The sequence below is a fragment of the Henckelia pumila genome, chromosome 2 (genome assembly GCF_033568475.1).
Source record: "Henckelia pumila isolate YLH828 chromosome 2, ASM3356847v2, whole genome shotgun sequence".
Taxonomy (NCBI): Eukaryota; Viridiplantae; Streptophyta; class Magnoliopsida; order Lamiales; family Gesneriaceae; genus Henckelia; species Henckelia pumila.
Genome location: NC_133121.1, coordinates 138,997,693 through 139,127,806, shown reverse-complemented (window position 1 = coordinate 139,127,806; position 130,114 = coordinate 138,997,693). Strand labels below are relative to the sequence as shown.

At 33.9% G+C, this 130,114-nt stretch overlaps 9 protein-coding genes, 1 long non-coding RNA gene, 1 other non-coding gene and 1 pseudogene across 21 annotated transcripts in view; 2 read left to right on the top strand and 10 right to left on the bottom strand.

Annotated features, from left to right (window-relative positions):
- The window catches only part of LOC140883637 (protein disulfide-isomerase 5-1), a 2,510-nt gene extending 2,475 nt beyond the window's left edge, over positions 1 to 35 (bottom strand). Inside the window, exon 1 of the mRNA XM_073290187.1 lies at positions 1 to 35. This exon is cut by the window's left edge and continues 224 nt beyond it. The gene's annotated coding sequence lies outside the window, so the exon portion shown is untranslated.
- Positions 36 to 3,316: 3,281 nt separating this feature from the next.
- LOC140884975 (vicilin-like seed storage protein At2g28490) lies at positions 3,317 to 5,354 on the bottom strand. The gene is made up of 5 exons (XM_073291884.1): positions 4,964 to 5,354; positions 4,699 to 4,880; positions 4,524 to 4,604; positions 4,002 to 4,433; positions 3,317 to 3,915 (listed from the first exon to the last, which is right to left on the bottom strand). The coding sequence occupies exons 1-5, from the start codon at positions 5,286 to 5,288 to the stop codon at positions 3,457 to 3,459; spliced, it is 1,479 nt and encodes a 492-aa protein (XP_073147985.1). The 5' UTR covers positions 5,289 to 5,354; the 3' UTR covers positions 3,317 to 3,456.
- A 5,651-nt stretch (positions 5,355 to 11,005) lies between these two features.
- LOC140885657 (U6 spliceosomal RNA) lies at positions 11,006 to 11,108 on the bottom strand. The gene has a single exon (XR_012151077.1). It is a non-coding gene; the product is annotated as a U6 spliceosomal RNA (small nuclear RNA).
- Positions 11,109 to 12,704: 1,596 nt separating this feature from the next.
- LOC140878526 (protein ANTAGONIST OF LIKE HETEROCHROMATIN PROTEIN 1-like) lies at positions 12,705 to 14,020 on the bottom strand (annotated as a pseudogene).
- An 821-nt stretch (positions 14,021 to 14,841) lies between these two features.
- LOC140878525 (uncharacterized) lies at positions 14,842 to 16,107 on the bottom strand. The gene has a single exon (XM_073282124.1). It carries the CDS (start codon positions 16,105 to 16,107, stop codon positions 14,842 to 14,844), a length of 1,266 nt encoding a protein of 421 aa, XP_073138225.1.
- A 3,838-nt stretch (positions 16,108 to 19,945) lies between these two features.
- On the bottom strand, positions 19,946 to 46,848 carry LOC140882411 (tRNA ligase 1). Its single transcript, XM_073288401.1, has 28 exons — positions 46,348 to 46,848; positions 45,455 to 45,943; positions 45,118 to 45,168; positions 44,831 to 44,913; positions 44,158 to 44,257; positions 43,590 to 43,668; positions 42,880 to 43,003; positions 41,701 to 41,807; positions 40,853 to 40,981; positions 39,637 to 39,701; positions 39,365 to 39,529; positions 38,932 to 39,092; positions 38,791 to 38,822; positions 27,793 to 27,968; positions 26,410 to 26,489; positions 25,711 to 25,776; positions 25,346 to 25,635; positions 24,944 to 25,051; positions 24,194 to 24,291; positions 23,690 to 23,750; positions 23,233 to 23,309; positions 23,073 to 23,144; positions 22,915 to 22,991; positions 22,098 to 22,178; positions 21,904 to 22,006; positions 21,452 to 21,610; positions 20,618 to 21,012; positions 19,946 to 20,131 (listed from the first exon to the last, which is right to left on the bottom strand). Exons 1-27 carry the CDS (start codon positions 46,510 to 46,512, stop codon positions 20,620 to 20,622), a joined length of 3,591 nt encoding a protein of 1,196 aa, XP_073144502.1. The 5' UTR covers positions 46,513 to 46,848; the 3' UTR covers positions 19,946 to 20,131; positions 20,618 to 20,619.
- Positions 46,849 to 47,641: 793 nt separating this feature from the next.
- Positions 47,642 to 48,178, top strand: LOC140878524 (uncharacterized). Its single transcript, XM_073282123.1, has one exon. It carries the CDS (start codon positions 47,642 to 47,644, stop codon positions 48,176 to 48,178), a length of 537 nt encoding a protein of 178 aa, XP_073138224.1.
- Positions 48,179 to 48,522: 344 nt separating this feature from the next.
- LOC140883698 (uncharacterized) lies at positions 48,523 to 51,943 on the bottom strand. Its single transcript, XM_073290265.1, has 6 exons — positions 51,315 to 51,943; positions 50,410 to 50,598; positions 50,042 to 50,281; positions 49,682 to 49,899; positions 49,346 to 49,600; positions 48,523 to 48,994 (listed from the first exon to the last, which is right to left on the bottom strand). Exons 1-6 carry the CDS (start codon positions 51,694 to 51,696, stop codon positions 48,716 to 48,718), a joined length of 1,563 nt encoding a protein of 520 aa, XP_073146366.1. The 5' UTR covers positions 51,697 to 51,943; the 3' UTR covers positions 48,523 to 48,715.
- A 4,189-nt stretch (positions 51,944 to 56,132) lies between these two features.
- On the bottom strand, positions 56,133 to 60,655 carry LOC140882678 (ATP synthase subunit d, mitochondrial-like). 2 transcript variants are annotated; one of them, XM_073288819.1, is made up of 6 exons: positions 60,393 to 60,655; positions 58,641 to 58,722; positions 57,674 to 57,738; positions 56,754 to 56,840; positions 56,335 to 56,473; positions 56,133 to 56,205 (listed from the first exon to the last, which is right to left on the bottom strand). In XM_073288819.1, the coding sequence occupies exons 1-5, from the start codon at positions 60,561 to 60,563 to the stop codon at positions 56,372 to 56,374; spliced, it is 507 nt and encodes a 168-aa protein (XP_073144920.1). In that variant the 5' UTR covers positions 60,564 to 60,655; the 3' UTR covers positions 56,133 to 56,205; positions 56,335 to 56,371. The 2 variants fall into 2 exon arrangements, with proteins under 2 accessions (XP_073144920.1, XP_073144918.1); XM_073288817.1 differs by having other exon boundaries at positions 56,133 to 56,473.
- A 24,455-nt stretch (positions 60,656 to 85,110) lies between these two features.
- On the top strand, positions 85,111 to 90,042 carry LOC140881203 (uncharacterized). Of its 10 annotated transcripts, XR_012149855.1 has the most exons (11): positions 85,111 to 85,553; positions 85,749 to 85,834; positions 86,178 to 86,262; positions 87,416 to 87,499; positions 87,584 to 87,682; positions 87,834 to 87,890; positions 88,011 to 88,199; positions 88,490 to 88,658; positions 88,761 to 88,904; positions 89,073 to 89,165; positions 89,771 to 90,042. It is a non-coding gene; the product is annotated as an uncharacterized lncRNA (long non-coding RNA). The 10 variants fall into 10 exon arrangements; XR_012149852.1 differs by having other exon boundaries at positions 85,111 to 85,260; positions 85,473 to 85,553; positions 88,761 to 90,042; XR_012149854.1 differs by having other exon boundaries at positions 85,111 to 85,304; positions 85,473 to 85,553; positions 88,761 to 90,042.
- A 6,249-nt stretch (positions 90,043 to 96,291) lies between these two features.
- Positions 96,292 to 97,778, bottom strand: LOC140882165 (LOB domain-containing protein 1). Its single transcript, XM_073287972.1, has 2 exons — positions 97,480 to 97,778; positions 96,292 to 96,850 (listed from the first exon to the last, which is right to left on the bottom strand). Exons 1-2 carry the CDS (start codon positions 97,714 to 97,716, stop codon positions 96,494 to 96,496), a joined length of 594 nt encoding a protein of 197 aa, XP_073144073.1. The 5' UTR covers positions 97,717 to 97,778; the 3' UTR covers positions 96,292 to 96,493.
- Positions 97,779 to 99,036: 1,258 nt separating this feature from the next.
- On the bottom strand, positions 99,037 to 102,197 carry LOC140883892 (tetraspanin-3-like). Its single transcript, XM_073290509.1, has 2 exons — positions 101,377 to 102,197; positions 99,037 to 99,616 (listed from the first exon to the last, which is right to left on the bottom strand). The coding sequence occupies exons 1-2, from the start codon at positions 101,890 to 101,892 to the stop codon at positions 99,272 to 99,274; spliced, it is 861 nt and encodes a 286-aa protein (XP_073146610.1). The 5' UTR covers positions 101,893 to 102,197; the 3' UTR covers positions 99,037 to 99,271.
- Between the last annotated feature and the right edge of the window lie 27,917 nt (positions 102,198 to 130,114).

The window sequence follows — 130,114 nt, the reverse complement described above, 5'->3', positions numbered from 1 at the left end:
CCGACCAAATCCCCAAACGACTATTTTGATTTTTGGCCTTTTTCTTTTTCTTTTTCTTTTTCTTTATTTCTTTTTTTTTTTTTGTTTTTTTGTTTTTTTTAATTACCGTCGCCCAGCAATTGTAATTTACTACTACAGACACTGAGACACGCCACCACTATTTTCTTTCTTTTCTTTTCTATTTTAAAAAAGAATTGAAGGAAGACATAGTTTGTTGAGTTTGTTCATTGTGAAACGATCTGACCGATCTTTATTTATAAAAAAAGTCAAATCTATTCATATTTGTGAGACGATCTGACAGATCTTTATTCATAAGAAGATTCAAACCTCTTTATATTTATAATAAAAATTTATATTTTTGACATAAAAAATAATACATTATCACATGTGACCTCTTTTAAGATACCCATCTCACAACAGTTTTTGTGTTATTTTATTGGATCTAAAATTCGATATCCCATCTCATATTTGAGATTTTAATGTCAAATAACTACACTTAATCTGCAATACACCACTAAAATTTGGCCGAGTTTTTATTTATTTTAATAATATCTTCAAGAAAATTGAAATAGAAAAACAAAAGAATATAATGTTAAAGATGGAGTCAGTGAGAGGTTTTTTAGTAGAGTTGTGGCTAGGAAAAGTAATTATAAAATAACATGTATAAGTGAAGGAGATGGGCAAAAGTGGAAACAAAAAACGATGTTCACACATAAGTGATTTTTCTAGATCTCTCAACTATTATAATACACTACTAAAATTTGGCCGAGTTTTTATTTATTTTAATAATATCTTTAAGAAAATCGAAATAGAAAAACAAAAGAATATAATCATAGATATTTCATTTAAATTAGTAAAAAACGCACACGTTTCATGTGTATTATAAAAATATATTTTTTTTTTCATGTGAAAGGTGAAGTGACCGACAGGTTTTTAGTGGAGTTGTGACTAGGAAGAGTAATTATGGAATAACATGTAGAAGTGAAGGAGATATGCAAAAGTGAAAACAGGAAAATTTGGTCCTACCTATGGGGTAATACCCCATGAATGGTGTGGATTTTTGTGATTGGTACAAATCATGTGATGGTGTCCACACATAAACGATTTTTCTTGGTCTCCCAAATATTATTATTATTATTATTATTATTATTATTATTATAGTAGATATTATAAGTTTTAAATAAAAAAACTTAATTTACCAGTATATATGCACTTAAAAAAAACTTCTATTCTTTGAAAAAAGAAAAAACTTCTATTCTCTCAAAATGCATTATAAACAATCATAGTAGAATAATTTTTAAATTCAAGGACCACAATGACTGTATATTAAGAATCTTACGTAAACAAAGGCAGAAATGCTATTGTTGTAGCCGATTAGCTAAATTTGCTGTTTCTTTCCCTGTATCTTTCTTATGGGTACCTGGGACTCTACCTTTGTGGATGGTTAATGGGACTCTGCCTTTGTGGATGGTTAATCTTGTAACTAGTACTATCAAATTCTAATAAAGTTGCAAGTTTTATTGTCAAAAAAAAAAAAAGGCAGAAATGCAAAATTACATAACTGGATCTCTCGATAAAATTTATATTTAAACGAGTTAACAATTTTTTTACCCATAAAATAGGCATATATGAGATTTTAAAAATAATTTTTTTTTACATCATATCGAAAATTTTTCTCATAAAATTTACCATAAAATAGTAACAAGAATTTTCGTGTTATCACAAATGTTCCAAGTCTATAGTACATATTTGATTTTATTTAAAAAAATCAATCAACTCATATATTCATTAAATAAATTACTTTTATTTTTATTTTTGTGCATTTACATTTTATTATCAATACTAGTATCGGGGTGTTATGTTTTTTAATTAATTTTATTTAAAGTAAAATAGGGGTAAAAGTAAATAAAAATAGCTAATAAAAAATTAAAAATAATATATATGGACATCAATCAATTATATATAAATGGCATTAATTCCCACCTAATTTCGAATTACCTGAGCATTGGCTCAGTGACAGGCTTGTTCAAACTTAAAACTTGGGATAAAACTGAAAAAAACAGAATCCAAAATTTTAATTCGGATAAAATGTTAAACCTGAAATTTATATAGTTTGATTTTTAGATTATATATGTCAAATTTGAATCGAATAAAAAATCAAAATTAATCAAATTTAATTTTATTTAGATTATATATTTTATGAGATGATATTTAGGATAGTGTTTAAGATTGCTTCTAAGAAGCACTTGAGTTTTTCCAAGTACTATCTTAGCGAATAAAGAATCATTTGAATTATTTTTAGTTGATAGTTGTTTATTTAATTCATTTGAACTTTATATTTAAGGGTTTTTGTTTTTATTAATAAAATATTCAAAAATTATATATATTATAGTATAAAATATTTTTTTAAGAAACAACAAACCATTTTGGTAAAAACCGAATCGAAAAAAAATCCGGATGTCACATATATATATATATATATTTAGTTCTAAAATAGAAAACGGAAAGATCCAAAAAAAAAAATAAGAAAATAAAAAATCAAATTAAAATCGAAAACGGAAAGATCCAAAAACTAAGAAAATCAAAAATCAAATTAAATCGACCGATGAATACCCTGTATATTGAAAAAAACTTTTTTTTGTTATTGATATTATTAAAAAATTAGATGGTATCACAATGTTTACAAAGCCGCTGATCGTTAGATCTTTCTATGTCTGAAATCCATACACCTTGATAATCAAGATATTCGTCCTTGCCAAAGAGTGCTTGCTTTGCAAGATGTGAATCAGTTGACTCCATTAACATTGCCTAAATTAATCGATTCCAAGGGAAAATCATCAAAATGATAATCAGTTACACTGAACATAATCAACAGTCCAATAATCTAACATTAATTAAAATTCAGTTTAAAACAATCTTACATAAATTACAAACAGTCATAAAACCAGCGCACACGTGTAAATCAATTAAAGCCAATCTCATACATCTATAAATGATTTCGTTTGAAAATATAAAAAAATAAAAATAAATATGGGATGCCTGTTCCCCGAAAGACGAAAGATATAATAAAAGAAAAATGAGAGAAAGATGCACATTTACGCTTCAACTAATAGTTAACCAAGTAAATTTTTTTGATGAATGAGCCATATCAACTTTCTCTACACTGAATAATATTTTAAATGACAAGTAATATTAACTTTGTTTTTAGAGAAAGGCCAACATCGTAGCCCCAATCATTCATAGAGAGGTGCGAAGAAGGGAGTATTTACTTGATTTTCCGCAGGAGTTTGGGTGTGGATTTTAGGCTTTACACATTTCAAAATGCACGTAACGAACAAAGAAGCAAGATGACAGTTCCAGTTTATTCACTTACATTCCAAAACGCACAAAACAAAACAAACAACTCAGCCTCTTAAACTAAAAACAGTAGCAAAAAAATACAATGGAGAACTAGAACTAGAAGCCCATAACCATTTCACTGCCATAGCGATCGATGATCTTTTCCATCAACTTGGGTGCTGATTTTTCTCCGGGTGGTGCTACGGCTGCCGAAGGCAGGATAACCGACTCCCGCTGCGACTCGAGGATCTCCTTTAGCCTATCTTCGCTCAACCCGAAAGCTGCCGCGAATTCTGGCCCTCTCATTGTGTTGAGCAAAGAGTTGGCTCCCGCCAGGAACTGAGGGCGGTTGTCACGGGCCGACGTCGTGAATCCGAAGAACTCGAACGGCCCGGTTCTTGACGCTATCTGGCAAAATGGGAAGTAGCGAGGTATCCAAAATACGTCGCCTTCCGTCACTTTGGCGTTCATCGCTAGTGTTCCGTTGGGGTAGACGATTTGGATCGTCCCCACTCCACTCAACACGATTCCATACTCGGTTGCTCTTGGATTCACGTGGGGTGCCATCATTGATCCCTATATAATATGTTCATTTCAACATTTTAGAGCTTAATCAACAAATATTTATGCAAGCTGTAGTTGTGATCTATATATGTAATTACCGCAGTGAGATTGACAAGATAAACACCGAAATCATCGTGCTTGAGGGGCGAATAATCGGACTCATCCAAAGCAATGCTCCACCCATAATCGTTCTTGAAGTCGGGCTTCCTATCGTAGATGTTGTAGGAATCCGGCCCCTTTCCGACCCTGCCACTCTTGTCCCCTCTCTTGCCCGACTTCCCAAACATAGACATCAAAAGCTTCCTAAAAGACCATGTCGGTGTCGCCGCCGCCTCCTCCTCTTGTTCGAAATCTCCTCCTCTGACGCTAACAATCCTCTTCATATGTGCAAGTTTCTCATCTCGTTCCATGTCCAAAAATTTGGACCACACGCTAGGCCGCGAATGGGGCTCGGAATGAGGCTCCGATAAGTACACAATGGGACCTTGATTTTGCCCCCTCAACAGTTCGCTCAATTCGCCTTCCGAAACCTGAAAAACCACACAGTTAATTCAATCATCGTTCTAATTCTATAATTGTTGGGAAATATGTAATTACTAAGATCAACCTTCACTACTTACATTGAATGCTGTTGACAATGTCAAAGGATCAAAGCCCGAAAGCACCGATCTTGGATAAGTTCCACCAGCTACATAGAAAGACTGCAAACAAACACAAAACACAATAAAAGGAATTAGCCTAGATTATTCGAATAATTTGCGAAATCATACGACGGGTTTATATATAAGTAATAACCTGGAAAGCATGCCATCCCAAGCTATCCGATGTATCTATGCTGCACACCACATGAAGCCTCTGCCCTTCCCCTGTATTGATCAAATAAAAAGCAGAGCCAGACCCAATTCGATAAATGTCCCCCATTTTCAAACTTCTTTCCACCAGTTCATCTTTGTATATATTCCCAACTCTCGCTTCACCTGCGCATGCACTCATATAGATTCAGCACACAAGAGCATGAAACAGAGAACCAAGATTCACATACATATATTTAATTACTCACCTCTGCGAATGAAGAGAATGAGGCTGGAATCCAGGTATTGAGGGATGAAAAGGCTTCTGGGCTCCATGGTAATGAAGCCAACATGCATGGGGCTGCTCAAAAATCTTCCTCCGAATCCCCTCACCACTTTCATGGCCCCTGCATCGGTCTTCACCACTTGCTTCGAATCCTGCAACACGAACCAGTCCTCTCCTTCCCGCCGCCCAGACCCACCCTCTGAACCACCGCCCTCTTCCCACTCCTCCTCCTCCCCCTCTTCTTCGTAAGAAACCGCCGTCGCCACCACCAGCAGGGCCAGGACAAACAGTGCCTTGGTCTTCCACATCGTTCCGATTGTAGCTAATTAATTTATGGGATTTTGAGGTGCAAGAGAAGAAGGAGAACGAGGGTGTGTTTATGTAGAGAGAAAAAGAGCACAGATGGCTGGCATGCATGTGTTGGTAAGCACGGTGGCATTTTCTGTTGAAGACAGCGGAGCGGTGTGGGTGAGAAATATCCGGTTCCCTCCTTGAGACAAGGTCATGCATCATCGACTTGTCAATTAATGAATTAATGAATGCTGCTCTTACAAAATTTTGCCTGTTGTAGTTTTCACTGATACCATAATGTTTTTTTAAAGGTAAACATGTTATTTTAAAGATTAACTTAAAGATTACCTTCAAAAAAAAAAAAAAAAAGATTACCTCCCCCAATACGTAAGAATTGAATTTACATTAAAATTTTGAAATGGCAAACTTATTCGAATTCATTCTTTTTTAAGATATATATAATATATAATATAATAATATAATATGCTAGTATGATAAATTTTTAAAAAAATATATTTTAGCTAGAATAAACAAAAGAAATAACGCATTAGACGACGACATGAATTACATTTATTTGATGTTATATGTTTAAAATTTAAATTTTGCGTGTCTTAGATTTTAAATATTTTTAATTTCTAATGTTTATTTATTTTTTTGGCATGAAATTTTTAGGTGATGATCTCGAGATGGATTTGGAGAAGAGATATCCGAGGACAGTTAGAAGTTTAAATTTATTATTTATTTTTGTTAAAATTTTATTTAAAACTGGACTGTGCCTCTTAGATAGTTAAGTATTAATGAGTTTTTTTTATACAACTTTTTGGGCTGGGTAGTGTAAGCCCAAAAAAAAAAAAATTGGAAAGAGAGGAGATGGAAAAAAAACAAGAAGAGAGAAAACGTGAGGTTTAGAGGCAGTAGAAGATGGAGCCGGCTACGGTGAGAATAGGAGGAGGATTTTCAATTCACTTGTCTTTTCGATCGGCTTCGAGCGTGCTCCAAGTACACTTCAATCGTAAAATTATTTTCGAATCATCTCCACTTCGGTTAAATGCAAGTAAAATCCGTTTTTTTAATGTATCGTTGAAATCATAGTAGTTTTTAAGGGATTTGTACATTTTTTAAGGATCTAGATGCGATTTGATGAATTATGTATATGCATATGAAAAATTCAGTGCGTGTTAGTGAGTGTACTGCATGTGCATGTGTGTTTTACTACGTGTGTGCGTGTTTTTTTTGTATGTGCAGTGTGTTTATTTGTGTGTGTACAGTGTGTGTGCGTGTTCTGTGGGTGTAAATATTTTTGCGTGTTGTTTTGGGTGTGTGTGTGAGTTGAGGTGACAAGGAAGATGGAAAAGGTTTTGAAGTTTTTGTTGGCTTGTTTTGAAGTTACGACAAAAAAGTAGACGACGTGTAAATGTAGGCATTCGGGTCATGATATACGCCACAAAAATAGACGACGTGTGGATGTAGGCTTTCGGATCATGATGCCCCATAAAACCTGATTTCCTTGTATTAGCTTGATCAAACGCCCATATCAAAAGTTGAGGTATGAGTTTATGAACCACATGTCAAAAATGTTTGAGGAGGGTGTGTATTTTCTTTATTGGAATGAATGTGGAAAGTGTGTGCGTTGATATAATGGTGTAAAGTTTAAAGAAAAATTAGAGGTTGAGTGCGTGTGTGTGCTTGTACTTGCATGAATTAAAGTTGAAGTCTTAAATGTTAAAATGTGTTGAAAGTTTTAAAGTTAATGTATATGTAACTTGTTATTTTTCGAATTTACTTGTTGGGCCTTTAGGCTCACTAAACTTTTTCGATGCAAGTGAGGATGAGTGATGCGGTGCAGTTTGACAAGAGTGGTGGCTGTGAGCAAGCGTCTATCCATGACCATCCAGTTTCGCAAAAAAGTCCAATTTTATTTTATTGGCTTGTTAAGTTGAAGTTTTGAATATTTAAATTGTGAGGTACAATAAACTAATCTTTTTATTTTGCTTTGTTTTGTTAAATTGTGATGTTGGATGTTTTATTTATACTTCTCCCTCTCCCTTATTTTTTTTAAAAATAAAATGTAATTTATCGTTTTTAAGAAGGTAAATGTATTTTATCTTTTAAAAATCGAGAACGTTACATTTATACTACAATAACACTATAGTATAACTAAAATTACACTCGCATTACACTATATATAATATAAATAAAATTACACTATATAATACTATAGTATACCAAAAATTACACAAGCATTACACTATAATATAACTAAATTTACACTACAATAACACTATAGTATAACTAAAATTACACTAGTATTACAATATACTATAACTAAATTACACTAGCATAACACTATAGTATAACTCACAATGACTGTCTTTGCTGGGTAGAGCGACAGAACCATGACGCTTAGACTGCTGTGCGGTTTAAAAGATTTAAATTGCACCATTATCATCAGCTATCTAACTATAGTTTTTGGTAAAGCGACAAACGTTCGGTCCTACATCTACCTACATAAATAAATAAACACAATCTAATCTGCTTTGGCCTTGAAAATAATATATCATCAATCTGGAAATTGACTTGAATAAGAAAAGCTCATTGTAATAATAAATATTACTCGATATAGATCTATTCATGCATGCAAGGCTTTTTAGCTACATTTGGTGAGTATGAAGACTAAAGATTCAACATCTGAACAAAAGAAATTGAAATTTTACAGATATTTGAGAAATTCATACCGCATCTGAACAATAGAAACGAAACAATCCTATGAAATCCATATGGTTATTACAAAAAAAAAAAAGGGAAAATAAGTTTTTTGGTCCAGTAATTTGTTCATGTTTGGGTTTTGGTCCGTTAACTTTTCCAATGTGGATTTTGGTACACTAACTTTGCATTTTTAGTGTTTTTTGGTCCAACTGCATACGTGTCAATTCTTCTAATTGGTCCAAAATGATGACGTGGACCAATTAGAAGCTAACACATATGCAGTTGGACCAAAAAATACTAAACATGCAAAGTTATTGTACCAAAACCCACATCGAAAAAGTTAATGGACCAAAACCCAAAAAGAGTAAAGTTTTTGGACCAAAAAAGTTATTTTCCAAAAAAAAAAAATGGTTATTATAAATCAGAATTTTTTGGTGGAGATTGGCACATGATATTATTCCAACAGGAGTGAACCTTTTATCCCATCACGTGCCTGTGACAGGAGCTTGTCCGATGTGTGATTTTGGACATGATACAACAAGCCACGCATTGTTTTTCTGTACAAGTATTAGCAGCCACTGGAAGAACCAACCTTACTAAAAGTTACTGAAACGGGTTCAAGGTTGTGCATCCATGGAATTATGTACGTGGATGATGGAGCAAATAAGCAAATCTAAATTTGAAAAATTCGCTTGCAGAACTTGGAGTGTATGGTGTATCCGAAACAGAGTTATTCACGAAGCTGGTGATAAGAGAATAATCATACCGACGATGTGGGATGATAGATATCTTGAGGAGTATAGGGCGGTGTTGTGTGATGTACAAACTGGTAAGGGAGGACAGACAACGATTCGCCGAGAACTTGGAGTGTACCAATGGATGGTTATCTGTTAGAATATTTTTTCAGATTATTTTCAGAAATTTTGTTGCCGATGACGAATAAAAATTTCCGCTGCGAAAATTACGGGAATCGACCTGCCCGGTCAGGTCGCGGGGGCAGAGCCACCTCGTGGGGGCTCGGGGGCAACGCCCCCGAAAGCTCTTCGGAAACATCACGACTGTTCGCGAGTGGATGCTTTGGTTCATGAACGGATACATTGTTTGACTAAGAATCACACTCGTTCAGATAAGTCTTTTCATTCTCTATAAATAGAGGTGCATAATCAGATTCAAATGTCTTGAATTAGATTATTATCTCCATTGTATTCTGAGAGAGATCTTAAAAACATCTCTTAAAAGATAGCGTTTAAAACGTGCCTTGGAGTTCATCATTAAATCCTTTTTAAATTTACGAAATCCTTCAACAGTATCTACGCGGGTTGGATATATATGCTTCTTTCAATGAAAACATTGGCATATATGGTGTCGCTGTAGTTTTACGAAACTCAAATGGCAACTTAGTGTTCGCTTTTGGGCAAAGGATTTTGAAGCCACTTTCAGTTTTACATGCAGAACTATTGGCCTTAAAAATTGGGGTGCAGCTGTTTCGTGAAAGAGGATGTCAACGTGTGTGTTTACTCAGGTTCTCAGGTGGTAGTGCAGGCAGTCACAAACCCCCATCCGATGATCTAAGATATGTTTGAAATTGCGCACATGAGGTTTTGAATCTCTTTAAGGATCATGTTATGGTCAGCCTTAAGTATTTGCAGCGGTCGGCTAATTTAGTCGTTCACTCTTTAGCACAATTTGTTATTTCAACCCCCACACCTTTTTGTTGGATGAACGAGTAAATTTTTCATGGTTAGTTAATTTTGTATCCATAAACAATTATCATTAATAAATGTGATGCGCACAGGAGGTTTTGAATCTCTTTAAGGATCCTGCCCTGGTCAGCCTTAAGCATATGCGGCAGTTGGCTAATTTAGTTGTTCACTCTTTAGCACAATTTTTTTTATTTCAACCCCCACATTTTTTTGTTGGGTGAACGGGGAATTTTCTTCTTGGTTAGTTAATTTTGTACCCATAAACAATTATCATTAATAAATGGAATAAAAATTAATTTGATACACGAATTATTGATTAAATGTCAAATTGATACACAAACTTTTGTTAATGGCTTAACTGGTACATGTCCATCAGATTTTGACCAAATTATTTTGAAGAAAATGGTATATTTGTCTTTTGATAATATAAATTAATTAATGCAATAATATTATTTTGTTTCAAAACCAGCTTCATTGTTTTTGTCATCAAGAAAAATCGAGAACGACTTTCAATTTATTCTTTGTAATGTTCTCTTATAAAATTATCATGTTTAAAAAAAATTTCAATTTTTAATTTTTTGATTAAAAAACATGTGACACGTTATGACGTTGTTTAATTGAAGATTAATTTGATGAATTTTTATTATAAATATAATCTGAAATTTTAAATTAATTTTTTGTAGAACTTACGTAATATTTTTATTAAAATAATATATTCAATAAATTTTTACATAGTTAAAATATTAAAAACATATTTTATCACAATTACTATTTATTTAATATTTTTTTTTCAAAATATTAATGAAAAAAATATGTATAAAAATCGGAATTTTAGCTAAAAAAATAATTATTTATTTTCTATGTTATCAATTTACTTATTTACAATTCTTTGGATATTGTATGCCTTAATATAATTTTTTAGTCCTTCTCGTTGAAATATATAATCTATTTAATATATATAATATAATAAATATTATGTAAAAATAGAAATTTAAATCAAATCAATTTTTACATCTAAAATATAATATAAAAATACATCTAATTAAAATTAAAAATAAAATTTGTATTTTTTGTTATAAAGGTTAAATTAGACATTTGACATAAATGTAATCAAAAATTGATCGGAATCCAGTGGACATGTACTAATTATGCCAATAAAAAAAGTTCGTGTACCAATTTAACATTTTACTAATAATTTGTGTACCAAATTAATGTTTACTCTTAATAAATGTTATACAAGATTTTTATTTTTTTTTAAAAAAAACTGTGAAATAAGGGGCAAAAAATGTCCAAAAAATTTCTTTTTTTTTAAAAAAAAAAACCAAAAAAATTTGGACCATTTCTCGATTTATGCGTGTCATCCTTGCGCAGGGGCCATGCTAATCTTCTCTGTATCGTTCCAATTTTATCGGATGTCCCCGAAGGGACACGCCTTGTTGTTGAGTGCAGGTATATAAAGCTAATATAAGCGCTTTGTTTTGTAAATGTGGGAAATAGATTGGCTTATTTTTCTTGGGCCAATAGGTATTAGCCCATATTATGGTCCAGCTTATTCTATTCCAATTGTGTAAAAGACTCTGAAGTCTGAATAACAGGAACTGCCCGTGAAAACTAATTTAAACAAAAAAAATACGAAATTACCAAAAACATTTGACGAAAATTTTACATACTTTAAGATATATATATATATATATATATATATATATATATATAATTATATAATTTTGAAAATTTTATGTTAAAATCAAATAAAATATTGTTATCTTTAAAATACTTTATAAGTTATTAAATTTTTTTAATATTAACATTTTAGTCAATCAAAATTTGGACAAACATAATGTTTAATTTTTTAAAAAAAATTCTTAAAAAATTATTTAATAAAAATATGCTATTTTTCTCGTTATTTTAAAAAAAAATATATTTTCCTTCTATATCACGATAAACATATTTATATCATGATATGATGGTACGTGATTTTTTTTTTTAAAATGTCAAATAATATTATTTCAATGGGTCGGGAGAATAGGTCACTACACGGTATGTGTGTTTTGGCCAAATATTTTTCACGATGGGTAAGCACTAATAAATATTGTACAAATGAATGGACTTAAAAAATAAACAATCGGCCAAAGTCCAAAATTTAGGACAGATATTGAGTTTGAAACATAATCTTAACAATTTGCTAAAAAAAAAAAAGTGACTTTGGATCGGATCCGGGTCGACATTCACATTCACATGTAGCCTAGCTATATATATATATATATATATTCATACAGATCGAAGCGAGAAAATGGTGGTGTCCATTACTTACACCAAGCAATTAAGCATATATGCACTTCCTCCATTAGTGGATCACGTCTTCCTTAATCCCCGTTTCCTATAAAAACCATCACTACTTAATTGATCCGATCGATATTGCAAATTAATTAATTCATCAATATTATAATGGCACTCATGATCAAAGCTACTAATTTGTTATCGGGTCTGTTCCATTATTATCGGCCATTTCCAGTACCCAATATTAATTATAATGCTCTTTTTTCTAAGAGAACCCTTTGCTGCATGATGGGATCTGGATCATGTTCTGATGATCATCTCAACTACCCAGCTTCTTTTCTTCATCGGAATCCGCGTTGTCTATCTGTTAGAGCATCCACAACCCTATCCATTAATAACACCAATAACACCCTCCACATCATCAAAAGTCATGGGTCCCACTGTTAATAACACATCCTTCTTTCCACCCACAATCCTATTAACATTAACACTCATTATTTATGGGTCCCACATTCCACTCAACATTATAAAATTCTTTTATACTAAATAAATTCATTTTCTTTACATTTTATAATATATTTATAATTATAATATTATATTTTAAGTTTTAATTTAATTAATTTTAAAAATAAATAAAATCATTTTAATATATTTATTCAATACACGAAATTATTAAATTCAAATGCAACAATAACTTTAAAAAAATAACAATTCAAAGAAATTAAAAATAACAAATACAATATTAATTCACGGATTCATGTTGTTGCAATTCTCCCAGATATGCTCCACTAAGTCCGCGCGAAGTTGGTGATGAACTTGAGTGTCACGTAGTTCTGAATTTGTCCTAAGATAATCCTGAAACCCTCGGTTGGATCCTAGGATAGGTTGTGCAAGTTCATCCGCTTCATCGTTGTACCAATCTATCACGTGACCTCCTTCGTCCTCAATAATCATGTTATGCAAAATAATGCATGCTAACATTATTTGTTTTAATTTTTTCCTATACCAATAGCGAGCTGGGCCTCTGACAATCGCCCATCGAGATTGGAGCACACCAAATACCCGCTCGACATCTTTTCTTGCAGATTCCTGTCTTTCCTTAAACAACTTTCTCTTGGGATCCTCCGGGCAAGGAAAAGCCTTAACGAAAGTAGCCCACTCGGGATATATTCCATCTGTTAAATAATAACCTTTCGTATATGTAGTGCCGTTCACCGTGAAATTAACCTCCGGTGCATTTCCTTGCAAGACGTTGTTGAAGATTGGAGATTCATATAACACGTTGATATCGTTGCGTGAACCGGCGACCCCAAAGAAGGCATGCCAAATCCACAAGTCATGAGACGCGACCGCCTCTAGCACAATTGTTGGTGACCCATGTCCCCTTGTAAATTGACCTTTCCAAGCAACCGGACAATTTTTCCATTTCCAATGCATACAATCAAGGCTACCCAACATGCCAGGAAAGCCGTGTCTGTCAACATGCATTTGAAGAAGACGTTGAACATCATCAGCATTTGGTCTTCTTAAGTACCTATCACCAAATATTTCAACCAAGTATTCACAAAACTTGAAAAGACACCTGATGGCCGTGGATTCACCCATACGTAGGTACTCATCAAGATGATCTGCAGGGACTCCGTAAGCTAGTTGACGAATCGCAGCGGTGCATTTTTGTAGTGGTGACAACCCTTTTCTTCGCACAGCATCTTCCCTTTGTTGAAAAAACGTCGAATGATTCTCTAGGCAGTCACTATGCGAAGGAATAACTCTCTTCGCATTCGAAACCGTCTTCGAAATATTCCATCATGATACACCGGGTTTGTAGAGAAATAATCATTGACGAGCCTCTCATGACCGGCTTCACGATTTCTTTGGATGAACCTCCTTCTTCTGCGTGTTTCTCTCCTCTGATATGCTTCCATAAATTGTTGGTGTTGTTGAAGTACCATTAACATCAGATCTTCTACCGGATCATCATCTTGCTCATCGATTTGAACATGTACTTCTTCTTCGCTTGTCGAACTGGAACTTGACCTAGAGCTGTCTGTGGAATGAGACATTTTCGGAGGAAATATATTGTTGTATATGTGTTTGTGAAAGTTATCTTAGTGAAATGCAAATATCTTAGCACAATGTGTCTATATATAAAGGATATATTGCAACGACTAGTTTTCAACGGCTATTTTGCAACGATTAGATTCTAACGGCTAGTTTGCAACGGATAGTTTCTAACGACTATTTTGCAAAAATAGTTTAATACATTCATCAACCTTTTCAAATTGTATACTTTAATATATATTCTTTATTTTTATATTATTTTAATAAAAAAAGTCTCAAAAATTGATTATAGTAGATACCTAACGTGGCTTGCATTCTTAGAGAATCCACATAACTTGAGCAATCCAACAACTTTAATAATTATACCAATTCCACCATATTTTCTTTCCTTTTTTGTTTAGCCGTGTCTTTTATCAAACTCATTTTGCTTCAAAGATTAGATTATTTGCTTAGCACCATATATTTATATATCTTTGAAATCTATTAATTAACTCAATATGTTTTGAAAATATAATTTTGTTTATTTCGAAAAAAGTTGTAAGTTGATTTTATTTGTAATCTAATAAGTCAAGTTGTTGGATAATTAGACATTTGATATTACTACTTTGTAATGACTAGTTTTCAAAGTTGATAAAAATTTTAAATCACGATAATTGGAACCACACTAATTAAAAATTACAATCACTCAAAACCACAATAATTAAAAATTACAATCACTCGGAAATACTACATTACAATCACTCGAAAATACAATAACTAAACAATACAAATACTTCGAAATGCAATAATTAAACAATACAATCAATCGAAATGCGCAAACAGTTTATATATTCCAACTGGACCTGATATCCTTGCACAAACATTCATGTATGATAAGCTGCTCAGTAGTCATTTCCGAGGTGTCTTTGTTCAAGATCTCGTACTCCTTCAACCTCAATCGACGATTCTTTGCTTCTGCATTGGACAAGGAAGCTTTTGCCTTAATCTCCTCAACTTCAAGTTGTTTTTGTTTCAGATCGACTTCAGACTTCTTTACGTTTGTGTACTCATTGAACTTTGAAAAAATACTGTTATAGTTTACTGTCAGATCCTCCATGGTCGATTTGACTTTGTCTTTTCCCTTTCTTTTTGCAGCCTTCCTACCCATTGGACGATTATCTTCGTCATCTATGTCTATGCTCACATTTTGGTTGGAAGATGTGTTGCTTGCTCCTGACTCAGAGGTCCTCGTCTTCTTTGTGGCCACAAAGTGATCATCGGATTGTGGAGTAAACATTGGACGATCTTTAACAATTCTCCACACATGCTCGAGGTTGAACGCAACACCATTGTGTTCTTCGCGATATTTTTCATACGCAAACCTCAATATGTCTTCATCACTGTGACCACTGCGATATAAACTGTAAATACTATTGTAATTTGCGTTGAATAGATTTACCTTCTTCTGGATTGTGTTGTGCCAATGTGACCGTATAACATTAGCTTTTCTGCTGTTTGAACCTGCAGGACGATTGTCATTGTAGTAGCTTGCGACACGTCCCCAAAATGCATCTGCCTTCTGGTCATTGCCGATTATTGGATCATCACTGATTGTGACAAAACTTCTGGCCAAGACCTCATCTTCAACCTTTGTCCAAGTCGAACGCTTTCTCGTACCCTCAGCATTCGGAATCGTTTTTTCTAAATTCACCACCTCGATTGGGGATTCACGATCGGACAGTTGAGTCTCTGGGACAAAAGTCGGAGATGCAGGTTCAGTCGGCATCGAAGATGAAAAATGCGTACCAGTTGTGTATGGGGTACCAAAGCCTTGAAGAACTGGCGGCGTGAATGGTGGATGACTCGTGTTTTGCCAATATTCGGCTGGAAGCGGTTGTGGTGGACCTCTGGAGGTATAATTTGGATGGCTCATAAAATTTCCAAATCCTGGGAAATTTTGAACGTTTTGTGGAGGAAACTGCATATTTGGAAATGGATGTGGATATTGATGAGTTGGTGGAATTTGTGGATTTTGGGAAGATGCATTTTTTTGCGGGTTTTGTGTAGAATTTAACAAATATGTAAGATATGCCCTCGTATTTTCATCCATTTCGGATAGAAAATAATATTTCAGAAAAGAGTAAGAAAGATATAGGAGAGAATGAAAGTAGAATTGAAGAGTGTTGGAAGTGGAATGAATTTTGGTGTTAGCATTGAAGGGTATTTATAGATGAAAATTCTAACTAGCCGTTAACTAGCCGTTATATTTATTTATTTATTTTTTTATATTAAAAATAAAATAAATTAAATAACAAAAAAAAAGTTTCCGTTAAAAAATGTACTAGTTTGACACAATCTGACAAATAATTGAATATATTACCGTTATTTATTATTATTTAAATTAAAAAAAATAAAAAATAAATAAAAAAAAATAAAGTAATGCAGGTGCAGACGCGTGGGGCCCGCGTCTGCACCTGCACACTCTCTTTCTGGCGCGTGCAAGCACGCGCCAGAAAGAAAGTGATGGGGCGTGCAAGCACGCCCCATTAAAGCAAAAAAAAAAAATAAAAGAAGATGGGCGTTCACAACTTGTGGGTGGGTGTTAATAACATCCACCCACAATGCTATGAACACCCACATGGGTGTTCATTGGGTGTTAATAACACCCAATGAACACCCATTGTGGGTGCTCTTACGGACTTAACTGATTCGGTACGTAACGTAGTTTTATTATTAATTTGGTTAATTCTGATAATAATAATAAGATCATTATTATTTTGTCTCAAAAATCAATCTTTATATATCATTGCAGGAATGGTGTGAAAAACAAAAGGAGTTTTCTCTAAACAAATTATGGTCGTCCAAGAAATTAACTACGGCCATGAAAACAGCTGGCAATTATGATCAGGTGCATGTGCATGTGTTAATCATGTATTCTTCTTAATTTACAATATGATTTCAACATATCTCATAATTTTAGGACAATGTTCTTGTGAATCTGTGCATGCTGGACGTGCAGGTGATCAAGAAAGTTAGAAAACACCGAATTCAATCACCTGAAGACGCCTGGGCGATTAAGTTTATGATTTTTATTGTTCGTGCAAATGAATTATTAGTTCATGGATCCACACGCGAGTTACCTTTGTGAGTTTATGATGATATTGTTAGATTATATTATTGTTATTAGACTTTTCTATTTATTAGCTAATAAGGATATATAGAGTAGTCCTTTTATTGTTTGCTTGTATTTAATCTAACTATATAAACATCTTGTTGTGTAATTTTTATACACAATTTTTCGTGATATAGAAAACCTAGTTTTCTCTACTTTAATTTCTACAGATATATCATATTTACATTTGTAAGAGTTCTTTGGATCGATCTTCTTCAACAACCAAAAATGACTTGGAATTTTCTGTACGTGCATATATCCACCAGAGTAGGCTTTATAGAAGAAGCTGGTGAATGGTTGGTGGGAAGAACAGATGAAGTTTTGATGATCAACTCTCATAATTTTTCAGAAATCGTTGAAAAGAAAACACGACGGCGAGCAACACTTCCTGCTCAGCCACAAAGAAGAAAGGGAATGTATGCATGATTTAATTCATTTGGCTTCTGATCCACATGCTACAAAAAAAACCGCCTCTGTTGGCCACGGGTTTCGCTAATATTTAATTTGCAACGGTTCTTTAAAAACCGTTGTAATATTTGAAAATAGCAACGGTTTTTATAATATTTGTAACAGGTACGATAAACTGTTGGTATAGTAGCTATTAACCACGGTTTATATAAATCGTCGCTAATTCTAACCAAGTACAGTTTTATTGGTTTGTCCAAATTATGTAATGACAAATTGCTGAAGCCCTTCACAATTCTCTTTTGTTTCGATCGGACAGGTTCCAAGTAATGATCTACAAGATGTTGTGGGACATTTTAGGTGAATTTCCAATGGAAATGTTCTTTCATGACTTTGAACTGAATCCAGAACACATTTTGTCACCACATATTATAAAGAAAACTGTGGAATCAAGTTTCCCTTGTGAGGTAAATGATTCCTTCTGAATATATATTCGTTGCTTTCGACGTGATCATGTGTAATTTCCTGCACTGAAGTTGAAATATATAGAAGTTTCATTTTATGCATATTTGACATATATCTATACCTATTTATTAGGTGAGAAGAACTTAGAAAAACCAACTTGGTATCTGGTATGACTTTAATTTGAATTTCAAATTATTTGAAAAAAATGGTGGGAAATAACTAATATAAATATATAATTTATGGTCTTTTAACTACTCTTCATAGATTTATGGCTAATATTTAACCCAAAAAACATTCATTTTTTGTTTTCATAAATTTATTAATTTTTTTTTTCCAAAATTAATTTTAATAAAAAAAATCAAATTTTTCGTCACACACAATGGGTATGCAAATATGCTAGTATAATATAATGGGAGCTCTTCATTAGGATTTAGTGGCTCGAAGAATTTGAATCCGAACTTGTTCGATTCATCTCATGACGTGAATTGTGTAGAGCTGACGATCTCATCGCACAAATATCGTTGAATGTGGGTTTTGAAAGTATTGGAAAACTGAATATGAAATAGTGTTTATATAGGAGAATGGGAAAGTGAAATGAAGATTTTTTTTTATCAAAAATATTATAAAATACGGAGTGTGTGAATTATGATCAATTTCTCAATCTGTTTGTTTTATTTGATATTTTGGAGGTTTGGATCAATTTCTCTCGAATAATAAGAAGTCACAATTTTTCATTAAAAAAGGTTTTTCAAAATAGAAAAATCATCATTTTTATTTAGGACCGTCTTCAAATATTTTTCATGATATTAAAATATTTTTCATTCAATTCCTTCTTAATGAATCACGTTTTTTTTTTTTATATAAAAAAAAAATCACCAGTCACTTCCATAAATATATAGGTAAAAAATTCCAACATTATTAACGTTTTGATTCTCTTGTCCTAAGTAGTTTTGATTTTTTTGTCAAATGTTGTCATTCCTCTTTCATTATTTTATTGTTGTCCCTAAAATATTTATTAATATCTTTGGTGTGGTTTTGAGTTAACGCTGCTTCTTTCTATTTCTTTTTTCTTGTTACCCAAAAAATGTTGTCTTGACATATCTAACCAAAAAGGAAAAAACAAAAAAAACAAAGGAAATTATATCTACTATACTCATAAATTACAATTGAAATGCATTTGTAAATTAATATTTATGCGGACATACGCAATTCACTTATATATTTTTAACATACATTTTATCAAAGAAATTAGTCAAAGTAATGGAAATAATCAATTTATAAATCGTATCTTGCACAAATAATAAAAACGAAAAAGTAGAAAGAAAATGTAAAAAAATTATCACTTCTTGGAGCATAATACAAAGACAAAATATACATATTGAAATTTTGCAAGCAAAAACTTCCTTTTTTAATTCTTAATATCTAATTTTAATAATTACAGAACTCGTGATTTTGTTTCTAATTTATTCTTGTTTCATAATTTTTGTATCAATTAATAAAATACGAAGAGTTCTGAAAAAAACAAAAAAAAAAAAAGTAAATCCAAAGTTTGAAAAACAAATAATTGCACGCCCCATCAAACCTAAACCGATCACCTGGTGAAAGAGTTACTATTATCATTGTTCCTAGTTGTAACTTTTATTATGTGGTCTCACACGCAGACACTGCGCGATTTGATCGAGTATTTTCGAATTACTTGTTCATTACTGGCTCCAGCTCACGACCAATTACGGTTGAGGTAAGCCTAAACCAAGATTTGATGCAATATCTAAGACATGATCCCCATGCATCGTCATAGAATTTTCTTTTCCTGGGACAGATACGAATTACAAGGAAATCAATCGTTACTCATGGAGAGTCAATTTCCTTATGACCCTGTTTGGGTAATGGGAAAAATTAAGTATCACCTCGAGTTTTTGCGCGGAAGGAGACAAGCTACTTACACCCCAGTGGAGGAACGCTGGAAATGTAACTTCTGCCGGTATTCCTCTCAATGTCCAGCATACTCCAACTTCAAGCAAACCTGAGACTGCAAGCTCTTTCTTTTTTTTGGATTCCTGTGTATATTATTGGCTTTGATTTTGCCCCCACACTGCTAGCATAACTCGGAAACACAACGAGTTTTATTAGTTCATAGTTCATGCTTCTTTTTGGCTCAGTGTGTTGTCATACATTCAGAATACATGGTGATATTTAGTAGCCACTGCTGCTTTGGAAGTAGCAGCAAAACTAGTTTCTAACCTGTGAAATCTAAACCGCGCATCGTAGCAATTTATAGCACAATAATGGAAGATGGAATAAAACCGTGATCAACGTATATGAACTTGTTGGTGTTGTACTATCATTTATTGACTCATACCAAGATGTGTACTGTTTTTGAGAGATCGAAATCAGAAAAAACTCTCGAAAGTGTTCGATCTAATCCTTGATCCTAAATAGTTTCCCTATTGTGTAAAAGAGAAAAAACGTTCTATACAGCAGAGGGTAAAAGGCATCAAGATGCTTTCATCAAAATTGTGGGAGGTGAGATTTTATTTAAGAACCAAAACAGCAAAAAGAGCTGAACAAAACCACGAACCTTCAAAAGAATTCCAAAGTTCCTGTTATCGTGATTGGTGGGTTGATGTCAATCCGAGTAGCCTCACCTTGTTTGAACAAATGAGGTAACATGTTTGCTTCTTTGGCAGGAACTCCTTCAGCGGTCCATATTGTAACATGTGGCCACTCGTTTTTCGATATTATTTTCTCTCCGTCAACAGTACCAGGCTCTGTTTCCAGTGCTGCTGATTGACCCGAGAAAAACAATGCAGTTATTTCGACGGGAACACTTTGGTTGAGATAGGGACCGTAACTGGCCACAGCAGTTACACCATGACTTCTCTTATGAGCAAGGGTGACATGGGCCTTTGTTAAGCTGCTCTTCAAATTCATATTCTCGACGATTTCTTGAATTTTTGGGTCCTTCCCATTTAACTGTTTCAGATAAAGTGCGGAAAGGAATCGTGAATATTCATTGTGTATGTATACAAACTGTACGCTGGCACTCAAAACGAAACAAGAAAAGCACACGCGCGCGTGCACACACACGCAAATCATCAAAGATCAGGGAGTGTGACACAGCCATTGATTGAATAACACAAGTATCATCTGAACAACTAGACATGAAAAGAAAACCCCATGCCACTCTTCTGTTGCATATATTTCTTAAACAGATGCCACTGTCATGTTCTCCACACTAGGATTCTAAGCTCATATCAAGAAATTAGACACGATTTTTGGAGTTCTTTAACAAAATGATTTCTCGACAATCAATAGATGATTCACGTGAGGGCAACAGGAATGTATGTTTCCACAATTTATTTGTTATCAATAATCCCAAGTAGCCTTGTCATTGGATTGATCAATAACTTACATTTTCAAGGAGATTTAGGATTTCCGACACAGGCAGGCTGACAGCGGCAAAGACAATGGTTCCAAACCTCCGCTTTTCAGTGCTTGGAGCAGCATACTCTCCCTTAGCAATTGCTTTTAACCGTTCAAGAACCTTTTCAACCGCAAATTCAAATGGGACCTGGAAACAGAGTACGTTACTAAAACATAACCCTTTCCCTGGGGACCAAAGGCAGGTGAATAGAGAGGACATCGATTTTAAAATAAAGGGGGAATATAAATTCTCTCAGTAACCAAAGCTGAAGGTCAGTACCATACGTAGGTATGCTGCATGTTAAATTGACAACCATATGTTTTAGGTAAAGTAGCAACTTGAGCTAATTAAGATTGACGGAGGTTTCATATTTAAATCAACAGAAAGCTAACATATGGAATGACAATTAAATCCACTTGTTTGAAGAATCATAAACCAACCTGAATAGAATTGAGATATACAGCATTCCCAAGTAATGTCTCACGTAATAGCTTCTCCCATTTAACCCATTCACCGGCATATGTTCCTTTCGTGGACTCCAGTCTACCATAAGAATTAACAAAGGAGATATTATCAGACTAAATCTGTCACTCCATCTAAAGCTCCAAACTTAATACATATGCATGACACTGACCTTCCATGCCTCTTAGTGTGAAGCTTGTATAGATTAATCCCCTCCTCCAAAGTAGATCTCACGGATTCAGGTAGGGAAGATCTTCATAAGAAACAGAAAAAGTGTAAGTCTACAACAAGACAGAATAACAGGAATTATGCATACCCGTTCAGGAAAATGCTAAAAAGAGACCGGAAAAAAAAGGGGGAAATAGCATTTGAATTTTCTGAAAACCAATCAAATGAGTAAAATTACACAGCAGATATTACATACTAATTGATAGCCTAAGGCAGGTAAGAACAGGTAAAGCTGGGAGTATAGTAACAGGACATGCATTGCTGCATAGCATAACTTAAATTATGCTAATTTGTTTTCAACCCAGTCCATCATGCTGCGCAGACTATCGTGCTTACCATTATTCAGATGCCAACATCTATCGGTGATCCATTAAATGTTGGGGCCCAAAAAGTTAGTGGCTGATTTATCATTTATAGACTGCTAGTGATTTCAAACACTGTTATGACTAGTGAAAATGCTGCATGCATGATTATGTATTTCACTATGATGAGTTTTTTATGTGCCCTACTATATGCTACCTGCTTACTATCATAATATTGCAACCACATCTTTGTTCATGGTAGGCATTTCAAAAGAGCAAAGAATCCTGGAACTGTTCTTCAAAGAATAAAATTGAAGTGCATTTATCCCATAGAATAAGCCAAGTTGACGGAGTGCAAAAGAAGCACAACCCACCGCTTTACCTTAAGAATCAATTAAGGTTTATCGATGAAGAATGAAGTTATTCCAGATCAGGGAGATACTACGAAAAATCACAAACCTCTCAGGTTCTAACAGAGGCATCTTCACAAGCGACCCAAAACGCTCTATTAGCTCACTCTCAAATTCCTGGCGGCTCTGGAAATGTAGGACAATGGCATTGTGAAGTATCTAATAGAAATGAGACATGAATATCATAACTAACCAAAACTGCAGTACCTTGCCATCGTATAGGTGGTAGAACATCAGCAACACATAACCAGCATTCGATGATGACTTGTCAAGATTTCCCTTAAAGATGCAAACCAAATAGAAATTAGAAAGTATTAATTACGCCAAGACCAGAGGTGGCAATAGAAGTAGCAAGACTGAATATTACTGGATGGTTGACACGGTTAAGCACCCGTAACATGAAAACAGCGAGAGCACTGAGAGAGAATGGATTTGACACAGTTCCTGAATATGTAAGACGAGAAAGCGGATCCATAAATGAACAAGGAAATGCATAAGAACAAAGGCACATACAAGCAACAATGGAAAAAGAGTGGCAAATATTGAGATCTATGTGACGTTGATTTAATCCAAAACACATTCAAACATTCAGGAAAGAATGAATTTTGATGTTATGACTACAGATAGTCCATGTACTGTTGAGCAACATAATTACATCATCAATGATGTAGTTCCATCTTGAAATTCACATGGGAACAGAGACTAGACAGATGTATGAACGGATAAGGTCAACAATCACATGACACATACAAATATCTAACTGATGACAAATGCAGAGACTTCTTAAGTGACAATAAACAAACACTGAATCAATAAGAGATAACCTTCCGAATCAGGAATTACTGGAATAGCAGATGCTTTTGTGCTGCGGCACATGTCCTCAATCTGCAGGGATAGGTATAATGAGTTGATTAAGCAATAGTCCAGGATCGACAAAATCAGACCTACTATTCTCTTCTTTTATAGAATAGCCCTATGACAATCTAAACATAAGGAGACGAGACTCAGGGAAAGTGGAATGAAGAACAGATGAGAATGGAGAAAAATGAACAAAATATTCAGTATCAATGTCCCATCTATATCTTCTCGAGCCAAAAAGAATCTTGGTTGCAACAAAGAACACTGAGAAACCAGCTTTGAGACATTAAACATTAGCGGAATATTTTTAACATAATATGCAGAACACATATCACCATACTTTGGTGGACAAGAAACTGACTCTCATGGAGTGGGCTTCCTTACCACAATTCAGAAAACAGTGGAGAAGTAGTCACACACTTCACCATTCTGTAGAGGAAGACTAAAAATGAATGATCTAAAAGTATCACCTGTCTCCAAACTTCTTCATTTGGCGCATTTTTGTCTGCCAGCAGAATAGAATAAGGTTTCTTACGGCGTTCTTCAGAAACTTTCACCCAATATCTACCTGTCACATTACATGATGCAAATTACACTCCAGAAAGAAAATTTTCTATGAGAAAATAATAGATTTAGGTGTCTCGATAATAATTTGGCAAATAAATTAATCTTCTTCGGGACAAATAGCTGCACAGAAATCCTTTCAGCCCTGATTACAATAGAAACAGTAATCCAGAGGTCCTCAGAGAATATAAAGAGAATTCGCAGACCTAATAAATAAATACACACACACAAACATCTGGTCTAATATTTTAAAACAGAGATTGTATGGCAAAATGCATCCTTTCCAAACTAATCTCGGCATGCTCTTAGTTTTGTCAATATGCTTCCAAAAAATCCCTTCAGTTGCATCATGCATAGACGGATGCCTAAATGTTGGATCATACCAGTAAAATTAATTAAAGATAAAACTAGAAACATGATTGAAATTAATTTTTATGTCATCCCACCACCACAACAAAATATCAAAACTCAGATCATGAGCACATAAACATGAAAAATGTCATGTCATCTCATTCTTAGAACAGAAACTCGTAGTTGTTTTTCTTAATGTTGAATGGTGGCAATTAAATTGTTACGAGCAAGAAAAAATCTTTACGAATACAATGATTAATTGATTAGAGATTATTAAAAAAAACTGTAAAGTACCAACCCAATACCTTTGATGAGATCACCCATTAAACTACGAACAGGTCGATCATCACCAAGTCCTCCAGGTGCACTCAATATCTCTTTACAAAGGGCAGACTTAGCACAACCAGGTATTCCTAAGATGCGTCAAAATTAAAGGTGCAGGTCAGAAAAATACAAGATTTAGATAAAGGAATAAGGACAAACTTGAGTCATATAATGGCTGGTATTTTATTAAATTCAACAAGAAAACCAAACAACATAAATCAATTAAAACAAATATAATTTAAATGGATCACGTCGATGTCAAGAACAAGCATAGCATGTTAACCATAATGTTCCTGAATTTTTTTTAGTTAGATTCGGAGTGTGATATAAAGTTACTAATAATAAACATAGGTGGATTAGGAGTGCAGGACACCAGCTTCTACCTGGGAAAAAAACAATGAGACCCTCATCCTTCCTAACAGCTTCCTTGACTGTGTAAGTTGGACTTGAAGGAGTTATTTCTCTCTCTGGCTCCAGATCTCCCTCTTCGTCTTTGCCTCCCTCAACAATAGCCAAGAAATCTTCAGTTCTCACCAAATTTCCAGCAGATCCTATCAAAGCTTGATTAAGTGAACTGCGCTTTGCGTACTGTTCAAGGAATGGCTCTGCCTCACTAAGATATGTGGATGAAGACAACTGCTTCTTTCCAAATTTTCTTCGCATCGATACAGCCCTTGATGGAAGTTAAGACATCATTAAATACTGTAACAGAAATCCAGTGGAAATGTTAAAGAAAATCAAGAAATACCATTTGTCCAGCATTTCTCTTAGTTCTGTCTGCTTTGCAGCTGAAGTATTCCACATCTTCATCTGTCTAAAATGACCACATAATAATAATATAAAGATGTAAAAAAAACCTGAAAAAGTACTTAAAAAATCAAATGGACACAGTGAAACAATATTCACATTTTCAAGAACATTGCCATCCTTGGTCCTGAAAGTGTTCAACATTTTCACTTTTTGGTAGTTCTGCTTTTGAAGATAAAATTTGAAAAAGAAAAAATCATAACAGGAAGCAAATTCAATACACAACCTAATAAATAAAGAAGCTGTCCAAAATTTTGTTTTAAAATGAGGGTTCCAATAGACTACCGCTATTGTTGATATGGAGATCATTTTCAAAATAATATTTTATGGATAGTTAAAAAAATAAGAATCTGACCTGAAGCAAATAATAACTTATGTTCTTGGTAATAAAAAAGAAGTCTTTACGAAAAGGTGGCATACAATCTTTAAGAGGCACAATAAGCTAAGTAACTGATGACACAAAATCATTCAGATCATAGTCTCAAAAAGAAAAAAATACATCATTCAGATCATTCATCTTCAACATATTCTAGATATTTGACAATTGCTCTCATATGCTTCCATGATACAGGTAGAGATCGCTCTCATAAACTTTGTAGTTAAAATACAACTGAAATGTGAGGTCTTCAGCGAAACCAACCTCAGGTAGTAGGTTTTGTAATCAGCAAGATCTTCTTTAAAAAGAATCGACAAGCCATTTCGTATCAAAAAAGTCCTTATCTGTAAATTCAAACCGTCAAGAAGAATTAAAAACATGGTCATTCATTGCTTTTTAAATCACTTTGCACTGTCACTTAAAAGAAGGTATGATTCAAGCGAAAACATGATGAGGTCAGAAATTTCAGCCTGTTTGTTTTCTGTTCATCCCACATGCATATCCATGTCCACACCCGTGCTAGCCAATTTACATTTACAAAAAGTAAAGGTGTTTAAACTTGATATCCAACTCATCCAGATGTGACTAATCTTTTTGTCGGGGAATCAGGAATAACACAGCTCAACTAAGACAACAATTACAAGTAGACAGAATGGGGCAACAACAGATCTTGTTTATGATTAGGCAGCTAGCTGCGAGTTCCCTCATGATTAACAACCTAGCAACACACCAACACACACAGATCAGATGCCCCACAACAAATCCTTGTACCATTTTTTTTATAAGACACGATCATATATTAATAATGAGAGCTAATAATTACAAAAAGCAGGCAAGTAGTCCGCATCCTTGTACCATACTTATTTGTAAACAATAACCTTTTTCTTTATCTTAGCTCAATACTATGAGCTCTCTATATAAAAAGCAAAAATCAACTTCACTTTTGAAGATTTTAATCAAACATTCAATTGTTTAAATTTGTCGCGATTTCAGGTCATCATGCTGTTAATGACTTACAATATCCATTACCAGAAGGTAAATATTGAAACCAAAAACTGCATATTGTTTTCAACTCAACAATCACCTACTTATTTCATCAATTCATCAGTAAAAATAAACAGAAGTTAAAAATTGATAAGAAGAATTGGTAACAGTTGACTTTGAGATATTATTTCATGTTATTCATGCTTGCACCTAACTGATTAGAGAGTTAGACACACTGGAACGGAAGAACCACAACACAAATCAAATTCAATTACTCTTTGGTTTTCTGAAGAAGATACTTGGACCTACCCTGGGATGAGAACTGTCTGTATGTTTTGCACCATAATTTACATAATTACGGAAGATATTCCCTTATCTTGGAAACTGGCATCCTATGTTGTGAGTGTGAAAAAATTCATATAATCATGTCATGCATTTCTTTTATAGTCTTCAGATAACATATTCACGGGAATACCGAAAATACTTCCACCTCTCCCCAAGGTGAAAATGTTTAATGAGACATTGATACATAACAGTTTAGAATCAATTCTTCGGTAAAATATTCTATAATTCATGTAAGAGTCAGCCAACTATTGCACAATAACAGAGATGAAGATTGGAATTAATCGGCCACTAAATAATGGAATCCAAATTTTCTCATACCTTGTAGGGAAGAAACTTCAACTTGATCATTAGGTTTGCATCTTCGTCGGCCAAACCATCTCTGGCAGATGCACCGTTGGTGTCGCCCCCAGTTTCTACCATGATATTGTTTTCCTCTGAGAACTCAGTGAGCCTCTCCTTTTTAACCTTGAACAAATTTAGGTCCACGAAAAAACCTGTGGGTCTTGCAAAAAGATTAGAACACTCTGTCCAAAAACTGTTTTCATTTCAAGTATTAGGGAAAAGAGTAAAGAATCAAGATAAATAAGCAAAAAAAAATCTATTAAAAAAAACAAGATAAAAAAAAAAGATGGTGAAACTAATGATGTGTTGGGGATGCGGAGAGATAGAGGAGAGAGTGATGGGTGTGGAATGGTATGCTTCAAATCAATAAAATATGGCACAATCCTAAAAGTTCAGTAGCAATGAGAATTAAGAAAGGCCAGATTAGACAATGGCAAACGAATCTAATTCAAAATATAGTGAACACGACAAAACGGAAGAATATACTGAACTCGATTTAAAAGAACGGGAATGAGGTATGCCACGATAGAATATCATAATTATAAAGTAGGGGTAAAGATTTGTATACTGGCTTCCCTCGGACTACACTGCACACATCATGCTTGCTTAGCATGTCCCTCACAGCTCTAATGTTATCTGGCAGGGCTGCAATCATTTCTATCCACTACTTTGAATCAGGCGGTACAAAAGTATCTATTTTGGTTGAGTAAACTGCTTCGTAGCATTGTAGTCCCTATATGTGCTCATAACACAATAAGCGCAAAACATCATTCATTTGCTTACGACGGTGACTTTTAAAATTTAAGTGTCAATAACACTTTCCCATGATACAAGATCATTTAAATTTAAATTTAAATCCCAAAAAACGGAGCAAATATTTTGCGTATTGCCTACATTTAAGGTTCTTCACCAGATACTTGTATTCATCTTGAATAAAATGAGGCGGTACTTCTTCAAAATACAAAGAACAACTCCACAGGGCCTGAATTTTTCTTTTTTACGTCCTACATATGCCCCATAATGGATGTGGCGCTACTCAAGATCTAGGATTTCTATAAAAGTTTAAGAGAGAATAACTTTTTATATTTTATTCCATCAATGCTATACACATTATATAGGCTGTAAATAATACAACTACTTCTAGAAAAACAGAAAAAAAGATATAGTCCTATCTATTTAAAAGATTTAAATAATCCTATCAGTTACAATCATATCATAACAAATATTATCAATTATTTAAAGTATTCTGGATAGATATTATCTACACCCTCCCTCAAGCTTGGCTATATATGTTGATGAGACCAAGCTTGCCAACAAGAAATTCACGATTCTGTTCTGACAATCCTTTTGTAAGTAGATCAGCAAGTTGATTGGATGTGGGTATATATTCGAGCAAATAACCCCTTTTTCTAACTTGTCTTTGATGACGTGTCGATCTACTTCCACATGTTTGGTTGTATCATGGTGAATAGGGTTGTGAGCTATACTGATGGTCGACTTATTATCACAATAGGGCTTTTCATAGGACCCTTGCATTCTATTTTCAATTCTCTCAATATTCTCCTAATCCATACAAACTCACAAACTCCATGGGGTCATTGCTCTAAGTTCGGCTTCTGCACTGCTCCTAGTAACCACTGACTGTTTTTTGCTGCGCCATGTCACAAGATTTCCCCATAACACTGTACAATATCCTGATGTTGACTTCCTATCTGAAATCGAACCAGCCCAATCTGCATCGGTAAATGCACTTACCTTTCGATCATCGTTCTTTGCAAAGAACAGGCCTCTTACTAGAGTTTGTTTCAAGTATTTGAGGATTTTGTAGACTGCATACAAGTGACCTTGACATGGCGAATGCATGAATTGACTCACTAGGCTTACCGCAAAGGCAATGTTGGGTCGAGTATGTGAAAGATAGATCAGTTTCCCGACAAGACGTTGATATCTTCCAACATCCACTGGTTTTCCTTCGAACATTTTAAGCTTGTTTCCTAACTCAATTGGTGTCTTACTCGGCTTACATCCCATAATTCCTGTCTCTTTCAACAAATCCAAAGTGTATTTTCTTTGGGAAACATAAATATCTTTTTTGTTTCTAACAATTTCCATCCCCAAAAAATATTTTAGAGTTCCAAGATCTTTAACCTCGTTGCCATCATATGCTTAACTTCTTCCATCTCTTGATTATCATCTCCAGTTATGATGATGTCATCCACATATACGATGATAATGGTAATCTTTCCTTTCTCAGAAACTTCTTGATGGCTCTGGAAAATCTATCGAACCATGCACGTGGAGACTGTTTCAATCAGTAAAGCGACTTGTTGAGTTTGCATACCATCCGAGTTCCAAATTTTTCTTCAAAACCAGGAGGATGACTCAGGTAAACTTCCTCCTTGAGATCACCGTTAAGGAACACATTTTTTATGTCAAGTTGTTGTAAAGGCCAATCAAGGTTAGCTGCCAGTGACAAAATAACTCTTACAATATTGAGCATCGCAACAGGTGCAAACGTTTCGGTGTGGTCAATACCATAAGTTTGAGTGAAGCCTCTGGCAACCAAGCGTGCTTTATACCTTTCAATTGAGTCATTTGCCTTATACTTGACTGTGAATACCCATTTACAACCCACTGTTTTTTCCATGTGGTAACTCTACTAAGCTCCAGGTATTATCCTACTTTAAGGCACGCATTTCCTCTAGCACTGCAGCTTTCCATTCAGGAACATCTAGAGCTTCTTGAACTGACCGGGGAATAGTTACACTTGACAACTTTGAAATAAAAGTACACAATGGATGGGAGAGTTTTGAATATGAGACAAATTTGGAAATGGGGTGTTGAGTTCATGATCTAGTACCTTTCCTAAGAGCTATGGGAATATCAAGATCAAGAGCAGTACCTGACTGAGGATCTACTATCGGTTTGTGCTCTTGGCTGTGGTTAGGACTCACGATGTCTTCAATAACTTGAGGTCTTCGTCTTGAGTAGACATATTCTGGTTGAGGTGACACTGGTGAAATAGGTTCTAAGATTGGAGTGGTCTGCACATTTATTTGTGGACTAATGTGATCAGGATCAACAAGGAATGTAGTGTCCGAGTTAATATTAAGAGGAGTAGTGTATCCCAACAAGCTCCACTATTGGAGTTTCCCCTTTGAAGCTTGGATGAGGGAAAATAAGGAGAATTTTCAAAAAAGGTGACATCGCAAGAGATAAATGATTTTTTGTTGTGAGGACAATAACAACAGTACCCTTTCTGAGTAGGGAAATATCCCAAAAAAACTGTTTTGACATCTCGAGGATCAAGTTTACTTCGATGATGTGCATGAGTGTGCACAAAATGCTATGCACCCAAAGGTCTTAAGCGGAAGTTTAGTGGAGATAGAGACGGATGAGAAGAGTTTAGTCGGGATGGACATGGGTGTTTGGAAATTTAGTGGGCGACTAGGCAAGCGATTAATTAAATAAGCAGCTGTAAGGATCGCATCCCCCCAGAAAAACTTAGGCACATTCATTGTGAACATTAGAGCACGGGCGACGTCTAAGAGATAACGGTTTTTCTTTCAGAAACCTCATTTTGTTGTGGAGTATTGACACAAGAACTTTGGTGTATAATCCCATGGTGACGGAGGTAATCACCAAGAATGATATTGAAGAATACTTTACCGTTGTTAGTGTGGAGTGTGCGTATATTGGTATGAAAATGATTCTGAACCATTTTGTAAAAATTTTGGAAAATTGAAGCTGTATGTGATTTATTCTGGATGAGGTATACTATGATCGTCGATAAAGATGAGAAACCATTGTTTCCATTACGATCAGGAATTTTTTAGGGTCCCCAAATGTCGCTATGAATTAGTGAAAATGGGGCAGATGGTGTGTATGGTTTTGGTGAGAAGAAAACACGTGTATGTTTGGCAAGCTCACAAAATTTACATCGAAGCAAACTGAGATTTTTATTATTTTTAAACAATGAAGGAAACAACCGAGCTAGATATGAAAAACTGGGATGACCTAATCTAAAGTGCAGTAACATTATCTCTTGAATTTTTAAAACATGGCTAGGCATAAAACTAGAAACCAGAGACTGTCGACTCGAAGACGAAGAATGCTCAAGGTAGTAGAGACCATCGACAAACTTAGCACTGCCAATCGTCCTCCCCGATAGTTGGTCCTGAAATAGACACGAAAGAGGAAAGAATTTAGCAATACAATAATTGTCGCGAGTGAGTTTACTAATAGAAATAAGGTTGCAGTTCAAAGAAGGGACATGGAACACATTTTTTAGTGTAATCTCCTCGGAAACCTGAATGTTACCAATTCCAGAAACACGAATGAGGGAACCATCAGCTATTTTGACTGTGACGTGATTAACACAGGGATTATAAGAGCAGAAATAATTAGAGTTTCCGGTCATATGATCGGATGCTCAGGAATCAATAATCCAAGAAGGTATAATGCAAGAATTGAAAGTAGAGTGGAGTATCCATGACCCGTCAGGAGGCTTGAATGATGAATTCAGTGCTGTTTGACGCAGGAGGTGGCAGTATTGCTCAATCTGCTCTATTTGTTCCTTGGTGAAAGGGGCTGTAATGTCAGAGGAAACGGGCTGTTCTTGAACTGATTGTGTCTGGAAACTACGGCCTTCGAACTTCTTTCGCGGCTGCCAATTTGCTGGCTTACCAATGGTTTCCCAACATTTGTCTTTTGTATGCCCCGGACGATGGCAGTGATCACACCAAGGACGTTTGCCTTGCCGCTGTCCCAGGCTAGTGTTTTTGGTTGATACTAATGCCGAAACTTCAGGAACATGTGATGGATCGGTTTGTAACATAACTTTGCGCCTCAGTTCTTCGCGTCGGACTTCTGCAAATGCATCATCAGTGGATGGGAAGGGTTCACGGGCAACGAGTCTCCCTCGGACATCAACAAGGTCTCGGTTGAGACCCGCCAAAAAATCGAATACCCTCTCTTTGTCGATGTGCTGCTGAAGTTTCAGACTGTGAATACCCATTTACAACCCACTGTTTTTTCCATGTGGTAACTCTACTAAGCTCCAGGTATTATCCTACTTTAAGGCACGCATTTCCTCTAGCACTGCAGCTTTCCATTCAGGAACATCTAGAGCTTCTTGAACTGACCGGGGAATAGTTACACTTGACAACTTTGAAATAAAAGTACACAATGGATGGGAGAGTTTTGAATATGAGACAAATTTGGAAATGGGGTGTTGAGTTCATGATCTAGTACCTTTCCTAAGAGCTATGGGAATATCAAGATCAAGAGCAGTACCTGACTGAGGATCTACTATCGGTTTGTGCTCTTGGCTGTGGTTAGGACTCACGATGTCTTCAATAACTTGAGGTCTTCGTCTTGAGTAGACATATTCTGGTTGAGGTGACACTGGTGAAATAGGTTCTAAGATTGGAGTGGTCTGCACATTTATTTGTGGACTAATGTGATCAGGATCAACAAGGAATGTAGTGTCCGAGTTAATATTAAGAGGAGTAGTGTATCCCAACAAGCTCCACTATTGGAGTTTCCCCTTTGAAGCTTGGATGAGGGAAAATAAGGAGAATTTTCAAAAAAGGTGACATCGCAAGAGATAAATGATTTTTTGTTGTGAGGACAATAACAACAGTACCCTTTCTGAGTAGGGAAATATCCCAAAAAAACTGTTTTGACATCTCGAGGATCAAGTTTACTTCGATGATGTGCATGAGTGTGCACAAAATGCTATGCACCCAAAGGTCTTAAGCGGAAGTTTAGTGGAGATAGAGACGGATGAGAAGAGTTTAGTCGGGATGGACATGGGTGTTTGGAAATTTAGTGGGCGACTAGGCAAGCGATTAATTAAATAAGCAGCTGTAAGGATCGCATCCCCCCAGAAAAACTTAGGCACATTCATTGTGAACATTAGAGCACGGGCGACGTCTAAGAGATAACGGTTTTTCTTTCAGAAACCTCATTTTGTTGTGGAGTATTGACACAAGAACTTTGGTGTATAATCCCATGGTGACGGAGGTAATCACCAAGAATGATATTGAAGAATACTTTACCGTTGTTAGTGTGGAGTGTGCGTATATTGGTATGAAAATGATTCTGAACCATTTTGTAAAAATTTTGGAAAATTGAAGCTGTATGTGATTTATTCTGGATGAGGTATACTATGATCGTCGATAAAGATGAGAAACCATTGTTTCCATTACGATCAGGAATTTTTTAGGGTCCCCAAATGTCGCTATGAATTAGTGAAAATGGGGCAGATGGTGTGTATGGTTTTGGTGAGAAGAAAACACGTGTATGTTTGGCAAGCTCACAAAATTTACATCGAAGCAAACTGAGATTTTTATTATTTTTAAACAATGAAGGAAACAACCGAGCTAGATATGAAAAACTGGGATGACCTAATCTAAAGTGCAGTAACATTATCTCTTGAATTTTTAAAACATGGCTAGGCATAAAACTAGAAACCAGAGACTGTCGACTCGAAGACGAAGAATGCTCAAGGTAGTAGAGACCATCGACAAACTTAGCACTGCCAATCGTCCTCCCCGATAGTTGGTCCTGAAATAGACACGAAAGAGGAAAGAATTTAGCAATACAATAATTGTCGCGAGTGAGTTTACTAATAGAAATAAGGTTGCAGTTCAAAGAAGGGACATGGAACACATTTTTTAGTGTAATCTCCTCGGAAACCTGAATGTTACCAATTCCAGAAACACGAATGAGGGAACCATCAGCTATTTTGACTGTGACGTGATTAACACAGGGATTATAAGAGCAGAAATAATTAGAGTTTCCGGTCATATGATCGGATGCTCAGGAATCAATAATCCAAGAAGGTATAATGCAAGAATTGAAAGTAGAGTGGAGTATCCATGACCCGTCAGGAGGCTTGAATGATGAATTCAGTGCTGTTTGACGCAGGAGGTGGCAGTATTGCTCAATCTGCTCTATTTGTTCCTTGGTGAAAGGGGCTGTAATGTCAGAGGAAACGGGCTGTTCTTGAACTGATTGTGTCTGGAAACTACGGCCTTCGAACTTCTTTCGCGGCTGCCAATTTGCTGGCTTACCAATGGTTTCCCAACATTTGTCTTTTGTATGCCCCGGACGATGGCAGTGATCACACCAAGGACGTTTGCCTTGCCGCTGTCCCAGGCTAGTGTTTTTGGTTGATACTAATGCCGAAACTTCAGGAACATGTGATGGATCGGTTTGTAACATAACTTTGCGCCTCAGTTCTTCGCGTCGGACTTCTGCAAATGCATCATCAGTGGATGGGAAGGGTTCACGGGCAACGAGTCTCCCTCGGACATCAACAAGGTCTCGGTTGAGACCCGCCAAAAAATCGAATACCCTCTCTTTGTCGATGTGCTGCTGAAGTTTCAGACTGTGAATACCCATTTACAACCCACTGTTTTTTCCATGTGGTAACTCTACTAAGCTCCAGGTATTATCCTACTTTAAGGCACGCATTTCCTCTAGCACTGCAGCTTTCCATTCAGGAACATCTAGAGCTTCTTGAACTGACCGGGGAATAGTTACACTTGACAACTTTGAAATAAAAGTACACAATGGATGGGAGAGTTTTGAATATGAGACAAATTTGGAAATGGGGTGTTGAGTTCATGATCTAGTACCTTTCCTAAGAGCTATGGGAATATCAAGATCAAGAGCAGTACCTGACTGAGGATCTACTATCGGTTTGTGCTCTTGGCTGTGGTTAGGACTCACGATGTCTTCAATAACTTGAGGTCTTCGTCTTGAGTAGACATATTCTGGTTGAGGTGACACTGGTGAAATAGGTTCTAAGATTGGAGTGGTCTGCACATTTATTTGTGGACTAATGTGATCAGGATCAACAAGGAATGTAGTGTCCGAGTTAATATTAAGAGGAGTAGTGTATCCCAACAAGCTCCACTATTGGAGTTTCCCCTTTGAAGCTTGGATGAGGGAAAATAAGGAGAATTTTCAAAAAAAGGTGACATCGCAAGAGATAAATGATTTTTTGTTGTGAGGACAATAACAACAGTACCCTTTCTGAGTAGGGAAATATCCCAAAAAAACTGTTTTGACATCTCGAGGATCAAGTTTACTTCGATGATGTGCATGAGTGTGCACAAAATGCTATGCACCCAAAGGTCTTAAGCGGAAGTTTAGTGGAGATAGAGACGGATGAGAAGAGTTTAGTCGGGATGGACATGGGTGTTTGGAAATTTAGTGGGCGACTAGGCAAGCGATTAATTAAATAAGCAGCTGTAAGGATCGCATCCCCCCAGAAAAACTTAGGCACATTCATTGTGAACATTAGAGCACGGGCGACGTCTAAGAGATAACGGTTTTTCTTTCAGAAACCTCATTTTGTTGTGGAGTATTGACACAAGAACTTTGGTGTATAATCCCATGGTGACGGAGGTAATCACCAAGAATGATATTGAAGAATACTTTACCGTTGTTAGTGTGGAGTGTGCATATATTGGTATGAAAATGATTCTGAACCATTTTGTAAAAATTTTGGAAAATTGAAGCTGTATGTGATTTATTCTGGATGAGGTATACTATGATCGTCGATAAAGATGAGAAACCATTGTTTCCATTACGATCAGGAATTTTTTAGGGTCCCCAAATGTCGCTATGAATTAGTGAAAATGGGGCAGATGGTGTGTATGGTTTTGGTGAGAAGAAAACACGTGTATGTTTGGCAAGCTCACAAAATTTACATCGAAGCAAACTGAGATTTTTATTATTTTTAAACAATGAAGGAAACAACCGAGCTAGATATGAAAAACTGGGATGACCTAATCTAAAGTGCAGTAACATTATCTCTTGAATTTTTAAAACATGGCTAGGCATAAAACTAGAAACCAGAGACTGTCGACTCGAAGACGAAGAATGCTCAAGGTAGTAGAGACCATCGACAAACTTAGCACTGCCAATCGTCCTCCCCGATAGTTGGTCCTGAAATAGACACGAAAGAGGAAAGAATTTAGCAATACAATAATTGTCGCGAGTGAGTTTACTAATAGAAATAAGGTTGCAGTTCAAAGAAGGGACATGGAACACATTTTTTAGTGTAATCTCCTCGGAAACCTGAATGTTACCAATTCCAGAAACACGAATGAGGGAACCATCAGCTATTTTGACTGTGACGTGATTAACACAGGGATTATAAGAGCAGAAATAATTAGAGTTTCCGGTCATATGATCGGATGCTCAGGAATCAATAATCCAAGAAGGTATAATGCAAGAATTGAAAGTAGAGTGGAGTATCCATGACCCGTCAGGAGGCTTGAATGATGAATTCAGTGCTGTTTGACGCAGGAGGTGGCAGTATTGCTCAATCTGCTCTATTTGTTCCTTGGTGAAAGGGGCTGTAATGTCAGAGGAAACGGGCTGTTCTTGAACTGATTGTGTCTGGAAACTACGGCCTTCGAACTTCTTTCGCGGCTGCCAATTTGCTGGCTTACCAATGGTTTCCCAACATTTGTCTTTTGTATGCCCCGGACGATGGCAGTGATCACACCAAGGACGTTTGCCTTGCCGCTGTCCCAGGCTAGTGTTTTTGGTTGATACTAATGCAAACTTCAGGAACATGTGATGGATCGGTTTGTAACATAACTTTGCGCCTCAGTTCTTCGCGTCGGACTTCTGCAAATGCATCATCAGTGGATGGGAAGGGTTCACGGGCAACGAGTCTCCCTCGGACATCAACAAGGTCTCGGTTGAGACCCGCCAAAAAATCGAATACCCTCTCTTTGTCGATGTGCTGCTGAAGTTTCAGACTGCAGGCAGCACACATGGAGTTTTCTTCAATAAATAAATCCAGCTCTTGCCACAACTATTGAAGATCAGAAAAATATTGAGTGACAGAACTTGAGCCTTGCTTCATTTCTTTCAGTTTCGACCGAAGCTCGAATATTTGAGAGGCATTCCCAAGGTCCGAGTACATTTTTTTAGCAGCATCCCAGACCTCTTTCGCTGTGTCAAACCATAAATAATGGCGGCTGATGGTGGCTTCCATCGAGTTCACCAGCCATGCAAGGACAAATGGAGTCCTCAGCCAGCCATGATTTATACGAAGAATCGGTCTTGGCTGGAGTAGGAAGTTTGCCGGTGATGTACCCATATTTACCTCGGGCGCAAATCACAATCTTAACAGATTGTGCCCACTGCAAATAGTTATGACCATTGAGACGATGGATTGTTATCTGAAGTGAGGAGATATCACCTCCGGAAAAAGGGGTAATGACACAAGATTTATCAACATTGGAGTCGCTGGACTTGGATGAATCAGTGGACATGTTTATTATATGGAAGTGGCTGTGAAAATCTTTTTGCCGATGGTAAAAAAACATTAGGGCTCTGATACCATATAAAAGTTTAAGAGAGAATAACTTTTATATTTTATTCCATCAATGCTATACAAGTTATATAGGCTGTAATTAATACAACTACTTCCAGAAAAACAGAAAAAAAAAAAAAAGAAAAGATATTGTCCTCTCTATTTAAAAGATTTAAATAATCCTATCAGTTACAATAATATCATAACAAATATTATCAATTATTTAATGTATTCTGGATAGATATTATCTACAATTTCAAACAAGTAGACCTGACTACCCGAGTTTTTTAAAAAATTTACAAGGTCACTTGATAAGGTACATTAAACAGTTTGTTTGTGGTTGAGAATTCAAATGGAGTTCGTACATGTCGTGGGCAGCTTAGCCCAAAGACAGAAGTAGTTTGCTCGTAGACCAAGGAAAGCTTACTAGCTTTCCTTGCTTTTCATGTATAAAATAAAGAAACTCGAGCTTGACTCAATATTTAATGATCTTAAACACATGCTAATTCACGAACACTCAAAAGGCTTAATGGCCAGCTTGTCTTACATACCTACCATGGTCGCACATTCAAGAACGACAAATACAACATAGAGAATGCATTCTTTGAGCAAACAAGGATGTATACCTCGATAAAGTGGCCACAATCCTGGATTGTACCTGCATACATACATCTTAATTGATAAAGAATGCCAAGTATAGGTGGTTTAACACACTGTTCTTTACTTGAATGGAAGAAAGTGAAAAGTAGACATAGGTAAAAGCACACCTCATCTCTTTCTGATAGCGTCTAAAGGCTGAGTCACTGTGTACATGGATTATCATCTTGAAATGAAGATTCTCACTTGCCACAGAGTTGATCTTATGAAAGTTATGATAGCACTTAAAGGCAACAGGGAAGCGCTTTTCCCTCATAAGACGGAACATTTCCTGATGTTTGAGTTTGGTAAAGTTCATATATTGTTGAATTAGAGACAAGTGCACATTAAGTTAGAAAGTAAGTTATCTCTGACAGAATACTCAGTTTTGCTAGCCAGGAAAGAATCACAATACACTTCTATCCAGAGAATCATGAATCCAATGAAAAACACCGACTGTATGAAACGTGTAAAAAATTAACAAATAAACCCCAAAATGATGATTCACAAGCTCCCTCAAGATCCCTGATCATCAACAAGTTGATTAATAAGAGAATAAAGTACCTGAAGTTTTGCAGTGGAAAAATCTGTAGGGCGTGATTGCAGAAATTTGGACAAAACAGATTGATCTACATTTTTTGAATGAGATTGAGAGGCCTCGTGACCAAACCAATCCAAAGAATTTGGGCAGAAAGAAGGACCAACTTCATCAAGAAGTGCCTTTATTTGCTATAATGTTATAATAAAACATCAAACAAAATATAAATGTGTAAAGCTCCAAGTATAATTTAAAAGACTGAAAAATGGAATTTCCCAGAAAAGATATCCATAATTACCTGCTTCTCATCAATTCTATTTGCGGCAAAAATTTCCCGTAGGCTAGAACCCAAATGCTGATCAGCTGATATAAAATGTGCAACAATGAACATCGATAGAGAAAAAACTATGAACAAGTAAGCGATCAATATAGAAATGCATCGAGGCAAAATCCCAGGTTGGAATATTGAGAGAAGTGAAACATCATTAACACACAGTTTAACAATGAATTTGAAGCATCAACATTATGTTACTCATTTCTGGAATCCCAAAAGTTAGAAGGGGAAAATGAGAGGTTGACATACATTATAGACTGTTATAGAGTCCATAATAAACAGATGCATCATAGGCAAAGGCATCTTCAAAAAGGGGGGGGAGAAAGATGACTCGTGTGCCCATGTATCAAAGCAGTTGCATATTTGATATAATCATAACAATTATCGAACATCGAGATTCTTCATGGAACTTTCTTAATTCTCATCACTACGAAAAATGAAACATAATCAATTATATATTGAAATCTTTCCCAGGTTGGGTCTTAATAATTGCAGCCAAATAAACAACTGACAGATTAATGTTTCCAACAAGCCTTTTCTGAAATAGTACACTCAGTAGAAAGGAACAAATTATCCAGTCATTGAATCCCTGCTCATATAAAATCACGATTTAACTCTCCTGAATTAAAGTCATTAAAAAATTATTTTTTTTAAAGCTCCTAACGGGAAACTAAACCTGAAGCAACCAATGCAAGTGAGGAAGGAATTAACACTAAATTAATGGTGTATTATACTTTTATCATACTTTTCCAAATGTTTTTATCAATCATATAGCACACCTCACCAAAGAACGGTAAACTAGGTAAGACGAAGTGGGACAAAAAAAGCATACACTTCTCGAAGGAGATCAGGCAAAGGGAACCATTAGTCAACGTGAATGACCATCTTCATTCTCTAATGAAGATATGTTTATCTTGAATCAGATTCATTTTCCAACTAATTTAGTAACGGGCAATAAGAATGATGCCCCACAAAAGGATGATTACACGAGCAAGGGACCGGTGTTTTTTCCTTCGACTACATGTTTGATGCAGTCCAGCAAAATACTATAAACTAAATATATTTTTTCTTATTAGTTATTATAACTTTTTCTTCTAATTTTTGGCTTACTAGCACAGTGAAGGAAAACAGTCTCTATTTCCTGTACAAAGAAACATGTCCATAGACATGATCAGCTTACCTCCATTAGATGGAGGTGGAGGATAATCTCTCAAAACCTGTTCCAAATGTTCTGAGCTCTCATGGCTAACTATTCGAGCCACTAGACCTTCCAAGATTTCTCCCTGCACGTCTACATGGTCTTTTGATCCTGCAGATAATGAAAAGCAAAAGTTCAACTTCGCATTCAACCAAATTGACAAACTACCCTTTTCAAGAACAAATTAATCCATGTTGTTATCAAGCTTGAATGTTAAATATGAGAACACCAGCACAGCAACAGCGGAGATGCAAAGTACATGATAAGTATCGAAAGTCAAAATCGTCTGCCAATGACACGTGTGTTTTTAGACTCTAGCTTACAATTTCGAAGGAGAGTATTGTAGGCAAGTGTGACAGAGCCTGATAAGAGAATTTTAAACATAGTGTAGCAACCCAAGTCACGGATGTGGTCAATTCCATTAAGTGCCTCACAAGATGCAAGGAAAAAAATGTGGTATAAGGACTAGGGAGAAATGTTTGCTATTACTAAGAAAGTTCTCCCTAGCATTTCTATAATCTTTTATCTTCACGGTTGTTTCTTCTCTGCACCGTAAATAATTGATTTAAGTATCAGAGAATTCTGTTGGGCAGCCCCGGCACCATTAACACAAGAATTGCAGGATATTATCAAGAATTTAGAAGAGTGGACAGCCCAGGGTGACTGGTCAATAAGGTTAAACTTGGTAACAGTTTCCATGTAACATCCAAAGGCATGAACACAACAATCAGACTATCCATCAACAACTAAAAGTAGAATATAATATCGCAACATAAATGTAAATGGCCACGGAAAAAAGGATCCAATTCCACTCTAAGCATACACCTTACCGGGTACAGATATATCTGCGATGTCATTAAGTGCCTTGCATACAGATGTAGCTGTTCCTTCCTCACAGAGAGCATCATAAGCAGCAAAAAATGACTTCACTGACTTCCTAAAGTGAGAAATAACATAAAATAAGCAGTGTAACTAAGTAAAGTTTTGAGCTACTGTTGATAATCGCTAAATGTATGTATTCAAAATATTGTCACATATCTTCTAGAATCATTATAAAGAATCAGGCAGTTTGCAAATTAACTGTGCTTAAGTTTTCGTCCGAAACTACAAAGTGGAATAACCAGAAAAAAATTTCAAGTTCAACTACACGTGCACATTTATCATTGCAACGACTTAGTTCGTTGTTGATGCAAAACATGTATGCATCCAAGGGTTTTGGCGAGTTTTACAGAAATAAGTAACAGAAGATTATGTTTGAACTCTTGTATTTTAAACTTATGCTTACAATTCTCATGATAAGTCCAATTTTCCCAAACAATACAAGAGATATTCTTGAGATTGTAAAACATAAAAAACATTATAATAGTCATTTAAGTAAAACATTGCAACCAAAATTTCCAAACATAAGAAAAATGATTTCATAGAAAGACAATAAATACAAGAAATGACAGCCCATTGGGAGGGAAGTAGAAGAAGAAACTTGTCAGTCAATCTAGCAAAGCAATCTATTATGATAACTTTTCCATTCATCAAGAAACAAGTGCATTGTTTGGTTTTATTTATTATGTTTTAGGGAAAGATCTTGAAAAATGGTTTTGGCAGATATAAAGGTGTGTTTTTATTTAATTTAACCACAAAAAGTTCCAATGTGTATTCATATGGTATTTAAATCATGTTGAATTGATAAGCGTGTAAATGATGAGTACAGTGAGATATTTAAAAAATAATGATTTAATAATTTACTATACAGAATTTTTTATTGCGGTATTATATAATAATACAATGTTTTTTGGAGGTGGTGAAAATTTGAATAAATGGAATGATTCGGGTAATGTCGAAATTATTAGAAATAAAGTTTAGCGAAAAGATTGAAAATGAGGTGATAATATTTAATTATATTTTGAGGAATCAGAAATAAGTTTGGGGAAAGAAAACCAAATCGGAATGATCTTTATTTCCATTTATGGTCCTATGTTCAAGCAACAGGGCGAAAGGAAAAGATTCATTACCTTGTAGAGAATAACCAGATATGATTTGTTGGCAGCCGCCATTTCCGACAAAAAGCAATAATGTCTGGAGTTGGATAGAATTTTGGTTTTCCGGAACCCAACTCGGTGACTGCAGTAACAACCACTGCCCCAACAAGGAGAAAATTATCAAGAATAGGAAAGCACACAGACCTATAATAAAAATCCAAAAAAGATGAAAACATTTCTTACCCGATTCCATAAAAATGTAGAAATAAAAAGTGTAAAGCAAAGTGGTAATGGTAGTGACCATGAACGACATGATAACGAGGAAAAATAATTTGCAGAATATAAAACCCTAACACTAATACAAACATGACAATTTAATATTTAGATCCAGCACAATAGTTGCATTGCTACCACCTATTTCTGTTTCCTAACCAGAAACGACGACACATGCCATCGTAAAAAAATAAAAATAAATAAACTGACTATGAAAGTCTGATGGAACATAACCGCTCAAATGAGATATACTCCCAGTTTAAAATTAAATTAGTGATTAATTCTTCAGTAGCAGATTGTTGAATTCCTGGGTGATAATCATGGTTTGAAAAGACACTACCGAGGTGATTTTTAAGTGTTGACGGAACCATAAAATAGCTGCTGAAAAAACCATAGCAACCAAAAAATCTTGGGTTTTCATTCAATTGAAGTTCATAAAATAGGAAAAAGAACAAGGCTGATTAACTCACCATAATCTTCACGAGGCCGTTGGCCATGGTCTCCTAAAACAGCAGTAACCAGCTCCATTGATATGCACATGTAGTTTCCCTGAATTAAACAAACAGTAATTATCAGTTTGAGAATAACAGAAAAAGACAATGAAAGAATTAACTCGAGGCATGCAGACAGAAGCAGAAGTTTGTGCACGTGGAAACATAATACAAACTGAAGCTAAAAAGCATATGATTCAGATCGTGATGCATTCATCAAAGCAATATTGAACTGATAGCAGGTATGCATTGGCTCTTAAATGAAAAACGGACAAGCTATGTAGCTTAAACTTTATTCATGTATAAGACATCTTTATTTCCTTCAATAAATTTCACAAACTTCAACCAAATCAAGGTTTTAAACTTTTCACATTACCACACACCAACCTGTAGTCCGAACTAAGGGGTAATGGTACAAACCAAACCCACAAAAATGGGTTGCAGTGCTACATCAACTGAATTTAAAGCTCAAAGATTTTTATTCAATAGCAAAGCTTCTTAAAGATTTTAGCAATCTCCATTGATGATGGAGCCCAATCAGATTTACCTCCAGAAAATCGTTGAACTCGGCTTGCTTCATGTTGGCTTGTGAACCCCATGCCTCGCGAAACATGCGTCCAAGAACGAAGACACCAACGGCAGTGTAACTTCAGTATATGCATAACATTCAGCAATCATTAGTAAAACATAAAATAATGGCAAAGTATACAACTAAGAGACCTCCAAAATTCCATGGGAGCCAAATCACCAACTAGGCAACTCTCTATATTAATCTCCAGTTCCACTATGCCTAAGTGACAACATGGATAAGGTCCTTTCCACAAAACACATGCCTGAAACACGTTTAGCATCATGGAAAGAAATTAGGTATGGGAAAAGTCTGGGCAGCAACTTTGGTTTTAGTTATCTACTTAGGTGTAACAGATGACAGGGCCTGGTTTATCTCCACCAAAAGGGAAATAGATCGGATGATGGTGTAACAGTTTAGGCTAAGTGGTGCGTTAAAAAATATAACCACCTAAAGATTTAGAAGAATTCTCACAATTTTATATGAAATAAGAAACATAGCAAGCTCTTTTACAACAAGTATATAGCAAACCATCAAGTCAATTGATACAAAAACAAAATCTATATTTACACATCGAAGAAATACAGCATCATTACTTGAGAAGAATGGAAGTAAGAATATAAAAAGGAAAAGAATGCAACATGGGCCTTACATATTTCGATAGCTGTTCTTTGCATATGCTCCTCCTACATGTCCAGCATACATGAAAAGTGATCCTGAGTGCTTGAGTGAAACCTGTTAAATGTCAATTTTTTACCAGAATAAAGAGACAGTCAATTTTTTACCAGAATAAAGAGACAGACAGAGTGAGACTTTTGAGGGTTAAAGGAGTTGGGACTTGAGGCGGGTGGGAGAAAGGATGGTAACTAAAAAGTTAACCAAAGTTGACGTGTAAAACGGGTAAAAAAATAGTTTGGAAAGAAGGGAGATTAACCATACCTCCAAGGTAGCTGAACCCTTAGAAACCAAATCAATCATCCTTGTCCTAATCTGTATAGTGGCATATAAAACCTTATAAATACAAAGAAATAAATTTTCGGCTCAAATGCAAACTCGAGATTTCCTCAATCAATACGTGAAAAATCATGTCCACAGAGAAAATTCCTTGAGATCCACTTGAAATAATAATATTTAATTGTTTAAATGAGTGAAATAGACACTTTGGTTGAAATTCAAAACTCACTATGCTGACAACCAAGGGTATTCGAAAATTGTTTATCAGGATTAAAAATTTAAAAATGAAAGAACAATAGAAAGGATACATGAGATAGATTACCTCTTGATCAGACTTCTCATTTTCAAATTTCGGATAAAATGTAGCTCTAATTTGTGCGACAGAGTGCGTTGAGTTGTCCACTGTAAAGTTCTCCAATAAACTACCACTAAACAACTTACTCAAAACAGCATCAGGTTTCTCACTAGATGCTGTTCGAGTTTTGTTGGCCAAGGCTGTCGTACTATCAACTGGAGCTTTATTTACTTCTGTTGCTGTGGATCCACTCACTGTTCCATATGCCTTGGGCTTCCAAATGGATTTTTTTCCATGAAGTGGAACATGACTCGTCGGCGCAATGTTTCCAAACTTTATTGATGATTCTGGCACATCAGACTGCTCACTTTTTTCGGTAACACCCAATGAATTGAGTTTGTTTGTGATGTTTTCAGTGGTTGCACTAGGAATACTATCCGATACTGAATATGAGGTAGATGGTCTCTTTGAATTTGGCTTTTCTACCCACCTACGTCCTTTTGAACCTTCAGGTCGCTGCATTTAATGATAAATCCAGTTACCACCAATCTCCATTTATGGTTGACAGAAAAACAAGGAATGCTTGAGACATAGGTTTAATAAATTATCTTGGTATCATTGAACAAAAATTCATAGATCACAAAACATGAGAAATGCAAGAGAACATTCATAGCACAATATAGAACCCCATATCAACATTGAAACCATCACACCAACATAATTTGGAAGATCAAAACAATTCCACATCAGTTTACAATGACTAATGGCAGCAAATAAGTTAAAGATGATAAATAGACATGCATATAACATACAATACTTATCGAAGGCGCAAGGTAGTCGCATTGGTATGACAGCATCACCCCTCACAGGATGCTGGAGCAACACAGAAACTAGATTAAAAAAAAAAAAAAAAAGGTTACCTGATGACGCGGCATGATCAATGGGGCAAGCCGCGAGGAATAACCAAAAGGGTTAAAAAAGGTACGAAAAAGACGGAAACTTCCACACCGAACGAAAGACAATGACTGAGAACGAGAGTACAAAGTGGGCGAGAAACCACAAACAATCCTCTGAGACGCGGACATCCACCGATATCGCAATGTAGGTATATACAGCAAAAAAAATACTGAAACTTTGTAGGAATTTTAAATCAGAAGAGAGTATGAGCGTCAATCACTTCGCAGAAACCAGGGGTGATCTTTTTTCAAGTTTCCGTTGATCCACTCAATATCCGCGTTTCAAGCAGAACTCCACCCATAATAAACACCGGTCCAAACAACAAGAAATCTACACAACCTCCATTATTCCTTCATCATGTTTCTTCCAAAACTAAGCAGCACAATTCCTCCTTCACTCGCTGTTGGAATGAACAGGAATGGTATGGACTATATCTAGAATGTTTTCTCTCGCCGTTAGTTATATTCCAGTCGGGCACAGATGGTTTTGGGGAAATTGGAAACAGACGCCGTAACTAACTTTATGTCAATTAAAATTACTAGGGACTGAATTGGGGAAAACCCGAAAGAGTGGGGACGAAAGTGTAACTTGATGTTGGTGTAGACGACCAAATCAGTTAGTATATGTATTGCAATTTTAATATATAGTAATTACTAAATAATACTAATATGAATGTTAAAATAATCAAAAAATTTGATAATCAGATATAATCGAAATCAAATTTTCGGGAATCGTGATCATGATTACTTGTAATATGCTACCATATCTGAGAATTTCTCATATATAGATATAGAAATAGAAATAGATCATACATATAATCATTTTCGTATATTGAATTTAATTATCTTTGCACGATGTTTTGGTAAGTATTTTACATTCTTTTACAACATATAATAATAATATATTTTTGAGATCTCATATATTGCACACGTTATGTGACTACACAATCATGATTTTTTTTAACTTTATGTTTCATAAATTTTGTAATTAATAAAATTATAAAATAAAAATATTTAGTAAAACCCAAAAAAAAAAAAAAAAAAGTAATTCAAAGTTGCTAAGAGGGCCAGTACCATGGAGCTTTGTTTGTGGATGCAAACACAACTGTCCAAGTCAGAGTTTGAGGAATTTGCGGTTCTAGCATGGGCTGTGTGAAAAGAAAAGCAGAAGTTTTTACATGGCGACAGATCGAAACCTCTGGTGGAGCAGATTATTTGGACTTCAACTTTTCTTACCAATTTTCGGGAGGCAAGGGAGATGGGTAAAATTCCTGGTGTGAGCGTTAAGGAAAGTGGGGAAACAATGTGGAAGCCGCCAGATTTTAACTGCCTAAAGCTCAATGTTGATGCATCCTTTAATACCAATCTCAATATGTTTAGCGTGGGTGGAGTGGTGAGAGATAATCAGGGTCGTTTGCTGTTAGCTTTCGGAAAACAAATTAATCAACCGCTATCAGTGGTCCATGGTGAGTTGCTGGCTATTCGAGAAGGGGTCAAACTGATTTATGAGAAGAGTTTCATAGATATACATGTAGTAACCGATTCTCTCTTAGCGGTGCAAGCAGTCATGGCTGAGCAGAAGAATCTTGGATATGAAGGATTGTGCGCAAAAGACATCAAGCGAAAATTGAAGAAACCGGTGGTTTCGGATTTTTTCCATGTTTCTAGATCGGCTAATAGAGTAGCCCATAATATTGCTTGTTTTGCTTCTTCCTCCCCCTCACCGTTTATTTGGATGAATGGAGATTTTTCTTCTTGGTTGATACATCTTATAATAGACGATTATCATCAATAAATTTACAAATTTTCCAATAAAAAAAAAAAAAAAAAACAAGTCTCACCAAAATTCAATTTCTATTGACTCCTTTGCTTTTATTAAAAGTATAGATATGACAAATTTCCATCATTGAAAATTTGAAACACACATTATTGAAATAATGTACACTAATTTTTTTTTTCTTGTAAAAAAATTGAGTAAGTCAACCGTGCAACGATCTTACCGGTCTGTACGGCGTGAATTCAAATTTTGATCCAGCATTTTAACAAGTTGCTGAAGATGAGAAGTGAAAGCATCATGCATAACGAAACCAAAGAAATCAAAGAGTATAGTCAAAAGGTCATAATAGAGAAGAAAAGAAATGAAGTTTACAAGGTCTTCAATTTCTTTGCAATATGTTGTTTTAGTCATTCTTTACAGTACATGTAATACTACACAAAGTGAGAACCTGTCTGTATGTATCGTATCCTATACTTTTCGTTAGCTCACCTCAATTACAATCAAGGAAACCAGAGTAGAAATCAAGAAAATCAGTGTGTTCCCGCGCCAAGATTTTCAAGCTAAACTAGAAACATTTTCGCTGTCAATTATTGTATCACTGAAAACCCCATCTGTGTTTTGATCCTCGTCATTGATCCGATCTTGATCCACATTTCTCGAAAGAGGGCCTCGAGGAATCCCGAAAACTGTACTAAACATATGTTGATGACATTCATCACAGAAGTAGAAATATGTGAAATGGCCCTCGTATGGGAGTTTATGAAGCATGACGTCTGGTAGAACTCGTTGCACAAAATCGCTCATTGATGGAGGGATAACTCTATCTTCACCTCCCTATTTCAATAGGAATTCCAAATAGTGAATAAGCATAGTAAACAACCATCTACTTAGGCATTTGAAACCCATCATCGAAACTGCTTTTTCCCCAAAAGGGCAAGCCAATAAGAAATTGGTCAAAAATAAATTTACACCTTCACAAACTCATGCATCAGGCTATAAGGGTATAGAAACAATCACCCAAAACCAAATCATTTCCATATATCGGATTTTGCCCACCAAAAGTTTTGAGCATTGAACCAAATGCCATTGATATCTTCTTGAAATCATTTCGTCGAAAAGGATCGAGATAGTGGAAGGTGGGCCAACAGTTGTTTTGTAATTAACACAAGTAAATTGTTAACTAACCTGCCATATGTGTATGGGGCCAAGAAAACCATCAAATTTCTTTTCAGCAGAACTGTAAAGTGATTTAAGCCAAACCAGAACCCCTTTGCTCTTGTGTTTGTTCTGTACTGTGAGGTCTGCAATGCTGAAACCCCAGTTTGAAACTTGCAAGACTGCTTCCTCAACAAATGGTTTCACATTTAACTGTCGAATTGATTCCTCAACATCCCTCTGCCAGAATTCTTGAAACATCTGTCTCTCTATCAAAGTTCTATCCTATAGATTTTACCAAACATATTAACTAAGAACATATAAAAATCTTCAATAGTTTTATGGCTTTTAGTTAAGATGACTCACCCTTTTCCCAAATGAGATGGAAAGCCAGTTTTCCATCTGACCATAGTTTCCAGAAAGGAAACTTCTACGATAGAAGTATGGAAGAAATCTAGGAAATTTCCGGGCTAAATGGTACAACATTTTCTTCTTGGTTGTCCATTTCCCCCAGATTTTTCTGGTCTCTTCCTTGGTCAGTCTGGGTTCATATGGATTAATCATTGGAGCAACCATTATAGCACCTGAAAATTTAACCCAAAATGTGTCACAATGACTTGTAGAAGGCAAAGTCACTCATTTGGTTTCCACCATAAATCGAAGCTACTGTAGTAACTTTCTTCAGCTCAAATAACAGAAAGACATCAATTAGTACATGAAACTAACCTGCTATCCTATCAGGAATGTACCGAAGAGCAGCCCAGGCATGCATACTTCCTATAGAATACCCCACAACCCAAAATTTATCAGTAACATTCACAGCATAAGACAAGTGGAACATATCCAAAGCCGATGACTCAAGATTCCTATCAGGATGAGGATCGCTTTCCCCAAAGCCAGGAAGATCATAGGACACAAGCCGAATACCAAACTCTCGCAGTATGGAACCCTTGATACCAGGAATTCCTAGTTTCAAAAAAGCAGAGTCCGAACAAATAATTCAGTGAAACTTTAAGCATTCATGTGTTACTTTACATCCAACTCGTTACCAGTCAAATAATATATGGTTAATATAAAAATAAAAAATAAAATACCTGCAAGTCGAGATGAAAGAAAAGAATGGGGAACAATCATTGAGTATCTAGCTTGATCAGAAGGAACGCCTTGCTCCTGATAGGCTAAGCGTCTCCCATCTGGAAGCAGTATGAGGCTACCGCTAGTAGGGTGAATCTTCATTTGTTTAACCAAAGGAGTTGTAGGGTGATTAGTATTTACAATTAAAGCTGCAGATCATGTTCTTTCTATCAGTATACGGGCGAAAGAACTATAATTTCATAACATAGCAAATTCAATGTTCAACAACTAATTTAGGACAAAATTTTGCAAACTTGGTTTTAGTTTTTACCGGTCAAAATGCCCGGTCAACCACACCCATCCTACCTTCTATTCAGAGGGAAACTATGGGAATCTAAAAATTTACGGGAGAAGATTGATAATGAAACAACAAGAAAGTCGCATATTTCAAGAGAACTTTGAATAGGCTTCCCATAACTATTTTAGTGTTATCGAATCATCATTTCAAGATCCTCCACATAGCTGGATATGACATCCATTTAGGGTCTTGGAACTACAACACTTGCTATGATCAAACCAAGTCTTTCCATGTGTTAGTATTTGCAAAAGGCCCGAAATTTAAAAGAATCAATGCCAAGTCGATAAATGCATTAAGATATTCTCATTCCTCCCAATTTGTCCGGCATTATTTCCCAAATTCAGAACCAAACTAGACATGTTCAGGAACTAAACAACTAGTGATGCCCGTTTAGAGTTCACACCAGCAATTCCTGGAAATTAAAAAACAAGCTAGTTGCCACATTAACTCAAATGTACAATCAAATTTGTGGTAAATTCACTTTATAAGAATCTCAGTCCAATTCAAGAAACAGTATTCCAATAGAATCCCGCAAAACAAGAGCAATTACACACTACCAACAATCACCTGCTAGAGCAAGAATCCAGACACAAGCGATCACGCTCCAAGCATGCAAAGGGTCGCGATCCTCGGGCAGATACTGGTTCAAAAACCTCAATTTCCTACAAATCTTGATACATGGTCCCTTGAACTTTCTCATTATCAAAGAATCATCCCGCAACAAGCTCTGCTTCAATACATCTCTCACTCCCTTCCCGAACTCCACACTCATCTCCGCCGCCCCTTTCGCGAACTCAGCCACCTGAAACCTCCAATCTCCAGCAACCGCGGCCGGAGCTCTTCCCCCCACTCCTGATGAGGTGTAATTGTTGCCATTTTGTCCAACACCCTCGTCAAGAACATTCGTATAATCCGATCTCCAGGCCGTTGACTCGTTAACCTCAGACATTAACAGAATCCCACAAATGGGTTTCGAAAACAAATCACACACCTGCGTCAGTATCAAGCTTTCACACACTATATTGAAACCTTACACTCGAATACGATTACAACAGAGTGATTTTCTGGCAACTATTCCATTGTATTCATACATATGTATGAAATGGACAGCCAAGCTATCGACAATCAAACGCCGTTTTCTTGATTATTATTATTATTATATAATTTGTAGTCTGTAATATAATATTTGCATGAGTTGTTTTTGTTTGCCATTAATGGACAGAGGTAGGGGTCCGAAATGGGGCAGTAGGTGGGAAAAGCATAGCTGTGGGGACTGAATCAAGGGCCAAGATTATGCCACATCGCCAATAGTTGCTCTGCGATTGTGGGGGTGGTGGGACTGTGGACAGCGGTGGTGGCGTCGTGGTGGGGTCCGCCGTGCACGGGAGCTGCTAACGGCCGTTAACTTCTTGCTATTCCTCCCAAGAAATTGCAGTGAAAATTTGATATTATATTAGTATAAAAAAATGGAAATTGAAATTTAAAAATGGGAAAGATATCCGTAGAACAGATTAACAAATTTATTTTTTTTTAACAAAAACACAGATGAACAATTATGTCACCACAAGCATCAGTTTTTTCGTCGCATTGATCTTTACAATGAATGCAGCAATTAATAAATACTAGTTAAGGAATACACGCGTTCTATATAATATATAATATATGATATTCAAAGGTCATTTTTTTTAAATGGATCTCTTATATGAGTTATCAATTAAAAAAATTAACATTTTATGTCAAAAGTATTACTTATTAGACAAAAACTCCTATGAGACGATTTTAATAGTCATTTTTCAGACGGGTCTCTTATATGGGTTATCCATTAAAAAATATTCTATTTTATGCCAAAAGTATTATTTATTATTATAAACATAAGTAGGGTTGACTCAACTCACGAATGAGACCATCTCAGTGTTACTCTACTTATTATTTCAAATATGGGTAGGGTTGACAGTCTCACAAATGAGACTGTCTCACATGAGTGTTACTCTTAAAATTTTGATCTCGAAAAATGTATGTGAGTGAGCAGTTAGATTTTCAATGGAAGAGAAAATGGGAGAAAGTGGTGTGAAAATTTGGTTGCAATCAAGGGGCAAAACTGAAAAGAAATTTTGATGTCCTCACACCATACAAAAACAGTTTTTATAAGGGTTTCATGTATTATAATACAATATAGATAGTATAGATTCCCCTACACAAGATTATTGAGTTTATTGTACTAAACTTCTGTAAAATATTGAAAATACACATTTCTCTTCTGTGAAATTTTAATATTGAGAATACAAAGTTCTTTCTCGTGAATTAATAAAGATTCCACTACACAAGATTATTGAGTTTATTGTACTAAACTCCTGTAAAATATTGAAAATACATATTTCACTTCTGTAAAATTTTAATACTGAAAATACACGTTTATTTCCCGTGAAATTTTAATGCGCACCTAGCCTTTAACCTATTGTAAATAATTTCTTTGACAATAGTATGTCAATACTACAATATTAGGTATATAATACGAAAATGTCATTTTGTTGTAGTATTTAATCAAATACATCATGTTTATTTGTGAAGAAAATGCGTGTATTCTGATGTGAGTGATGTATTTGAGTGATATGAAAATTATTACAATAATATAAGATTATTTTTTGTTTCATAAACCTAATTTTTTAAAAAATGGTTATTTTGACGCAAAAAACAACACATTTTTAACAAACTCGTCGTAACAAGAATTAAACGTAAAACCATCACAAAATGTTAAGGGTTGTGAATTGTGATGCTTATTAAAAGTTCACACCACTTTGTTTTTGAAAAAAAAAAGATCAAAACTTTACATCAAATTAATTTTTTGAGAGAAAAAATTGATCAAAACTTTACATCAAATTGATTTTAAAAAATTGATTTTTAGAGAAAATTTACTCCTTTATAACCGTAAAAATGGATGCATCCACGTCTATAAATAATCCATCCGTTCCGATTATATAGTCTCATTTTTTATCATATAGCTTAAGAAAAAAACATTGAAAAAGTAAAGTATATACAAACTTCTCATTTTTATCCATATTTATTTAATATTCAAAATGCGATTAATAGTGTTATATTAGTAAAATATTATTAAAAAATATTACTAAATATAATGTAAACCTATATATTTGGGACCATAAAATAAATGACCCATATAAGCGAGACGAAAAAATATAATTTTACATTTCTATGGAAAAATTAAAATAGGACATCATAAAAGGAAAAACATAGACAATATCACAATAAGGTACGAAACTCATTTACCATATAAAACTCCAAGTAAAGTCTAACGAATCAATTTGTGAGATTGATTTTCTATTAGAATATGATTACGACATACTGGTTTCCGATGAGACGGTCTCACAGAGATTGTGGACCTTACTCATAAGGCATATTTATAATAAAATTAATTTTTTTTTCATGGATCAAATCAAATAAGAGATTCGTTTCATAAAATTAATTTGTGAAACCGTCTCATAAAATGTTTTTTTGTATTTATTTTTTTTGTATCTATACTATCTATACTATATTATAATAGTTGAGAGTTGATATCCTTATAAAAACTGTTTTTGGTATAGTTTGAGTACAACAAAATTTTCTTCCAATTTTGCCCCTTAATTGCAGCCAAATTTTTATGTTGCAGCAGTTTCTTCGCATTTTTTCTTCAATTGAAAATCTAACTGCCTACCCACATACATTTTCGAAGCACAAAATTTTAATATCATACATTATATTTCACACGCAACACGCAACACGCAACACGTGTGCTTCGTAACTCGTATATATAATGCATTCGGTGGTGGGGCTAGCATTTAACCTGATACAAATACGAGGGACCAAATCTAATGCTAAAATCCCCTCCAACCGAATGCCCGACCTTGAAACATGTGTATTTTTCGTTACACACATTAATACATATACACACACATACATATATGTATATTATGCAGACACACACACTTCACAGACCGTATGCATTCACATACCTTATCTCATCTTCCAACTCATCGTACAGTGCGTATGCATAAGACATCCCTTCTTTTTCCATACAAAACTTGCTAATAAATGCGTCCGATTCTATGATACGAACCTCATTTTTCATTTGATGATTTTTTTTTTATGTAGGTTCAAACTTGTTTGTGAGAATTTTTAAGAAACACTTCTCAACTTTTTCTTAACAAGATTTTGAAAATTTTGTTAAGAAAAAACTAAAAAGCGATTTCAAGAAGATCTCTCAAACATTATCTAAGGTATTTTTTTCCAAGTGCCAAATCTTAATTTTAAAAAAAAAGTGGGTATGTCATGAATTTTTTGGGCTACTCAATTTAATGTTGTTGATAAACAAAATAATGAGAAGTAAAGATGGGAAAAAATAGACATGACATTATTGTGCACCACTTGTGAATTATAATGTCAAATATAGAAATCAACCTTCCAGCTGCCCTCAATTATTAAGCTCCGCACTAACTTTAGAGTTTAGAGTGCCAACAAATATGGTAAATTCTCCATTTACGAAGCTTTCAAATGACATATAACACTGATTCTGGGATTTGCGCTATAAATTGTGACTCAGCCAGCATTTTAATTAAAAGTAGTTATTTAATAAGATGGTATTTTTTAAGACGGTCTAACAAATAAAGATCCGTAAAATGAGTTAATTATATCTATATCAATATCAATATTTAAATAAAATGAGTAAATCATGTCCATATTTAAAACAAAAAAATATTGTTTTTCATATAAGAAAATACCATTTTATAAGTGACACAGATAATATCCATCTCAAAAAATTCACCAATGAAACAGTATCACATTAGTTTTTTGTATTTAATTAATGGTTGTATATGATTTCACTTTCGATGTACCATTTCAAAAAGCATGAGCAATAACGAAAACTTGAAACATTTCCGTCCCCGGTATGCAAATTTCTTTCTTCTTCTTTTTTTTTTCTTTTTTTTTTCCTTTTTTTTTCCTCCAAATATATGATTTGCATTTGGCAACATTTTTTTTAATTTAACGTACTCATATCAACAAAGTATTAAAACACGTATCACTATTTTTTTAATGAATTAAACATACATCAAATAAGAAATTTGCTTATACCTTGTTCTTCAAATGATTTTCTTAATTGGTATGAAAAAAATTAAGTTTATATATTTGGAACAGAGTAAATAGTATGATTTAAAAGTTCAAGATATCCATTATCCGTCTCTTAAGGCCGAACTTAGTTCACCTTTTTCACATGTTTTCGGAATAAAACAATGGAGATTGTTATGCTACAAGTATTCTTCAAACAACAAAATTGCGCAAAAAGAAAAACATGCAGAACATTCAACATGATTTGAGAGTTGAGGCACAAGCCAAAAGTCAGAGAACATGACCATATTTATAAGTGCACGGTGTGATAGCCATCTCTCCATGTATAACACATTTGATAAAGCTGAAACAAGGTTTTAACAAGGGCAGTATTCTTGTCAATAATCTTCAGAATACTCGGGAGAAGTGAAATGAGAGAACAAATCTGGGCTGCCCTTTATTTCAAAATAGCATTTGTACTTGAAAGATTCACCTGAAAGTGGCCTCAAGAAACCCTATATGGCGTCAAACTAGTAGCCCCAATAGTCATTTCGAATTTCATCATCAAACTTCTTCTTTAGCTCAGGATGCTTTGCAAAGTATTCATCTGCAGTCATCGTACTAAGCTTCTTCTGTTGCACAATAAAAAGGTATGAGGGAACCACATATGGCAGTGTGTGCTTGTTTGTTGTGAAGGAGAGACAGAAATACGATAGATACATTCGCTCACCTCCCCTGTACTTTATGCATTTGCCACTAACCTCCCTTATCAAGCGCAAAAATTATAACATGCAAGGGATGTAAATGCCAAAAACAAAAAATGTAGGGAATGTGAATGCAAATTACCCAAATACGATAAGACATCAAAAGACAGGGATTCACCCAAAAAAACGAGAAGCACAACTACCTCACCTTTAACTCTTGGACTTCCTCGATTTCTTTTTCTAATCTTTCAGACTCCTTCAATGATTTCCCCTCAGCCTCTTTCAGCTCTACCAACTGCAACTCCAGAAAATTCACATATAAAAAAGGCTTCCACTTTCAAAACTTAAACTAGGAAACAAGTTCATCTTGCATTGGAATTTGGACCTACCTCAGGATACAAACAATTGTCATAAACATTGATACTTATTCTGGAGTGTGAGATAAATTTATAACAGGGAACACCTTTGAGACACTACATTTTCATCAGTATTTAACTGTTTCCACATGCTGTACAAATTGAAGATCATTGCAAATATGATGATATGGAAAATACAAGAAAAGCTCTGGATTATGAGGCGATTCCAATTTTCGTTATGGGCTGTTCAGTTCGCGGTTTCTTGAAATATTTTTTTTTAATAACTATAATATTATAGATAAAATGAGATTACTTAGAATACAAAAAGTGGACCAGTGGTCCACAAAAGCTAACTATTTTCCAATGCAAACAAAGGCAGCTATCAATCTAAATCAAAGCCAATTTCCAATCCCTATACAAATCTAATATAGCCAAAGATTGAAGATTTGAACCCTTGTGAGCCCAAATGGATACTCTCAATTTGATCTTGTCCCAAATTTCTTTCACCGCTTCTTCATTGCCTTCAAAAATTCTTCTGTTCCTCTCCAGCCATAACGACCAACACACGCAATGAACCACTATTAACCAAAATATTCAAGAATCAAGGAGCGATGGTTCCAAAGCAGGTGGAAGTGTGGAACTATATTTCTTAAATTTATACTAGGATTATGCATTGAATAGCTTCTACAGTTCGCGGGAAAGTAGAAAGGTTCAGATATTTCCAAATTTCTAGAAAAGGGGCAGAAATACAGATACGACTCCTGGTCCTCACCAATGCATCAAACTTAGGCTTGTATTGAGGAGTGACATTGTCAACGTACTGTGGGATTTTGATTTCTGCACAATAAGAAAGTAATAACACAAATTAGTTTAGCCAAACTCCACATTGCTGGGGAACTTTTCAACACCACTTATGAAAGCCAACAGGAATTGCATCTTTATTATTAACAAATGAGAGAAACCTCTTCAAACATTAAGATTGACATAAGATGAAATTTAGATATGATACTAGACTTGAGTCGTTGATCATGTTTCCTAGGTTTCATATCTTAATCTCTATTTATTATTCCTTTAAGGCGTTGGGACTGGGGGCTAAAACTAGTATACTTATCTTAGAATGGATAAAAACTTCTTTACTACTAAAACTATATTGAAGCTCTACACAGATTTTAAGACACATGGCATGTAAGTTCTTGCAAGATTCGGTCTTATTCTATTCTTCTTAACATCACTTAGATAAAATAATATCAAACATACTCGATCAACCACGCTATCAAATTTCCAATTTTATTACTAGCTATCAGCAGCTTTGTTAATCAAGTCAAACTGTAAAAGTAAAAACTGGATAATCTGATAAGCAGCCTCTCTCAAGATTACTAAATGGTGAATCAATATAAAATTCAATTTGTTGAAGATCCCAATGCTATTAAGAAAAGCGACAAAGACCGAATCAATAGTAGTCTAGGAAAAAATAGCCTTTTACATATTTGAAATACAGATAAACTATTGGTCAATGTACGGGCAAAACAGCAGCTCCTTGTCATACCAGACAACAAAATGGTTTAAATACACAAATGCAGACGGCAACTCCATGTTACACCAGATAACAAAATGGTTTAAATACACAAATGCAGAAATAATTGGCAACTTCACCATTTATAGATCAAATACCCCATAAAAAATTAACACAAAATAGGAAGTAAATGAAATGATAACCAAAAGATACATATTATGTGTACCATCATAAGCTTGCTTGTACATATCAACCAACCGATGACCAATGCCCTTCCTGTAATACTCCCAGTCTATAGGTTCTGGTTCCTGAAAAGTTGAGAATGGAAAGTAAGATCAAATGTAATTTCTATGTAAGCATCACAAGGCAGAAACAGATAATACATACTCTGTCTCATATATAAAAGCTAATTTGCTCTTACAACCAGATTATGAAAATCATTGGAAAAAAACAGCTTTCACACAAATTTTCTATTCTTTCTACAATTTATTTATTCAAAAAATGGTTGCACATTATCTGAAACTTCTATAATAGGGATATATTAGTAAAAATCAAGAAAATGTACCACTAAATTAGAAACTGGGTTATATATTTAGGACAATCGAAAAGACACTGATTCTTCAAAAAAAAAAAAAAGTAGGACCCACTAAAAAGCCACTTCTTAATACCAATGTTTATAGTTTTGACAATATATCTAGAAAAGCATAGCAGTGCTAAAGTTTGAGGATAAAAAACACAAAATGATGATACTAAATCGTGTGCGGATCAATGTACAACTAAGGCCAGATATTTAATGAAAAGGCACGTCACACTTTATTTATTTATATTATGGAGGAAAGTTCAAACGAGAAAAGAGAAATCAACAAGCTAAAGATTTCAATTTTTATCAAGGAAACAATTCTTTCCAGCATGTGCATGACACATTAACGTAACAAGGTATAAGTAAGAACAATGCAGCATAGCTGAGGGCTTGAGGCAACAACCGTTCCATAAAACTATTTAGAAAAACAATACCAACGAGCCAAAGAGGAGAAAATAAAGCTTATGTGTCGCATCACCTGATCCCTTGGCCAAAAATGTTAACAAGATTTCACATCGTAACATAGAGCGCCTCACATATTTTCTTATTCTTGAAGAACATCACTAAATTGCAATTTGAAATTCCAGATAAGTAATGAGGTTGATTTCAATTACACCTCTTTCCAATGCCATGCACTATTTAACTTCCCTTCAATCCATGAAAACCATACTGAACAGCTAAGTAGAGCGCCCGATTCAATGGTGACTTCAGTGGATGCAATCAATAAAAATGGGCTAGAAACTAGCCACAAAGAAAAAAAAAATATGCCATGTGGCACTACATAGTAGACCCCAGACATCAATTTATTTATTTATTTATTTATTTTATTTTTTGATCGGACCCCAGACATCAAATTTAACATGAAGAAACACATTTTTTTTTCTACTTTTACCTATTGTTGATGCAAAGTCCGAAATCACATATCGTAAAAACACTATTTTTCCATACATGAGCTTTGATCTACAGGCCAAATTTCCAGATTACAAACGACTTAAATCAACCAACTATACACTTTCCTGGATTTCAATGCCAGTTGTAGCAGCCAGGCCAGCAATCCAAAGTGACGAGACCTAACCCTTATTCAACCACATCACCCAGCCCCAACGCTTGGGTAGGAAGTAAAATTAAATTCTGGATATGAAAAAAGTTTCCGAGGGCCGTGAAACAAACACAATCACTCAACAGGTCCACTAATTTCCTACCCAGATCATCTCCGTGTTACAATTGTAAAGAAACCAAATCTCCAAAGACAAGACAAAGAAAATCTAATCAGAACCAATAGCTGCATCAGACATAATCCAACAAAAGAACAACTAAAATGAACAGATCAAAAGAACTCCCATTACAAAAGGAAAACCATATGACACAAAACAAATTCACACAGACCAAAGAATTAACCTGGCTGAACTTGGTCTGGAGCTGGGAGTTGACCTCGTCGAACGCACGGCGGAGGGTGGCGAACTCCTTGCGAGCTTCGTCGGACACCATAAGCTTGGCCATCCCCTCCCAGTCGATTTTCTTGCCCGCTTTAAAGGCCACATCCACCGCCTTCTTCCCCGCTCCGCTCATTTTTCCGTTTTCTCTATCGATTGATCCAACAATAAACACACTTGTTCTTCACAGCTTTTTGCAGGGTTGCTTACGCCCAGCCCAAATTTGCTATTTTTTATCTCATTTGGCTTTATTATTATTATTATTATTATTATTATTAATTATTATAAATTTACTACCAATAAAAGGTCACAAAAACTCGATCACATTTTGATATTAGAACATTATATTTACTAGCGAATGTATATATTTTTTGTATTTTAAATAAAAAATTGATTTTAAAAAACTTGATTTTTATAAAATAGAAAATAAATCGACCAAGTTATGAAAAAATTAATTGATAGTGACTCGTTGGATACACGCAATGTGTGATACAAAAAAGATTGATATCGAAGAAAAAAATTATATATATATATATATATATAATAATAAATACATGATGATCTTACAAGTGGAAAAAAATTAAGAATGTATTTATTAAAAAAATAAATTGAAGTTGATGGGGAATGAATAAAAAAAACCACAACCACGTACAGAAAATAAATCTATTTCTCTCTTAGAAGAGTGTTCCTTTCAACACTTAATTCGTGTCGTGGTGAATAATTAAAATACATGAAAGTTGTAGCTTTTGATCTTGGCGTTCTAATGCCGAAAACATCACTTCAATTGGAGTTTTCAGTAAAAAGTTATGCTCATTCTCCCGAGATGTGTCACTGTCAGAAATTCAAAACATTTGACACACTTCGGGGCATTTTTGATCAATCTTCCAAAATGATTTTAACAAAACTCAAAACATGAAAGATATTGACATTTAAAGTTAGTGACATAGTGGAATGACATGGTTGAAAATTAATTGGAGGATAAAATAGAAAAGAAAGTTGGTGTCCTCACATCAAATCAAAGAAAATAGTTTCTATAAGGGCCTCAACTATTATAAAATAGTAAAGATATATAAAATTAATTGTATTTAATAAGAATAAATTTGGATTAATGGTAATTAATAAGAATAAATATGGAAGTTCACGTAAATATACAAAAAATAGTTATCTTTTACTTCTTTTACTATTTATTTACTAAAGTTGGACATACTAGAATAACTAATTGGCGTTTTGTTTGTTTTTAAAATATCTAAACTACTATCACCCCACTTCTCATCACTCTACTTCCCCACATTTTCACGTTCCTTATTCACACCCAAATCTTAAACACATTGATTCATCTTTTTTTATATCACATATATTGTGTGTGCTTATTTGCTAGTTATATATTTTATTATTTATTGAAGGTGTGCATACTAAAATAACTAGTTGGTGTCTTGGTCTGTTTTTAAAGTATCTTAACTAACATCACCCCACTTCTCCACATTTTCATGTTCCTTATTTCTCACCCAAATTTCAAACATATTCATTCATCTTTCTTTTATATCACACATATTGTGTGTGCTTATTTGCTAGTTATATTTAATTACCTCTTGTTCTTCACAGCTCTTTTGCAGGTTGCTTATGCCCAGCCAAATTTGTCATTTTATATTCCACTTCGTTTGTCTTTTCCTTATTATTATTATTATTATTATTATAAATTTACTACCAATAAAAAAGTCATAAAAACTTGATTTAGTCAAATTCGATATTGGATCATTATTTTTATATCAAAATATTATTTTTTATATAGTAAATAAACATGAATATATTACAAAAATATGCATGTATCAACATGATACATATATAAATTTATTACGTGAAACATAATTTGTTCTAAAATGTCTAATGCGGATAGATTTACAGTTTACTAGATAAAATTCAATTTCTAAAAATATCATTCAATTTATAAGCATTGATTTATAACACGTATAATGTTTCAACTTGTAAACAAATAATCGGGTTCTATCATCATAAAATAAAAACATAGATGAAATAATGATTAAATACTAAAATTTTGTCACATTATATTTTAGGTATTCAAATAAAATTTTCTTTGTTATATTAGTTTGGCAACTTTTTGGGACGATTTCGCCACTTGATTTTATGGGCCGTTTGAGACCATAAAATTTCCCTGTAGGATACCAAATTTTTGAATCTTATGAACCGTAAGAGGCCCAGATCTTGATCACTCAGTCTACATTTTTTTTTTTATTAATGTATTTTGACTTAACCTTGAAAGGAAATTTATTCAAGTTCAATAATCGCACCGAAATATACATCTTATCATCCCTCCAATTTTGTTAAAAATATTTTTTAAAACAATTGATTCATAAAAAAACAGAAAGCGACAGTAAATTGTATAACAAAATCACGACAAAGGATTAAAAGTTAAAACAATATAATGATATTTTTTATATTAAAATAGATTAATCAAATGTTTTATTAATGATTAATTTTTATTTATTCATCCATGTTATATATAATGAGTTTACATTTAATAATTTGTGTAAACGAGACTTGTGTTGGGCAAAGTATAGTATAATTTCGTGTGGAGCATATTTCTTGCTAAAATATTGTGTAAGTATGCTCTGAAAGTTGGTCATGTTGCTTCACCACTCAGGTCTCTGTCGCTCGTGCACATCCCTTGATTTAACCTCCGCATGAGCCAATAGACTTGTGATTCATGTGAGATGAGGTCCTCTCCAGGGTCAACCTTTTTTTTAAAAATATAGTATAGTTTGAAACACGAGTATAATTGAGAATTTTGTCTCATGATATTAGACACGACGATATACTATGGTTACGTGATCACTTTTTCAATTATCATCCAACCCCTTACCGATTTCATAAATTACCGCAATATATTTTATCTAATTTAATAATTACAAGATTATCTAATTTTATAATTATATAAATAAAATGGATTCAAATATTCCTTTAATAAATCATGTTACCATTAGAGATATCAATGATCCGGACCCACAATAGATACACCCCATGTGGGGAGGCTTTGGGTCCGCTAAATGGGTTTTGGGGTGGGTCTCGGGTCTATTTTTTCAAATCCGAGAGGGTATGAGGCGAGTAATGGGTCTTATAAGACCCGTCCCATATATAATACATACATATAAAACTTATTGGCTTTCATATATTCTTTCTAGTCACTCACTCTCATAAGCTCCGTCATCATCTCTCCCACTTTCATCTTTTAATCTAATTCCTAAAAAATTATTCTTAAATTCTTCATGCTTTTAACATGCTATAGTTGGTCACTGCCTGTCTGACTATCCTTCGACGTTTGTCTGTCCTCCGGCGACTTCCTAACCTATGACCACCACCTATGTCCATTGTTATGGTTAGGGGTGCAAACGAACCGAAAGTGTTCGTGAGCTTTACGAGTCCGCTCGATAAATATTTGATTCGTATTCGAGCTTATCGAACTCGAGCCGAATTCGAACATGTTCGAACTTTTTTTCGAGCCGAGCTCGAGCCGAAATTACTCTGTTCGATAGTTTGCGAATAGTTGCCTTAATATTTAATTAATATAATATAATTATATAATAATATATATACATTTCGAGCTTTCGAACCATAATATCCGAATAGTTCACGAATAGGTTCGAATATTTCGAACCGAACTCAAACTCGAACTTCATTTCGAGCCGAAATCGAGCCAAAATAGTTGAAATTATCGAACTTCGAATCGAGCTCGAACTCGAATATACTCTTATCGAGCCGAATTCGAACCTTAAAATTTTACCATTATTCGGCTCGATTCGGTTCGTTTGCACCCCTAGTACTTATGGTACAAGTTTCATATTCAAATTTTAATTGATAAGTATTTTAAGGTTCTATTTCGCATATAATACTCAAAATCTCAATTCTAAAGTTATCTTTTTTCCTTTCGACCACCACCTATAAGAAATTCGTGGGTCTTGTGTGTCTAAGGGGTTCAACCCGCCCCGTTTCAGGTTTGGGGTGGGGCGGGTCCAAAGTATATTTAAACGGGTTGGGGTGGGTAATGGATCCATGTTTTCTTAATCGGTCGGGTCTCGGGTTTTGCCAAACTCTGGTCAACACAGCACATGGTGATGTGCATCAAACGGCGCCGTTTCCTTCTTTTCATTTTTCATTTTTTTTCTTTTTTCAATTTGTTTTGGCCTTTCGTTTCAACGCACAGTTTCCTTTTTTTTTTTTTTTTCAATTTGTTTTGGCACAACTGTGGGTTAAATTTATTTAATTTGAAACAATATTAATTTAAATAATGCTTATAAAATTAAATATTATTATTAATATAATAATATTTTTAACAATTTATTCATATCATATTTTCGAATTCAATGAGTACCGTGAAGTTTTTTTTGTCAATGAATAAAATTTTAAACTATATAATTTTAACATATAATGTTTGAATTAAAATTTATAATATTTTCATCATGAAAATATAACATAAAACTAAAATTTAGCACTACATTTAAATATAAGTATTTGCAACCTCTAAAATAAGTTATTATGTATTTTTTTCTTTACAAAATTTATTAATTTTTTTTAATAACTTATTTTTAAAGATTGCAAACACTGCTTTAACTTACATTTTATGAATGTGACTCAAACTCCTTTTCGATCGTCGTTCATATATAGTCCCTTTGGTGAACATAATAGCATGGATTTAAGTTTGACAGAACAACGTTAACACGAAGGCCAACATCCAAAACTGATAATCAATCAAAGTTGAACCCAAAACACGTCTGCGACCAAGACTTCAATGAACATCATCAAAATTTTAAAAAATGAGTAACACTCCTGTGAGACAGTCTCATACGTGAGACGGGTTAATCATACCCATATTTACAATAATAAGTAATACTTTTGGCATAAAAAGTAGTACTTTTTAATGGGTGACCCAAATAGGAGACCCGTCTCACATAATTAACCCATGAGACCGTCTCATGGGAATGTTTGTCTTTAAAAATTAACCTCCATCATTTGCCCACGAATCCCATTTTCAAAATAACTCACGAAAATGCACTTATTTCCCTTAAAAATTCTAATTTAATTTTTATATATAACCTACTGGACTCCTACAAAAAATTTTCTAAATTTTTTTAAAATTAATTCACGGATCCGCACCTTCACTCGAGCGACCACGCACGCAAGTGACCGAAGGCTCGTGAAATGTCGAGGCGGGACAACCCGGGCCGGGATCGCACTCAAGTCATCTCACGATTACAACTAAAAATCTCATGCAAATAGACAATATTAATCAATCATATCTAAATCATGACATATATCATAATATTTGTGTCCATATACGAATGTTGAAATAAGCACGTGCAAGTGAATAGCAAGGCATACCGAAAACGAACATGGTAGTGATTTCATCAAAAGGTGAAAAAAGATATCGGGCAGGTCTCATCAAATTGTGAATCGAAACCATAGTTTGTCCCTGAAAATACTTTCAGAATTAAAAAAAAAATTATTAGGAGTTAGCAAAAAGAAAATTTCACAGCACCATCAAGCCGGTGATTTGTAAATCTTACAAGTCTAAACAAGCGTCCTCGCGGGTAGGACTCAAATTCCCATGTATTAATAAAAAGCACTTCAATTCAACACTTACTCCATGTTTCCCAAAAAAACCTTACACTGCTTAAAAAAAAAATAGATTGACTAACAATACAATTTTGCTCTGAGTTGGAATCAGCCGCTTCTTCTAAATCAAAATTATCACTGCACAACAACAAAATTAATATGTTACGTACATACATTTTTTTTCCTTTTGTTTGAAAAGAAACAAATGAATAATAATGAAAACCTCACATGACACTGAAGACTACATGATTTGCATATACTTTTGGCAACTACAAAGGCCATACACAAAAAATAACACGGAGAAAAAGTAAGTACGAAAGACAATAAGAAGCTTTCGAAAAAATTAATACTAATTTAACCATTTTTGTTGCCAAAATTGATGACGCCTTGGTGACAACAATTCGGCAACTCATACAGAAAAAGCCATCATCAGCCGAGAAGTTCCTTAAAAGCTATTGTTGACGTAGCCAGTCAACATATCCATGTAAATAATAGAAAATATATCGAACCTTTTAAGCCAAACTAATTGACGGATACATATTAATCTTGTGCAAAAATTAAGATTCTTACATATTCAACAGACACATGTATGGTTGATTATAAGTTGACACATGATAAGTTGAAGCATCAAGATTCAAGATACAAGATAGATATAAAATATAGAAAATATTATAACTTGATAGAAACCAACAAAACTTCACACCTAAATTAAAAACACAAAATACTAACAATTTGCACGCCAATCAACATATCACACTTGTGACAGTATACGGTTTGTTCAGTGGGAAGAGGATCGTCACTTCTCAATGTTGAAATCAGTGTTATTAAAACCGGACCGGACCGGACCGGCCGGTTCGACCGAAAACCGATCGTCGGTCCGGTCCGGAACTTCACCGGGAACGGGAAAACCGGTCCAACCGGTCAGAACCGGTCAAAACCGGTCAAGAACCGGTTGGACCGGTCAAGAACCGGAAAACCGGTTGAACCGGTTGAACCGGGTTTTCAAATTTTTTTATTTTTTTTTGAAAATTTGAATTTTTTATTTTAAAAACTTTAAATTTAATATTTTTTTATATATATACATGATTATTTGGGATTTGTACTTCATTAAAAAATTATTTTAATAATTATTGATTTTTTAAAATTAAATAATTAATTATTTAAATAATTTAGAACTATAATTGACATTTTGAATATATTTACATATTTATTTAGCTTTCAAATTATGAAAAATATATATATTTTTTGTCTATTTATATATATTTTTGAGTTTTTAAAATTCAAAATATATTATTTATTAGATTATATTATATAAACGGTTTTTCGGTTTGACCGTCCGGTTAAAATGGTCCGACCGGTTGGATCATTTTTTTAGATAGACTGGTTCTATCACCGGTCCGATTATGAAAACACTGGTTGAAATACTATCGATCTGACTATAGCATATATCATGTATGGTATTATCAATATTTCATAGTTTCAACGCTGATACAACAACAAATGAATAGAATAATTATTACCAAGTTTTAAATATTCCTCGGACATGTTACCCTTTGCCTGGAAAAGAAAATAAAAAATGAAAACAACCACCTCAGGCATGCAAATTGTATGAAAATAAAATGAATCAACACATGCATCTATCATTTAACACAAATATTGAAATAAGTGGGTGACTTACAAGAAGACAGTTGAAAATCATTGGCTGAACTCATGATATTTTTATTGTACGCGTGGAAAACGTGGAATTTTTATATTTTTTCCTCAATGTTCCACTGGGCTAAAATAAACCTAATCCAATTCTAATACATGAAAATTTTAAAATATAAATTGGGCCATCCGGAGGGGGCGTCTCATTTCAAATCTTCAATTCCATAAATTCTCCATCTTCATTAATTGTCTGTAAATTATTCTATTTATATATTTGATGATTTTATTTTTTTCTCAAATTTTCCTCCTTACCTCATTAATTGGCACGTAGAAATTAAGTATAAACACAGATAAATATCTAAATTTTTTGTGCAAAATAACTGATTGAATCACCAAAAAATAAAGACACATAAATAAGGAAAAAAGAAGCCAAAATAAGTAAGAACTAGCCCAATGTTGGCACTGAAACGTGTGTTTTTTATATATTTTTTTCCTTATTGATCCACTAGGCTAAAATAAAACTAATCCAATTCTAATATATGAAAATTTTAAAATATAAATTGTGCCACCCGAGGGGGCCGTCTCATTTCAAATCTTCAATTCCATGAATTCTTCAGCTCCATTAATTGTCTGTAAATTATTATATTGATATATTTGATGATTTTATTTTTTCTCTCAAATTTTCATCCTTATCTCATTAATTGGCACATAGAAATTAAATATAAACACATATTAATATCTAAAGTTTTTTGTGCAAAACAACTGATTGTGTCACCAGAAAAAAGGGCACAAGGGCACATATACAAGTCAAACTAAAATATCTTACATATACTTATACCTCCCCACAATTCATTTCTAAAGTATCCTAAATCTTATTTTGTTGCTAAAAATTAGGTCAAGATGTTCATTACAATTTAACTAAACACTTGAAGATGTGGATTATATTCAATTCACGCATCAATATTCTTACCCATTACTTTCTTCTACTGAGGTTAATGTTCGATTCTAAAATTTATTTTTTTAGTGCTCTTTGATGGAACACTATTGTTAGACAATATTAAGTATCCTGTAAAGACAAGGTTTTTAAAACATGAAACATATAATATTTCTTCACTTGAAATTTCAATTTCAATTGTTAATGCAGTAGAAGTTCAGTAAGGGTTCAAAGCACTGTACAAATTTCTTAGAAACAATATACATGAGTCTATCCCCCAGCGGTTATCACAAAAAAAGACAAAGTGAAGTAATTGTGCATGGCAAGTGGAAGCCTGAGTGACAGGCTCCACATGTGACATGTTCAATTTTCGTCAACAAGTAATTTCTACTGTCTCCTCTCTTCCAATCCAAAATTTCCTGGCCAACAAGGACTTAATATTTTCTCCGGTCTTAAATTAAGATAATAGCACTTGCATCATTTTTGCCCCCTAAGACATCGTAGCAGAGAACATTTCAACACTTGTAATCGTTTTGGTTATTACATAGTTAAAATGTGCCGCAGCAGACATAGTGCACAAAACAAAGGGAAAAAGTTCAAAAAGTCATAGATTTGTGTAATTTATTTAGGTCTTTCAAGACTTCAATAATACGTACAAATTTGAAAATATTTTTTTGTTCAACTTTGAACTAAAATATGTTACATATAAAAACATATACCACATAGACATAAGATTGAAGAAAAGCAAAGTAGAAAAAACCGTTTTAAAAATAACAAAGCACAAATTTGAAGAAATAAATCACGTTTTACAGAGAACCAAACACAGATCACAGTTAACGTTGCACAACATGTTGAATCAAAGAATAGGAAGAAAAGGCAGAAGAAGAAACACATACAAAGTTTTTTAGTGTAAACAAAATAAAACGCATAAGCAGAACACGGATTTGATAACATATATGCATTGCATAGTGTCAAATAAAGAAGATGCAAAAAAGGGTAGGAGGAAAAACCTGTATGAGTTTCCCTCCAAATCAGAGGCGGGGGTACTAAAACATATAGGAAGAGAAGAGGACGTTGAGCGTCTTGTCCAGTAACTACCTTTGAGACAAAAACAAACAGATATAAAAATAAAAATACAGATATATATGCAACATTCTCTCTGTTCGCGCCAGTTCTTTCTTAGGGAAAGAAAAATGCAGATGTGAAAAGTAAACAATAAATCTATGTATAGCATGAAAGGAAAAAAAAAGAAAGAAAGAAAAAGGCAAAGTGAGTAGACAGGAATCGAGAACAAAACTAAAACCATAAACTAATATATTTCAAGACATTATTTTGATCAAAACACAAGCTTCCATTGTCATAAAATTAAGCAGTAAAACTAAAATAGAATCACTAAGTGTAATGTAATCTTAAAGAAAAAACGATACCCTTACATATTAAGGAAACAAAATGACGATGAACATTTAAACTTCAAGCTTAAAAACACATACAATTAAGTAGCTGCATCAAATGATTGTCCTTAAAAATCGTAAAACCTCTATGAAAAAGAACGGCGCAGAGGATGCCGACGGTTATAAACGCAGAAAAAGAAGAACTCAATACAAGCAACACCAGATCTGTAACCAATCGGACAACTAACAACAATAAAAAAAGCGAAGAATTTCGTAGAATGGAAAAAAACAAAACGACAGCTAACAAATCACATCTGTAACGAATCGGACATCTAACTACAGTAAAATTAAAAAGCAATGAGGAATTTCGGAAGCAAAATAAGAAATACAGAAGTCTCACTACAACCAAAAAAAAAAGAAAAAGAAAAGATTTTCTGAAGCAAAAAAAAAAAAATACCAAGGCACCGAGAGTCCGAGACGGTAAGAAAGAAAACCCACTGAGATGACAAAGACGAAGCAAAAGGGTCGAGAAATACAATACATGGAAGCTTGAGAAATGAGAAACCCGAAAGAGCCGATGGTAGCCGAACCCTTCACCCTTCTTGCTTCAACACGTTTCAGTGGAGAGATTATAAGCCGCATGTTTATTTTTTCACCTGGCACCGGGCAGAAACAGGCCCATTTCAACTTATTCGTGCTTTATTATAAGTAGATATAAACACAGATCAATACCTAATATTTTTGTGCAAAACAACTGATTGGGTCACCAAAAAGAAAGACACGTAAACAAGGAAAAAAGAAGCCTAAACAAGTAAGAACAAATAGCCCACTGTTAATAATAAAACGTGGGATATTTATATATTTTTTTCTCATTGGTCCACTGGACTAAAATAAAGCTAATCCAATTCTAATACATGAAAATTTTAAAATATAAATTGGGCCACTCGGGGGGCCGTCTCATTTCAAATCTTCAATTCTATGAATTCTCCAGCTCCATTAGTTGTCTGTAAATTATTATATTGATATATTTAATGATTTTGTTTTTTTTCACAAATTTTCATCCTTACATTGACACGTAGAACTACTAGCCCAATGTTGGCACTAAAACCTGGCTTTTATATTTTTTTTCCTTATTGGTCCACTGGACTAAAATAAACATAATCCAATTTTAATATATGGAAATTTAAAAGTACAAATTGGGCCACCCAGGGGGCTGTCTCATTTCAGATTTTCAATTCCATGAATTCTCCAGCTCCATGAGTTGTCTTTATATTATTCGATTTGATAATTTTATTTTTTTTCCTCAAATTTTCATCCTTACCTCATTAACTGGCACGCAAAAATTAAATATAAACACATATCAATATCTAAAGTTTTTGTGCAAAACAACTAATTGAGTCACCAAAAAGTAGGGCACATAAACAAGAAAGAAAGAAACCCAAATAAATAAGAACAACTTGCCCAATGTTGACATTAAAATTTGGGCTTTATATATTTTTTTTCTCATTGGTCCAATGGGCTAAAATAAACCTAATCCAATTATAATATATGAAAATTTAAAAATATAAATTGGGCCACTTGAGGGGGATGTCTCATTTCAAATCTTAAATTCCATTAATTCTTCAGCTCCATTATTTGTCTGTAAATTATTATATTGATATATTTAATAATTTTATTTTTTCCACAAATTTTCATCCTTACCTCATTAATTGACATGCATACATTAAATATAAACACAGATCAATATCTAAAATTTTTGTGCAAAACAACTGATTGGTTCACCAAAAATAAGGATACATAAACAAAGAAAAAATGCCCAAATAAGTAAGAACTACTAGCCCAATGTTGGCAATAAAATCTGGGCTTTTATATTTTTTTACTTTATTGTCCACTTGGCTAAAATAAGCATATTCAATTCTAATATATGAAAATTTTAAAATACAAATTGGGCCACCCGAGGGGACGTCTCATTTCAAATCTTCAATTTCATGAATTTTCCAACTCCATTAATTGCCTGTAAATTATTCTATTGATATATTTGATGATTTTATTTTTTTTCTAAAATTTTCATCCTTATCTCATTAATTGGCACATAGAAATTAAATAAAAAACATATATCAATATCTAAATTTTTTTTTCAAAACAACTAATTGAGGGGCGCATAAACAAGGAGGAAATAAGTCCAAATAAATAAGAACAACTAGCCCAATGTTGACAGTAAAAGTGGGTTTTTTATATTTTTTTTCTTCATTGGTCCACTGTGCTAAAGTAAACCTAATCCAATTAATACATGAAAATTTTAAAATAAAAATTGGGCCACCCGCTCTACAGCCTATGTGACCCAGAACATAGCTCCCCTTGTATATCATTGAACACAAGTATGAATTATGGGAAGGCAACTGATAAAATAATTGGCTGAACTTATTATATTCTTGTAGCTCGAACACGAAAAATGAGGAGTTAGTGGTTGATCATCAAGGAGTGCCAAAGCATTGCTAATCTTCATGATGAAAACAGTTGAGAAAATGAAAAGATGTCATGATGCGAAATTAAAACATTTAACTGAAAAGAACGGTTGTATGTAAACAAGAACAAGTGGATGAAAGCAAATCAATAAAACAATAACAATAAAATGAACCTGAAAAGAAGATAAAAGTAAAAAGAGCTTGGTTTTTTAGGGCACCTGCTTGGTTTGCTGGTCTTCACGTTGTGGCTGCCAGGTTTTTCAAATAGTGGGAGAGTATGCGCCTGACTTAGTGTGTGATAGAAATAGTATTTAACACAAAATATATATCTTAACAGATGATACGACAGAGGATACAACGTACGTCAAATTAATATTTTACCAAAGAGAGTATTTCTTTTCCGAGAAAGAATTGAATATATTTCCATTTTTTTAATAAAAAAAATAATATATTTCCTTTCACATCATTTAAGTACTTTCCTGTTTTGACTTGACATTTTGGTTGCCTTGAAATGCATTTGAGTACTTTAAATTTTCAATTTCCCACTTTCTTTAACCAGATCAACATAGAATACAAGGGGCAAAGCTAGGATATTATGTCAGTGTAGGCGACAATATGTAGCAAAAAAATGTATAAAATTTTTATAATCATAAAACATTACAATGCTTGAAAAATCTATGCATTGTAGATTTATTGATTTTCTAATGAAAAAAGTATAATATGCTTACTTTTAATTAATACAATAATTTTTTTAAAAAATTATAGGCTTATACAATAAAATATCAAGAACAAACCAACACAAATTTATAATTCTAGTCTCTAGACTTCTAGTATTAAAAAAATAATTATAGATTAATTATAATTTATAATACATTAATTTATGATTTATGCATCAAACCAAATTCCATTATTATCCAATGTTCGATTATTTGGAACGCACTAAGTCACTAATCATTACCAAATTCAAGAACTCAAAGAAATTCAAGCACGTACTAACTATACTTTATTTTTTTTTGAAAGGGGAACAAACTAACTCTACTAATTTCATTACTAATCATTACCAAATTTTCTTAGTAATACACTAAGTCACTAACTCTACTATTATTATCCCTTATTTTGAGATTCAAAGTGGAAAGCCGAAAGCATATACATTAATACATTATACATAAATCTAATATTCGATTATTCATTATTATTTTTTTTGGGAAAGAGAAAAATTATTTAATCAATTCAAGAACTCAAAGAAATAATCGAATGAATGAATTTCAATTTGAAAACCTAATATCTTTTGAATCATCCCAAACAAAATTAATTGGCTACATATATTTTTATATACCTAAATAAAAAAACAAGATGTATAATAGAAGCAGAAAAGTGATGCGTAGTCCATAGACTGACCAGATAGTCGATTTGCATATTCAAAGAAATATGAGAATTCAGAGCGAAGCTTCCTCCGATAATCCGATTCCCAAATTCCCGTCAAAATTAAAAATCCAATTGGGCAATTCAACATGCACAATACAAGACCCAATTAAAATAAACTTGACTGGAGTTTGGACATGGGTAAGTGACTAAGTGTGATCATGTGGACTGGGCTTAAAAAATGCTACATACCTATATATACCTTTTTTTTTTGGTCTAGTGTGGGCAGCATCTGCCCACACTAGGACAAGGCATGCTACGACATGATAGAAGAGATAAGGAGACGACTTTGCAGAGTATTTAAAAATGCGGAAATTTGGAGATAAATCTCTAATCACAAACCCACCTTCACGATCAGTCCCCGTACCCTTAAATTTAGTATTGCGCTCTCTGACCCTCCAAAGTTACTTTTATCATGTCCAAACATGTTATTTAGGTTTATTTCACGACGTTGGCCTCGATCCAAAAAGCTAGCTAGTAGCTACTTGTATACTTTTGACAGTATACGGGTTGTATAGTGGGAAGAGGACCGTCACCTCTCAATGTTGAAATACTACCGACCGCACTATAAATATAGCATATATTTTATTATCAATATTTTGTTTTCTAGTTTAAACGTTTATATAGCAACAAATAAATAGACTATTTCTTACCAAGTTTTAAATATCCCTCGGATATGTTTCCCAACAGAATGTGCTGGAAAAAAAAATAAAATGAATACAACCACCTTAGGCATGCAGATTGTATGAAAATAAAAGGAATGAACACACACATCTATGATTGAACACTGATATTGAAATAAGTGGCTGACTTACAGGAACGTAGCTGAAAATCATTGGCCGAACTTTGATATTTTTATTGTATGCGTGAAAAACGTGGGCTTATTATATTTTTTCCTCATTGGTCCACTGAGATAAAATAAACCTAATTCAATTCTAATACATGTAAATTTAAAAATATAAATTCGGCCACCTGGGGGCCGTCTTATTTCAAATCTTTAATTCCATTCATTCTTCAGCTCCATTAATTGTCTATAAATTATTCTATTAATATATTTTATGATTTTATTTTTTCTAAAATTTTATCCTTATCTCATTAATTGGCACGTAGAAAATAAATATAAACACAGATCAATAACTAAAGTTTTTGTGCAAAACAACTGATTGGGTCACATAAAAAAAAGACACATAAACAAGAAGAAAGAAACATAAACAGGTAAGAACAAATAGCCCAATGTTGACACTAAAATGTGAGATTTTTATATATTTTTTCCTCATTGGTAAGAACAAATAGCCCAATCTCATTTCAAATATTCAATTCCTTGAATACTTCGGCTCTATTAGTTGTCTGTAAATTATTCTATTGATATATTTGATGATTTTATTTTTTTAGTCAAATTTTCATCCTACGTGAGTGGCTGGTTGGAGTGGCCAGAGCACAGCTTGGACAAATTATATTACGCAGAGTATGCAAAACAAGGGCTTGGGGCAAATACGAGCCATAGAGTAGGATGGGCGCACAGGAATATCAGTTATACGGAAGCAAAAAAGTTTACAGCAAGGGCCTTCTTAAATGGAAGTGAGTGGATTGCTTCGACTGGAATTCCTTGTAACCTTGATCTCTTGCAACAGATTTTTATAGTTTAGAAGATTAATATTTTCCTTATTTTGATGTTGTTACGATTCTTACGGTTATGGTTATATATAATTTGATTAGATGTTCATGTATGTTTGGGGAATCTGCGTTGTATTAAAAGAAGATAATGAAATGACCAGCCTTAGTTTATGAAGTGAAGGTGTACCATATGCCCCAGTGAAGTGGGAGATTTGCAAGTATATATTTGCTATGTTTAGTGCGAAGAGGACCGTCACCTCTCAATATTGAAATACTACCGATCTCACTATAAATAAAGCATTATGATATTATCAATATTTTGTTTTCTAGTTTAAACGTTGATATAGCAACAAATACCTAGACTATTTCTTACCAAGTTTTAAATATCCCTCGGATATGTTTTCCAACAGAATGTGCTGGAAAAAAATAAAATGAATACAACCACCTTAGACATGCAGATTGTATGAAAATAAAAGGAATGAACACACACATCTATGATTGAACACTTATATTGAAATAAGTGGGTGACTTACAGGAACGCAGCTGAAAATCATTGGCCGAACTTTTGATATTTTTATTGTATGCGTGGAAAACGTGGGATTTTTATATTTTTTCCTCATTGGTCCACTGAGATAAAATAAACCTAATTCAATTATAATACATGTAAATTTAAAAATATAAATTCGGCCACCTGGGGGCCGTCTTATTTCAAATCTTTAATTCCATTCATTCTCTAGCTCCATTAATTGTCTATAAATTATTCTATTGATATATTTTATGATTTTATTTTTTTTAAAATTTTATCCTTATCTTTTGACACGTAAAAAATAAATATAAACACAGATCAATACCTAATGTTTTTGTGCAAAAAAACTGATTGGGTCACCAAAAATAAAGACACATAAACAAGGAAGAAAGAAACCTAAACAAGTAAGAACAAATAGCCCAATGTTGACACTAAAATGTGAGATTTTTATATTTTTTTTCTCATTGGTTCACTGGGCTAAAATAAACCTAATCCAATTCTAATACATGAAAATTTTAACATATAAATTGGGCCACTCAGGGAGGGGGGGGGGGGGCGTCCCAATTCAAATCTTCAATTCAATGAATTCTCCTGCTCCAATAGTTGTCTGTAAATTATTATATTGATATATTTAATAATTTAATTTTTTTTTCACAAATTTTCATCCTTACCTCATTAATTGACATATATACATTAAATATTTACAAATATCAATATCTAAAATTTTTGTGCAAAACAACTGATTGGTTCACCAGAAATAAGGACACATAAACAAGGAAAAAAAGCCCAAATAAGTAAAAACTACTAGCCCAATGTTGACACTAAAATCTGGGCTTTTTATATATTTTTTACTTTATTGGTCCACTGGGCTAAAATAAACATATTCAATTCTAATATATGGAAATTTTAAAATACAAATTGGGCCACCCGAGGGGACGTCTCTTTTCAAATCTTCGATTCCATGAATTTTCCAGCTCCATTAATTGCATGTAAATTATTCTATTGATATATTTGATGATTTTATTTTTTCCCTATAATTTTCATCCTTATCTCATTAATTGGCACATAGAAATTAAATAAAAAACATATATCAATATCTAAAGTTATTTTTCAAAACAACTAATTGAGTCAACACAAAGAAGGGCGCATAAACAAGGAAGAAAAAAGCCCAAATAAATAAGAACAACTAGCCCAATGTTGACTTTAAAACTTGGGTTTTTTATATTTTTTTCCTTATTGTCTGTAAATTATTCAATTGATATATTTGATGATTTTATTTTTTTAGTCAAATTTTCATCTTTATGTCATTAATTGGCACGTAGAAATTAAGATAAACACAGATCAATATATAAAGTTTTTTTTGCAAAACATTTGATTGGGTCACCAGAAAGAAGGACGCATAAACAATGAAGAAAAAAACCCAAATAAGTAAGAACAACTAGCCCAATTATGACAGTAAAACGTGGGTTTTTTTTATATTTTTTCCCTCATTGGTCCACTGTGCTAAAGTAAATCTAATCCAATCAATATAAATGAAAATTTTAAAATATAAATTGGGCCACCCGATCTACAGCCCAATGTAGATATTATAAAATCATTGTAGGATATCACAAAATCATACATATGATATTATCAAATAGTTTGATTATCATTTCTCAAACAATCGCTCGAAAACGCCTAAACGCCAAACCACGGCTAAAACGGCTAAAGTGCTGAAAGAAAACTTTTAATCAAATATTTGGACCTGTGATTAACCTACTGATTTTACCCATAATAACTTGATTTTTGTTTTATGAATCCATAAACAACATAAGAACCAAGTTATAAATAATTATATTGTCAGCTCATGATTTACTACAAAATAGTTTAGCCTGTCATTCAGGTTAAATTTAAAAATATAAAAAATTTAAATAACAAAAAAAAATTTAAAAAGAACAAAGAAACTTAAAATAAAACCAGTAGTAGTTTTATTTCCAAAAGCTCCGAGGGAATAATTACAAGAAAGTTTACAAGAGAGAGTAGTATAAGGCTTATTTTTCAGCATGTCTAACAAAAGAAAATCTATCATATTTATAGAGGGAAGAGCCGGACATGAAACCCCGGATTCCAAAAACAACATAAAAATAGTATGACCAATAATACAACTTTTATTAAAATAATCTATCTTTATTAAAGTAAGTAATAATGTCTTTGGATATTAGTGAACTTTTGTGGCCGGCCATATGATGGAGAATCTTTTATCAAGACTTCAATGGTTGTCACATCATGTCTCTAGGAAATTGTTGATGAATACATTCTTTAGTTTTCGGATATTTTCTCATACAGTGCTGAAATTTAACATTATGATATTTGATTAATTTTTTGGTTTTTTTGAGAATCATTTTCCTTTGTGGATGAGTAGTTTTTTTCAATACTCTTCTGCCTCTTATTATGGCTTTCAATAATGATTTAATCAAAATTCTTTTTCCATTGTACGTAGTAGAAGAATCTAGGACAAATATCTTTGTGTTATGTCATCATAAACTACTCTTTTTGATATTTTCTTTTAATGACTCTTTTAAAGAATCAAAGACTTTCTCAATGGAAAAGTCTATAATTTCTTCCTCAGGATCTTGCGCATCCTGTAAAATTTGTCGATATAATTTAGTATCACTGGATTCCAAGGTCATAGAAGTATCTGATTTTGAATTTGAATAAGAAAGATTCCTGCATAAATCTTTCTTCATTTCTTTAAGACATAACTCAACAATTTTTTTTTTTGAATAAATCTCTGAATATTTTTGAGTAATAATTTTAAAGGGACTAGGAGTCTCTTTCTCTTTTTTATTCTCCAAATCATGCTTATAAGCTTTGATTTTTTCATTAATACTTTGAATGGTTTCATCACCATGTACTTTTCCTATTTCTGGGTCTTCTCTCATCATTTTTCCCAGAATTTTGTTAAACTTTTTCTCCAAAGACAAGAAATTCCTCTGTCTGTATAACCTGATTTGGGCTTCCATTTCCAAATCCATGGAATGCCAAATTCAATAAAGAAAATGCAAGTTGTCTTGCCCTCAATAGTTGGTGAGGATAATTCTTGAATTTTTGGGGAACAGCCAGCCAATCCATTCTTCCATTAATCCTTTAAGGATTTCAGGCAAAATTTTCACCGAGGGACCAAACATCTTCCACCAGTCTAAAAAACAGTTAGAAACTGGATGATGAAAAACATTTTCGCATACTTTTAATAACCACGAATGTTCTCTTTTTTATTTTCATAAAATAAGGTTTTAATAAAACCTTCTACATAGTCCCAATAATTGAATTTAAAATTCATTTTATTGTAAGAAAATTCTTTTTCATCTAGTGGAGATATTCCCCAATCTTCAATAGATATAATATTTTTGACAATAAATTTTGAGAAGTTATAAACTCCTTGTTGTTGGGTATTACCAGAGAAATGAGTAATTTCCACTGTATTAGTGGATAAAAGGAGATTTTCATAAAATCCTCTTTGTTTATGGGATCCATTCACATATGATGTGTTGGATAAATATCTATCCATGATAGTCCACGGAGTTTCCATCCATTGGATGTTTTTTTTTCTATAAGAAGAATCAAATCTTGATATTCACTCTCAATATATTGAAAATCACTATCATTTTCTTTCATAATATGACATATGATGCCGATGATTCAGGAATAGTACTTTATTTTTCTTTTTTCTGTTTCAAGCAATTATTTGAGGAGATGCTCCTCTTCCACCTCTTCCTCTATAAGAGGAATAGTTTCCTCTACCAGGATTACTCATACCTGTAAGCATGATAAATATTATATTGTTAAGAAATCAGGCAAATTATTATCTTCACCTTTTTTATATATAATTTCAAAATCAAATGGCGCTAAATGATCTTGCCATCTAGCAAAAATATGCTTAGAAACATCATGCTTAAAATCTTTTTGAAACATAAATTTAGTAGATCGACAATCTTTTTTAATTATAATTTTTTTATTATATAATTCATCTTGAAATTTCAAAACACATCTAACTATAGCAAGAATTTCTTTAGCTATGGTAGCATAATTTTTCTCGGCATCATTCCATTTTTCAGAATAAAATCTAACAAGATATTCTTGTTTCGGTACATGATCTGTATTTGTGAGTGAGATACTTTATATTATGAATATTTGTATGTAGCGCTTTTTGACGATGGTTTGGATTGTGATAAGTGAACTGTTGTTTGGTACATGATCTGTACTTGTGGGTGAGATACTTTATGTTGTGTATTTATGTATGTAGGCGCTTTTTGCCGATGGTCTGGATTGTGATAAGAAAACTGTTGTTTGGTAGATGATCTGTACTTGTGAGTGAGATATTTTATGTTGTTGATTTTTGTATGTAGGAACTTTTTGACGGTGATATGGAATTTGATAAAAGAACTACTGTTGACATTGAGATTATGACTTTTAGACTACCTTGGTACATTGTCTCTTCGATCAGTTTGCAACCAATCTTCTGGTGATTTTCACAAAAATGTTTGTGGATAAAGAATATATTAATATGGGGTGTTATTGTTACAAATTCATGTCAATGTTTTTTCCTACGTAATGAACGTATTAATTAATTTGAGTATATTGTTATTGTAACAAATTCATGTTATTAAATTTTTGAGCTCTTGGCTAATCATATCGAATTTGGTCGTGTTTTTTTATTTATAAATAAATATAAATTCTTTATACAAAATAAAGTAACCTTAAATTCAAGTAAAATTCCCTTGCCAATTTTTGCTTTAGAGTTTAGTACCTACAAAACTTAAAAACGTTTTTAGTGTTTATAGGTTAATAAAATTTAAAATATGTGTTTATTAACCATTTTTGTTAATTGTTTTTGAAAAATATTTTTTAAAAATTGTTTTTGAAGTATACTTTTTGTTTTAAAAAATTTCAAAACATCTCGAACGGTTTCAATCTTTTTTTGTGCATCGAAAAGTCAAAGACCCCAATTTCTTCTCTTACTAAAGGCAGACCCACTACCGTCCCGTTGTCGTCCCCCAATCTTCGTCGTGTATTTTTTGGCTGACCCACCCCACACTGGATAAAATTGAGTAGATTTGGGATGTTGTAATGGTGTTGAAGCATGGAAGGTTTTAGGGTGGGAGTAGGGTTGACAATTTTCCACACGGGTACGGGGACTCGCGGGAAAAATCCGAAATAGGGCGGGTATGGGGGACATTTTTTGGATATGAATTTGGGTTTGGGGATTTTTAAAAATCCCAAATCATATTGGCGCGGGTATGGGGACGGGGATGGAGATTAAGTCCCCGATAAAAAATAACGAGAAATGGGGTGGGTACGGAGATGAGTTTTGTATTCGAGGATGGTGACGAGAGAGACACCCCCATTCCCGACCCTCCCCATTTCCATCCTTACAGAAGCGAGTCCATATTAAGATGTCCTTGTCAACATTGTCTCTCCTAACTGTCTCATGTGCATAAACTGCTCAAATGTAGTTGCTGAATAATCAAGTATTCAAAACGATCACTTGGTAAAAGCTCATAAACTGCTCAAATGTAGTTGCTGAATAATCAAGTATTCAAAACGATCACTTGGTAAAAGCTCCTTGTCTAAATATTACCATAGATTCATGCATTCAAATTTCATCTTAATTAAATTCATGTCTATTTATTTCTTTTTGATCTCTACAGACGAAGAACTATTCCACTGGCTGTGTAGTTCTAACGAATCTTTATAAGATATCTGATTAAATTAAGTGTTGACTGAGAATTATTTTTATATCAATGATTTGATGTATACATAATAAATAACACTTGTTTTCGGACACCATTGCGTCATGTCTTATAATGAACCTATGGTTGACGAATTCTTCTAAACTTTCGCAACGATGTTTCTTATGGCAAGTGTGAAACTTTTTTGGGATGACGAAGTGTTAGTGCTATAAATTTTGGAATTGTTTATTGATGAAAATCTAATAACATATTTCAAGAGGTTGCATTTTTCAGGTTAAATATAATGATGGATGGTACTCTGATTGGTGAAGGTTCGAGTTATTTACTACTGTAAGTTGTAAATATTGATGTGTGCATAAAGTTAGTTAGAATATTTTTTATCCTGATTTTCAATTTTTTATTATTTTGTTCTAAAAATTTATTCAGGGACAAATTTTGGTTTTGTTGTTACAACATCGTGATACCGGCCAGACGTGTAAATTAGCACCATTTACAATTTGAACTGCTTATAAATGGATGAATTAGGACTATGTTTTGGGACATGATCCGTATAACTTGTGGGTGAGATACTTTATGTTGTGGATTTTTGTATGTAGACGCTTTTTGGTAGTGTTCTGGATTGTGATAAGAGAATTGTTGTTTGGTACATGATCTGTACTTGTGGGTGAGATGCTTTATATTGTGCATATTTGTATGTAGGCGCTTTTTGACGATGGTCTAGGTTGTGATAAGAGAACTGTTGTTTGGTACATGATCTGTACTTGTGGGTTATATACTTTATGTTGTGGATTTTTGTATGTAGGCGCTTTTTGGCGATGGTCTGGATTGTGATAAGAGAAATTGTTGTTTGGTATATGATTTGTACTTGTGGGTGAGATACTTTATATTATGGATATTTGTATGTAGGCGCTTTTTATCGATGGTCTGGATTGTGATAAGAGAACTGTTGTTTGGTAGATGATCTGTACTTGCAAGTGATATACTTTATGTTGTTGATTTTTGTATGTAGGGTCTTTTGACGGTGATCTGGAATGTGATAAAAGAACTACTGTGGTCCTGTGGACATTGAGATTATGAATTTTAGACTACCTTGGTACATTGTTTCTTCAATCAGTTTACAACCAATCTTCGGGTGATTTTCCAAAAAATGGTTGTGGATAAAGAATATATTAATGTGGGGTGTTATTATTACAAATTTATTTCAATTTTTTTTCCACGTAAAGAACGTATTAATTAATGTAAGTATATATTTTTTTTGAGAGAATGTGAGTATATTGTTATTGTAACAAATTTATGTTATTATATTTTTGAGCTCTTAGCTAATACAATCGAATTTGGTCATGCTTTTTTATATATAAATAAATATAAATTCTTTATACAAAATAAAGTAACCGTAAATTCAAGTAAATCACTCTGCCAATGTTTATTTTAAAAATTTAGTAACTACAAAACTTAATTTGGGAATTAATGTATGACAATCCCCAAAACATAGGTTCTGTTTGGACAACAACTTTAAAAACATTTTTAGTTTTTTATAGGTTAAAAAAATTTAAAATATGTGTTTAGTAACCATTTTTGTTAATTTTTTTTGAAAAATATTTTTGAAAAATTGTTTTTGAAGTATATTTTTTTGGAAAACAACTAGGATATGATTTTTGGTGTTTTTGAAAATAACACGTGGGTCAAACAAGTTCGTACGGGTCGGGTTATGTCGTAAATGAGTGATTTGTTCGAAATTGGTGTTTCTATCTCAAGAGTGATGTTCTTCAGTACCCCAGGGTGTAGGGCATCTGTGGGCGCCAGTGCACCCACACCATATTTGCTTTTTCTTATTTATTATTTATTTTTTTGTTTTAAAAAATTTCAAAGCATCCCGACGGCTTCACTACTCTTCTGCGTATCGAAAAGTTAAAGACCTAAATTTCTTCTTCTCCAAAAGGCCGACCCACTACCGTCTCGTATCGGCCCCCAATTTTTGTGTATTTTCAAGCCGACCCAACCTGCACTTGCTGCAATTGGGTAGATTTGGTGTGTTGCAATGGTGTTGAAGCATGGAAGGGTTGTTGGGTGGGAGGCCAGGTTGAGTAAGATGGTGATTTGTGATAGATGATAGGTAGTGAAGGGGACGTGAAGGAAGAAGACGGTGGGGAAAGTGAGGGAAGAAGACGGGTTAGGCGATCGTGATATCTGAGTTGCTGCCTCTTCCGCCGAAAGAGAAGAGCGAGATGGTCTGGGGTTGTCATGGTGTCAACGACCGTGGTGATGGTAAGATGTGAAGATGGTGATATTTGGTAATGGTGGTCAACGATGGTGATTTGGTGATGGTGATTTGTGATAATTACTTGTGCCCAATTTTTTAAAAAAAAATAAAAAAAATAAAAAAAATATGATGTGGCGCCCACAGTTCCCCTGCACCCTTGGGTGCAGGGGAACATCACTCATACGGAAACTATAAAATCCTAATTTTTTTCTCTCCATCCTTTTGATGCCAAACCCACCACAACCGCCGTTGTTTCCCCAAAACCTCAGCTTTTGGGATGTGTATCTATTGTTGAGAAATCGTTGGTCTCCGAGTGAAAGGTTTGCCAAAGATTGTGCTTAGTATAGATCAAAATACTAATTCTCGAAATGCCTGATGTGACAACCAATTTAGACTAGAATAAGGTAATTACAAAGAATGTCATATGAAGTTGTTTGAGTTAATATTTTTTTTTCATGATGTATTTTTTGCTAAAATGTTTGTATAAGCTTCAAATTTTATTCCTTCTGTTATTCAATGTAATATAGTTGTATGTCTTTTTCGAGTTTTATTTTAAATAGTAGTGATAATGTGATATTTATCATGTATTGAATCTAACTCCTTGATAATTAGAGTCGAAAGTGATAACCAAAAGATACATATTATGTGTACCATCATAAGCTTGATTGTACATATCAACCAACCGAAGACCAATGCCCTTCCTGTAATACTCTTACTCTATATGTTTTGGTTCCGAAAAAGTTGAGAATGGAAAGTAAGATCAACATAATTTCTGTGTAAGCATTACAAGGCAGATCTAGAAACAGATAATATAATATAACATCAACACTAGTAGAATTTTCTTAATAGACTTCGCTACAAATTACTTCGGTAATACCTAATAATGAAGTAATATATAATAATCTACTTCGATTATTGAACTAGCGAAGTAAAATATTATTTTATACTTTATATGTTAAAAAACCCGGGCTTCACTCATGAATTTAAGTAACATTTTACTTCGTCGATTTTTATTTAACGAAGTAAAACTTATTAAAATAAAAATTTAATTCAAAACTTGTGAAGTAAAAAATTGAACCGATCTCTCATTTTCTCTGACTCTCAGCTTTCTCATCAAACCCGATCGCCTTTTCCCCCAACTCCACAAACCCTTTCCGCCACCTTCCTCGTCAGAATTTTTCCGCCTCTTCGACGGAAATTTTCAAATGACCACATATTTGGTAAGATCTCGTCGCAAGTTATGTATCGGTACCCATTTCATATGGTAATTCGCGACTTTACATTTTGGTTGCCGGAGTTTGTTGTAGTTTTCCAACCATTTTTCAATTGTTGGAGTTATTTGTGGTTTTCCATCAATTTCTCGGTTGATTTTTGTGTTTTATGGGTGTAAGTGTCTTGGGTTTAGTTTTAGATAATTTTTAGCTCGTTTCAGCGGTGTTTGGAAATATTCCGGTGAGCCGCCATCCCCGCCGCTCTAATTCCGAAGGAAAAAAACCTGATAACACCTTGGAATGTAAGTTTCTAAATTAAATGTGAATAAAGGAGATTTAGTTGTGAGATTTATTTTGGATCGAGCGTTTGATACTCTTTTTTCTTTTCAAATGTTTTAGAATGATTTGGTTTGATAAAAATGTTCCGATGAAACTCTGTTGCTGGGTTGATTTTATTGTTCAATTTGCTGGTCAATAACTTATGATTTTTATCTCAGAAAATGGTCAAAAATCCCAAGAGAAATATTTAATTTCAAGGGAAGATTAAGACCATCTCACTTGCTCTACGGATGGCCTCATTGAGGTACTTCAATTCTTACATTGTAACTAAGTCTCATTCAAGTACAGATAAGATGTAGAAAGTCGATTCTTTTATCGATTTGCTTTGTCTCTAGCATTTCTTTGGGGCATTATGCGATCGATTGGAGAAGTTGACCATGTTGTCTTGATGATCTGAACCTTCCTACAATTGCTATATAAACCGATTTATTTTTGTGCAGTACTAAACTTCTATCTTATTAAATTTGATATACTTTGTGTGGTTTAATAGTTATTGTCATCCGATATTTTGTCTTAATCAGTCAAAACACTTGGCTGTCTTTATGCACCTAATGGATCTACTCTTTCATGAACTTTGCCATTGCCAGCGTGTAACTGTTTTCTTGAAGACTTCTTAATGACATGCCGCTCTTGGGTGATTGAGTTAATATGATTTGTTATCATACAACACTTGTAAGATAACATCCAACAATCCCCTCTACTCTTTTATGCTTTTATCATTTCATATTCATATGTGCTACCAGTTTATGAATTTGGCCCAGAACCTGGGTTTTAAATCATTTTTTTTTTACTTTTGCTGATTTGATGACCAACTTAATTAATTCTATGCTTATTCCGTTCGTGGAATAGGTAGGCTAAGGTAGTCTAGAGTTAGCCTTATGGCCCTTATCATTCATGGTCCAGTATTGGTGTGTTATGTAGGAAGCTATTGATACTTTTACGTGTCAAGTCACTATGAATCATGGGTTGAAGCCCCCACTGAACGTGATATCACGATATTCTCTTTCCTATATTAGTTTTATGAAACACTGACAATTTGTAAAAGCAAAAGATTTTTTTTTAGATTTATTTTTTGGATCAATATTTGGAATGCATATGATTTCAGAGTAAGCCATATATTATATTTTCTGAAATGGAAATATCACACTTTGTTTTGCGTCTCATAGTGCCTCCACAATTTCCACCACCTGTATGTATACGAAGTTTTAAACATCAAATTACGTTCTTTTGGGAAGAAAAACAAGATGTTGGTTGTCCTTTATTCTTTTGGTTCTTTGCATCATTTTATGTCCAGGTTAAACACCTTTTATGAGAATTTCATAATTGCTTGTGCAGTAACGAAATTTTGTTTTATTAAGAGTTCTATATTTCTAAACTATATATTGTATGCTAGGTGAACTATGATGTGGGGCCCTGAGCCAAGTTTAGTTATTAACATGCAACTTGATTAGTTTTAATGGATGACCATATGGAGATTATTATTTTTTAATTATTAAGGTACATACGATCATTTTTCAATATTTAAATTATTATATGTAGATGTATATAGTTCTGCCATTGATGAATAACAAAAATAAAAACGAGTACTATCGTCCAATATATATTCATGCCAAAATGTGGAATATTTTAAAACACTGGACATTATATGGAAATGTATCAAACATATAACATAATATCTTCCAAAAACCACTTTTTTTCCTTCCTGGATTTTGTTGGGAGTGCAAATGCAATTTACACCTTATCATACATTCTCACCTTTATTTTTTTTTGAACTAGTAATCCTGTCAACTATGATAAAAGCGAATAAAAATTGTGCTTTGCGCAGCCTCTACACGTGGGATTTACCTCAGACAGGGGAGGAAACACCATTGGTGCCCATTGGCACACAAGAAAACGAGATCTACATCACGTGATTTTTCTTTATTATGTATCACATACACATTGTTTTTGTGTCTTAATACAATTCTAAGGGAAATATCTAATTTGATGGCAGTTGGTAGAGCTGGAAAACGGAGAAACTTATAATGGGATTTGGTGAAATTGTGATACTTGGTTGAATATCCATCTTCAAGAAATTATATGTACCTCAAAGGTAGTGCATGTGTTTATCTATTTATGCTTTATTAGTTATGTTAGTTGTCTATTAAGTTAGACTTCTTGTATATGTAGTTGATGCTGATTTTTTTTGGTGAGATAGTTAAATCGTCAATTACATTTTTTTTTGTTTTTTGAATAATTTATAGTTTGGATGTACAAAGGAAAATAAAAGAAATCGTTGCGGCTTTTACGAGAAATCTCAGGTCATTTATACTGACACGCATTGCACATATCATTATGAATTGATTTTGGTAAATTCTGACACGCATTGCTCATATCATTATACATTCATACTCAATCATTACTCTCCATAATTGTGTCAGGTTGAATGAATTGGCATCAGAATCAACATGTTATATTCTTCGTTGCTATTTTTCCTTGACCAGTGGTAAGAAAATCCTAGAACTGCAAGAGAGACGTTCTTCACTTGGCGATGAGCTACAAAGAAGGTTTTTCTGTACGTGTTGTCATGAAGATTATTCTACATTCAAATAGAAGATCACGCTGTATAGGTGAGATTTTTACCATTCAATCAATACTTTAATGCACATGGAAAAAAATAGCACACTGTCCTTAGTTTGACTAAAATTAGAGCATAGAAATTTATTATCGAGTTGAATGTTATTTCTAATGGATTAGTGTTTGAGTTATACTCGGATTCACAAGTTTATTTACCTATTTATTATATACATTAATAAAACATTGATTAAGCTAAGATATTAACGGTTGGGCAGCAAACTAACCTGTTATATGATATACATGTTGGATTTCATCTTATGTATGTCTCTATAATTTTCTGCAGCTAACTTTGATTGTTCAGTTCTCTAATTTATGGAAGACAACATCAGATGTTACCTTGTTGTTAACATGGGAAGTAAGTTTGTGCTTGAGTTTTCTCAATTAATCTGATTGGACTGACATTGTCTTACCAGGACTGAGCATAAAATTCCTGGAGTTCTCTTGCATCATATGTATGTTACTATATTTTTGGAGAGACTGTGATGATTTTTCTGTCTTCAATATTTATCATACATTTTCTGCGGGCTTCTTTAATTCCTAGTGTACGGATATAGGACTGCAAATGGATTGCCCTCTATAACTCTGCAGTTGCAGCAGAAGAAAGCGAAGACGTTCATTTCTCTGAGTGCCCATGTTTTGTGATATCTGGAAACTCCCATGGCATCACAACTAGAGAAATGTGGCAAGAAATAAAAGAGGTAGGTTTCCATAATTTGAAACATTTGCATGACCATATCGTTTTTGGTTGAATGATGGTTCAATACTATTCTGAATTTATATATATTATACGTGACATACCTTAGGAGGAATGCTCCATAAAAAGATAGATTAGTTATTTTTTGCATATTATTGATCTTCTTTTACAGTCAGTCGGACTCATTTATGCTGTTCTGACTTCTAAATCGTCATGGATGGACTGGTGTACTAGTTAGAAGCCTGAGAATATGCTTTCACTGAAGGTAACACTAAAGGACTGCAGAAAATTTTTTAGAAAATAAATTTATACACAAAGGTAAGTTTTGAATGTAACACTTAGAAATTAGAGCCAAAGCATACATCTGTATCTTATTTTTTCACTTGATACCAACCATCTTTGCTTTCTTGAATTTTATTCTGGTTGCTTATTGAACATTTCTATAAAATTTTCTGTCTTCTCTTGTCTTTGTTAAATATCTTAAAGCTAATCTAGCATGAATATAAGATATTCATGCTGCCTGATACCAGATATTGATATGGATACAACTACATCCATCGGAGAGGTCTTAAGATGCCATATGTGTCATGTGTGCAAGCATAGACGTGTAATTTTTATGTGAAGGGCATCACACCAGTTACTAATCTAGTTGTTCTCTTTCGTCTTTCACTGTCTTCATTTTATCATATCATTGACAAACTTTTACTTATTCTCTTCCATTAGCATGGACCACCTAAAATCTAAAGAAGTATCGGTGCATTCAGAATCGGGTTCATAGATTGGGGCAAGCCATAACAGCTTCTCTCACTATTACTTGTTTCTTGAAAATCATTCTAATTGACAATGAGCTATTTTTTTTTTACATTTCAGTTTGTAGGATCCATCAAGAACTAATATTACAGCCAAGATCAATTTGATGAAGTTAGAAGTGAATGGAGTGAATTCGTCTACTTCTGTGTAGGTGCCTAAAAATGTTTCATGCACGTTGGGATAATATTTTGTTTTGTCTCTGTGAATACACTAGTTTTGTGGAAATACTTGTGGATACATGCATATTTTTGGATTATTTTTGGTAGATATACTTGTAAATTTATGGATGTTTATCATTTTGGGATGGATAATTTATGAATTTTATTAGTTTATTTTAAGTTTCAAAAATATATTTATGTTGTGTTATTTTTGTATCTAAATTTTAATGTAGTGAAACATATGTTACTTCACTCAAATTAAATGGTGAAGTTAAATAAATAATTTACTTCGGCAATTTCATTAATAGACGAAGTAAAAGAATACATTTTAATACGGTAATATAGGAAATTAACGAAGTAAAAGACATTATTTCACTTTGTATATTATTGAAATTACTGAAGTAATAGACAATATTTAACTTCGAAAATTTGATTAAAAATCAAAGTAAAAGAATACATTTTACTTTGGTTATATACAAAATTAATGAAGTAATAGACAATATTTAACTTCGTCCAAACCCGAAGTAAAATCATAGTTTTTACTTCGGAAAATTCATTAATTGACGAAGTATAAGAATATATTTGACTTCGTAACTTATGAAATTAGCGAAGTAAAATATATATATTTACTTCGGCACCGGTCCAATTCTGCCTCCAAAAAATGACCAAAGACTTCGGTAATTTAAGGTATAAGACTTCGGTGATTCAGCGAAGTAAAAAAGTACCTTATTACTTCACGTGACACTACTTCGATAATTAAGTGCCTACGACTTCGGTTATTAACCGAAGTCTTACGCGATTTTTCTACTAGTGCAATTACGTCTATGTGTAAAGATACGAACCATTGGATGCATGATTTGGGTATTATCCTTAGTGTAAGATCTCATTATCACCGTCTCATATATAAAAGCTAATTTGCTCTTACATGCAACCAGATTATGAAAATCGTTGGAACAACATAGTTTTCACATAAACTTTCTATTCTTTCTATAATTAATTTATTCAAAAAATGATTGCACATTTTCAGAGACTTCTATAATAGGGATATATTAGTAAAAATCAAGAAAATATACTACTAAATTAGAAAATGGGTTATATATTTAGGACAACGGAAAAGACAACGATTCTTCCAGAAAAAAGTAAGACCCACTAAAAAGCCACTTCTTAGGGTACCCGCATCCCTGAACTCGAAAGTGTCGATGCTATCCATGGGGTACTACCCCATGGGCAGCGTGACCCTCCATGATTGACCCAAATCAGTGGGCCCCACATAAAATGCTGCACAAGACACTGAAAAACTCCGAAAGACATTGATCCGAGAATGTATCCAAATATTTAGAACTGAACCGAGATTTTATCCACAATTTTTATTTATTTATGTAATTTGACTTAACCTTGAAACAAAATTTATTCAAGCTCAATAATTGCATCCAAATATACAGGCTATACAACATATCGTCCCTCCAATTTTTTTGAATATTTTTTTTAAAACGATCGATTAATAAAAAATAGAAAGTGACAATAAATTGTATCACAAAATCATGATAAAGGATTAAAACAATATATTGATATTTTTATATTAAAATAGATGAATCAAATCTCACTATCATGTTAAAGAAGAACACCACATAGTAATCGAATTAAAATTAATTTGATGAAGTCAAAGATGAAATATCTAAAATACATTTTAAAAAGAAAAAAACAAAACAAAAAACAAAACAAAAAACAAAATCTCAATCTCTATTTTAGACTTCTTTTGTCCATTAAAATCTTCATTTCATGATTTCATTTTATTCTCAAATTTAAATTGATTTGAAACAAATATATAATGCATATATATACAATAAATAATATTCATATTTTAGTCACATACGCAACTCATTTTATTTTAAAATTTAAATTAATTTGTAACAAACATATAATATATGTATACAATAAATAATATTCATATTTTAATCACATACGCAATGCGTGTGCATGCGACTAGTGTTTTATTAATGATTAATTGTTATTTATTCATCCATGTTATTTAATGTGTTTAATTTTAATAATTTGCGTAAACGAGGCTTGTTTGGACAAAATATAGTATAGTTTGAAACAAATATAATTGAGGATTTCGTCCCTTGATATTAGATACGACGATATAATATTGTGACATTACTACTTTTTCGATTATCATCCTACGCCTCACCGATTTCTTAAATTAATTACCGCTATATATTTTACCTATTTTAATAATTTTAAGATTCTCTAATTTTATAATTATATAAATAAAATGAATTAAAAAATTCCTTTAAAAATCACGTTATTATGATCTTTTGTTTTGTTTTGTTTTTTAAAAAAACATTGTTTTCTTTTTTTTTTTTTTAGAAAAAACTATTTTACAATTTATTTATTTTTACCCTTTTCCCTTCTTTTGGTTTTTTATTTTTTTTAAATAATTGGTTGGTTTTTTCATTATAAATGAACCGTACAAGCAACGTAACGCGTGAGATCTGATATTAATATAATTTAAAATTCAATCCAGTAATATTCATTGTCAACTGAGATATTAAGAACAAGAGAATGGATGAATATGATTACTTTAATTGGTGGATGAAATATATTATACTAAAATTATCCCCACATCCTAAAAGTCAAGAAATATAATATATATATATATATATATATATATATATATATGAGTTATGGTGCCCAATACTATACGCTCACTTCATGCCCACCATGTACAAGTCAAATCACCTATTGTACCGATCAACTTACCTATTGTACATGGTGGGCATGAAGTGGGCATATAGTGTTGGGCACCATAAAAGAATTCTATATATATATATATATATATATATATATATATATAAAACTAAAATCTGTTTATAATATATGTTTTTAAACACACACTATATTCCTAAATTACTAGTATTTGTATTCTATAATAAATTAATACGAGTGTCTATGCGCGCACCTACTACTTGATTGATCAAGTAATCAAAATTTAACAGTTTTTGCCGATCACATAATTTATCGTCGGTCATTCAATTTACACCACCGCTTTGTTTTTTTCCCGATAGAAAATTGGATCTGATTTTCCGACAAAAGTAGATGGCTAATCTCTTTCAATGTTCTAATTAATTCAGCATTTGAATTTTTGTTTTTCTTCGAGTATCAACTACCATCAATCGCATTCAAATCCAACAGTATTTTTTAAAATTTTTTTCTATTTAAAGTATTATACATATATATTGCATGTCTTTCTTCAACTAACTTAATCGTTATCAAAAAAATAAAACAATAATTTTAATCGATCAAACAACGATATAGTCAGCTAATTATGTATGGTATGCATTAACATAATCATATCTCAAATTTAAATAGCGTAGATTTCTGAGTTCGTTCTCAGTTAATAACAAAAAAAATATCACTTTCATATATAAGACGAACAAAAATGGGAGAAAAACTTGCAAATTTGAAATTACATTGTTAAAATATAAATCCACGGTTAACAAAAACAAAAATGGAGAATTGCCAATTATAGGAAAAAATATATGTATTTTTCCCATTTGAAAATTGTGTTTTAAAACATTGTACAAAAAATTGAACATATTTTGTCTTTCGAAACCAACTGCATCCAGAAATATAATTTCTTCACTTAGATGATTTATTTAAAACTATTTTTTGTGAATTTTTTTCAAGAAGAGGACCAAGGAACAGTACACTCACGAAATTAATAGTTTCCGTGAAAATGATTGAATTGGTATTGTTGTTAAATCAGAAACAGCTGTTTAAATGGGATTTTTTTTCCGAACTCGGAGACTTCTGTAATTTGTCCAAATATATTTTTTCTTAAGATTGTCCTCAATCGTTTTTTTCAAATCCAAAAGTAAAAAATAATAATTAATATTGACACAAATTATGCAAAGTCAGTTTCATACTTGGTTCCCGCTTCTCAAGTGTTGACAACGAAGATAGTTGTGTGAAAAATTGAAATGTGAGCCACATGTATATAGTATATAAACAAATAATGAATACACGCCAATAAGAGATATTCAAGTTGATGAAGTAGGTGAAATCTTGATCAAAATTCAGAAGTTCAATTCCTTCTACCAACATCTTCTTGGATTAATCTGTCACACAGAGCTTGTCTAGTCTGAATTACCAAATTAAAATAGTTTACAGACTATTGCGTTAGTTTGGGGGTTTCATAAAATAATAATAATAATGAATACACTATATATAAATAGAGTACGTGATCATTAGACCAATAACATATGTTTGATTCTTTTACCAACACTTTTTCGAACGAATCCATCACACAAAATTTGTTTGATGCATATTATCTGATTAACGTGGTTTGCAAACTACTATTTTAACTTAAGAGTTTCTCAATGTGCTCCAAACAGTAACATAGATATATAGATCTCATCGTTATATAAAAAATACGAGTCTATAACTCTTATAACCAGTTAATGATCAAATGTTAACTGCACTCAAACTTACACACATAAATTTACTTTTAGAAAAATTATTAAATGCATGTACGTTGGTGTTGCTGTACTGACGAAGCCAGCCTGAGCCCAGTGTATATATATATATAATTTTTTATACATACTATAAACTGCACTCAAACTTATAATCATATTTGTTATTGGTTGTATGCAAATTGTGTTTGAACCATAAAAAAATATTATTCTGATTGTCAATCAATCAACCAATGCTCATTTTTTTAACTTTATTAATTATAACTAGCATAATCGCACACGCGTTGCGTGTGTATAAAATTATGCAATATATTTAATATTATATGTTATATATAAACATTATTTTTTAAATAATATTTAAATTTATTTTTTAACATTTATAAAATAATATAAAAATAAATTTAATTTTTTTTTATCAATTTATCTTATCTACAATGTTTAGTTGAGAAAAATATGGAAATTTGAAATAAAAAAAAAATAAATAAAAATAAAATTATAATATTTATATTACATAAGGGTTTAAAAGATGGTGTCTAAAGGAGAGATTCTTTATATATAGAGAGAAATATATTGTTATTTACACGGGCCAAAAATCGTGACTCCACCACTGTGTTTCGTATGCTATTACGTTGGTCCCATCAAATGACATATATACAAGCTAGAAGACATAGTATTTACGGACATGCGTAGAACATGTTACATGTTGCCATAGCATTTGACCCAATTAGTTGCATTTAAAAAAAATTACGGTAACTTTATTTTTTCCTTGTAACAACAATTTCTCCGATTCATGATTTGAAATTATAATATTGCCTTAATTTTTTTGGAACAAGCGCTTAATGATAAATATTCGTATGCCCGGAAATAATCCTAATGTTAGATATTCTACTAAACAAGAAATTTTTTTAAAAAAAATTAACCAAATGGACGTCACATTATGTACTATAATAAAATATAATACTTTTATAAAAATAACTTTTTTAATGAGTTGTGTCAAGTCAATATAATAATTTTAAAAAATAATTTTTTTTAATGAGTTATGTCACATTGAAAATATTTTTTTATAAAATTGACTTCTTAGATTCTCACAAAATTTCCGACATATATATTTAGCAAATATAAAGACTAATGGAGTAATGGGAGCAAGAAAGATTGTTGATCAAACAATTGATTTTCAATATCGAATTTTCAATATGTTCTAAATGAAACAATCAAACAAATAAACTAGTCGGGAAAAAAATTCCAACCGTACAAACTATCTACCAAAATTGGAAAAATTGTAAATTTAATCATGTATGTTTGTCATTTTGCGATTTTGATTCTCTATATTTTCATATTTCAGTTTTAGTTCTGCATGTTTTGATTTTTGATAATTTTGGTATTTTTTATTCGAAAATGCTTACGTGGCACTGTACACGGCAACTTCATATCACCACTAAATTGGTGTTACGTCAGAAAAAAAAAACTAAAATTGCCAAAAAAAAAATAAAAATAGCGGACTAAAATTAAAATCTGAAAACATAAATGACTGAAATCGCAAAATGACAAACATACTGGATCAAAAAAGCAATTTTTCCTACCAAAATATTATCGATTTTATTTACGTGGATATATATATTATACAGATATATATATATATATATATATATATATATATATATATACGGCAAGTGTTTCACAAAAAAAAAATGAAAAGGAATAGGATCGGAAAAGTGAGGAAAATGAACTTTTCAGTCGACGGAAAAACATAACGAAATTACAGAATTCTTAAGTGATTCGAGCAAGCTAAAGATAAAAAAATAATGGTTGAAATCGAAGACATCAATTAGTAGGTAACCAAAAAGTTGTTACAAGTTCAACGAATAAAGCGAGACAGGACTTGGATTATGACATGCCTAGTCTTTCAAATGATAAAATAACATGGAGGCAATAACATGTCTTTGCTTTAGCATAATCATCATTAGGAATCATTAGATTTACCTAACTATATTAAACTTTTTTTTCTCTCTCTCTCTAACATTAACTAGTACAACAACATTACAATATTCCAAATCATCAAATCCTGGATTTTGATCTTTATTATCATTATACAACAACATAATATCCCATATATATAGAGAGAATTTCATGATACGCCGCGAAATCTAGAATCATGTGGAGAGGAGCTCCCACAAAGTAATACCATTGTTGTTGTTGCTGCTGCTGTTGTTTTCATCTAAGAAGCTGCTTGTGTTAGTCTGGTAGGTATTAAGGCCGTCGAACGATTGCTGATCGTCGGGGTGGGGTTGTGTCATCTCCATGCAAATGAAGGCCATGAGGTTGGTGTATTGGCATTGCATGTTGACGAGGTGTGCTTGTGATTTGGCTAGTTGTTCTTGGAGTAGATTGATTTGCTTTTGGAGTTGGCAGATTGTGCCTGCGCATCCGTACACTGGATCTCTCAGTCTCGCATTGGCTTCATACACCATGCTACTCACTGCATCTGCTCTTTGTTGCTCGGGAAGGTCCTGTAAGAATTCAATATTTTGTGCGATAATTTTCAATTATTTAATGATGGGGTAGGTTGAATTTTTTTTTTATTTTTATAAGGAGATTTTTGTCAAAGTCCATACACAAGATATATATGGCCCACGAGTTTCGATCAGGCTGTGAGCAACGACTGACGTGATAATTACTCATTAAATGTATAAGGTGTCACTTCAGCTGTTACTCATGTAGTTGTCCATGTGATCAAAACTCTATGGCTCACTTGAAAAAAAAAAAAAAGATGATTACGAATTACAATCGAAAGACCCTTGGAATATTATCAGCGCTGCTCTATTTTTTTTCTTGACTATATAATAAAAATATAATATAAGATAATAAAAATATAATATAATTAAGACCAGAGAATAATACATGTGGAAGAGAAACCAAACTAAAATGCTCTTCTTTAATTTCTATATATTGGTATGGATTAAGTCCAAACTTTTGACGAAAACAAAAGGAAAGAAAATTAGCGAAAGAAATTAATTATATTAAAGGGAGGAAGATTAATCAAACTTTAAGTACAGATTGAAGAATTCAAAATTTAATAACTCTGACTTAGATAGTTATAGATATATAAACACATGAATATGATGCATTATATATATACCTGCAGTAACTTGATAATGTTACTCGCGCCGAACACGCGGTGCGCGGTGGCGAACTTGAGTGGATCATTCGGAGGGAAATACGGAGCCAAGATGCATTTCTCGACGCATCGCCTGCGCAAAATCTTGCAAGCAGCGCATGGGCTCACAATTACAGACTGAGGAGGCGGCGACGACGACGACGACGAGGGCGAGCGTGTAGCCGCCACTGTTGTTTTTATTGATTTACTAAACTCCATTGTTGATAGTAGATAGAAGTAGAAACTAACCAAGAAATAGAGTTGTTATTGGAGGGGGTACTTCTTTAATTAATTTGACTATAGCATGCTACACAAATTGAATGTTATATATAGGTAAAGGAAAAGGGCTATATATATATATATATAGCTAGATTATGCAATTTTCTTTGAAAAAGTATTGGCTTTCAAACTCGATTTTCACGATGCATGGGACCATGGGGTGTTGTTTGTATTCTTAGGATTGGTTGAAATCAATATCACGACTAGAACACTTAGGTTCCAATAAAAAAATGCATGAATTAATGATTTTCCATGCTTAAATATTTAAATTATAACTGTATACATAGTCAATATAAGTATGCAGCTGCTTAGGATTCCATCGATTAATATTCAAATTATTCTTTTTTTTTCATGACGATGAAACTCGGACCACTACGCATTAGCTAGTTAAACCCCATAATTTATGTATTGACCTACAAACCACACAAATGATATAAACCAAATTGGTCAAATGCTTATTTACTATACCAATTACTGGAACATGCACGTATATACGTACCCTTGTGGGGTTACAAATAATTTTGTTTCTTATGCCTAATAGTAATAGTACGTACATATATAATTATCAATATCTTGTTCCGAAAAGCTAGCTCGCTACTTGTACAATTGTACTGTGTGAAATTTAAATATTTTATTTCAAGTGATGTTATAATTGTACTAACATTATTTAAGATTTTTGTGTAAATGTACGTATGCAAAATTTAATAAAATTAAAATTTGAAATCATTGAGTTCACACGTTTTATTAAGCGTTATACTTGAGTACTAAAAATTTGACTTGTCTCCTTGATCCCCTTTTCCGTGTGGACCTGGTTAAAGAAAATGTTAACTGGCTACTTCAAGTCCAATATTGTTTTAGTAACAATTAACTGTCTTCAATTTTTTTTTTTAAAAAATAATATAGCATCCTTTTTGGTTCTTTCATTTATATAATTAATGAAAAAAAAAGTAAAAAAATTATCTAACCATATTTTCTTTCTATTAAATTAACTGATATCATCTTGATACACAATGAACATAAATATATGACGTTATCTTGAATCTAAAAATATTAATTAATTAAAGTTAAATTTTTCTAAAATAATTAATCAGTAGCTAACTTTTTAACCTATCAAAAAATAATTTTTACCCGACTAATTTCATATTACACATTTCTTTTTTCATCTTATTTTCTCACATATTATATATTTTAATTTTGAAAAATTGATGACTTGGGTTCTAATTTTTCAAAATAAACCACTTCATATTCTCTTAAATTTTTTTTTGACACCACACAAATCGTGACGCATGTACTCAAGACCTACTAGTATTTATCACGATCATCTATTAATTTCCCTCTTTCTAAAACCAAACAAGACTCTTACATTCTTTTCCCATGGGATAAATCCAAACGCACATAAAAACTATATATGCATGGGAAAGATGAAATATTGTTAAAATAAGATATATCACCATATGCATGAAATGAATATCCCCCTTTGTAAATCATACATGTCTTAGAAAGGCATCCTGGTAGGGCGTGCCTTCTCCATTCGGCTCTCGCCGATGGGCTCGTCGTTGTCGAGCCTCTTGTTGTGCCTAAACGCCATACAGCCAACCACGTAGAGTAGAACGAGGATAACCAAGATGACAACATTGATGACAGAGACCTTTCTCCAGCTCCTCTTGAGGCTGGCCAACACTCCAGCTTTGCAAGAGTCGCAGCCGTAGCACAGCTGCCGCTGGTCGTTGTTCCATTTCAAGCAGTCCTGGTCACTTCCGGTGAGCCCACCGGTGTAACCCCAATACGTCTCGTTGATGTACGCGAACCCGCAAGATGTAGGAGGCTTGCAGCATCCGGACTACATACAAACTCATGAGGTGATCAACGTAAAAATAGTAACGGCAGAGCTAGCTAGGGAATTAAGTATATATAGATTATATTACATGAAAAAATAATGTTTTTCTATAAGTCAGATCGGGTCGTAGAACGAAAATCACACTCGTGAGATTGACCCGTGCCACGAGGGGTCACAAGAAATAATGCTAGATGTACAAAACTGTCCATCATAAAAAATAAATATCTCATTGATCAATGAAATTTTTGTAAATCAAGGTTTACACTAAGGTGTAATTTCCCTGATGAAATACAAAACTGACCATTAATAAGGAAAGATGTAAATCAAGGTGTACACTAAGGTGTACATCTAGCATTGATCCTATTTTATAAACTTGATATTTAAATCTATCAAAATCGTGATATTGAAGGAAAAAAAAACAAGAAAGGAAATTTGGAAGGGACGAAATCCTCTGCTACACTTGGTGCTACAAATTGTCCTACACTTTGCTAAAAACAACCTCGTTTGCACAAATTATTAAAAATTAAATTCATTAAACAACATGGATGAACAAAATATAATTAATCATTGATAAAATGTTCGATTCATCTATTTTTTCAATTAAAATAGGCAATAAATTGTGTCCCAAGCAAGATAAATGAGTAAAACAATTTATTGATGATTTTTTAATTGAAAAAATAGTGAATCGAAGATTTTATCAATGATTAATTATATTTTGTTCATCCATATTGTTTAATGAATTTAATTTTTAATAATTTGTGCAAACGAGGTTGTTTTTAGCAAAGTGTAGTACGATTTATACCACCAAATGTAGCAGAGGATTTCGTCCCAATTTGAACCCTATTAAGTAAAGGTGCAAGAAAGCTCGAATCTTAGCGTATAAGAAGAAAAGTGGATTGAAAATAAAGGCTTTAAGATTCCCGGCCGCATCATCGCGACCGACAAACTTTTATATTTGAAATTTTGAATTAACACTCCAAACAAACACCCAAAAAACAAAAAGCTCAAAAAGGTGAATATTCAAACAAAAGAATTGAAAGGCTTCAAACTTTTTCCTTAAAATAAAGTTTACCTATATAGAGAGGATTTAAGTATACCGTTGTAACTTAAGATTTTAATTTCTAGCGATCGACCTTAATTAATATTGGACAAATTCTTTGCATTTTTTGTCACATGCACATATATATTTGATTATTTTGTGATTTTTGGTATTCTACGTTGTGAAATTTCAGTTTTAATCAATTATATTTTATTTATTTTTTGCAATCTTAATCATTTTTCTATGCAATACCAATGTTGTGCAGATGTGTAGTTAATATCAATATTTTTGATGAAAAGTTACAAAAATTACTAAAAATCAAAATATACATAACTAAAACAAAAAATTTAATTAATAACATAAAATATCAAAATCGCAAAAAAGAAAATCTAAGTATTTAACAGAAAAATTCCAATTTACCCTTATTATTGTTATATCATAATAGATATCTTCTAAAACGTAACTGTACGTGTGCAATGATAATTTCATTCCCAAATAATTTCCAAACTTGTTCTAATTCTCCATCTCTTCAAGATTATAATTTCTAACTCATTAATTTATAGCCCGATCGAATATTTCTCATGACTTATGTATTTTAATTTATTATTATAATTGGATGAATTTTGTAACAAATTAAAACTTGCATCACTGATAACTAGTTATATATTCCTCGTTTCTTTGGAATAAAAATAATAATGTTTCTAGCTAGCTATTTCCTAAGTACCTGAATAGGAGTGAGTTTGCGGAGATAGAAGGTCTCGGCCGGCTCCGGAGCTCCGGCAACAATCCTCCTCCCCATCTTTCGACACACATGCGAATCTCTAATACACGCACTGATCTTACTCCAGTAACTCCCGCTCGCCACTCTCTCCTCCAGCCAACCCGAGTAGTCCCTCAGATCGTACTCCAAGTACACCCGGTTCATCACGGGTTGACCCGAACCCTTATCCGTCACCGCATACGCGAAGATGATGAAGCCCACGAGGGCGGAGATGACGAAGAACATGGCCCACAAGTAGACGTACATGAGGAAGGTGTTGCGGTAGCACGAACCGACGAAACCGGCCAGCGAAACGACCATGATGGAAACTCCGATGGTGATGAGGGGCCACTGGAGGAATTTCATGCAGTCCGTGTTGTCGGCACGGCTGCCCAGCCATATCCCGCCTCCGAGGATCGGGACCGACGCCATGAAAGTTGCGAAGTTGAGGAAGCCCACGAGGTGATTGCTGCTCCTCATGATTTGCCTAGCCTTTGGTGTTAACTTCGGCGAGTTTTAGGTTTTGAAAGAACAAGTGTGTCTCTCCTAGCTTGTGAGTGGAAGATGGGCATGCACGTCTATAAATTACCCTATTCGATTATAGGAATAGTCTATATTACCACATGGACAGTGTCCATGTAGAGATCCAACGATCATTTTTTTTAAAACAACCGTTGAATGTAGCATATGGGCACTAGCATAGACTTTAGCTCCCTCGATTATAATATGAGTTATGATGTATTTATAATGAAGATTATACAAACGGTTACACGTAGTATGTAACCATGTGTGTATAATCTTCATTGTGCGCGCATATAACAATTTTTTTATAGTAAATTCTTATTGTTTTAGAAATATTCACCTAAGGCTACGTACGAGAAAAAAAAAAAAAGATAATAATGTTGACTATTATTCAAGAAATAGAATAATATTGGATGCATGAGGTTTTATTTTTATAGGGGAGATTTATTACGATTTATATAATGAAGATCAAGAGCATGCGGCAATTTTCTTTGAAAAAGTATCGGCTCTCTGGGAACAATGGGACCATGCATGTAAAGCTGTGGTTTCCTAACTAAGAATAAATTTGAACTTCCACACAAGAGAATAATGTCGGATTTAAATAAAATAAAAAAAATTTAAAAATAGGAGTAAGTATAGTTGGAAACTTGGATGGCGCCCTTTATTGAGAATCTTCTTTTCTTCGTTCACATATTGATATAAAATTCTGAAAGAGTATTTACTTTTTTTCTAGCTAGAGATAAGTTTAACTTGTACAAATCTAAATCTAAAATCTAAATTCTTTTTTGCCTCTTAAGGGGAAAAAAAAAACACTATAAAGAATGAAGTCCGGACCCTCTTACTTGCGATTAATTAGAGTGTGTGTTAGGAAAGAAAAATATATAAACTCAATATAATGCAAATACCTAAAGGCGTCATATGATTTGATAATAAGATTCCCCAAATTATTGGGACCTACACTAATCTACAAAAATCCAAAACTCAAAAGGGTGAATATTCGAAGAAAAGGGGTAAATTAAAAGGCGAAAGGAATTCAAACTTTTTCTCTAAAATAGACTTTGTGTAGAGTTTTAGTAACTTTTTGCGGCCTTCTCATTCTCATTTGTAATTCTTTATAAATGTAAAATTTTAATCAATATATCTAATCTAATTCTTATGGTGTTTTTTGGGTTTCTGTTATTGTATGTATAGATGAGGATACAATTATAAAAACAATTATTTAAATTGAGTGTACTTTAATATATTTAATAATGTATGTATATATTATAGATAAATTAAATTCCAGGATTTGAAGGAAGAATTATGAGATGGGTTTGGACTAGTCTAATGTGGCCTTTTTATCTAGATTACATATAAGCATTTGGTATGCTCAATTTTAAATTTTTTTTCAAAAAAAAAAAAAACCCACAAAATCATCAATTTGCAAAAATAATAATAATAAATTCAAATACTTAAAAATATAAATTTATATTATATACACACAGAACATAACATTTGTATATAACGTTACACAAAATGCATGTGTTCTGCTATTAATATCAATATTGGACGGGGTTCGCAAATGTAGAAAGCACATTTAGAGGTTTGTGGTGTTAATGTTTTCACGGCCTAGAAGAACATTCCTAACACGCCATGTATGCATGTACGAGCCATATAAATGTACAAATGAAATCAAATTAAATAATAAACAATTTCACATTTTAAAATAAAAATAAAAATATAACGAAAATAAAATAATTATGAAAACATTATAAACTATTATAATTTTGTATAAATAGTATCAATAAAAAGATATGGAATGCTATCAATGTTCTAAAAGACGATGGTTGTCCACCGCCTCGTTTTCTTGCTAATCTCCCACCTAGCCAGCTTGGGCATTGCCTAGGCTATGGGTGCAAGTGAACCGAATCGAGCCGAATAATGATAAAATTTTAAGGCTCGAATTCGGCTCGATAAGAGTATATTCAAGTCGAGCTCGATTCGAAGCTCGATAATTTCAAATATTTTGGCTCGAGCTCGCCTCGAAATGAAGTTCAAGTTTGAGTTTGAGTTCGGCTTGAAACATTCGAACCTATTCGTGAACTATTGCTCGGATATTATGGTTCAAAAAGCTCAAAATGTTCGAAAAGGTTCGAAATATATAAATATTTATTATATAATTATATTATATTAATTAAATATTAAGACTCGCGAACTATTCACGAACTATCGAACAAAATAATTTTGGCTCGAGCTCGGTTCGAAAAATAGATCGAACATGTTCGAATTCGACTCGAGTTCGATAAGCTCGAATACGAATCAAATATTTATCGAGCGGGCTCGTAAAGCTCACGAACCGGCTCGGTTCGTTTGCACCCCTAGCCTAGGCTACTATTTTTTATATAAAAAATTTAAAAATCAAAAGCTAAATAAGATAGACGCGACACGAGAAACAAACACAGAAGAACGAAAAAGTGTAGGAAAGAAAGCCAAGCAAAAAATTAAATCTCATGTTACGTATGAAAACTTGATATCTATCACTATTTTAAAAGGCGACATCTAGGACCGCCTAGGCGCTAGACAACCGTCCACCCTCCTGGTTTTTAGACAGTTGAAGTTTTTAGGAGTTATTATATTATTTGTCCGTATAGGCCGCCTATTTGCCTCCTAAAAGCCTCAAAATTCGCGTAGACGGCCCGCCTAGATTAACATATAATATATTTTAATTTTAATTTTTTTTAAAAAAAGATTCTTTGACATATTTGTCCATCAATTTGTATCGGATGAAGACGAGAAATATGTCATGCAAGTCGAGTTTGAATTTGATAAATAGGAATTGTTGGAGAAATATCAAAATGAACAAAAATAATAAGATATTTAGACTAAAAATATACCACTTTGGTAGGTGAATTCGATAAAGAAGAATTATTAAAAAAATATTAAGATGGGTCGGATTAGAATAATTAGATATTTAGGCTAAAAAAAATTAAATAGGCCCCGCCTAGGCGGCCTCAATGTCTAGGCACTAAAAGGTGGGTGACCGTCTGCCTATCGCCTAATTATTATTATTATTATTATTATTATTATTATTATTATTATTATTATTATTATTATTATTATTATTATTTTATAAGAGTTTCATACAAAAACTGAAAATCATAAGACATAAAAATTATATTTTATAGTAAAACTTATTAGAATCATAGAGTTTGAAAGAGAAAATCTGTAATCTTCATTGATAGAATATTGGGAGAAAAACCCAAAGTCAATTACAATTGAAGTATATAGCAAGTCATGAAATGAAACCGCCAAAAGAGCTATATAAAGCATTACAAGAAAAATGCGACTTTTACTACCCTGGTATATTAAACGTGTTTCCTAATACTCCTCCTCAAGATGAAGAATGTATATTGTGAACACCCATCTTGGACAACAACATACGAAACTGATTTGGCAGTAAAGATTTGGTAAATAAATCTGCAAGTTGCAAGTGTGAAGGAATATGCAAAGCTTTGATGACACCCTGCTGAATCTTTTCTCGCACAACATGACAATCAATCTCGATATGCTTCGTGCGTTCATGGAATACTGGATTAGATGCAATATAGATAGCTGCTTGACTATCACAAAATAGAACAACAGGATTAGAATGAGGAACACGTAAATCTTTAAGTAATGACAGCAGCCAAGTGATTTCACATGTTGCACTAGCCATAGACCGATACTCTGCTTTTGCAGAAGAGCGCGACACCGTTTGTTGTTTCTTAGACCTCCATGATATCAAGGATTCACCAAGCACACAAAATCCAGTGGTAGAACGACGAGTGTCAGGACAAGTTGCCCAATCAGAGTCTGAAAAGAAAGTAAGCTTGAGAAGGGACTTAGAGCTATAAAACAAACCCTGACCAATGGTGCCTTTAACATATTTAAGTACTGAATAAGCAGCTTGAAGATGCGTGTCTCTTGGGTTAGCAACGAATTGACTCAACCTATTCACAAAATAAGCTAAGTCCGGTCTCGTGATGGATAGATACAGCAGCTTTCCAATAAGTTTTCTATACATGATTGGATCAGTCAACAATTCTCCCTCTTCACAATTAATCTTCAGATTAGTATCCATAGAAGTGTTGCGTGATTTACAACCAGTAAGTCCTGCTTCAGATAACAATTGAAGAGCATAATGCCTTTGACAAATAGATATTCCATGAGATGATCTTGCCACTTCTATGCCTAGAAAATACCTCAAATCTCCCAAATCTTTCAGTTTGAATTTACTGTCTAGAAAAACTTTGAGATCCTCTGCTTCTTGTTTATTGTTGGTAGCAATAACAATGTCATCAACATATACTAGAAATGCCAAAAAAATATCCCCACGGGTCCTAACAAAGAGAGAATTATCTGCATGACTTTGTGTAAAACCAATATTCATTAGAGTGGAAGAGAATTTGGCAAACCACTGCCTTGAGGCTTGTTTAAGCCCATAAATCGATTTATGCAATTTACACACTGGATTATTGGGTAAAGACTCCCCTTTTCATTGATAACCCGGAGGCAAAGACATGTAAAATTTCTCAGAAAGATCACCATGCAAAAAGACATTGTTAACATCCAATTGTGTGAGAAACCAACCTTTAATAGAGGCAAGAGCCAACAAGGTTCTAACTGTAACCAATTTGGCCACATGAGAAAAAGTTTCCAGAAAATCGATTCCTTCTTGTTGCGTATAACCTTTGGCAACCAAGCGAGCTTTATATCGCTCCAAAGAACCATCACCTTTAAGTTTAAGCTTGTAAACCCATTTGCAACCCACAACACTTTTCTGAGAGGGTAAAGAAACAACGGTCCAGGTACCATTGTTTTCAAGAGCTTGAAGTTCATCAGTCATGGCTTGACACCATGCTGGTTGAGCAGCAGCTTGAGCGAATGTTTGTGGTTCAGAAATGGTAGAGACATTGTGAACAAAGGAACGGTATGAATTAGAAAGTTTCTGATCACTAAGTACTAGGTGCAGGGGATGAACGGTAGAAAACGATGAGGGAAAAAAAGAAGTAGCATAGCAATGAAAATCACGTAAATGAGTAGGTTTGATTGTAACTCGATGAGAACATGTCAGATAAAGTTGTTTGTCTGGAAAAGTTTGCACAATATCCTTAGAAGATGACACAGAAGTAGATTGATGTGGAATCACAGGATTAAAGAAAGAGTCTGGATTTTGAGCAAGAGAACTTTCTTTAAATGGAAATAAATTCTCATGAAATATCACATCACGCGAGATATAAACTTCATTTGTTTCAAGATTCAACTATTTATAAGCTTTATAACCTGGTGGATAACCTAGAAATACAGATTTTATGGCTCGTGGAGAAAACTTATGGCGATGAGAAGGAAGAGTGGAACCATAACATAAACACCCAAAAACTCTTAAATGATCATAAGAAGGATCTTTACCAAAAAGAAGTTGGAAAGGACTTTTATTGGACAAAAGTGATGAAGGTGTTCTGTTAATGAGATTAACAGAAGTTAGTATGCAATCACTCCAATATCCTAGTGGAATATGAGATTGAAACACCAAGGCTCGAGCTACATTCAAGATGTGTTGATGTTTTCGTTCGACCACAGAATTTTGTTGTGGCCTCTCAACACATGAATGATAAGAAAGAATCCCTTTATCATTGAAAAATTGAGAAAAATTAAGCTCAGGGGCATTATCAGATCTGACAGATTTGATCTTTTGTCCAAACTGAGTATGCACCATCTTACAAAAATTAGGAATGATATTCACTGCAGCAGACTTGGATTTGAGGAGATAAACCCATGTGAAACGTGTATGATCATCAACAATTGTCAAAACATAATTATAACCTTCAACACTTAAAGTCTGAAACGGTCCCCAAATATCAATATGAATCAATTGAAAAGGAAGATCGCTAAGAAAATTATTTGAAACAAAAGGTAAAAGCTTTTGTTTGGACAAATGACAAGTATCACAAACCAGTGAATCATCATGTTTTATTGATGTAAGAAGCAAATCATTATTTACAATGGAAACTTTTGAAAAAGAAGGATGACCCAACAGATAGTGCCAAAGTTCAGAAGTACTAAAGGAAACATTACAGATTGCTTGAGGAAAGTCTTGAATTTGAGTGTTCAGAATGTATAGGTTTTCAACTCTTCTACCCATCCCAATCATCTTATCCTTGGTAAGATCCTGGATTTGATAGAAATCATGAGAGAAAGAAACTAAGCAAGACAACTGTGCAGTTAAGGAGCTTATAGATAGTAAGTTAAAATGAAATTGAGGAACAAACAAGACATTGTCTAAAACCAGCTTAGACGTTACTGGAACTGAACCAACATGTGTGGCTGACACTATAGAGTTATTTGGTAAAGTGACTCGATAAATTTTTGATTGATAAGACGCAAATGAATTCAAAGAACAACAAATATGATGTGTTGCCCCTGTATCAAGTACCCAATCAGAAGAAAGATTTGAGTTAAAACCTACTGATAAAGAATGATTACCATTCAAGAACAAAAAAGACGATTCAGGCTGCTGATTGACCAGTGTGTTACCATGCCCCATTTGAAGTTTAGAACTCAAGAATGCAATAAGTTGTCTGCATTGGTCTGGATTCAAAGAATCATTCACAGATACATCAGAAGATACGACTGATTGATTTGTTTGCATCCTTCCATCATTCACAGGAACATCAGTAGAAACATGGGCTTGATTTGCTCGCATTCTCCCATCATTTGGTTGTTTCTGTTTATACCTAGGATGTCCCGGAGGATAACCATGAATCTTGAAGCATTTATCAATAGTATGACCAGGATAATGACATCCAGAACATAGGGGTCTATCACTAGGATATCTATCAGTAGGATATCCATTTCTACCACCACTATTATTCTGAAAATTTCGCACAGCAGCAACATGAGATGGTTGAGCTGCTACAGACGATAAATCCATACTACTATCTAGAACATTTTTGTGTATAGAACGTTGTCTTTCCTCCTGTAATACTAATGAGAAAACCTTTGAAATTTCTGGAGTTGGCTCCATCATTAGAATCTGAGCCCTAATTTGAGCATACGAGTCATTTAATCCCATCAGAAACTGCATAACACACTCTTGATCTTGATAATTCATCCACTCTTTTATTGAACCACAATTACACACAGAAACCGGTTGAAAATCCTTGAGCTCATCCCACAGAATTCTCAATTTAGTATAATACGAATTAGCATCCATAGATCCTTGTTGTAAACCATTCAATAGCTTCTTAATCTGGAAAATTCGTGGAGCATTGCTTTCATGAAATTGATTACGCAGATCCGTCCAAATTTCAGAAGCAGTAGAGAGATACAATAGGCTATCCGCAATGTCACGGCTTACAGCATTCAATATCCATGAAATGACCATACTATTACAACGAATCCATGCTCCAAGCAGCAATTATCAGAATTAGGTCGCAACAACGAACCATCAACAAAGACGAACTTGTTTTTGGCTGTTAATGCCATAAACATAGATCGATTCCAGGAATTATATTTATTACCTGTGAGCAAATGTGACACCAATTTCATACCAGGATGATCCCCATTTTGCAAATACAACGGACTACCAATGTCTTCAAGATGTGCTCGTCTGATCGGATTCGGCAGAGCTTGATTATTCTGAGCTTGCGATCCCCTCGCCATGACGAATACAAATCAGATGACAAATACGAATCAGAGTACGATTTTACCTCTCTGATACCATATTAGAATCATAGAGTTTGAAAGAGAAAATCTGTAATCTTCATTGATAGAATATTGGGAGGAAAACCCAGAGTCAATTACAATTGAAGTATATAGCAAGTCATGAAATGAAACCGCCAAAAGAGCTATATAAAGCATTACAAGAAAAATGCGACTTTTACTACCCTGGTATATTAAACGTGTTTCCTAATACTCCCCCTCAAGATGGAGAATGTATATTGTGAACACCCATCTTGGACAACAACATACAAAACTGATTTGGCAGTAAAGATTTGGTAAATAAATCTGCAAGTTGCAAGTGTGAAGGAATATGCAAAGCTTTGATGACACCCTGCTGAATCTTTCTCGCACAACATGACAATCAATCTCGATAAAACTCATGAATATCTCAAGGTATTTATTGTTTAGATTTTAAAAAAACCGCTTAGGCGGTGGGTCACCACCCGTCTACCGCCTAGTGCTTTTTAGAATATTGAATGTTATAGAGATTTTTGAACTATTATTTTTTTAATGGAGGGGCGATATGAAGATGTCAAAAAATATCAAGGGAATGGCTAATTTCATATTTATTTGGAGGTTTTGTTTTGTTTTTTTTTGTAAAAAAATGTTATAACTCAAGGGATGTCGATGATAACTAATCCTAAATAATATATATTACCGTTGGCTCGGATTTTTGGGCAGGCTATCCAAACACGAAAAGTGTGAAAATCTGAATTTATTCAGATTTTGTGAGTTTCGATTTGACAGTTCGTTTAACCTCATCGAATTTTGATGAAACTAGTCAAAATTCAACCAACGTAAATAAATAAAATGATAATTAATTGTTTGAATGATATGCATACAATTTTATACATAAGGCTTAAGCTCAATTATTATAAACACCCATATATATTAACATACTATCACCTTATAAATGAAAAAAAAATTCCGGGCCAGAGCCCACCTCAGCCTTTTGAGTGGCTCAGTCCCTGAATTTGTAACTAGAAGTAGAAACTAACCAAGAAATAGAGTTGATATTGGAGAGAAAACTTCTTTTGACTATAGCATGCTACACAAATTGAATGTTAGATATAGACAAAGGAAAGGGCTATATATCTAGATTGTGCAATTTTCTTTGAAAAGATATTGGCTTTCAAACTCGATTTTCTCGATGCATGGGACCATGGGGTTTGTTTGTATTCTTCGGATCAGTTGAAATCAATATATATCAAGACTAGAACACGTTGGTTCCAATCAAACATGCATGAATTAATTTCCCAAGCTTAAATAGTTAAATTACTAAATTTTACGTTGATCATGTAAGACACCTTTCTTTTCACCATATTACTAATATATGTATAAGTCATCACATTTCATCCCACTTTCTTCTCATCATATTATTTATCCATATATTAACAATTTATTTTACATCAGTCAAATCATTAATTATTTATCTCACATCAATCAAATCATTAGATTTAAATTACTATATTACCTTTTATAAATAATATAAATTTTATTTTATTTATTATTAAAAGGACAAAATAGTCATTTAATATTTTTATATAAAATTTAATCAATCAAATCAAATAAATCATAATTTATCAATCAAATCCAATATTATTTTAACTATTATTTCTTATTTATTTTTATTACATTATACTACTTATCTATATATTACTTATACCATACCTCAAACCAAACGGTGCCTAAATGTATACGGTCAATATAAGTATGCAGCTTAGGACTCCATCAATTAATATTCAAATTATGGGCTAATTTTATTTGACAGTTCAGAACCTATAATTATTTACAAATTAGCCCAACGTTGGACATATTAAGCATCCTACTGGGACGTGTCCTCACCATTCGGCTCTCGCCATTGGGCTCGTTGTTATCGATCATCTTGCATGTTGTGCCTAGCTCCATGCAGCCAACCATGTAAATGTGTCGCGCCCATGAAACTCTGACTAATTATTAGCCAACCATGTAAATGGGTCGAACACTACTTCAATTATCCACTTCTCTTGATCAACAACAGATTCCACCCAATTCGCCACTTTCCCTTCATTAGCCAACTCCTCGTCAGGCGATTTGCTCGTCAAAAGTTCGAGCAGTATGACCTAGGGACGGAACTATATGGGGGGCTAGGCTGGATATAGTTAGTATATATATATATATATATATCTCGATTTGGTACCGCTCTCGCGGCCCGCACCGAAACAGTGCTTTACCCCTAGATGTCCAGTCAACTGCTGCGCCTCAACGCATTTCGGGGAGAACCAGCTAGCTCTGGGTTCGAGTGGATATATATATATATATATATATATAAATTATTATTTGCAATTGATTGAATTTTTTAATTTATTGTTATATATGAGTTTTATTTAAGTTATTTAGGCTTCTAAATTTTGTGTTTATATAGACCATTTCATGGAATATTCAATATATTAAACATTATATGCTATTGAGTACAAAATAACATAATAAATTCAAAGTAAATATATAATTATGTACATTATCAAATTAAAAAAATTATACTTTATAAAATATAAAACAATTATTCAACTTATTTTAAAGAGAAATTTTTTTGATTCATTAACTCACCAAATTTTCAATTTTTTTTATAAAATATAATTTAATTATTGAAATACATTCACAGTTGAATATAGAAAATATTTATAAGGGTATTGATATATTAAAATTTTGTATCATTATTATCATGATTGATATTCAATTTTTTTTTAAAATCATAAACAAGTTGAAAGATGCATGTTTAATAAAATATTAACATAAATCTAATATGTATATTGACCCTATGAGTTTTATTCATATTTGTTCATGTAAAATTAGTCCCCCTACTGCAAAATCCTGGTTATGTCCCTGGTATGTCTATGACCCCAAGCTGTACACATCCGCAGGCTGCGTGGTGTCGCGTGTGTCGATCACTTCCGGGGCTCGATAACCGCTTATGGTGGATGATGGAGGAACGAGTTGCGTGAGGCCGAATTCGGTGATCCGAGGGTTGTAGTAGCTTGTTAGGAAGATGTTGGATGACTTGATGTTCCCATGCGTGATCGGGGCGTTGTTGGAGTGGAGATGTTCGATCCCACGGGCCGTGCCGAGGGCGATTCTCAGCCTGAGTTCCCAAGAAAGTGATTGCTTGTTGGGTCCTGGTGAATATGCACCAAACATGTATGTGATCAGGTTTAAGTCAAGTGATTAAGCAGAAAACAAGCAAGAAACTCGATAATGGAAATGGTAAACTTTATAGAGAACAGAGGCTAGCTAACCATGAAGAAGTGCATTCAAGCTTCCATTCGACATGGGCTCGTAGATAAGAATTACTTCTCTTCACTACCATACAAATACCATTTTAATGGCAACAGATTCTCATGGATCAACGATCCCATTTCTTCCATTTTTGACCTGAATTCTTGCTCTGAAATGCTCACGTTTTTCAACCTAGCTCTTCACAATCACCTGAAATCCTGCGTCTAAATACGCCTTATACGTTGATCCATGTTGGAAATATTGAATGAATTGTGATTGGGCTTGAAAGGGTTTGAAATGATTGACCCAAGTGGCTTGAAACACTTGTCCAAAGTATTGCAAAATTCAAAATTTTGGTGAAATAAATTGGAGAAAAATGGGAAAATGGTTGTCCCACATTAGAACAACTCCAATTTGTTGTTCACCTTATATAACCCATGTTTGGTTTATGGGATTGGGCCCTTAGGGCACCGGATATTTCGTGTATAAGTCTATATATACGGTGGTAACACAAAAACAAATAGACAGAACATCTGATAACGTGTATACATCAGATTTCTGCAGAATTCTCCCCTCACTCTCACAAAAGATAAAGTTGCTTCATATTTTAGTTCGACGAAGATCGAGATATTTGTTGTGTTGCTATGTCTCGATTGATTAGTCGTTGTATCTTAGAGACGAATGCCGCCAACGTTGAGCACTGTTAACGGGCAATTTTGTCTTGCGGATAGAGAGTTTCTCTCGCCTCGACTTTGTTGATTATTATCGCTGCTGTTGTTGCTGCTGATTAACAAGTTCTTCAGAATTCGGAATACACCCTTATAACAATCTCAAGACGAAATTTTTGTATTTCTCGGATTCTGAAGATGTCTACCATTTCATTCACTCCGCTCGCTTCCTCCCCTGCACATGGAGAAAAGCCGCCAAAATTTTCTGGTGCCGTCTTAAAACGTTGGCAGCAAAAGATGCTGTTCTATCTGACAACGCTCAATCTGTCTAGATTTCTGAAGGAGGATCCCCCTGTCATCGTTGATGGCGATTCTGACACCCAAAGGAGGACCGCTGTTGATGCATGGAACCACAGCGATTTTCTGTGCAGAAACTATATTTTGAATGGTCTTGATGACACTCTTTATAGTGTCTATTCATCAGTCAAGATGGCCAAGAAACTCTGGGATTCCTTGGAGAAGAAATACAAAACGGAAGACGCAGGTATAAAAAAGTTCGTGGTTGGCAAATTTCTGGACTTCAAGATGATAGGCTCAAAAACTGTAATGAGTCAAGTGCAAGAGATACAAATCATCTTGCATGACTTATTGGCCGAAGGGATGAAAATCAATGAACCATTCCAAGTTGCGTCTATCATTGAGAAGTTGCCTCCAATGTGGAAAGACTTCAAAAACTACCTTAAGCACAAACGTAAGGAGTTGAAACTTGAAGATCTTATAGTGCGACTTCGCATTGAGGAGGACAACAGAAATACCGAAGCCAAGTCACATAAAAAGATGGAAACCGAGGCCAAAGCAAATCTGGCGGAGTCTAGTAAGAGTCAAAAGAGAAAGCGCCCCCATGATGGAAAGCAAAAGGAAAAGTCGAAAAAATTCCAAGGAAGTTGCTACAACTGTGGCAAACCAAATCACATGGCAAGGGATTGCCGAATTCCAAAGAAAAACAACACAAATCAGAAACGAAATCAATCAAACTTGGTTGAACAAAGGTATGTACCTTTAGCAATTTTTGATATTGATTTAAGTGCCGTTATTTGTGAGACCAATATGGTGGATGATCCGAGAGGATGGTGGATTGATACCGGCTCTACGAGTCACATTTGTGTCGATAAAGATATGTATTCCACCTATGCCACCGTTGGGGATAGAAAATTGTTTATGGGAAACTCCGTGAAGTCTGAAGTTGTGGGAGTAGGTAATGTGGTGTTGAAGATGACCTCGGGCAAATTGGTGACGCTCAAGAATGTGCTGCATGTGCCAGACATTCGAAAGAACTTAGTTTCGGGTTTTCTTTTGAGCAAGGCTGGATTTAGAATGGTATTTGAATCTGATAAATTTGTATTAACTAAATCTGGTGTTTTTGTTGGCAAAGGGTACCAAGATAGTGGTCTCTTTAAATTGAATGTAATGAATGTTTCCCGCCTTGAGGCGAAGAATAAAGTTGATGGTTCTGCTTACTTGCTTGAAAGCTATGAATTATGGCATGAATGATTAGGACATGTTAACTTCAATACGTTGCAACGACTTGCAAATTTAAATGTAATACATACGTTTAAAAGAAATCCACAAAACAAGTGTGAGATTTGTGTTGAAGCGAAAATGTTTAAAGCTCCATTTCATAATGTCACGAGAAGTACTACGCCACTTGAATTAATACATACTGATATATGTGATTTAAAAATGGTACAAACACGAGGTGGAAATAAGTACTTTATAACATTCATTGATGATTGCACCAAATTTTGTTAAGTATATTTATTGAAAAGCAAAGATGAAGCGATCGAAGCTTTCAAAAAATATAAGACTGAGATTGAAAATCAACGAAGTTCGAAAATTAAAATGATTCAAAGTGATCGAGGTGGAGAGTATGTGGCTCCTTTTGAAGAATTTTGCTCAACTTCGGGCATCATTCATCAAACGACAGCCCTTTACTCACTTCAATCCAATGGCGTTGCAGAACGCAAAAATCTAACATTAAAGAAAATGATGAACGTGTTGTTAATAAATTCTGGCTTACCTCAAAATATGTGGGGTGAAGCGATTCTCTCAGCAACTCACATTCTAAACTGGATTCCAATCAAAGGAAAAGACAAAACACCATATGAACAGTGGAAAGGTCGTAAACCTTCTTACTAATACCTCAAAGTGTGGGGGTGTTTGGCGAAAGTAGAAGTACCTAAGCCAAAAAAAATAAAAATTGGGCCTAAAACGGTTGACTGTATATTTATTGGTTATGCATACAATAGTAGTGCATATCAATTTTTAGTACATAAGTCAACGATTCCTGATGTACATGATGACACAATTATGGAGTCAAGGAATGCTGTATTCTTTGAAAATATCTTTCCATCTAAAGAAATGAAAAAAATTAGTTCGAACAAGCGAACTCATGAAAACACAACTGAAACTTCACAAAATAATGAGGAACCACGACGCAGCAAGCGTGTAAGAGTTGAAAAGTTGTTTGGTCCTGATTTTCTAACATACATGTTAGATAATGAACCAAGAACTCTTCAAGAGGCTTTATCAAATCCTGAGGCTCCTTTTTGGAAGGAAGCCATACAAAATAAAATAGATTTCATCATGCACAATCATACGTGGGAGTTGGTTGATCTCCCTCCGGGATGTAAGTCTTTGGGATCCAAGTGGATTCTTAAAAGGAAATACAAAGAAGATGGATCTATAGATAAATATAAAGCTCGACTAGTGGTTCAAGGTTTTAGACAAAAGGAGGGATATGATTTCTTCGATACCTACTCTCCAATTTCTAGAATAACATACATTCGTGTTCTCATAGCTATTGCAGCATTGCATGATCTTGAGATACATCAAATAGATGTTAAAACAACGTTTTTGAATGGAGAGTTGGACAAAGAAATATATATAAAACAACCATAAGGGTTTATTGTACCCGAAAAAGAAGGAAACGTGTGAAAACTTGTCAAGTCATTGTATGGACTCAAACAAGCACCTAAACAGTGGCATCAAAAGTTTGACACTGATATGTTGTCAAATGATTTCACAATAAATGAATGTGAAAAATGTGTCTATATTAAAGGTACTACAAGTGCATATGTAATTGTTTGTCTTTATGTATATGACATGTTAATCATGGGTAGTAACCATGAATTGATTGTGAAAACCAAGAAAATGTTGAGACAACATTTTGATATGAAGGATTTGGGATTATGTGATATAATTCTAGGGATTAAAGTCTCTAGACTTCCTGCTGGAATTATTTTATCTCAAACTCATTATGTAGAAAAGGTTCTTGAACGATTTAATGCCACAAATCGTCCTCCGGCTAGAACATCTATGGAATTGGGTATACATTTAGCCAAAAATAGAGGAGAACCTGTTTCACAAGTGGAATATGCAAGGGTGATAGGAAGTTTAATGTACTTAACTAACTGTACCCGTCCTGATCTTGCATATACTGTAATCAAACTTAGTCGATTCATAAGTAATCCAAGTGAGGATCATTGGAAAGCACTAATGAGAGTGTTTGGATATTTGAAATACACTTCTAGTTATGAAATAATGTATACAAAATATCCTGCAGTCCTAGAAGGATATTGTGATGCAAATTGGATTTTTGACACGAAAGACTCCAAGTCTACGAGTGGATATGTGTTCACTATCGGTGGAGGAGCGGTGTCATGGAGATCCTCTAAATAAACATGTATAGCTCGGTGGACTGTGGAGTCCGAGTTCATTGCTCTAGATAAAGCTGGAAAAGAAGCCGAGTGGCTTCGAAACTTTCTAGAAGATATTCCATGTTGGAATAAACCGGTGTCTTCCATTATGATTCATTGTGACAGTCAGTCAGCAATAGGAAGAGCACAAAGTAGTATGTACAATGGTAAATCTCGATATATTCGTCGGAGACACAATACCATAAGACAATTGATCTCGAATGGGGTTATTTCGGTTGACTATGTGAAGTCAAAGGAAAACCTTGCGGATCCGCTTACAAAAAGTATAAATAGAGATCAAATGTACAAACTACTTGGAGGAATGGGTTTAAAATCCACAAATTAAAATATTTATAGCGGTAACCCAACCTTGAGAATTGAAGATCCCAAAACCTTGGTTCAATGGGACAACTAAGTTATAAATATTAGTTTGAGAGCTTGGAATTGTTACTTGCTCATTCCTGAAATATCAAAGTATAAATGACCTGCAAAATGTGATGAGGTTAAGTTTTCTTTTAATGATTCCTATACCTATGAGGTGGAGTAACGCAGGATACTCTTGATAGGAGATCACCTATATAAGTGCAAAGTATTGGTCGCTTTGATTGCAACACTTATGAATCTAAGATACGGTCCAGGGCCAAAATGGACACAACTTGAGAACAAAATATGTAAGAGTATTGTTATATAAGTACTATTGTCTTGGTTTACACAAACGGTTGACTAGTTCAAGACATCGCGTTACTATGCAACTAATAAATCCGATAGTATTTTACTACAAAGCCACAAGCTACCTATCCTGATGTAACAATAACTCAAAATGACTTTCTAGTGAGAATGCTAATTTACGTGAAATTCATTCATGTGGGGGATTGTTGGAAATATTGAATGAAATGTGATTGGGCTTGAAAGGGTTTGAAATGATTGACCCAAGTGGCTTGAAACACTTGTCCAAAGTATTGCAAAATTCAAAAATTTGGTGAAATAAATTGGAGTGAAATGAGAAAATGGTTGTCCCACATTGGAACAACTCCAATTTGTTGTTCACCTTAAATAACCCATGTTTGGTTTATGGGATTGGGCTCTTAGGGCACCGGATGTTTTGTAAAGGGGCAAGACGCTAATAGATGCAACAAACACACGCGCGCGCGGCCGGCGCGGCGTGGCAAGGCGAGGCGAGATCATATGATAAATTATTTTTTTTGGATAAAATTTGGTTCAAGAATAATATTTTATTATTTTTGTGAGTGCGATCGATCGGTTAAAAACAACCGACCGAGCGCGGCCCTCCTCTGCCGAGACAGAATGTTTCATAAAAGTTGGGCGCTCGGTCCGCTAAATTTAACCGATCGAGCGCACCATAGTTTGAGCAAAACAGTAGGCTTCAGAAATGTTGGGCGCCTCGAAATGAAGTTCAAGTTTGAGTTCGAGTTCGGCTTGAAACATTCGAACCTATTCGTGAACTATTGCTCGGATATTATGGTTCAAAAAGCTCAAAATGTTCGAAAAGGTTCGAAATATATAAATATTTATTATATAATTATATTATATTAATTAAATATTAAGACTCGCGAACTATTCACGAACTATCGAACAAAATAATTTTGGCTCGAGCTCGGTTCGAAAAATAGATCGAACATGTTCGAATTCGACTCGAGTTCGATAAGCTCGAATACGAATCAAATATTTATCGAGCGGGCTCGTAAAGCTCACGAACCGGCTCGGTTCGTTTGCACCCCTAGCCTAGGCTACTATTTTTTATATAAAAAATTTAAAAATCAAAAGCTAAATAAGATAGACGCGACACGAGAAACAAACACAGAAGAACGAAAAAGTGTAGGAAAGAAAGCCAAGCAAAAAATTAAATCTCATGTTACGTATGAAAACTTGATATCTATCACTATTTTAAAAGGCGACATCTAGGACCGCCTAGGCGCTAGACAACCGTCCACCCTCCTGGTTTTTAGACAGTTGAAGTTTTTAGGAGTTATTATATTATTTGTCCGTATAGGCTGCCTATTTGCCTCCTAAAAGCCTCAAAATTCGCGTAGACGGCCCGCCTAGATTAACATATAATATATTTTAATTTTAATTTTTTTTAAAAAAAGATTCTTTGACATATTTGTCCATCAATTTGTATCGGATGAAGACGAGAAATATGTCATGCAAGTCGAGTTTGAATTTGATAAATAGGAATTGTTGGAGAAATATCAAAATGAACAAAAATAATAAGATATTTAGACTAAAAATATACCACTTTGGTAGGTGAATTCGATAAAGAAGAATTATTAAAAAAATATTAAGATGGGTCGGATTAGAATAATTAGATATTTAGGCTAAAAAAAATTAAATAGGCCCCGCCTAGGCGGCCTCAATGTCTAGGCACTAAAAGGTGGGTGACCGTCTGCCTATCGCCTAATTATTATTATTATTATTATTATTATTATTATTATTATTATTATTATTATTATTATTATTATTATTATTTTATAAGAGTTTCATACAAAAACTGAAAATCATAAGACATAAAAATTATATTTTATAGTAAAACTTATTAGAATCATAGAGTTTGAAAGAAAAAATCTGTAATCTTCATTGATAGAATATTGGGAGAAAAACCCAAAGTCAATTACAATTGAAGTATATAGCAAGTCATGAAATGAAACCGCCAAAAGAGCTATATAAAGCATTACAAGAAAAATGCGACTTTTACTACCCTGGTATATTAAACGTGTTTCCTAATACTCCTCCTCAAGATGGAGAATGTATATTGTGAACACCCATCTTGGACAACAACATACGAAACTGATTTGGCAGTAAAGATTTGGTAAATAAATCTGCAAGTTGCAAGTGTGAAGGAATATGCAAAGCTTTGATGACACCCTGCTGAATCTTTTCTCGCACAACATGACAATCAATCTCGATATGCTTCGTGCGTTCATGGAATACTGGATTAGATGCAATATAGATAGCTGCTTGACTATCACAAAATAGAACAACAGGATTAGAATGAGGAACACGTAAATCTTTAAGTAATGACAGCAGCCAAGTGATTTCACATGTTGCACTAGCCATAGACCGATACTCTGCTTTTGCAGAAGAGCGCGACACCGTTTGTTGTTTCTTAGACCTCCATGATATCAAGGATTCACCAATAAGCACACAAAATCCAGTGGTAGAACGACGAGTGTCAGGACAAGTTGCCCAATCAGAGTCTGAAAAGAAAGTAAGCTTGAGAAGGGACTTAGAGCTATAAAACAAACCCTGACCAATGGTGCCTTTAACATATTTAAGTACTGAATAAGCAGCTTGAAGATGCGTGTCTCTTGGGTTAGCAACGAATTGACTCAACCTATTCACAAAATAAGCTAAGTCCGGTCTCGTGATGGATAGATACAGCAACTTTCCAATAAGTTTTCTATACATGATTGGATCAGTCAACAATTCTCCCTCTTCACAATTAATCTTCAGATTAGTATCCATAGAAGTGTTGCGTGATTTACAACCAGTAAGTCCTGCTTCAGATAACAATTGAAGAGCATAATGCCTTTGACAAATAGATATTCCATGAGATGATCTTGCCACTTCTATGCCTAGAAAATACCTCAAATCTCCCAAATCTTTCAGTTTGAATTTACTGTCTAGAAAAACTTTGAGATCCTCTGCTTCTTGTTTATTGTTGGTAGCAATAACAATGTCATCAACATATACTAGAAATGCCAAAAAAATATCCCCACGGGTCCTAACAAAGAGAGAATTATCTGCATGACTTTGTGTAAAACCAATATTCATTAGAGTGGAAGAGAATTTGGCAAACCACTGCCTTGAGGCTTGTTTAAGCCCATAAATCGATTTATGCAATTTACACACTGGATTATTGGGTAAAGACTCCCCTTTTCATTGATAACCCGGAGGCAAAGACATGTAAAATTTCTCAGAAAGATCACCATGCAAAAAGACATTGTTAACATCCAATTGTGTGAGAAACCAACCTTTAATAGAGGCAAGAGCCAACAAGGTTCTAACTGTAACCAATTTGGCCACATGAGAAAAAGTTTCCAGAAAATCGATTCCTTCTTGTTGCGTATAACCTTTGGCAACCAAGCGAGCTTTATATCGCTCCAAAGAACCATCACCTTTAAGTTTAAGCTTGTAAACCCATTTGCAACCCACAACACTTTTCTGAGAGGGTAAAGAAACAACGGTCCAGGTACCATTGTTTTCAAGAGCTTGAAGTTCATCAGTCATGGCTTGACACCATGCTGGTTGAGCAGCAGCTTGAGCGAATGTTTGTGGTTCAGAAATGGTAGAGACATTGTGAACAAAGGAACGGTATGAATTAGAAAGTTTCTGATCACTAAGTACTAGGTGCAGGGGATGAACGGTAGAAAACGATGAGGGAAAAAAAGAAGTAGCATAGCAATGAAAATCACGTAAATGAGTAGGTTTGATTGTAACTCGATGAGAACATGTCAGATAAAGTTGTTTGTCTGGAAAAGTTTGCACAATATCCTTAGAAGATGACACAGAAGTAGATTGATGTGGAATCACAGGATTAAAGAAAGAGTCTGGATTTTGAGCAAGAGAACTTTCTTTAAATGGAAATAAATTCTCATGAAATATCACATCACGCGAGATATAAACTTCATTTGTTTCAAGATTCAACTATTTATAAGCTTTATAACCTGGTGGATAACCTAGAAATACAGATTTTATGGCTCGTGGAGAAAACTTATGGCGATGAGAAGGAAGAGTGGAACCATAACATAAACACCCAAAAACTCTTAAATGATCATAAGAAGGATCTTTACCAAAAAGAAGTTGGAAAGGACTTTTATTGGACAAAAGTGATGAAGGTGTTCTGTTAATGAGATTAACAGAAGTTAGTATGCAATCACTCCAATATCCTAGTGGAATATGAGATTGAAACACCAAGGCTCGAGCTACATTCAAGATGTGTTGATGTTTTCGTTCGACCACAGAATTTTGTTGTGGCCTCTCAACACATGAATGATAAGAAAGAATCCCTTTATCATTGAAAAATTGAGAAAAATTAAGCTCAGGGGCATTATCAGATCTGACAGATTTGATCTTTTGTCCAAACTGAGTATGCACCATCTTACAAAAATTAGGAATGATATTCACTGCAGCAGACTTGGATTTGAGGAGATAAACCCATGTGAAACGTGTATGATCATCAACAATTGTCAAAACATAATTATAACCTTCAACACTTAAAGTCTGAAACGGTCCCCAAATATCAATATGAATCAATTGAAAAGGAAGATCGCTAAGAAAATTATTTGAAACAAAAGGTAAAAGCTTTTGTTTGGACAAATGACAAGTATCACAAACCAGTGAATCATCATGTTTTATTGATGTAAGAAGCAAATCATTATTTACAATGGAAACTTTTGAAAAAGAAGGATGACCCAACAGATAGTGCCAAAGTTCAGAAGTACTAAAGGAAACATTACAGATTGCTTGAGGAAAGTCTTGAATTTGAGTGTTCAGAATGTATAGGTTTTCAACTCTTCTACCCATCCCAATCATCTTATCCTTGGTAAGATCCTGGATTTGATAGAAATCATGAGAGAAAGAAACTAAGCAAGACAACTGTGCAGTTAAGGAGCTTATAGATAGTAAGTTAAAATGAAATTGAGGAACAAACAAGACATTGTCTAAAACCAGCTTAGACGTTACTGGAACTGAACCAACATGTGTGGCTGACACTATAGAGTTATTTGGTAAAGTGACTCGATAAATTTTTGATTGATAAGACGCAAATGAATTCAAAGAACAACAAATATGATGTGTTGCCCCTGTATCAAGTACCCAATCAGAAGAAAGATTTGAGTTAAAACCTACTGATAAAGAATGATTACCATTCAAGAACAAAAAAGACGATTCAGGCTGCTGATTGACCAGTGTGTTACCATGCCCCATTTGAAGTTTAGAACTCAAGAATGCAATAAGTTGTCTGCATTGGTCTGGATTCAAAGAATCATTCACAGATACATCAGAAGATACGACTGATTGATTTGTTTGCATCCTTCCATCATTCACAGGAACATCAGTAGAAACATGGGCTTGATTTGCTCGCATTCTCCCATCATTTGGTTGTTTCTGTTTATACCTAGGATGTCCCGGAGGATAACCATGAATCTTGAAGCATTTATCAATAGTATGACCAGGATAATGACATCCAGAACATAGGGGTCTATCACTAGGATATCTATCAGTAGGATATCCATTTCTACCACCACTATTATTCTGAAAATTTCGCACAGCAGCAACATGAGATGGTTGAGCTGCTACAGACGATAAATCCATACTACTATCTAGAACATTTTTGTGTATAGAACGTTGTCTTTCCTCCTGTAATACTAATGAGAAAACCTTTGAAATTTCTGGAGTTGGCTCCATCATTAGAATCTGAGCCCTAATTTGAGCATACGAGTCATTTAATCCCATCAGAAACTGCATAACACACTCTTGATCTTGATAATTCATCCACTCTTTTATTGAACCACAATTACACACAGAAACCGGTTGAAAATCCTTGAGCTCATCCCACAGAATTCTCAATTTAGTATAATACGAATTAGCATCCATAGATCCTTGTTGTAAACCATTCAATAGCTTCTTAATCTGGAAAATTCGTGGAGCATTGCTTTCATGAAATTGATTACGCAGATCCGTCCAAATTTCAGAAGCAGTAGAGAGATACAATAGGCTATCCGCAATGTCACGGCTTACAGCATTCAATATCCATGAAATGACCATACTATTACAACGAATCCATGCTCCAAGCAGCAATTATCAGAATTAGGTCGCAACAACGAACCATCAACAAAGACGAACTTGTTTTTGGCTGTTAATGCCATAAACATAGATCGATTCCAGGAATTATATTTATTACCTGTGAGCAAATGTGACACCAATTTCATACCAGGATGATCCCCATTTTGCAAATACAACGGACTACCAATGTCTTCAAGATGTGCTCGTCTGATCGGATTCGGCAGAGCTTGATTATTCTGAGCTTGCGATCCCCTCGCCATGACGAATACAAATCAGATGACAAATACGAATCAGAGTACGATTTTACCTCTCTGATACCATATTAGAATCATAGAGTTTGAAAGAGAAAATCTGTAATCTTCATTGATAGAATATTGGGAGGAAAACCCAGAGTCAATTACAATTGAAGTATATAGCAAGTCATGAAATGAAACCGCCAAAAGAGCTATATAAAGCATTACAAGAAAAATGCGACTTTTACTACCCTGGTATATTAAACGTGTTTCCTAATACTCCCCCTCAAGATGAAGAATGTATATTGTGAACACCCATCTTGGACAACAACATACAAAACTGATTTGGCAGTAAAGATTTGGTAAATAAATCTGCAAGTTGCAAGTGTGAAGGAATATGCAAAGCTTTGATGACACCCTGCTGAATCTTTCTCGCACAACATGACAATCAATCTCGATAAAACTCATGAATATCTCAAGGTATTTATTGTTTAGATTTTAAAAAAACCGCTTAGGCGGTGGGTCACCACCCGTCTACCGCCTAGTGCTTTTTAGAATATTGAATGTTATAGAGATTTTTGAACTATTATTTTTTTAATGGAGGGGCGATATGAAGATGTCAAAAAATATCAAGGGAATGGCTAATTTCATATTTATTTGGAGGTTTTGTTTTGTTTTTTTTTTTGTAAAAAAATGTTATAACTCAAGGGATGTCGATGATAACTAATCCTAAATAATATATATTACCGTTGGCTCGGATTTTTGGGCAGGCTATCCAAACACGAAAAGTGTGAAAATCTGAATTTATTCAGATTTTGTGAGTTTCGATTTGACAGTTCGTTTAACCTCATCGAATTTTGATGAAACTAGTCAAAATTCAACCAACGTAAATAAATAAAATGATAATTAATTGTTTGAATGATATGCATACAATTTTATACATAAGGCTTAAGCTCAATTATTATAAACACCCATATATATTAACATACTATCACCTTATAAATGAAAAAAAAATTCCGGGCCAGAGCCCACCTCAGCCTTTTGAGTGGCTCAGTCCCTGAATTAGTAACTAGAAGTAGAAACTAACCAAGAAATAGAGTTGATATTGGAGAGAAAACTTCTTTTGACTATAGCATGCTACACAAATTGAATGTTAGATATAGACAAAGGAAAGGGCTATATATCTAGATTGTGCAATTTTCTTTGAAAAGATATTGGCTTTCAAACTCGATTTTCTCGATGCATGGGACCATGGGGTTTGTTTGTATTCTTCGGATCAGTTGAAATCAATATATATCAAGACTAGAACACGTTGGTTCCAATCAAACATGCATGAATTAATTTCCCAAGCTTAAATAGTTAAATTACTAAATTTTACGTTGATCATGTAAGACACCTTTCTTTTCACCATATTACTAATATATGTATAAGTCATCACATTTCATCCCACTTTCTTCTCATCATATTATTTATCCATATATTAACTATTTATTTTACATCAGTCAAATCATTAATTATTTATCTCACATCAATCAAATCATTAGATTTAAATTACTATATTACCTTTTATAAATAATATAAATTTTATTTTATTTATTATTAAAAGGACAAAATAGTCATTTAATATTTTTATAAAATTTAATCAATCAAATCAAATAAATCATAATTTATCAATCAAATCCAATATTATTTTAACTATTATTTCTTATTTATTTTTATTACATTATACTACTTATCTATATATTACTTATACCATACCTCAAACCAAACGGTGCCTAAATGTATACGGTCAATATAAGTATGCAGCTTAGGACTCCATCAATTAATATTCAAATTATGGGCTAATTTTATTTGACAGTTCACAACCTATAATTATTTACAAATTAGCCCAACGTTGGACATATTAAGCATCCTACTGGGACGTGTCCTCACCATTCGGCTCTCGCCATTGGGCTCGTTGTTATCGATCATCTTGCATGTTGTGCCTAGCTCCATGCAGCCAACCATGTAAATGTGTCGCGCCCATGAAACTCTGACTAATTATTAGCCAACCATGTAAATGGGTCGAACACTACTTCAATTATCCACTTCTCTTGATCAACAACAGATTCCACCCAATTCGCCACTTTCCCTTCATTAGCCAACTCCTCGTCAGGCGATTTGCTCGTCAAAAGTTCGAGCAGTATGACCTAGGGACGGAACTATATGGGGGGCTAGGCTGGATATAGTTAGTATATATATATATATATATATATATATATATATATATATATAAATTATTATTTGCAATTGATTGAATTTTTTAATTTATTGTTATATATGAGTTTTATTTAAGTTATTTAGGCTTCTAAATTTTGTGTTTATATAGACCATTTCATGGAATATTCAATATATTAAACATTATATGCTATTGAGTACAAAATAACATAATAAATTCAAAGTAAATATATAATTATGTACATTATCAAATTAAAAAAATTATACTTTATAAAATATAAAACAATTATTCAACTTATTTTAAAGAGAAATTTTTTTGATTCATTAACTCACCAAATTTTCAATTTTTTTTATAAAATATAATTTAATTATTGAAATACATTCACAGTTGAATATAGAAAATATTTATAAGGGTATTGATATATTAAAATTTTGTATCATTATTATCATGATTGATATTCAATTTTTTTTTAAAATCATAAACAAGTTGAAAGATGCATGTTTAATAAAATATTAACATAAATCTAATATGTATATTGACCCTATGAGTTTTATTCATATTTGTTCATGTAAAATTAGTCCCCCTACTGCAAAATCCTGGTTATGTCCCTGGTATGTCTATGACCCCAAGCTGTACACATCCGCAGGCTGCGTGGTGTCGCGTGTGTCGATCACTTCCGGGGCTCGATAACCGCTTATGGTGGATGATGGAGGAACGAGTTGCGTGAGGCCGAATTCGGTGATCCGAGGGTTGTAGTAGCTTGTTAGGAAGATGTTGGATGACTTGATGTTCCCATGCGTGATCGGGGCGTTGTTGGAGTGGAGATGTTCGATCCCACGGGCCGTGCCGAGGGCGATTCTCAGCCTGAGTTCCCAAGAAAGTGATTTCTTGTTGGGTCCTGGTGAATATGCACCAAACATGTATGTGATCAGGTTTAAGTCAAGTGATTAAGCAGAAAACAAGCAAGAAACTCGATAATGGAAATGGTAAACTTTATAGAGAACAGAGGCTAGCTAACCATGAAGAAGTGCATTCAAGCTTCCATTCGACATGGGCTCGTAGATAAGAATTACTTCTCTTCACTACCATACAAATACCATTTTAATGGCAACAGATTCTCATGGATCAACGATCCCATTTCTTCCATTTTTGACCTGAATTCTTGCTCTGAAATGCTCACGTTTTTCAACCTAGCTCTTCACAATCACCTGAAATCCTGCGTCTAAATACGCCTTATACGTTGATCCATGTTGGAAATATTGAATGAATTGTGATTGGGCTTGAAAGGGTTTGAAATGATTGACCCAAGTGGCTTGAAACACTTGTCCAAAGTATTGCAAAATTCAAAATTTTGGTGAAATAAATTGGAGAAAAATGGGAAAATGGTTGTCCCACATTAGAACAACTCCAATTTGTTGTTCACCTTATATAACCCATGTTTGGTTTATGGGATTGGGCCCTTAGGGCACCGGATATTTCGTGTATAAGTCTATATATACGGTGGTAACACAAAAACAAATAGACAGAACATCTGATAACGTGTATACATCAGATTTCTGCAGAATTCTCCCCTCACTCTCACAAAAGATAAAGTTGCTTCATATTTTAGTTCGACGAAGATCGAGATATTTGTTGTGTTGCTATGTCTCGATTGATTAGTCGTTGTATCTTAGAGACGAATGCCGCCAACGTTGAGCACTGTTAACGGGCAATTTTGTCTTGCGGATAGAGAGTTTCTCTCGCCTCGACTTTGTTGATTATTATCGCTGCTGTTGTTGCTGCTGATTAACAAGTTCTTCAGAATTCGGAATACACCCTTATAACAATCTCAAGACGAAATTTTTGTATTTCTCGGATTCTGAAGATGTCTACCATTTCATTCACTCCGCTCGCTTCCTCCCCTGCACATGGAGAAAAGCCGCCAAAATTTTCTGGTGCCGTCTTAAAACGTTGGCAGCAAAAGATGCTGTTCTATCTGACAACGCTCAATCTGTCTAGATTTCTGAAGGAGGATCCCCCTGTCATCGTTGATGGCGATTCTGACACCCAAAGGAGGACCGCTGTTGATGCATGGAACCACAGCGATTTTCTGTGCAGAAACTATATTTTGAATGGTCTTGATGACACTCTTTATAGTGTCTATTCATCAGTCAAGATGGCCAAGAAACTCTGGGATTCCTTGGAGAAGAAATACAAAACGGAAGACGCAGGTATAAAAAAGTTCGTGGTTGGCAAATTTCTGGACTTCAAGATGATAGGCTCAAAAACTGTAATGAGTCAAGTGCAAGAGATACAAATCATCTTGCATGACTTATTGGCCGAAGGGATGAAAATCAATGAACCATTCCAAGTTGCGTCTATCATTGAGAAGTTGCCTCCAATGTGGAAAGACTTCAAAAACTACCTTAAGCACAAACGTAAGGAGTTGAAACTTGAAGATCTTATAGTGCGACTTCGCATTGAGGAGGACAACAGAAATACCGAAGCCAAGTCACATAAAAAGATGGAAACCGAGGCCAAAGCAAATCTGGCGGAGTCTAGTACGAGTCAAAAGAGAAAGCGCCCCCATGATGGAAAGCAAAAGGAAAAGTCGAAAAAATTCCAAGGAAGTTGCTACAACTGTGGCAAACCAAATCACATGGCAAGGGATTGCCGAATTCCAAAGAAAAACAACACAAATCAGAAACGAAATCAATCAAACTTGGTTGAACAAAGGTATGTACCTTTAGCAATTTTTGATATTGATTTAAGTGCCGTTATTTGTGAGACCAATATGGTGGATGATCCGAGAGGATGGTGGATTGATACCGGCTCTACGAGTCACATTTGTGTCGATAAAGATATGTATTCCACCTATGCCACCGTTGGGGATAGAAAATTGTTTATGGGAAACTCCGTGAAGTCTGAAGTTGTGGGAGTAGGTAATGTGGTGTTGAAGATGACCTCGGGCAAATTGGTGACGCTCAAGAATGTGCTGCATGTGCCAGACATTCGAAAGAACTTAGTTTCGGGTTTTCTTTTGAGCAAGGCTGGATTTAGAATGGTATTTGAATCTGATAAATTTGTATTAACTAAATCTGGTGTTTTTGTTGGCAAAGGGTACCAAGATAGTGGTCTCTTTAAATTGAATGTAATGAATGTTTCCCGCCTTGAGGCGAAGAATAAAGTTGATGGTTCTGCTTACTTGCTTGAAAGCTATGAATTATGGCATGAATGATTAGGACATGTTAACTTCAATACGTTGCAACGACTTGCAAATTTAAATGTAATACATACGTTTAAAAGAAATCCACAAAACAAGTGTGAGATTTGTGTTGAAGCGAAAATGTTTAAAGCTCCATTTCATAATGTCACGAGAAGTACTACGCCACTTGAATTAATACATACTGATATATGTGATTTAAAAATGGTACAAACACGAGGTGGAAATAAGTACTTTATAACATTCATTGATGATTGCACCAAATTTTGTTAAGTATATTTATTGAAAAGCAAAGATGAAGCGATCGA

Excerpts from the sequence above, each read along its gene's own strand:
- LOC140883698 (XM_073290265.1), bottom strand. The coding sequence starts at position 51,696 with ATGTCTGAGGTTAACGAGTCAACGGCCTGGAGATCGGATTATACGAAT. Across the intron at positions 50,282-50,409 it reads TCTTTCATCTCGACTTGCAG|GAATTCCTGGTATCAAGGGT; the intron begins GTATTTTATTTT and ends TTTTGAAACTAG. Across the intron at positions 48,995-49,345 it reads GCCCCATACACATATGGCAG|GGAGGTGAAGATAGAGTTAT; the intron begins GTTAGTTAACAA and ends CTATTGAAATAG.
- LOC140878524 (XM_073282123.1), top strand. The coding sequence starts at position 47,642 with ATGGGTAAAATTCCTGGTGTGAGCGTTAAGGAAAGTGGGGAAACAATG.
- LOC140882165 (XM_073287972.1), bottom strand. The coding sequence starts at position 97,716 with ATGGAGTTTAGTAAATCAATAAAAACAACAGTGGCGGCTACACGCTCG. Across the intron at positions 96,851-97,479 it reads ACATTATCAAGTTACTGCAG|GACCTTCCCGAGCAACAAAG; the intron begins GTATATATATAA and ends GAATTCTTACAG.
- LOC140884975 (XM_073291884.1), bottom strand. The coding sequence starts at position 5,288 with ATGTGGAAGACCAAGGCACTGTTTGTCCTGGCCCTGCTGGTGGTGGCG. Across the intron at positions 4,881-4,963 it reads CATTCTCTTCATTCGCAGAG|GTGAAGCGAGAGTTGGGAAT; the intron begins GTGAGTAATTAA and ends GTGCATGCGCAG. Across the intron at positions 3,916-4,001 it reads ATCTTGTCAATCTCACTGCG|GGATCAATGATGGCACCCCA; the intron begins GTAATTACATAT and ends CATATTATATAG.
- LOC140878525 (XM_073282124.1), bottom strand. The coding sequence starts at position 16,107 with ATGGATGAAAATACGAGGGCATATCTTACATATTTGTTAAATTCTACA.
- LOC140882678 (XM_073288817.1), bottom strand. The coding sequence starts at position 60,563 with ATGAGCGGAGCGGGGAAGAAGGCGGTGGATGTGGCCTTTAAAGCGGGC. Across the intron at positions 57,739-58,640 it reads GTACAAGCAAGCTTATGATG|AAATCAAAATCCCACAGTAC; the intron begins GTACACATAATA and ends CTTATTGTGCAG. Across the intron at positions 56,841-57,673 it reads AGCCTAAGTTTGATGCATTG|TTGGTAGAGCTGAAAGAGGC; the intron begins GTGAGGACCAGG and ends CTGGAGTTGCAG.
- LOC140883892 (XM_073290509.1), bottom strand. The coding sequence starts at position 101,892 with ATGAGGAGCAGCAATCACCTCGTGGGCTTCCTCAACTTCGCAACTTTC. Across the intron at positions 99,617-101,376 it reads GCAAACTCACTCCTATTCAG|TCCGGATGCTGCAAGCCTCC; the intron begins GTACTTAGGAAA and ends GTTTGTATGTAG.
- LOC140882411 (XM_073288401.1), bottom strand. The coding sequence starts at position 46,512 with ATGTCCGCGTCTCAGAGGATTGTTTGTGGTTTCTCGCCCACTTTGTAC. Across the intron at positions 38,823-38,931 it reads CGCTATCAGAAAGAGATGAG|GTACAATCCAGGATTGTGGC; the intron begins GTGTGCTTTTAC and ends GTATGTATGCAG. Across the intron at positions 23,145-23,232 it reads TTAACCGTGTCAACCATCCA|GGAAATCTTGACAAGTCATC; the intron begins GTAATATTCAGT and ends TGCATCTTTAAG.